The sequence below is a fragment of the Porites lutea genome, chromosome 2, assembly GCF_958299795.1.
Source record: "Porites lutea chromosome 2, jaPorLute2.1, whole genome shotgun sequence".
NCBI lineage: Eukaryota > Metazoa > Cnidaria > Anthozoa > Scleractinia > Poritidae > Porites > Porites lutea.
Genome location: NC_133202.1, coordinates 4,078,738 through 4,219,560, shown reverse-complemented (window position 1 = coordinate 4,219,560; position 140,823 = coordinate 4,078,738). Strand labels below are relative to the sequence as shown.

Here is a 140,823-nt window from a genome sequence, read left to right as displayed (position 1 = left end):
GTAGTGTGGTACTATCACAGATCATGGGTTACCTGTGGTTGTTTTGGTGCTCTCACCACTGTGACCTTACCCCCTGTGACTTCAAAGTCCATCACAAAAGACTTATAAAGTAGAGCATAGGTCCTTATCTTAATCTTTGAACAAATTGACTCTTTAACCTTTCACTCTTTTTCAAAACTTGCGTCAATGAATCAATTCGAAGCGCGTGCCATGATTAAGGCGCCGATCTTTGAAGTCGTATAAGATGAGACTATCGTTTTTGGTTTCCTCTTGTCCGCATTTGTGTTTTGTTTCCTTTTGTCTCAATCACTTCCTTTTCATTTAATTTTGTTCTCGCCCCAAATTTGGCGCTTTGCTCGCATGTAAACACCTAAGTAGGCTTGAAGAAACGAGGTCCGCATTTTTCAGTAGGGACCAATCAAACGAGGTGTTCAACCAGTCACAGCGCATGTAATATGAGTTATAATAAAATCCAAGTGAAATTCCTGAAACTGATCTGGAACAATTAATAGGAATCCATGGCAACTGGTTTCTTTTAATATTCTCCATAATTTTATTTAAAAGAATACTATTTTCAATTCTATATGTACAAAAATACCCAATATGTACATGAAGTTGGTATGAGAATTTAGCACAAAAAATTTACATGTATGAAATCCCATGAATTCTGCATTTGTTTTGCAACAATGAATGCACTACTAGTGCATTACAAGGAATAACTCTGAATTAAGAAATGCACTGTTATTTACCCTGTACAAAGTTAAAAGACTACTTTGTACTGAAAGCAAAGCTGACAATGACCGCTCAGGAATGAGAACTTATTTTAGTGAGTGACTCTTTGGAGACAAGCAAGAGTTTGAGTTTGCAACTCCGCCAGGGGGATTTACTCCGGATTTCAAGTGACGGATAATCAACTTGTCACGCACCAAATTTCAATGTTTCAAGTTGGGGCTCATTTAGAAAATCCTGCCTTGTAATTGGTCAACAGTGTGTTAATATGTGTCGCCAAACAAAATGGCGGACGCGCTGGCCTTTCTAAGAAAGCGAGGGATAGCTGCCCTTGGCTTTGGATTACCACGCAATAAGACTGAAAGGTTTACATGAGAGAATGAAATGCTTAGCGGGAAGAGAAGGGGCTTTACCATTAGCTTGTAAAGAAACTTGAGTAGGGGAGCACTGCTACTTAAATTTTTTGACAAAACTCATCCAAAGCTCTGTTTTTATAATCTGCTCCACAAGTTTCCCACAGGCATCGGTGCTTTTCAAGTTCTTTGCATAAATCTTTTTTTTAGCCTCTGACATTTTTTCACTTTTTATTTCAATATCTTGGGTTCCAACATGTTCAACCTCCACAACAACCGGCATGTTTGCTTCCTGCCTAAATTTGCCCGAGGTCAAGCGTGCGCTTTCTTTCCCGCGCTTTTAGTGCAGGAAAACCGACCAATCACAAGCGTTGTAATCCATAGCAACTTGCCACGCAAGTGTTAAAATCGAAAGCTTGTTGCAAAACGTAGAACTCAGGTCTACTTTGTGCAACATGCTGCTGCAACTTACGACATTGAAATTTGTTGGGTGACAAGTTGAGCGAAAATGTTCGTGCCCCTATTCCCTGGAACGCTTGAAAACTGGGTTGGTAAAGTGAGGGTGGTGGGGAGTTAGAGGCAGGGTGAAGTCTCCAGTCAAGCTGAAAGTATTATCACGACTCATGACTTTTGTTTTTCTACAGTTTTCTTTCCTGCAGACAAGGCTTTAGTTGCAGATTCAATAATTTTTTGTTTCCACTCCTCATACTCTTTGTCTCTGTCTTCTCGGCTTGTTGCCTCTTCATCTGTCTTCGAAAATTTTGATGAATGAGACTGGTCTGTTAAACATAAAGAGTATAAACATTTGTAGTGGTTTTCAGTTGAACATCTAGTCTTGAGCCAAGTAAAATTCTCATTGTATGGGAAGGAAATTGGAACACACCTTCAACAATTTCATTCACTTTGTCCAGAAATCCATAACTTCTTTTGGAGGTCCTTTTATTGTTTACAGCTGCAAAAAGAAGGAATGGTGTCATATCTTGTATTATCATAGCCTGAATTTCAGATGATTACTTTGTCGTTTTTACTCCCTCAGCAACATCATTGCTGAGGGAAGAAAACGACTCGAAGTAATTGTCTGAAATTCAGGCTAGTATTATCATTCAAATTATGCAAAGTTTTCTTCCTTTTCATTGGCCGAAAGTCCACCAAGTGACCTGCAAATAACTGCCTACAAATAACAGTCTGCCTACGCACAATGCCATCCAATTCTGTTTGGCTTTAAATAATATTCTGTTCATGTGCAAATGCAATCACGCTTTTCTCCTTCTTGCGATCACTCTTGTGTGAAAATAGCAGATTGCTTTGCAAATAATAAACAAACTCAGTGATCGAATGATAAATTAATTATTGAATTCAGTTGACGCAAAACATTGTGATTTGTCAGTGTCTTGCAGATCAATTATTTGCCTCAGCCTAATTGATCTGCTCACCACTGACAAATCACGATATTTTGGTCAACCTCATCCGATAATTGTTAATTGCCTGTAAGTACGCTCTCTTGACTCAGGTTCTCAAATGAGCAGGGGAGGGGGGTAGGAGGTTATGTAGCTTGGACAAAAATGGAACAGTATTAAGCAGCAATGGCAGTTGTGTTGCCTATCAAGTAGTACTGGTACGGTAGTTATGTGTTTGTTGTATAGAGGGAGTCATGGACACACAAACCCTAACTCTTAACCACACTACATTACTGTACTTTGCCATGCTATGCCAACCAGAATAGAGAACAAAAAACCCTGCCCCCGAATACCTACCCTAACATTCTCCGATAATTTACATTCCTCATCACAAGTCCACATTAGACATGTTAGAGGCCTTCCAGGGGAGGGGTGGGGGAGGGGTATGCCCTCGCTTTGTTGGTCATTTCTGAGATTGCCTGTTGCTTGGATTGTTGTTGTCACATCTCTTTCCTCCCTTTTTGCCAATTGCCAGTGCTTACTGAGAGGATTGCCGCAAGTTTTCAGGGCCACGTCACCTATACGCCCTCGCTTTGTTGGTCATTTCTGAGATTGCCTGTTGCTTGGATTGTTGTTGTCACATCTCTTTCCTCCCTTTCTGCCAATTGCCAGTGCTTACTGAGAGGATTGCCGCCAGTTTTCAGGGCCACGTCACCTATTGCTTCTACCCTTTAGAAGGCCTCGTTATGGGGGAGCTTACCAAAAGTCAGAACTGGCTGGTGGCACCAGTCTTTCTAGCAAGAACCATGAGTCTTTTGAAAAATTTTGCTACAACACAAAATACTACTGTACGTATCATTTAGAAAAAAAAACTGATCTAGCTGGCCAATTTTGACAAACCTTCACAAACTAGGTCCTGTATATTTGTACTCTAATTATTATTCCAATAATAAATTTCTGACTGCTTACCAGATTCTAGTGTGGGAATTACTTTCTCCATTTTCTTATGCAGGCTGTCAAATGTTGACCTCTTGGTAGCCAACAGATTCAATAATTTGGTCTTGTCAACTTTAATCTTTTGATGCCTTTAAAAAATGTTTGTTAATAGAAATATTGTAAGCTTCTGTCAGAAACTTCCACCACAATTTTTATTTTCTTATTAGCACATTGTCTTGATCAAGTTAAACTGTATCTACCACGATCAATGATGTTGTAACATGTTGTAATGAAGCCTAGTTTACATCTTTTCATCCCAATTAATCAGCACTCTCAGAGTGGCTTACTTTTGACCCTAGTCAAAAAAATTTGATACTACTTGCACAATACTAAAATATAAGTGATCCTACTTTTCATACATACTAATAATACAACTGTACTTGCACAAGACTTAAATAATAGAGATCCTTGATTTCATAGGTCAGAACTGATAAAAATTCCAAGTAATTTTCCTAACAAACATAGGTCACTTGTGCAAAGTGCAATGCAAAGTTACAGTTGAAAAGGCTTCATTTCAATGGTCACAGCACAGGATTTCTTTCACAAAAATAATTCTTAAAAATGCATTTATGATATCTTTATATTATACTTAACCCTAAGAGTAAAGGTTTTAATGTCATTCTGAGAATGCTTTGTTTTTACCATCAAAACAAAAGAAACAATCACTTACTTGCAAGCTGTGAATAGTGCAGTTGCTACAAATATTGGGTGGCTGATATCTTCTACATCCTTGACAAAGGCCTCTTTATACCTGGTTAAGAAAACGTTGAAAGCAAAGCTCAATGTGTGAGCAAAGCAGGCATGAACTGAGCCCCACAGCTAAGAAAATTTGGTTATCTAACCATCCAAGAAATTTTGGTTGTCATGTTACCATACATCCGCCCGTCTGTGCGGCACCGTGTGAAATGTCTCACTATCTAGCAAGTGTGGGAGACTGTAACCTGATATTGTACATCTGTTGAAACAGGGTATTTGCTGTTGCTATTTACAGTTGCCACGTGGTCAGTATATTGATTGGCACACCCATCACTCGGCAGACACCTTGACTGTTACATTACAATAAAGTGTAAGCCAGAAATTAGTCAACTTTGGGCATACACTGTAATGTGTACTGTTATAACCACTGTTTTTGCTGAAAACCAGGTTTTGCAATATTCCTATGCCAAAAGGCTGAGTCAGAGGCCTGGTCAGCCAGGCTTATATGAGGACTGTATCAATAATTTATTTAAATACACAACAGAAACATTTAAAGTTGTAGTATCTATGAAATTAGTCTGGGCCACAGCTGCAACTTAACCTCTGGTTATATCCATCTGCAAAACAGTGCCGAAATCATTGATCTGGGCCCCACCTGTGTACCAGGATTTGAGCACACGCCATGATTGCCTCATCTAAAAAGCCATTGTTATATTTGCCCATCAGGTTAATGGGAAATTTGAAACTCATTTCAGGCAATTTGTTGAGTCTGTAGGGGGCCCACAAAAAGGATTTCTGTGCTGCTTTGCTGATGTTACTAACAGCAGGGTTAGATTGCATCTGCAATGCAGGGTATATGAAATAAGATAAGACAGGATTTACTCAGAGAGAAGAAAACTTTAAATACACAGGAATCTTTTGTCAAGTTAAGTACATTAAAAAATTCTTTACACAATTTCTACCTTTGATAAATTTGATGGGCCAGGTTTGAAGCTTCCATGCAACCAAATTGCACTGCCAGATCTTTAATGGTTAACTCCTTTTGTTTTCCCAACACACACTCTATTGTCTTGAAAGCATGAACGTACACTTTCTTCGTCATTCCAGAAAGACGAATTGCCAGATTCTAAAGACAGAAAAAAAGGGTTTAAGGGAGCCACAAGGTACCTACTTTATCTCTCTCCACCCACACCCCCTTCCTGGGGGTTGGGTCCAATAAGAAAGAGAGGTGAATTGAACCCCTAAAGGAAACCAATATGGGTGTGGCTAAGATCATATTTAGCCCCTAAAAGAGACCACACTCCAACACAGTATAACATAATGGCATTTGTTTTATTTTTTATGTAGTAGAATTTTCTATGTGGAAAACTGTAAGGGATATTGTCATGGATGAAATAGGGGTTTAATTCATGAACACTATAAGCAGGCCTGCCAGCTCTTCCAGATTTTGGACCGTTTAATCTCCCAGTCTCCAGATTAGAGTCTGAAATCTCAAGGCTAATCACCGAAGTTTGCTATTTCTTATAGACTCGACTTTCCAACAATAAAATTTCAAATATTTTGCGCTGTTTGAGCTATTTTACAGTTAACATCAAACGTTTTCTCATAAACTCCTGTATGCCATTGTAATATAAGCAATAATGTGATTAGTGGGAAGTAAGCGTTATAATGCCAACAACATCTTTATCGCGCGTTTTGTGACATCGCATTCGTGATGATTGGAGTCAACAAGTATTTTTTGCACGAATGTCCTACGTTGTGACGTCATCTATCATCTCTTCCCTGTCAATTCTCGATATTCAGACTTGGCGGGGTTGACAGACCTGTATAAGTGAGGCTAAAATTTTCAATTTCTTCCCCTATCCTACACTATCCTATCGATTTTTATCGATTATCGATTAACTACGTCTGGTTTTTGTATGAATGAACATTGAAGAACAGTGTGAAAGCGTAATGAATGGGGGTTAATTAAAAGGAAATTTCGTCACTAACACTTCGAATACAGCCCAAACCTGCAAAAATGCAAGCCTATTATCAGAGATTTAAACTCATGCGAATTTCTGTCTATATTACACGTACGTAAGCTTACCTTGTCCACGGGAATATTTAAACCAAAAGCAGCGATCTCCAGACAAATAACCGGTTTAGCCACACTAGTTAAAGCCATAGCGCAGCCACGAACATCCATTAAGCGCTGAAGTTCAGCAGCTTTCTTCAACACCTCTCCCGATGTTATGCCAAGTCTTTTGGACATTGATCGTAGACTTTCTTCCTCCATCTTGGAATACTTTCGCGGCAAAACGCTTTGCTAGAACCCAGTGTACACCCGGTCAAAAAAAAACTAGAACTCAGTCTACTTCGAACTTCGGCCCAACAGGGAGCGACGGTAGGGGCGGCTATAGCCTCCAACGGAGACGTTGTTAGGGGTTCGTCACGCGTTCCTGCCCAACGAACGTCTTCGTGGGAGGCTATGGCGGCTAAATCAAACACGGGCAGGAGAAGGTAAGTTTCGGCCAGAGAAGTTTTCAAAAATTGCAAAGCATACGGTAGGAGCGTAGTGTCTATATGCGTACATACCCCCAAGACGTACAGCTAAAATTTGGAAAAAAAAAAGTTATTTTTTTAATTTCGTGACAGCATTTTTTCATCAAATCGGGATGACTGATAAATCTGATGCGCATTATATTGGTGTCTTTTTAATAATAGCTAGGCGTGACGAAGCACTAAGAACGTCTTCGTGGGAGGTCAGATCAAAGCTACCAGACCGAATCAGTCTCTGTGATTGTGGCTTTTCAACAACTATTTTTGGTTTCACAAGACATCAACATGACATCTTGGGCGACCTTTCCGAGACACCTGCGTGAAATAGCGTGGGACGCTAGTTTTATTTTCATCCCATAAACATACATGTCCGAAAGGCCTTCACGAAAAAGATTCTGGCGTCAATTTGAACAAATTACGGCCGCAAAGTCCACCTGCAAATTCTCCAGACTGGTCTTAATACATTTCGTTAAGAAATTAGATGAGAATTTGACAGAAGATCAAAGTATTTCCCTTTGGTGATCATTTTATAATTCTCATAGCCTTTACCCTTGAGTATGTATTGATATTGCTTGGAGAACATTGATGTTGATCACTCTCTTAATCAAGTTAATCAGCTAACTGCAACTATGTCACTGATGGGTCCGAAGGAGGACAAAGCAGGTGTCTCGGAGAGCTACCCTTCTGTTGGTTTGATCACCGGCATGCAAAACTATTTTTTATCTACGTATCAACAGACTTGCTGCCCTGTTAAAAGATCGAATAAGTGCAGAAAATCCCATACTAATGATCTAAAAGAACATGGACTTGACTTAACTGAGAAGCAGCTATTCTCGTATATTGGTGCCACTGTAGTCAAACCTAAACGATTTGGAACGGTAGTCCTCTGAATATCCAAAGTGGAAGGGCTGGGACGCTTATAGTTTGTTTGTTTAGAATTTGGCGGTGCGAAGTATTTCGAGAGCAATCCACACTTCATTAAGCATCACTCAAAACAATCTTTCAATAAATACAAAAGGTCCTAAGTGGTTAAGCTGGGGAGACTGCTGCGGGGGTGGCTTGAGAGAGACTATAACCAATAAAACGGTTGATGGAAAATGCGTAAACATTTTATCAAAATTTCGCAAATTTTTCATTACATTCTGAAACCTGATTAGAGCTTAGATTCAGAGGTGTTCAAGAACTTTTTGTCCGTGTTTTACCAAGGCAAGTCAATCAGCTGGATCAGAGGGTTTTCTCGAAGTCTTTTGAATTTTATTTTTCTAGGTGGCACGGGGACCTCTAGCTCTTATCTCTCGTAGACCTAATCAAAGTTCTCGTTGCTCACTTTTAAGACTATTTATATTCTCGATCGAGATTCCAGAAGTTGGCTTAGACTGCTATATATTCCCGATTGGGAGGGACTTTTGAAAGGTCGCCTTGGAGCAAGTCCACTTATAAGCTGGTTGCTCCTCGCATTTTAACCTTTAGTAAAACAATCCTGTTCTTGCCACCGTTTCACCCTCAAACAAGTGAACAATGGAGTCTTGTCTGTCTTGTGAGCAATTTATTCTAAAGCTAACACGGTGTGACCATTCAAATGAAACCTCTAAAGTAGTACTTACACAAGGTACTATTTGTATTTTAGAATTTTACGAAATGAAATTTAAACTTTTCGTGTCATCATGACTTTCGCCGGTACACCTAGTCTAATAACATTCACAGTGCGCAATCACAGACATCTAACGAACTGTCATCTTCTTCGCTCTGTGGATCTGCAGTCTGAAATCAGCCAATCATGGCATCTTCAAAATTAAAATTCAAATAAATTCACTGTTTTTTGAACGGATAAAACTGTAACAAGTCAGTTACTCTTTTCTGTCTGTCCCTAACAGCCTGCTATCGGAACACTCTGTGATGCCGACTGCCTGTGCAGTTGGTGGACAGTTATGATAATCAGCTTAAGTTGGCAGTGCAGGGAAAGGTGACTTAACTTGCACTAGTAAGCGGTAATGAGCTCTGATTTCTGTTTTTTGCAAAGGTTATTGTATATTTTCAATTGAATTAAATAGTCTTGAAATTACTTATGGTTCTACATTCTCAGTCTTGATACACATAACATTAATCACATAACATTAAAAACTGTGTGTGTGGGTGTGCAGATTCGAGAGAATCCAGAACCTCTAGAACACAGAGGAAAATCTATGAAATTAAAAACAGAAAAAATTCTGTGAAAGCAAGAAAATGATTTGGTAACCTTGGATCCTAGTTAAGAGTGAAATCAGTTTAAAACACAATAAAATACGAAAGCTCATAACCGAGGACTAGAGTACGTACTTAAAAGAGTTTTATTTAAATGGCGGTTTGCCCACAGAGACCTCGGCCATGGAGCTTCATCAGTTAGCAGTGTCTTCATGACTGAAAAGCAGAATGGTTCGCCACGCTAAAAAGGAAGAAAAGATTCAGCACTCAATAGTTTTAGCGAAAATGAGGTCTTGTACTCTAGCTTAATAGGATAGGCCGAGCTATAGCCACCGGTTGCTTTCCACTCGATTAATAATACAAGGGACTGAGTGTTATCTGATCGAGCAAAACAGTGCTTACCCACTAGGAAATTTATAGCAATGAATGATGACTAACGAAAGAGGATCCCTAAAAAAAATTTAGACTATTTTGTTCAAACTATTTTTATGATATATGAAAAAATAATAATATACATTTCGAGCAACCGAAGTTATCTGTGTAATATTGTCCGTTCTGTTCATGATCTACTTGAGCTACCGACTATTAGCTGCAAGCGAGCTGAAAGTGATGATACTAAGCTGCAAAATTACTCTCCAGTTTTGAGTTTGTAAGCGCCTTCTCTTTAATTTGTAAAGAACAGTACATACTATTTTTTCCGAAACTCATCTGTTTGGGTACAAAGAAGGTAGTTTTGATAGACATCGATAAATACATCAAAGCCACTAGGATTTTGTTTCTATTGTCACTTAAAATACGGTACGATTTCTTTTAAGCTTGTCTTTGGGCCTCTAGTTTACTAACTGAAATGATAGACATAACTACATTTTGTTTCATTTTTTGTAATAATTTTAACAAGAGCTGTGCATTTGTTGGCTTTAACTCAGCGGCTAGAATAGACCTATTCGGCTAACTCAATGTTGTACCCAATTCAAACCTTTTGAGAATAAAACGTTTTGTTTCAGAAATTTCCATATCATTTAAATGTGAACGCCACATTATAATGCAAATACAATACACAAAGAATCTTATCCCCGGGAGATTTGAATTGGGTACAACATTGAGTTAGGGACTGTTCGTTATTTATGCCTAAGGGGGGGTCGGTGATTTTCAAGCAATTCAGCCATATGAAAAATTTACCCCTCCCCGGAAGTGGGTATTTTAAAAAACTACCCCCCCGTTTATGTAACAGGCCCAAAATGTAACCCCCCTACCCCCACCCCTCAGGACGCCACGTGCCTCCAATTGTGAAATTGCGTACAACACGTGTTCTGGCCGGTTGCCGATAAACCAAAATCTATTGCAAGGTCATTTGTGATCGTACAGTATGGAAGCTCTAAATAAGGACATTTTACTTCATCCAGAAACAGGATTAAATGTTGTGATTGTGACGCATCCTGTTACACTCGAGCGGTTTGTTGTTCTAAACAACCCTTCATGTGATGTTTCAATGTTCCTGAATCACTTTACACAAGAATTTTTTATATCTGGTGATGAGAATGCGGATCAGTTGAGGTTAGATCAAGAAACAGTCTCGGCACTTTTGAAGAGCATGGACACAGAGTATGACAGAAGTATATTAAGAGCGATTATCGCATTACTCCACACGCGGTCTGAAACAGTTAATCTTGGCATTGACCCAACCCTGGCAAGGAGAAAAATAAAAGAGGTAATTGAAGTTGCTGAGGAATGCAGAATGTCTATTGTTGCTGGCGAGGATATAGTCAACTTAAGACTTAAGGATCGGCTGAAAAGAATTGACGCTGAAATTGAGGAAAAGAAAACCGTTCTAAAAGCTTACCCCCTCCCCTTATTTGTATTTTAAAAAAACACCCCCTTTTTTCATTGATTTTGAAAATTTTACCCCCCCTCTCTAAACACCGGCCCCCCCTTAGGCATAAATAACGAACAGTCCCTTAGCCGAATAGGTCTATTGCTGTATATTTGTTTAAAACTTCGGAAACATGACTGATTTATATACCGTGATACTTTGGGCATCGGTGACTCAGTCAGGACAATTAAATGTTCTGTTCATTCTGTCATCTGCCCTTTGTCAACCAATATATCACAGTTCTTCATTTAGAATACATTTATTTTAATTTCTATACCGAGAATTTGAATGCTGAGGCGTTGTTTGTGTAGACGTTATACAGTGGTTAAATGGAGAAGCAATATCAAAGTAAATATGCATGTTTGGTTTAGGTCTCAAATTGGTCTAACAGAAAAGTTACATTTAAACCCATTTATCCTTGAAATCAGAACGTATCCCCATGCATAAAACGGTCTCGGAGTCACTTTACTATGCTGGAGGGTGCTCCACTGTTCTAGTAATCACGAAAATCGTTCTTGATGTCTTTTCTTCAATTGCATATATGAGGTACATATTCGCTAGAAGCTGTAACCACAAGATTTTCGCATACCCTTATACATGTAAGATATATAAATCAGGTGTACCGCTTTGTTTATGTTTAACCGTCGGGAGCTTAGGTATAAATTTCCTGAGAAAAGCCAAAGAAAAGGAGAACACCTTCACCTCATGTCATAGTAGTACTGAGTAGTAGTAGTAGTTGTCAGTGTGAACTAATTTATTTATGTGTCAAGACTGAATCTCTATCATGAATTCTCAAGTTATGATAAACTGGGTTACAAAAATCAGACCCATAACAAAGGGAAGAGTTTTACATACACAAAAACATGGTCAACGGGTGGACTAAATTCTTCCAAGTTCCGATTCAAGTAAAACTCACGTCAGTATATTATCTTAAGCTTTTGGTCTTCACTGCAAACACCTTACACAGGAAAGTAAAAAATATACATACTCGGTTCTAGTCGGTTCGTTGTAGTTGAGTTAACTTTCATTCATATGGCAACATGATTTAATCCATACCCAATAAGGAGACGTTGGCTATAACTAACTTGTAGTAAAGTGTAGTACTTTAAAAAAGATTTCATTTGAAACTAACTGGCATGGCTCTTTAAGTCTAGTTGGTATTAAGTTAACACCTTCTCATACATGAGAATGAAGCAGCGTGCAACTCCTAACTTTCACTGTTAAGTAATGCCATTACTTATTACATCTTCAACTGTACATTAGAATCATTCTTGGTAATTTTGAAATAAAAGCTAACATGGTTTAAATCCGGTAAATTCTCCAAGACGAGAGATGATTATAAAAGGATTCGCGACCTACGTATTCCTCACCAAAACAACAGAAACTTGTGAGCCGAAACAACGAAGCATTTCATATCTTTTCAGTATCTCCCTGAGTACCTCTTCAGATAATTCAGATAATTTACTGGTCGAGAATTCTTTACTTATGAATTGTGTACTTCAGTGTGCCAAGGAATTTTGAGTTAAATAAACTCGGTGAATTTTGAAGAGGTTCCAAACGAATGAACAAAATAAATAGCAAAGACCTCAAAAAATAACAATGATTTTTAAACACTCGCATTATACTAATTACCTTCGGATTTCCTTGAATTAAGCATAGACCCGTAAATCCTATATATATTCAGTCTTTCGGTCCCCACGTCTTTTACACGGTGTTATAAAAATATTTTTAGTTCGGCATCAGCGGTCAAACTCAGCTGAAACCTGAGTTTTTTTACGGCACTAAGCGTATCAAATTAATCACGATAAGCCTGAGTCAAAAATAACCCACCTTGGTAACTCTCCGGCTAATTCTAGAGATTAAAATTGCGTGTATATTTCCTAAAGTCGATGACAAAAAGTTATACCGATACAACATAACGTTTTTATAGTTCAGGATAGACAAGGGTATTAATGATAATAAAATAAAGCGCCAGGAAATATTCCACTTATCTCACGTTTAACATCGCGTGCTCCCATTGATCGCCATCTTGTATCATCCAGTTACATCCTTTGTTTCGGCGTGCACATGCACAGCACATGCAGCAAGTGTATTTGAGTGTATATACTTCAGTATTTAATAGCGAGACAAAGAAAAAAAAAAGCAACTACGTTGTCTTTTCTAGTGTGAAAAGTTCAAGATTTTTCTAAAGCATAGCAATAATTACACAAGAAAAATAGCTAGGTGTTTCTGCCAAAATATATACGTGTCCAAAGAGAGCACATAGGGCGGCGGCCGGGGAATGTTCTGGTATACTGAATGGGAACAAAACAGTTTTCAATTTTTCAGCCAGTCATGATCACGTTTGATACAATATTACGTAATAGTACAGATATGTCGAAGCATTTCATGAAGTATCAAGTTAAAAAAAACGAACGATGAGTCAATTTATTTTCTTATGTTTAATTTACTTTACAGGTACAAACACATCATCCCTGTTTATTATCCGAATAAAAAGCTGGAATATTATAAAAGTGTTTCCCTCTATCTTCAAGAACACTTCACAGGGCCGGCTTGATATATTAGTCAGGTTATATTGCAGGTTGTTTTGGTAATTTACATTTTTCAAACCTCTCGACAAAAAGGGCTTTCTGCTGACTTACAGAATATCGTTTATTGTTACTGACTACATATAAAAAGGGACGAAAACAAAACTGAGGAAGTAGTTAGGAATTTGTTTAAAAAAAAGGCGTGTAACTTCTAACTCAATCTACCATCAAAACACGATCGCGTGAGCTTCCGGGAGGAAGAAACTGACTCCGCTTGAATATTTTTTACCAGGTTAAAAATAAAGGTTAAAAATCAATGCTGAATTCTCTATCTCACAGTGATCATCGCAGCTTGCATGTTATTTCACAGTGATTAAATTAGTTTTATGAAGGGTTTAAAAAAAGAAAAGAGAGCTATTGTCTCGGCAGTTCAAATTCACCATGCACGCGAGTTTGTCATGCGCAACAAGTCTTAAAGTTATTTGTAATTATTCTTACGAATTACTCTCTTTTTTATCCAACATCTTTCCATTTTGACAGCGGGAAATTTCACGCCAATTAAGTGGTTTGAAAACGACCAGGAATGTGTATACGTCAGAAGAACTTCGAGAAAGTTCTGAGACAACAGGCGTAAATGGCGAATGATCTAGAACATCGGGCTTGCGTGACTACGATGTAGGCAAGAATAATGTTTTATCGTACTTCCGGTGGGAGCATCAATAATATTAACATGGAAACAATTTCTATTATGTTTCGATTTTATTGTAAGAGAAAATGTTTCATTTTCGAACTTGGGCTAAGTAAAACTATCGAAATTATTTAAAAATGAAAATGAATAAGGGCAAGTAAATGTCTGTAAAAAAAAAAAAAGATCAGTTTTTGAATAAATAAAGAAATGAATTTTAGTCCAACACTTTGTAGGGAAATCTACGTTAGTTCTGCGAAAGAAAGTGATTATTTTTTTGAGGATTTTAGGTAGAATTTCTCCGATTAAAATTAAGCATTACTCTTATTTTGTTAACATATTTTTGGACTCATTGTTTTGTTTTTAAAATCTTTCTATATTTTTAAATCGATGCAGATAAGCTTCCGATTCTCTGGAACCATCAGTGGGCCCAGGCGACGTGCGTCGAGGTCCCTTGAGAAGCTTCTGGAACCGGCTTCCGGGTGTTTTGTCCTTATTGCACCATGACAACTATCCCAATGACGTCAATAAGGCACCCGTGTTGGGTCACCACCTGACACCCAGAGTGCTCTAGCTCCTGTCTTTGGGGCCATAAAAATTCCAATGACTAAATATAGAACGCCGACAATAAAAATTCACGTCTACCGCAGTATCATCTATGATGAAATTGTTTACCCTGGCGAAGGTCATCAACGCCCTTAACAGACTATCCCCAGTCTCCGTAAAAGGGATATAAAAGCCTGCGCGGGGGAGGCAAACAACATGGCCGGTATATGATTCGCTGGGGTAACTTATGCACCTTGGTTTTCAGCACGCACACTTGCGAAAAAGCTTTACAATTAAGGGAGATTTCACAAAAGTATGCCGATGAAGACAGGAGACGCAGATTCGAGCGGTATTCCTTCCAATGTGCCTGCCTTTCTAGTGAAACTGTGGAAGCTCGTAGAAGACCCTCAGTATGAGGAACACATTTCGTGGAACAAGGCAAGCTTAAGCTGAATTATTTATCATACTCACAACCTTCTCTGTATTTTTTTGGTTTTCGAATAACACCGCTCTATCTTCTCGAAACCTTGATCATCTGTATTTTGGTAATTTTACAATTACTCTGTGACATGAACACAGCTATAACAACCATTCGATCTTTTTCTTGCAGAATGGAACTGGTTTCCTCGTTCACGATCAGGCCACTTTTGCACGCGAAATCCTTCCGAAGTATTTCAAACACAATAATTTTGCGAGCTTTGTTCGTCAGCTGAATATGTGTAAGTAATGTTTTGAAAATAACCGACAGGTACAAGCTTTGTTCTAGTTTTCAGCTGAAATGCGCTTTCGTACACATTTAAGGACATTATTTTCTGTAGTAAAGGTTGATTTTGCGTTTTAAATTTTGGTCTCTTGAGAAATTTAAACTAGAGGTTCAACGTTTTTTCGTTTTCTTTCACAAAGAACTTCGATGGATCAGTTGTTCAAAAGAATGCTAGCAATGCCTAATGTCACTCGTGACTTTACTCTTTGTCTCTGGGAATGCATGTGGGCGATGAAACTCATGTTATTCTTTCCGCTTGTCTCAGATACCTACGATCTAGAACAAACTTCTTTCAGTTGCTTAAGATCGTTAACAGTACGTTAATTTCATCTGACAGTTCCTTTCTCCGATGTAAATAATTTTACGTGTAAAATATTTATTTTCAATGATAACATGTTGTACTCAAATTCAAGTTGGCGCTGAAATTGATAAAAATGTTTTTAGAATACTCAAAACTATAACTGACATCAATAGTGGGTGGGAAGGGGAGGTTCTTCTCTTTAGAATGTTCTTCGGCATTTTCAATCAAAGTGTTCGCTTAATGTTTTTCAAGAGCAATATACAAAGTTAATATAAAGTAATATATGATACCGTTCATGTGACTTTGCCAGTCTCAACTTCTAGTTTATATGATAGATTTGATTTCTCAAACCACACAGTGTTTAAATGAAGACATGATCTTTTGCATTTGAGGCTGAAAGGGTGTAAGTTTTCAGGTTTAATCTGCAAGAATCATTTCTTCGCTGATTTCTCTTCTGCAGCCAGTGCTTGCCAGCAAATGATGCCTAATTGTTTATGTTGTATTCTTTATGTCGTGATTTCGTTCTTACAAAGTACATGGAGATGAAACAGATAAAACCCAGCGTGCAACGAAAGTAGTGTCCAATAGCCCGGGGCTAGTGGATTTTGCTATCGGGCTAGTGAATTCTGTTTTTAACTTCCCCAATTGGCAAGTGATGTTTTTTGAGGAATTCAAATATCAGAAGAACTGTGAAATCAATTCTGCTCGTCAAAAAGCTTTTGGGGTTAGTTGAAATGATGTCTGGGCTAGTAAATGCTAGCTTCAGTTTGCCCGAATGGCAAGCTGTAAAAATGAATTTCTTTTCACCCTGAAACCCTTCGAGTGCAGTACTTTTCAGTGGTGCTGTTTGTTAATTTGCAGAGGGTAGTTTTAATATTAACATGTAAAGACATAATAACTCACTATATATTCAGTTCTAAAATTATGTAATCATTCAGGTAAAGTTATTGCATTTGATGGCTACTTTCTTAGGACTTCCGACGTTCACATGGGAACATGTAATTTAGGTATCCCAAGGAATCCGACCGCCTAAGAGTTGAAAACTTTTTCAGTGGCATGTTTAGTAGGATAAATTGTTAATTTTGCTCTTAAATTCAGCATTTGGCCGCTACCTAGAAGTGAAAACATTAAGATTGTTTGTAGTTTTGTTTATTCTCAGTGGAGGTGGCATTGAGGGTGTTGCAGTGGTGATATTTGCCTCTTACCAAATTAATGAATCAATCATTCTTACTTTATGTAGTTTTTCTTTGGATTATCCAGTTTTCTCTCTGACAAATCCCAAAACTCCCAAATTTGATCTGGAAAGCACAAAAATACATAAAACAAGTTCTAAAGAGCAGCTTGTTTAAAACAAGTGCTTTTAACAAACATTTAATTCATTTATTATTTCATTCTTTTTAAACACCGTAAATCTCCTCATCCCCGGAATCAATGTTGTGTGAATTAAAAAAAAAAAAAGACTTGACAGGGGAAGGGGATAAGTATATCCACTATGCAGGGCTTCTCATATTTCGCGGAAAAAAAAAGCAAAATTTCGCGGGATTTTCAGGGGCAAATTCGCGGAAAAATTGGCCGATTTCACGGGAAAAAAATCAAAATTCGCGGATAATTCGTTTGATTTCGCGGGATTTTAGCGGAAAAAAGTCAAATTTTGAAGGATTTTCAGGGGCCGATTTCACGGGAAATTTCGGGGGGAAACTTTGCCAAGAACCAATCAGTAAAAAACAGCCGATTTTGCTGGATTTTTTTTTTGGCAAATTTCGCTAAAATCGATCAATTCTGCGTCGATCTAAGCAGCGTTGTTTAACCTTGTTTTTTTAACAGGGATAATCATTTGCTCTTTCAACAACAGTTTGCTCGAGAAATGAGCGAATGCTAAAGTTATTAACATTATAGTTAGTGCCCAGTTTTTCGCAACATTAATCTAAGAATGCCTGGTAGTTTTGGGACGTTGTTTACTTGTTGCAGTGACGAAGTTTCAAGATAAATTTGGACGTTTGGGGTGAATAAAACAGGTCTAATGGCCAAGATAAGTATTAAATATGTTTTGCCGACAAGTATTTGGAAATATTTCTGGCGGATTTCACGGTATTTCGCGTTTTTGGGGGAATTTCGCGGGATTTCGCGGAAATACCTGAATTTCGCGGGTCCGCGACTGCGCGAAATATCAGAAGCCCTGTCTAATAACCAAGATAAGTATTAAATATGTTTTGCTGACATGTATTTGGAAATATTTCTGGCGGATTTCGCGGTATTTCGTGTTTTTTTTTTTAATTTCGCGGGATTTCGCGGAAATACCTGAATTTCGCGGGTCTGCGACCGCTCGAAATATCAGAAGCCCTGACTATGCAAAAAGGGGCTATTTTACGGAAGTGTGTCAACACTTTTGTCTATCACTGTAGGTTTTTGTACATTTAGGTAAACAAATTGTTTTTTTTTGCATTTTATGCAACCCAATTTTATGTGTATATTATCTTTGTGTTAACCCTGCAAATCCAACTTGTCTTATTAGATGGCTTTCGTAAAGTAATTGGTGCAGAACAAGGTGGCCTGCGGTCAGAGAAAGATGAGTGGGAGTTTTTCAATGGAAACTTTAACAGGTACCATCCTGAATTACTTGAGAATGTCAAGAGAAAAGCTACTCCAGAAGAAAAGAAAGTAAGGAATGAGGATGTCTCTAAAGTGCTGAATGATGTTCAGGACATGAAGGGAAAACAAGATGAAATGACAATGAAACTTGATCAGATTAAGAGGTAAGTATTCTAAACAAGAATTTTTCTTGTTGTGGAGATGATTTCACTGGTCTTATTCCAGGTAGATAGTTGTAAAACTAGACGTTGAGGTGAGGTCAGGAGTGCATTGTCTGGTAAAAGGAAAGTATATTTGCACCTCCAACTTTCCGGCATGTTTTTGGTCTTATTAAATTCTCACTACCCTTCATGCCCTATAATATAATCAAGAGAAGAGTAAAGGAGAGAAAATAGGGCAAATATCTGGAGATCATATGGTGCTCAGCTTCTAAACCTGAGTGTACTGAGCAATCAAAACAATTATCTTTAGTTCATTGTTGGCAATTAGTCAAATGAAATATGGTATTTTTGATGGAGAATGAAAGGAGAGGAGACATGTATGTAGAGACCTGACATTGGTGGTGATGGGTTGACTGATGTAGTTACCCCTTGGAATTAAATATGTATTGACGAACCTTTATTTTTCAGAGAGAATGTCACACTGTGGAATGAACTGGTAGAACTAAGGCAGAAACATCAGAGACAACAGCAGATTGTGAACAAGGTGAATTTGTTGAAGGACACACCTTCTCCTCCTAACCTTTTAAGCCATGTAATGAAGGGATATAGTTAAAAGCAGGTATCAAATTGAAAGATCTGCTGTATTTAAAATCTAGGCACAGCCAAAAATCCCAACCCAATGACGTCTATCATACAGAGAATTGACAAAATTACAAGCACCTCACTGAGTCATGCAGGTTACCTGGCCTTTGTCCCTCTGATGCCACATTAGGAACGTTTGTCCATAGTTTTTAATAAAGGATTAGAAACTACAGATATGGCTCCAGTTGTTCAAAAAGTGGATAATACTATCCACCTGATGAATCTCCATAGTGCAATAGTGCAATCAGTGGTTTCGCTAAGACTTTTCCAGTGGAGAGTCATTTATCCAGTGGATAGCGCTATCAAGCACTACCAGGGCCTGATCTACATGTACATGTATGTGTTCCTTTATATCTTACTTTTTGACTTTGTTTGCTTCACAGCTTTTCCAGTATCTTATGCGACTCATGTATCAAAATGAAAAGCTCATGACAAATAGAAAGAGGTGAGCAGCTACAAGTACATACAATTGTGTATGTAACTGTAACATGACTGTAACGTCATGCTGGCTTTTGGCCAGACGTTGAAAACTGGCCATTCAGAACGCATGTTTTCCCATAAAATTATACAAGATTAAGTGAAGTTTAAATGGGTGTCCATGGATAGGATGGCTGGACACCCTTCTGGCTAAAACCGTGACGTCATGTAAACTTTTGTAACGCTATTAGGGTATAATAATTAAATCAGTGTTCTCAATCTTGTAGGTTAATGCTCCAGGATAGCACAGAGGAACAGTCATCGAAAAGAGGGCGCTATGATTACAGAGAAGGCTGTGGACCTAGTAGTGGACAACCTCCACCAAGTTACTCTGCTCAACGAGTAAGTTTACCCTCAGTAAAGCTGTTTTAACACACAGTAACTGTCAGCCAGTGGTGATATACCTTCCACATTTTTTTCAAGTTTGGTAAAGATTAGTTACCAAATACCAAGGCTGTGCTCTAGCAGAGCCTGGTGGCCCCTGGCGCCTAACTTTTGCTCTTGGGCAACTAGAAAATCTTACTTTTTCCATACACATCATATGCTGGGCACCCTAGATTTTACAGATTAAGAGCACTGGGCTCCCTTCAGTTTTCCTTAAAGCACAGCCTTGCCAAATACCCATTGACAAGGCTGGAAAGAGGGCCTTAAAATTAGGAAACGTACCAAGTTTTCAAGGTGATCTGTGAAAAGGTAGCAAAGATTTGCTCCACAAAGTTTATGGATGGTTTTTTTTTGCAGAGTTATATATTTGTTAGTTTTCAATACTTGCCATCTTCACTGACTTGAACGCGTTCATTTTAACTGCATTGATGGATTTTCACTCACTGGTCCCAGTCAAAAGTTAAAAAAAAAACATGGAAGGGCTCATCCCACTGATGAATGGTCAGAGGTCCAAAACAGTTGGAAAGGCTCTTTTGTTCATACTTACTGTACTTCACGAACCCCGTCTTACTGTCTGACAGTGTGTAGGGATTTGCCAGCAAAAATTATCCTTTTTTAACTGAATGGTTGTGATTGACATTGCTGTTTCAGCTAATTGTGTAGCGCGCAAATGACGTCAAAGTGACTGATTTGCAATTTTTGTCTGAGTTTTGTCATTTTTCTCATTTTAATGACAAAAGATATACAAACATGACATTTTAATGACAGAAGTCAGACAAAAGTGAGAAATTTGCTAATGTCAAGTTCATTTTGTTTGTCTGAGTCTTGGGTCTTTAAATAGTAACTGCAGGAAGCGCTATTGAGTTATGGAGATAATGACTTCTCACTCTTCCACATTAGTGCAATATGGTTGTAGCGTTAAACAGCAAAGTTTGAACAGTGAGTGTTTTAGTTCAGAATGCTAATTATTAGAAGATATGTCATTGATCAAATATTATAAACTCATGGTTCTATTTTGTTCCTTGTAGCCCAGTACTCAGACTCTTACAATATCAGATATTTCAAATGTTCCTTCATCAAGCATTCCTTGTGAGTGAGATCTTATGTTTTTTACATAATTAAAATTTATAGGAAACTCTTAAATGTAAGCATTGTTGTGCTTTCTTCTTTAGAAAAAACTAATTTTTGAAAATTATTTTATTTGGAGTAGAGGCTTGTTGCTGATTAATTTAAGGTTGAAAAAGTGTAGCAAATTCTGCTTGTTTTACATATAAAAAATCACAACACATGTGAATCAAACCTTGTAATTACAAACAGCTGTTTTATTTTGTTCCAGCCAAAAGCTCATACATAATATTAGAGAGATTTAGAGCTATGTTTACGGCAAACAGCAAACGTAAATTTGTGTGATGTGACCAAGTTTTTCCTTCAGTTGTCTTTTACTGTTAAAAAATTGGTAGTTTTACGTTAGTTTTACCCTTAAGAATTGTTTTGGACTGTTTTTATCTGCTCATTTTCTATTTTAAGAAATTCTCAACTTGAGTCTGCCGTTCAACATTTCCCATAAACATGACCCTAAATCTCTCTATTATCTCCTAACATTTCAACCTTACCTATATCTCCAGCAACAAGTGGGCCACTTATTACTGCTTTGCCAGATGATGACACCATATCACATGCCAGACCAGTCATAAGATTTCCAGAGGAATCAGGTCCTTCAACATCACAGCCCTTAGTATCTAGTCCTGTGTCAACTTCAACAGGTAAGGAGTTGCCACTTTCTTAGTTTTTAGTAGTTACTTTATTTAAGATGAGGGGAACTTGTGAGATGTCACGAATGAATTTTCATTTGCTACAGCTCCCTCAAAACTTAATGACAGCCCTGTTACAAGCATCTCTTTGAATTTAATTTATGAGGTAGTGTTTTTTATTTAACTTGCTGTATAAGAAGGTAATAAAAAAGAAAAAAAGATACGAAAAATAATGCGCTAAAAATTTTTTTTCAAAGTAAGAATTTTGGCAAAAATTCTTTGGAACTGCAACTTGTTACCTAGTGTGTTCTAACCTTTACATTCTGCACTTGCAGGATATTGATCATCAATGTGTCGATAAGCATAAATGTTGTATAAGGGTGGATTTCCACTGTTGCATAATTCTACATGTGTATGTGCATGAAATTTACATGCGTAGATTTTATAGAGGTGATATATGGAAGGCCACGTGTAAACTTGAAAGTTGAACCCCACTCAACCTTCCTTTCAACTCTACTTTCCATACATTGCCTCTATTTTAGTTACATACGTGAACTTTATATACACACATGAAAGTTATGTGACAGTGGAAATCAACCTTTCTTCCTTTATCTAACCTTTGCTTATTCAAATTTTTTTTTAGCACCCACATACCCACAAGCCTCAGTTGTACAGCCATGTGTATCCACCGGCGTGGTCACTTTCCCTGAAGAGCAGACACAAACCCCTGTGGTCCATCCAACTCACATTTTGGAGCCTCAATCGTACGATGAGCATCATACTATAAGAAATGCCCCTATGAGGCGGGGACTCTCTCAGGAAGATATTCTAGAGAGGTAGTGTTCTTTGATCTGTTGAAACGCTATTTATCACTACAGTTGGGTCATTACTGCAATGATAAATAATGCAGATCAACGTCTGTAGGCAGTGCATTGAGTTTTGCAGTCAGATGTCCCGTATTTGCAATCCTTGTAGCTAGTAAGAAAGCTCAGAAAGTAGAAAAGAATCTAAGATGTCAAGTTATGCTGTAATCTCTCTTATAATGACCCCCCCCCCCCGGCTTTTGAACAGTTAAAAGTTACAGTATAAAACTCACTCACTCAAATTTGCAGCCCTCCTTGCCAACTTCCATGATTTGTTTTGTTAAACTAAACTATCACTCAAGGTAAACAAAATTCTATAACTTAATTTAACTGATTATGTGTAGATTGCTCTAACTAAAAGGTTCCATGTAAAATACTAGCTGCCCTGCAAGAGATTTTAATAGACTCTGAGTTTTACAGAATACCATATATGAAATAGAATGGATTACCTAGGGTTGCAATTTCAGTTTTTAAATACCTCACCTCCTATCTCTAATAAGTCCCACTCTGCATTAATCCTCTCAAAAATGTGTTAAAGAAATAAGAAGCTTATTTGGGAGATTACGGTATGTCTGTTGACTTTGTAACTATTAACTACATTAACAGTCAAAACTAATCATTTGCAACTCGTAACTAGTTAAGAAAGTGTGTAGTCAAAATCGTACATAGGTACTTAAGATTTCCACTGTCCCACACGGATCTTTCACCAGCATACTTTCTGAAATATTCACCCACATGAAATTCCCCAGCATTACTCTGTCACATAGCATTTTATTTTCTTTCATGCCAACTCAAATATCTTTGTCAAAAAATATGCCACCCAGAGTGCTGTAACTATTTATCAGAAAAATGACAAGTTCACTCTGATAAATGATTCAATTTATGGCATTGTTTGAGCAGAACATTTCTTTCTGAAACCAAAAATCAGTGTAGTGCTTTTATGGTGATTCTTTTGTCAGGGATATTTTAATGTGGACGCTTTTTCAGGAAGGTATTCAGTTTAGTGAGAAACATATACAATCATGACCTTAGAATTGCTTGCATAATGGGGAATATCTAACATAAACTTAACCAGTAATTATAATTCTAATACAGTCAACCCTCTCTTAACAGACAGCTCTATGAGATGGACACCTCTGTAAAATGGACACCTAGAGTTAGTCCCTGCCTTTCTTTACTCCCTTTATTAAAGTCTCTATAAGACAGACATTTCTCGAAGATGGGCATTTAGTGGTGGTCCTATAGGTGTATGGTTCCAAAGGTGTTTGTCTTAGATAGAGTTGACTGTGACACCAATTATTCTTAGTGGTGCTAGGATCTTGAGCATGATGAACCAACTTTCTTGTACAACATTAGCACCTAAAGATTGGACTTTGCTGTAGCTTGATTCTCTCTTTAATTTCAGGAATTTTATTGGTGATCAAGTAGATTACATTTCACAGAATCTTGAGAATATTCAGTATCAGTTGGCAAATCACCCTATGGTATTGGATAATAGCATATTTTTTGATGTATTTGGCCATGAGGGAGGCCATCCAGTCCAGGTGAGATTATTTTAAAGAGTGAACAGCTCACATTTTCTTCTCAGTCATTTGGTTTAGCAAAAGAAAATGAATGAAAATACAGCTTTAGTGAATTCTGCACTCAACTTGTCTGACGGGCAGGTAAAGATTTTTTGGGGAATTCAAATTACAGAAGTACTGTATGGCTTGTCCGAATGGCAAGCTGTAAAGCTGAAATGTTTTTAAGATAATGATCACTGGAGAAAAAAGTCTTGGTTGTTTGACAAATAAATATTATATAATATAATTATTATATAATATCGGTACACTACCACAGGAAATCCACAAAGAACAGTGTCATCACGTGTTAGGTTGTTTCCAGTGCACGAGAAAAGTCACGTCGGGTAGTTAAGGGCAAGTAAATTTCCTTACTGGGGAAATAACTTTGAAATCTCTCCAATGGGCAAGGGTCCTGGCATGTCATCCTCTAACTAGAACTGTAGTTAACCCTTTAAGCCCTAAGATCCACATACAAATTCTCCAGACTTATCTCCATACATTTCTTTTAAGAATAGTTGAGAGAATTTGGTTTAAGATCAAAGCATTCTCCCTTTGGTAATCAATTTAGTAATTCTCATGACCTTTACTCTTGATGATCTGCTGATGTTGTTGAGAGAAAATTGATATTGGTCACTCTTGGGACCTAAAGGGTTAAGATGAGTAAGAAATGACCTAGGGCAAGAAAAATGTGAGAGCTGCTTGCCCAAATGACAAGCTGGAATTCAAGTTTTTCAAGCCCTGGTTTCTTTGAAATTATTTCAAATGGTTGAATAGTAAAAATAAGGTCCCGGTAGCAAACATATGCCAGTAAAGTTTCATTAGGAACTAATTAGTAAAATATAATCAACCTTGAAGTGTCCACACATCGTTTCCTGCCCCTCCCCTCCCCTCCCCTTTTTCTCTACCTTGTGTCGGTCTTTAGCTTTTCTTCATTTTAGTGGTGCAGCCTTGGGTTGGAAGTCAGTTAATACAACTTTCAACTTAAGATTCTCTTGGAAATTTGTTCTTGCATGATTGTTTGCCACTTTCAAAGATCAACAAGGTATTAATGGCGCTTTTTTCTTTGTCTTCTTAGGATCCGCTAGATCTTTTAGCCGATCGGGCTGCAGCATCTCCTTTGCCTGGTAGTGTGGGGCAGAACTCCTCGGCAGGTAAAATGTTTCCTTCCTTTTTTTCGTTGCTCACGTAAAAGGTAAAAAGAAAATGGGCAAGGTCAGGGTCATAGGCTGCTGGCAAGGTTTCTTTTTAGGAACGGCTGCTTCCATAGGAAAAATGTCTAACACGTTAACATTGCTTGGCGCTGTCTGTATTTTTATAGCCTCTGTAGCAGGCTGCAAAGTTAATCTGAACTTCGGCGCTACCTCTTTCCTCGTATTTATCCTCCTCTCTCGCGCTGCCTCTGTATCCCGCGCGCGTAAGACAAAGGCTATTGCAGTGGCGGATTCAGGGGAGGGTCCCAGGGGGCCCCGCCCTCTGTTATTTTTAGACCAAACTGAGGTCTGGAGGGCCGAAAATTTTTTTTTGGAGGGTCAGGATGACCGCCCTGCCCACCCCCTACCCCCTGGATCCGCCACTGTATTGTGTCGATGGAAAGGTAAAGGAAAAATTGTTTTCAACAGTGTCATTAAATACGATTACAGATGATGTGAAAACACGTCAAGAAAGCTATAGCCAAAACTCAGTTTTTAAAACTAGCGTCTTTTCTTTTTCAGGCCATGAACTTGTGCAGTATGGCATGCAGGGGTCTGGCACCAGTACTTCCCCTTCTCGTGCACAACAGAGACGAAGGGACTGGGCCCAAGGGCAGGAACAACAGCAGCGGCAACCTTCTGACTATGACGTTTCACACTTTTTTAACGGTTAATCGATTATAACTAGTTTTTAACTCGTATAGGTGAAGGATTCTAGTATTTTATAACGTTATTTTACTATTGCATTATTTTAATGGTCAGTAAACTTTGTCAGTGACAGGAATGTCCTCGCGGTTACACTTTTTTCTTGTTTCCCTGCAAAGTTCAGGACTGTTTTATTTCTTCAATGGTGCAATGTAAAGAAACAACTAAAACCGCAGAAGTGTGCTCCTCGTTAGCTTTCAGTTGGGTGACTTGACGCCTTAGGATTTCACCTCCATACGTAATACTCTATCAGGCCCACAAAGTGGACACGTGAAATGTCTGCTCATTCTTGGGTAAACTGTAAATTGCTGAGCGATCATTGTTATGTAATTCATACATTGGTTGGCGCATTAAGCAGTTTTCCAGCGGTCTCAGGTCAGCAATACCAGACAGCAATACCAGAACATGACAGATGTAATCGTTTCAAAGGAAGGCCAGTGCACTGAAAGAATTGTGGGATAAGTAAACGCAGAAACGGGAGTAGGTTGATCGGCCGGCTCTTCTCGACGGATAAAAACGTGTCATAGCTTTAATCAGTTAAAAGCGTGCTGCACAGTTTGCAATTGCCAGTTCCAAAAGAAAGTAATCAAACACCAGAGGAAAGAAAATAATTGCTTTTCGAAAACTGGAAAGCGGTCCATAGTTTTTCAACACTAAATTCTTAGAAGTATGTTTTTATTCTATGTAAACGAGTAGCTGTATTTCATTTCAAGAAAATCCTATACAAAGGAAACTTCGTGCGCAAGAGTTAATAATATGTATCTAGCTTATACATGTATATTGCCTGTATAAGAACAAACTATATTTGCTGCATATCCTAATTATAATTTTCTTTTATTCAATAATAACCTAGAAATACTTTTAGTGGTTTCTGGAATTTTACTTACCACTTAGTACAATAACATGGTATGTAATTGAAGACAGTAATTAAAAACATAACAAAAGGAAACTTATGTGTTGCTTCCTGTGATTATCCCGGAATTGTTTTCTCATGGGAAGTTATTAAAGTGAGGAACGGGGAACAGGAAAATGGAAAATGGGAACAAAACCCAACTGGAACTCTTGCCCTATTAGCAACGTCATTTTCAATTTTCTACTTTGTTCCCATTTTCCAAATTCCCTGTTCCCCGTTCTCAAGGGTCTCTCAACATCCCTCTCTCATAGCGAGCGATTATCTCCCTGTAGGCGCCTTCAGGTCGACTGTTGGCCCTTTTGGACTCCCCCATGAGGGCCTCAGCCGTGCATAGAGAGAGAGTACCTTTCCCACAAATGAAGAACGGGCGCAGGAGACAACAGGAAAAGTTCAAATACAGTGAAACCTTGTGTTAAACGAACGCCCTTTATTAATCGGACGGATGGCTTAGTTTGTTTCAAACGTTTCTTCCTATATTTTTTTGTTAAACGAACCTGTATTTACACCAGTGAGGGTGTCAAAGTAGCCTGCGTAGTGAGTGTCGAAATGGGAGGAAGGGAAAAAGGGAGGGGGATTGGGGAGAGAGGGTAAGGGAAGCCGCTCCCTTTAATTCCCTTTTCCCTTTTGCGCTTTTTCTTCCTCCACCGACCCCCCCTCCCCGTTTTGCGCCTGCCACCTTTAATCCCCACTAGTGATTATTACCAAATTTCTCCTCGTAACATCAATAGTTATTCAGGGAGGTCTTGCGAAGTAAGGATACGATCACCTGGGATTAATTCTCACGATATTCTATGTGACAAAAATGAAGGGGAAATTGAATGGAGATAATTATGCAAATCGAAGTAGTAAACGGCGACAAATTATCATGCATGGATTTTCGGACAGAAGGAGCTAATGAAGGATTTTTTTTCGATGAATGCACAAGGTTTCATTTAAAAGTTGAACAACACAGGGATAGCAAAACAAAAAGAAAAAGAAAAGAAGGAAAACTATACATACGACTGATTTTGATAGGCACCTAAATCAACCAGTTATTAAAACTATTTTTACTTCTCTGGTGCTGCGATTGGCTTGGCGATTTGTTTAATGAAAAACAACCGGTTGACTCTAATATATTATTCATAACTGAGTCTAAACACAGCTTAAAAGTTCCTTTTGTGGGCTCAGGAGGTTCATCTTAATAGATAGCAACAAGCTCAATCGCGCGGTGTAATTAAGGAAATATTTTTGCGAGAAATGGCTACAAAATATTACACGCTCTGGGCCAAACCCTGTACTCTGGGCAGGAAAACTTTGGACGCGAATGTAAAGGAGGGACATACACTTAATTTACCGGGTACAGCTCTGGTTCTTGGACCAAAACGCAGGCTGACATCCGTGAAGCAAGAAGGGCTGTATAATCCATGTCTTCCAACTTTGAGACGGATGGATATGGATGAAGTTCTTAGAAAGCTGGTAGATGACCATTCGCGTCATTCAACACCATGCAGTAGAGGTGATATAAGATAAATAGTTAAATGTATCTAGTCTATCTACTGTATCAGTTCCAAACTAGCTAGAGTTGTACTGTATATGTTTCCATGGTAACAAGGTCATTGCTCTTACAATTCGCTTGCACGACTCGGGAACCAGCTGATGTTGGTTTTTATGATGTTGTAAAAAAGGAAAAAAAAACAAAACAAAACAAAAAAAACAAGTAAGTTTGCAAGAAGCGCGATTTCCTTATTTGACCAAATCATGTCTATCACTTGGCTATATATAGTGCTTGTGTTTGGGGCAGGAGCAGATTGGAAGAGCGCGCGAGTTAATGTATCTTACTGCACGCTCACCGGGGTTTCCAGGCGCAACAGACATCTCCAGAGAAAGAAAATAGTAACCTACATTCAAATTCACTTTTGGCAGCAAGAACCAACGTAATAGAAGGACCGAATCCTAATAAAGGCTCTAATCAGCTATAAATTAAAGTATCGAACAAAAGAAGCATGGCTGATTTTACAGTTGGGAATATATTTTTTGTTACAAAAGACACGTCCTTCCTTCTCAGTTCAGGGTCTTACCATGGGCTCCTGGTCTTAAATATTTTCCCCACTGAAAAATTAGCCTTGCCTCTTTTGTTCGATAACCTACAATCAGGCGTTGTTTTTTCGCGAAAGTCCCCTCGGCTCCCAGACAAAAATCCCTTAAGAAGGACTGCCTGATCGCAGAAAAATTGGAGAGGAACGGTGTGGCCTTCTGGTACCAGTCTTCCACTTTTCGCTCCCGGTCGGCTGGATTCACGCGCGTCGACACACGAGGAATATGATCCATTGAGTAAAACGGATACTGCATAGTTACCTTGTTCAATCGTTGAATAACTCTACGAAGGACAACAGATCGTGAAGTTAAAATGTCGCGTCATCTGCAGCTTGCGTTGAGCAGCCGGTATTATGATCGTCAAGGGATCAGGTTTAGCCAACACGACGCCGTGAGACCTCACGGAACAGACTATGGCTACTCACCTCCGCGGAGAATGCTGGCAGCAGTTAAGGAGGGCATGATTCACCCTAAACCTCCCACCTATCGACAAATGGATCGTGATAAAACTCTGTGTAAATTGCCGATAGAGCACTGCAGGAATTCCACGTCGAGATCTGCCGGTGAATATACTTTCAAATCTTTTCAACTATTCTCTGAAGGTAGCATTTAATTCAATCGGCTTGCCGTAACCTTCATTAGCATGTACTGTTGATTTACAGTAACTGTCGATAAGCTTTTAATTATAATAGACGTGGTTTTATATATGGAATTTAGTGGGCTCAATGGGCTCTCTAAGACATGGAAATTCTCTCTTTTCAATACACAGGTTTAATCTCGACCAAATTTTCACTCCGAGTTAGCTAGCCTGCGGATCTTGTTATGATCCTTAAACAATCACAGGACCACTTTTGTCTTTAAACAATTTGCAAAACTGATAAATGACATATGTTTGGCCATGGGTAAATTTATTTACCTGAAACCTTTATCACTGTTACCTAAATCGAACTAATCTGTTACTCATATTTCTGAGCTTAAATACATAAAATACGATTTGTTTGAAAAAGAAAATAGTTGCTCTAGAACACCACAAAGTCAAATCGTCAATAACTAATCTTTGAAACTTTCTTATTTTCCAGTGAAATTCAAAAAACCTATTAAACTCACGCAATTTTCGAGATAATTTAGAGCTAGATTCATATTTTTTGAAACTCAATACTGGGAGCACAGACAAAAGGAATTCAATGAACCACATGAAAACACAGCATTCCATAGCAACCGCGCGCGCGTTAAACATGATCTACGATCATAGCGCGCGCGCGCACGCACTGAAGTTGAAGAAGTTTCTTTGGCAAACAGCGTCAACAGGTGAAGCGCCGAAGGCGAAAAAATTGATTTTATTAGCTCCCTCTTCAAGTAAGTAAATTCATAAATGAAGTTAAAGATTCTCATTTTTCTTGTATAAATTTATTTCGTGATCCATTGTTGGAGACTTTCGTGTAACATGTCTTTGTTACCGAAGGCGAAGAACTCGTGACCCTTCATGACTCGAGTTTTTCTTTCAGTAAAACAAAACTTTCAAGGCCAAGGCCAAGTTAGTTGTAAAAGAAGAGAAAGTCAACTTGGTGCTCACAAATATTTTCCATTTTTGGACACAAAGTAAAGTACGCCAATAAACTTTTTTACCGAATCTCTTCGCTTGCAAAGCAATATACGAGTTTCACCTTAATTTCAGTAAACAAAGCATATCCAAGTGACACTTAAGACAACTGAAAATGAGCTTTTGATAGTTAAATAAAATGTTTCAAATGAAGTTAATAGGTTATCCTTCGTTTTATCGTCTGATATCTTGTCAAAGCCACCTTTCAGGTCGTTCGGCAAACCGCAAAAATTTTAATTGCTGAAGCTATAAAGACAGTTTCCACAATTGCAAAACTTGAGCGACGCAAAATATTTCAAATAATAGTACCGACTGACGGAAATACGTCTGGGTTGGCAAGCTGGTCAACACATGGCCTGCGTAGCAAGCGTTTGCACTCGAAATCGTCGAGAAAGTACTTTCGCTTGCTAAGCAGGCTAGTCAATACAAATTTACAGTCATTAGCATCCAGCAGATGGTGTTTACATAACGGTTGTATTGACTTACTTTGTGTATAGATACTTCAGGTAGTGATTCCCTAGAGGCTGGTAATTATGTTTGACCTAGTATTAGAAGTTTCAGGCTAACAAAACCGCAGGCACTACGTGATCACTTCACTTGCGTAATGCTTGGTATTTAAAAAGCTTTGAAGTGAATGAGCTTCAGAAAAAGAAAAAAAAAACCTGCCGACGAATTGAGAAGTCTGATTTAGACTTAATTTCAGTCGGATTATACGTCACAGAGTAAGATTACCTCACAATAGTAGTGCGCCCCATTGATTGGTCGAGAGCCTTACGTCTTTAAAAAAAAAAGTTATAAATGCAACAAAGCGGTGACAAGGTTGGCTGAGAGACTTTGGAAATATAACTCCAGGATTGTCAATCGCGAGTAACTCGGTTGCGTTCCTTTGCATCTTGCTCGCGCTTCGCGTTTCGGAGGACCTGCGATGTCGATCACAACTCAACGATGGCATCCGTCTTTGGCGCATAGAAAGCACATGTTAGCGTCAGTAAAAGAAGGCCTTTATCATCCCATGCTACCAACATTCCGGCGTATGGACATGGATACGGCTGTGCATAAATTACCAGAAGAACATTCACGGACTACAACACCCTTGACCAGGAGTACGGTTAATGCATTCGGAAAAGTAAAGATATTTGGCTAAGGATAAGACAACCCCTTTGAATCCAACTTTCATTTTGTATTGCAGATGATTTCAAAAGCAGCACTATCACACTGTTCAGACCAGCTGAGAAGCCGTTGTCAGGCACGGTAAGGTGATATCTAGTTACCGTGCACTTATTACCTAGTGTGGCATTAAGTACCGGATTACAACTCGGCGGATTTTTGGTGGAATCTTAAAGCCTTAAATTATTTTTCTTAAAATTTCATGTTGACTGTTTGTTTATTTTTCAGAGAATAACCGAGACGGGACGCCAGCTTCAGTCTACATCCTACCAGCCAATTGAATCAGGGTAGGTTTAATATCACGAGCCAAGAGCGTACCAACCGGTTGTTTTGCATGTCGGAAACCACCGGGAACACGTCAACAGAAAATTCCCCCAAAATACCGTCTACATAACTTTTTCTGTGCAGTGTAGTAAACATTCAAAGTAAAATAATTAATTATAATATCCCTGCAAAACCTTTGTCTCTTTTACGGTCGGCTATTCAGCTCACGTGAGCGGCGTTCTTTCTATTTTTTCTTTTATGTCAAGAACACAAGGAAACTGTTTTTGAGCAAGTTACCGTAGTTGTGTGTTTTCACTGCGCTGTATTTTCTTTTATCCTCGGTGCATTTTTTATTTGTTTACTCTAGCAAACGTTTCTGTTGGTAAGAAGAGTTTGTGCAGAGCTTTAGATCTCTGGAACAAAACCACAGGCTTAACAGATTAAAGCGAGACAGCGAGAGAGATTTAAAAGGCAAATGAAATGGGTCGGCTTTCAAAATGAACTATGACAATTGAACAATGCCGGTTTTAACCTTCATTACTAATTAGTAGCTGATCTACTTCGAGGTACAACGAAAACGCTGCAAAACAAATAATCATCTATTCCGCAAGCGTTCATTTCAGCGCTCACGCTTCAGTATTACCTCGCTCTAGTAAACCCTATATTTTTCTCTCAGTGGAAAAAACTAACGTGGGATATCAAGTTAGTTGCGTTATAAACAGCCACTTTACACATAGTTTTAATAATTACTTCCTGTTCCCATTAAATTATTAGAGATTAGAGTTTTTCCTCTTCTGTAAAGAGCCCATCCGCATATTTTTCTTCCCCACGCTCTTCAAAGCCAAACCGAAAAATACTGGAAGTCGTAGGTGATGAATTCTACCAGCAGTCTCTCTTTTTTTCTTGGTTCGTCGAACCACGCGCGCGAGACACGATGAGCGCGCGCCTACACTTCCCCTACTAGATCTGAAAAAGAGAGACTGCTCGCAGTCTATTAGTCTGCTACACCATTTGTACACAGCCGTTTTTAGTGTCGTCACGCAACGCTCGACTCTAAAAACGGCTGTGTAGCAGACTAGCAGTCTATGGGCCCTTGAAAAACTCAAGAGCACTGTGTTTAAAAAAAAAAAGGTACAGAGAATTCGCCAAAGATATCAGAAAAGTAGTCTTCCCCGACATGTGAAACCATTTTTTTTATTTTCTAAAACATCGGTGGGATTGGTGGCTTAAAGGTTTCCTCAGTTGCACAAAAAGGATTTGCTTTTGTTACCAGTAATTTAAGTATGTGAGGTTTTTTCACAGGGGAATGGCGGAATTTTTGGAGCGATCGATGACAGCAAAAACACGAGAAAGACAACCTTCTCCCCTCGCTCCAAACGGTAAGCAGGATATTGAATGATTTCGTTGCACTTGTCAGTTAACAGGTCCGCAATGTGTCCTTATGCAAACTGCTTGGAGAATTCATGTATTTATCGAATATTGAAAAGCCAATAGTGCTTGTTTAGGGGATGATCAACCGTACCAAGGGATTTGAAATTTATCTTTGAGGTGGTAGACTTGTACATATCCACAATATAAATCTATAAAATGATACATGTACTAGGCAAGTTTTGCCAATTTTTATGGCAACAATTCCCATGATTTCCAAGAATTTTTCCATATAATTGAGTCAAAATGATTTGTGACACCCATGAATACATCCAGTAAGTAATCGCTATTAACTGTTTCTTCCCCAGAACCATCTGAACCTTATACATTTATGCCTGAGCCATATCTTAAATACTCTGCTGATCAAATGAGGTTCAATGGTTATGCAACACGATATCTGTCACCAAGGGAGACGGGCTCATGGAGGGTAAGGAACAGTTCTATGAATGTTCAAGTTGAGGAATTTTGGTTTAGAAGTTAAAATGTGTCAAACAAACTATTCCACATTAAAGAAAAAAACAAAACAAAACAAAAAAAATAGTGTTTAATACATCTGCAGCTTTGCAACATTACAAAATAGTCATTCTTCCCATTACTGAGAGCAGCTAACTGCATTATTTTCCCATGGATTTTTTTTATTTCTATCAGTGTTTTATTGCACACAAATCTTATCAAATCTGCATCGTGGCCCTGTTAGGGTAAAATTCCAACAAGTCATCAATGTTGAAACAGTGACAAAAGACAAGATAACATGGTGACAATCAACGTGTAGCCCACAGAAGAGGAGGGAAGAAATACGAACTCCCTTAACCCTTTAAGCACTAAGAGTGATCAGCATCAAATTTCTCCTTGTAATTTATCACTGCTTTATAAAACAAAGTGGTCATGAGAATTAAGGACATGATCACACAAGATAAATCTAACGGATACTTCAACAAATTCTCCCCACTACTTCTATTGAAAACGTATAGGGATAACAAATGAGAATTTGAATTTTGATGTTAGGGTTTAAAGGGTTAACAAGGTCTGCGGGGGAGGCTAATTGACATGAAGATGGGTTAAATGCCAATAGGGACACAAGTGGCCTACTCCTCAAAACGCTGAAAGATCATATTTGAAATTCAGATTAGGGACATATGTACCTACCCCCCTCCCCCTAAGAGAGCCTCTGCATCAGCCTAGCATGCGAGCGAGCTCTCTGGGGCACTCTGGCGGTGAGGCAAACAAGGAAGGAGAGAGCCAGAGTGCCCTAGAGAGCTTGCTTGCAGGCTGGGATCAGCCTTGTCTCCAAGCCTTTTCCTACCTCTCCCACTTCTAAGGGAAAAGCCCTGACATGAGGTTGGCATGGCATATGCCAAAATAAATTTTCTTTTTCATCAGGACGAAATTTGAGCCAAACGTTCTGTAGTCTTTCACTTTGGAATGATTCTTACAAGTTAAACTCAAACTGCAGAAATGTGAACTATTTGCAATATCATGCAAATAGGTTAAATATGGCTCATGTCATCTTTTTTTTACAGTACTCTCTCAGACAGGAGCCGTATATAGACATAAGGGGTCAGCGTCCTATTCCTGCAACAATCTAGTAAGTTTTATGAAATTGTAATAATAGCTTTAAAACCTGATTGTTAGTACAAGCTAACTGTTATTGTGCAATTTATACACGTCAAATACATTGTCCATAAATACCCAAAATGAATTTTAATATATTTTTGTTTTACTTTCCCTCCCATCCATCATCCCCTCTATTTTAAGCCCCCCCCCCCCCCCAATCCCCTTCTCAAGACCTGACATTGAAATATAAGCTTCCTAGGAGTTAAAAAAAAAACGAAAAAAGGAAAAACAAAAAATACATGGAAGGTAGGAGTTTTGGGTATTGTTAATGCAGTTTTGTTGTATTCATTTTGCAGTAGTCGTTACCGTCATGCACACCCAAGGGCTACGTAAGTTTGTTCATTACTTTCTTAGCTCCCAATAATAATATAGCCAGATGATAATAAGTATATGGCCCTTTACACGTTTCCTCATATCTTCAAGCTGATGTTATGCAATCATTATTTTCTTCGGAATTTATGGTCACTATTACTTAAACTGCATATTCCTTTTGATATTAAAATACAGTTTGATGAAAATGTTTTACCCCCATTTGAGAGAATTCTAACTTCACCCTTCTCTATGCAGATAAAAATTTCATTCGCCCCCCTGAGAAATAAAAAAACTCTGTTACAGCACTGCATTAATTATTTTTTTAGCTTGTAACTTTAGCACATGTACTTTACACATTTAACTGACACAGCACACTTTTTTTTTTCAGTGTTGCAGCGATGCATTGGCGATAAAAATGAATACTACTCATGGAACTCAACTGCAGCCTTGAAAGCTTGAATGCAGTATACAGTCTGTTACATCGCAAAAAGATCAGCTTTGTCCGACTTCTTTATGTTAACAATTTCCACTGAATTTTCTGTTATTTAACAAAAAAAAACTATGCAAGCACCTGAGTGAAGTTTTAGCCAAATGAAAAAAAAAAAAGAAATATGTTTTCAGCCATAATGGACTTAAAATGTTTGGGATACAACTAAAATATTTGCAAGTCGAGAGGAATATGCAGATTGTAAATGGAGACAAATGTGTACCCATGGTTATTGAGATATCACCTTTTAAAATGGGAGTGTTTGTAAATAACAAAGAATTAGTATTAAAACAGTGTTGTCTTTGTATAGAGCTGAGAGTAAAGATAATATTGCCCTAATATTCATCTGACAAAGATGAAGTGATGAATATCTGAATTTCATATAATAAGGAACCATGGAATGAAGAAATAAATGCAAAGAGGCTCATCTCACTTTAAGATGCAACTAATATGCAGTTGCCAAAAAAAGAGCCTGAAAAAGATCCGGTTTGCCAGGATTTGTATGTGGAAGCCTGAGTGGAAAAAAAATTCTCCTCATTCCACCCTAATGTCACCTCCTTTTTAATTTGCAAAATCTTACTTTATGCTTGCCAAGTGTGGCTCTGAGAAAAGAAGGATGACCGCTCATGGTCTAAGGTACTGGCAGAGGTAGTAGTGACTATACATACAAAAAAAAAAATTCACATTGTTATTTATTTTCTATAAAAGTGGCAAGGTGCTGTGTACAACATTAATTTGCTATTACATGACTTGTATAGGAAAGAGCATTAACCAGCTGGATAAAAAGTTACACAGTTGTGACAAAAGTTATGAAAATACACATCTGAATATGATGTCGGTGGAAAAGATTTCACTGCGTAAAAACCTCCACTTTCTGAGCTGAAAAAAATCAGTGGTAAGAAAAACACAACTTACAGGAGGAAACTTAAATTTTCTTCTTTTTCTTTAAGTTAATCAATTCCTGATTTTCATGCAGTGTTAATCCCCAGTAAATTATCAAAGTATAGAGTGTTTTCACGCACGTGGCCAGCATCTATGCAAATTTATTGGAACAAAAAAAAGCGTTTGCATAAGAAAAAAGTTCAACTCCCAGAGGATTGGTTTCATTGGTTTAGGACACCAATATGGCCGCCGTGACATCATGTGAAAACACTCTATAATGCCATTCAAGGACAAATAAAAACAAAACAAAAAAATAGAGTCAAGCCAATCTGAAATATGTTTTCAGTTACACAAGCAAAATATTCTAGCACAAGTGGAGTCATTCACGCTTTATTCAATGCGAGGAGGGGTCACAGTGGCTACCAATAACACACAACCATTGCACTTCATTTTCACTCCGCTGAAGTTAAGTTACTTTAAGACCAACATCAATTTTCTCCTGAGAATATCTACACATCTTCAAGAGGAAAGGTTAGGGGAGTTAAGAAAATGATCACCAAAGGGGAATGCTTTGATCTTTTATCAAATTCTCTTAACAAATTCTTTAAGGAAATGTACAAGGAGATCACTCTAGAAATATTGGGATTTAATGGGTTAATGCTTTACAATATTTATTGGGCCTAGATTCAAAGCACCAGAAGTATAATAATTAAGAGAAAACAAACTGAAGAAGTTCTTACTTTTCCAAACAACCTTAGTTTATGCCAGGACAATATCACTATATTCTTGAAGCTTCACATAATGGACTTTCAATTAGTGTGCCAGTAACAGAGCACAGTGTCAGAAATGCAAAATAATAAAACAGTTTACTTTCAAGATCGTCACCCACAAAACAGCATTCTCTAGGATCTGCATGCCAAGAAATTGCAATTAAGTAAAATGAAAACGGTAATAAATGTTTTGCTGTTTTGTTGTTGTTTTTGGTTGAATGAAGTGCAAATAGCTGTGTGGGATTAGTAACTACTGTAAACACTTTAAAACATGTCTGTCACACACCAAATTATTGTTTTAAACATCACCACTGGGTTTACAGCTCTTCTTTGGCAGCTTCAGCCTTGAACTGTTCTAAAATGTTACGGCGCATGCTGAACTCATCCTTCTTAGCAGTACTGATATCACCACCTGTATTGAGGAGACGAGATTGATATAATTATTTTCAATATATATATTTACTCAAGGCTGAAAGTGAAGCTCCCGTTAATAAATTTGTAATTTACTTCAAATGATAAACTTGTAAACATTGCAAAGAAATCCACTTGGAGTTGAGCCCGTGATCAGTTAAAAACTAGTAACTTGTTCGTGGATAACTCCAAAAAAAACATGTAACCTCAAATGGTTGACTCCTGAGCCCGCAATATGGTTATGTGATACTGGTCAGCAGATACCCTATTTTGACAGTTGTCAACTGACCACAACATGGATATACAAAACAATAGGCCCATTTATACGAGGAAAAATAAGACGCATCTTACATAAGACGAGTCTTAAATAAGACGCGAACTGTACCATTTATACGAGCATGTCTTATCTAATAAGACGCGTCTTAGCTAAGCCGCGTCTTATTTTAGACGAAATGTGCCGTTTATACGGAAAGTTCGCGTCTTATTTAAGACGTGTCTTATTTTTCCTCGTATAAAAATGGCCCTAATGTATCTGGTTGCAGGCTCCCACACTAGCTAGAAAGTGCGAGATTTTGCATTGGTTACCCTTGTGGACTTACGTACAGGAAACAATTTTACATATCTGACAAGGGTATGAAATTATAAATATTGACGAAAATAAGGTGTGCGTAAAAATATCTGGCATGTTCCTTAACTTAAACACCTTAACCTTAAGAATGAGAGAACTCTTTTATGACTTTGAAAACAGGATTATTTTAGCCCTTTTTACATGATTAATCATTTTATTTCCCAACGTGAATCCAGAAACATGAATCAGCCTTTTTTTCTGTTTTTCCCCACTCTATTTTCTAAACATGGAACACAGAACTTTTTATCGCAATCACAGTAAAAACAAAATCTTACCAATAAGACGTTCCAAGCGCTCAATCTCAGTAATGACAAAAGCATCTCCCTTACTCTGCACACGCTCCATGACCTTAGTGTAGTATGTTGCCATTCTGAATCAGAACACAAAAGAACCTCTATTAACCATGAAACTGATCAAGGTACAGGTTCTAGCACAAGCTCTAGCTCCAGCTTCCTTTGAATTCCACTGTTGTGTCATTGTAACAACAAAGTCTGGACCAAAATAATTACACTGTTGAGATTTCTCATTATCAATTACAACAGTATTTTAGAAACCAGAGACAACACAAAAGTCAAGTTTACAGAAAGCACTACCAAAGAGGCAATTTAAAGAATAATTAACTTCTTATGGTAGATGTATGTTTGGCCTTGGCCTATTATTATGAAGACAAGAATTTCTTTCATTTAGGGATAAGGTGTATTGGTTCTACATTTCTGTCAAAGAACTCACTTTGTATTTTCTTGTGCATCAATGAGGGATTTGGCTTCTTCCAGGATTGCATCACGTTTATCCTAACAACAAACAAACAAACACAAGACAATCACAATGAGATGAATGAGGGGGTTAGTTTCTAAAGAAGCTGTAGTGTTGCATTGGACCTGCACTTGAAACGTCAACTTCTCGATACAGTGGCCAATCTACAGTACCTTACCAACTCAGTTGATAAAAGTACATTTTTGCGTCACACTTAAAGATGTTAAGGTTGAGAGATTTAGCTAAGGGATCTTAAGTGAGACAACGACGACGGTGATAAGAATAACAAAAACCCATAGGTTTAGATTAGCAAAATAACAACATTGCTCACAGACAAGCGTCAATGCAAGAAAAGGATGTGAAACTGCCAAATTCCATGTTTTATGGAGGAAGTGAACCAATGATTTTCTATTTTTTTAAACTTACATACAGTCCTTTAGAATTCTATTCCAGAAAAATTCACCAACATTTTGACAAATTAAACAACATGGAATAAGAGCGATGAATTGAAACCGCATAAGTTCACTTTTTAATGGATATAATCACCGCCATTGTCGTTATCGTTGCTTAAGCTCCCTAATATTATTAAAGAAATGTGATTATTATTTTTTTAAAATCTTACCTGATTAGCCATGAAATCCTTGGCATATTCATCAAATTTCTCAATCCTTCCAGCCTGATAAAGAAGTAAAAAAAAAAAGCATTTGGTATGCTGTTTCCACATACACTCTTACTATTTTACTCTGATTTCATATTTCCCACATCAAAGATTTAAAAGGACACTTATTGTTAATTTTTACCTCATCACTCAATCCCCCACCAGAAACTCGGTTCGTCTTGCACTTCTCATTCAGAAAGTCTATGAAGTCTTGTTTCTCACGACCTCCACTGTACTGCAGTTATTAAAAGATGAACATTAGGATCAGAAAAATTGTCTATGGTAATATTTTTTAGAAGTGTCTACATATTTCAAGCTGTGACTGTTTTGATCATCAGGGTGAGTAAAAATAAAAAATTGTGACCAAAATAGCAGTGAAGGTCACCAATTTGGTGATCGACCCATACCCAGTGACCACCTGAAAGTTTTTTTTTAAAAGTTAGTTTTTATTGCCTTTTTAAAGGCGATAAGATTGAGATATTAACATTTGCATGAAATACTAGCTGTTTTCCTTGTAATATGCCTCTTTCACCCAATCTAATTAACTTTTAAGGGGAATATAAACAATAATCTTGATTTATGCATGACCATTGAATTATATAACAATAATAATAACAATAATAATAATAATAATGATGATGATGATAATAATAATAATAATAATAAATTAATATTAATGATACCTCCTCCCCATCTTTGTTATCTTTGGGAAAAAATTTGATAGTAGGGAAACCACTGATACCATACCTGAAAAAGATGATGAAATAAACTCAAATCATCATATATGAAGCAGAGACAGAAATCAAAATACAATAATAAAATATTATAGTTGGAAATTTTGTATGACACTATTTTAAACTAAGGCTAAGATTTGTTTATTTATTATTTATTAATTTACCTTTAATTTCTTCATTTAAAATGTACTTAAAATAATTTTTTGGTTGAGACTTATGATCAAAATGAGAAGCATATGGACACTCAACCAAGGGGAAAAAATGCAAAAGGTGATGGGTGTTATTTGAAGCCCTGTGTTTCGTTAAATAGCTCTCTGGTCAGTTGTTGATTCTGATTAATATTGTGATGTAGTTTTGGGATAAATGTCCTACTTTGATCCTAAATCCTTTTCTGCATCTGCATCTACTTTGGCCACAACACACTGAAAATAAACAAAATGGAAAAAAAGTTTTACTAACAGTAAAATCATTGTCAAGTACATAAAATCTATGACCACAGGCAAGTCAAGCTTACAATGAAGGGAGTACATACACCAGACTGGAACCATAATGCATAATAATGACACTGGTGTAACTGTAGAATTTACAAATTCCTTTAACTTCTTGATTGCTACAAAATGTTAAGAACCAATCTTTTCTGTAGTGTGAATGATGTCTCTCATCAACTTAAACAAACTATATATAAACCATGGCTGTCAGTACAAAAAAGATCTCAAGTTGCTAGTTATATGCAATATTACTAACAGTACACTGTAAGTGGGTAATTGAATAAAATTAATAAATAATTAATGAAGGGCTTGGATTCACCTAATGTTAAGTGACAGTTTGGGTGTTTTTGTCCTTCCAAATCAGCTGAATTTTTGCATGTGGCCTCTGATTCTTTGGGAAACATTGCCCTGCAGTTTTTTTCCCAGTTTCTGCTTATTTTGCAAGAAAAAACGTATGCAAAAAAACCGTCATTTGTTGCATTTTTTTGTTAGAATCGCAAACAACAGAAATCGATTAAGTTCTTTGTTAAGCAAAATCGTCAGAGCGGGAATTTCAAATTAGATATGAATAACGATGGAGTTATAATCCTTTCTTCGCAAAATTGAAACTAACATTTGCCACCGTAGCACGGTCGGTTAGTTGCACTGAATGCAGTTCCTGAACAACATCTAGCTGCTTCTTCTTCTCTTTTTTTCTGTTTTTTTTTTTTCCGATTCAAGGCTGATTGAATTGGTTCTATTTTCCTTTTGTTTCTAATGAAAGTAGCATGGGTCGTGCTTGTAGTAGAAGGGGACAATCCATGGCTCCGGGCCCTTAGTGACAGCCCTACATAAGCACATAAAAATTTATGACAGGCATATGGCAGAAGCCCAGTGAATTTATTTTGTACACGTCCATCTCCAGTAGGTTCTTGACACAACAAACCATCATAATTATTTATTCAAAAAATTTCTCCATTTCTGATAATGGCTAAAGTCCCACACATAATTCATCATAACCAGGTACTGTCGACCAAATTTGGAAGAATTTTGCAAGATGTGAAAAATGAGGTCTTTTGTGCAGCAAAATTGCGAGATTATTGAACATTAATTTAACTGAGAAGACCTGGGGACGAGGTTGAGTTGTTTGGATAGTGAGAACAAAATGGTGGAACATTTCACTTGTTTCATGAGGAAGAAAAAGGTGAACTGTTGGCTAAAAACATAGCAAGAACAGTAAGAAGACAACTCGACGGACGAAATCCGCTATTTGGAGAATATTTTTAGTACTGAACAACCCTTAATCTCCTAAACTTGCTGATAAACAGACAATTGAAGATGAACTTAACATCAATGGAGGTAAGCACATTTTAGCTTCTTTTTAAAAGTAGGAATTATTTAGCCTAAATTTCAGACAATTACTTTGAGTCATTTTTACTCCCTCAGCAATGTCTGAATCGACCGGCCGTTTATGCCGTCCAGTGACATCACTAACCGAAAACCAGGTAGTGATTTTGATTGTCCAAACATTCGCATAATTATGTATAATTATGAGAAATTTTAGTGGGAATTGTTGTTTGATATTCAGTGGATTGTATGCCTGGCATGCCTGCGTGGAGTTATAAGTTTTTGACAATCTTTATCATAAACAGCAAAATAAATAACAATTATTCACCGAAGTCGAGGTGGCTAGTATTGGATATTTACCGAGGCCGCGAAGCGGCGAGGTAAATATCCAATACTAGCCACCGACACTGAGGTGAATAATTGTTTTAGTATATACTAAAACAGTGAGATAATTGAGCACAAAATGATGATTTTTAACTCATTTACTGTTGCCAACGATTACAATTTTGGCGCGCGATGACCGAACGGCCGCGGTCGTCGCTTTTTCTTAGCGATAAATAAAACTTTTAGAGGCGTTTGTTTAGCTCTTGCGGGGAAGTTTCTTCAAAAGGAGTTGTGAATTCTGTTTGTATTTAAAATAATTCTGTAAAAAAGATTATTAAATTTAGTTTTAAGCTTATTTATGAACAAATCAACTAAATAAAGTAACGCAAGACTTAAGCTTAATTTGCATTTGTAAACAAACAACTTTTTCACCGGTTTTATCGATAACTATAGAAATAAAAAAGACAAAGCTTTACCTGTTAAAACTTCCAAATCGAACTTCGTCACCTTCTTCATGTATTTCGGAAATAGCTTGCTTGATTAGTTGTGAAATTTCTTAGTTTGTTACGGCAGCAAACCGGGAAAGCATTTTGCTCGCAACCTACGCGAGTTTGGCGTCGCTCGCTCGGAGGAACTGGAGGTGAATCAGTGAATAGTGCAGGATATTCACTGATTGAGTAGCCAATCAGAGCGCGCAAAAAACACTATCCACTGTTTTAGTATATACTAAATATTATTATCCTTGTCTTCAAAACTATGAATTGCTAAATTGAACTACAAATGAAGAATCATGGTGAAGAGTCGGTAAGTTTTTCATTTAGAGTGGCTTTGTGGTTTTCGCATTGATTTTGTTTAAGTGAGGTTTTCTGAGATTTAAGTAATAATTTGACCTTCTTTTCATTTCCACTTCAAGTTTAAAGATTCCGTAAGCTTTTTTTTCTTGTTTTCTTTCTCCTTCAGTAAGGACCAAATAGCTTTTTTCAATTACAGCAAATTGTTGTGTTTTTGAAGTGTTCCGTGTGTGTTCTTATTTCATTGCATGACTGTGATCGACTCTGATTATTGAATTACAACAGAATCGTTCAGAGTACTGCATGCAGTTAACAGTTTGAACATTAAACATGAATAATTACAATCAAAAGCAGTAACACAATTCTGTATCATGTAGACATTTCCAGATGATATTTCTTTGTTTGCCAGTTGTGTTTTATTTTTGCATGAATTGAAGCAAAGGAGTAGTGACATCACTGGACGGCATTAACAGCCAGTCGATTCAAACGTTACCTAGGGAGTAAAACTGACCAAAAGTAATCGTCTGAAATTCAGGCTAGGAATTATTATTCTTGAATGAGGAATAAAACAATTATTGAATTCGGCTTTCTTATCGTTTGAAGAATGATGGAGATCTCTGAAGGGGGTTATCTGCCAAGGCCGATTAACACCCTCCTTGATCTCCAGATGATACTCAGCCTAATCCAATTTTTTAATTATTTGTATTAGGACATTCTCCAGGCCCTTGGCTTTTGGTTATGTACTCAGGAATTATGTTAAACTTACATTTGGTTCATTCTTAAATGCTTTCCCAACCTCATCATACACAGGGGCAAGCCTCTTGCAGTGACCACACCCTAAAAGCAGAACCGACATGTTGGCCCTGTCCAGCATGTATCCGGATTTTTTCTCCATTTTCAAAAAATATGCATCCACATGTAGCGTACTCTAATAGTTTTTTCCCCATCAATACTAAAATGCTGAAATAATGGAATTACAATAGCATCCCTTATTGAGCATGCATCATGCTATGATGTATTTTTAATGATGTCTTTTAATGATGCATTTTTGATGTATGACATCATCATATTTGAAAACCTCTGTTTTTCGTCTGTCTACACATAAATGAAATGCCGGCGTTTTCTGAGACTGTTTTCACCGGTAGGCCAAACTGGAGAAAAAAGTATCCATTTTCAAACAAAAATGGATACATCTGGACAGGGCCTTAGAACAAATTTCTGTATCTGACCACACAATGTTAGGTCAAGCATCTCTACAACTCAGCTTTCTCCACCACTTTGTACAAAAAGCACATGCACTAACACAATGTACATTTAAATGCAGCTTTACTGTTCCATCCAATATCCAAACAGTAGAACTGGGTTTGAAAATGAAGCACAACCACAATTTTCCCCCTGATTTTGAGATGCATAATTTTCTGATTTAACACTGTGTCGACTGGTTGATATAGCATGTCAACTAAAACTAATTCTTTGGAGAAATTCTCAGCTACAGTGCTGAACATTTTATGGTGATTAATATCTGATATCCAAACCTCCTTAACTCTTTCACATCTTGACCATGTTATGGCAAGATTATTAATAATAAATTATTGGTCAATCCTGTGGTGCTAGTATTCAAATGGAATCACCTGCCACCAGGCACAAAGAGGATAGGTGATGTGAGATGAGGTCTGGCTAGAAAGAGCTAAAACTTACCAAAGACCCATTTACAGGTTGTACACTTCGCGACTTGTGATCCAGTTAAAGTATTAGCTTGTGTAGTTTGGGCATGTGCCGAGAGAAAAATTTCAAGGTAGTTTTTCGGCTTAAAACTGACACAGCAGTCTTACTTTTTTCTTTTGCTTTTCTTGCCTCATTTTTTTTTCTTTTGCTGGGCATTAAGTAGGCTTCATTTTGGTGGGAAAAGTTTCTGGGAAAGCTTTAAGGACCTTAGGATGAGATGGAAGGAAAGTTAGGTGGGCAGTGGAATAAGATTTTCATGGGAATTTTCAGGTCAACATCACTTGGTTTTTTACATTTTTTGCCTCCTTGCCTTAATCGTACTCATTCTGGTATGGTTTGAAAGATCTTTTCACCCTGCACAAGACTGATGACGTCATAGGCATTAGAAGGGAAGTGGACCTGTACGGGCAGTTACGGCCAGTTATGGGCAGTTCAGAAGTGAAAGATGGGTTTAATGATTTTTTTTCCACTAATATTGAAGTGAAAGAGTTAACTGTAGTGGTGAATAGAATGTACTTACATGGGGCATAGAACTCAACCAAGACATCTTTAGTCTTATCCAAGGCAACTGAGTCAAAGTTTGTGGAATCCAGGTCTTCTACAGCAGTCTTAAATACCGCCTTATTAGCTCGTGCTCCTAAATAAAGGAAGACATAAACAGAAACAGGCTCTGAGGTTAATTTTTGCTTACAAAGTGCACTACTTAGATTCCCTGTCACATTAAGGCCTTGTTACATTAGAGCAAAGAAGGACAAATTAAAGCTGTGTAAAAAAATGTTTACAGTGTGACGACTTCAACCAGGGCCACCAAAGAACTTTCAGCCAATCAGAAACCGCTCCTTTAACAAAGAATTGGGCATGCAGATCTCATAGAGAACTGTCCTATTTTTCGATTGGTTAGTTGCGATCCTAAATTCTTTGCCGTTTAGAATGGCTTACTTCTAGCGTGAGCCAATCAGAGACTAAAGAATCTTGTTTTCTTTTTTTCTCATCATCAAGTTTAAATTTTTTACCTGTTAATGTGCATTCTCTGCTTGAAAGGAAAAGTCCAAATCATTTCTGTGCAGCTAAGAACCGGAGGCAAGTTTAAAGAAATACAGAACGCCAATGAAATGTCACGAAACACTGCACTGACCATGCTTTCACATCCTGTGAACAAGCACCTCGCTCATTTTTTTGTTTCTCTTGTTGCTAGAACATTTCTCCAGGGATGCACAAGAAAAAAGTGCTTTTTTACAGCAAGCGAGAAGTCTAGGAGTAATTATAAGAGCTATCTTTCAATTACGTGATAGGCCTATAAGGTCTGAATTCTCATTCGGCCAAAAAGGAAATTGAGATTACTCTGTGTCTTCTTGATAAAAATAGTTTCCAGCCATTGTTTTTTTTTTCCTTGATGATCGCAAGGTTAGAGTTTCTTTTAAAGGAAGCTTTTCTGGTCCCAGATCTAGAATGATCACTTCTAGTTGCAGGGATAAGAGAATTCAGCAGTAAAGGAAACAGTGCGATATTTTCAAACAATGGCTTGTAGCTAGACTGCCTCAAATTTTCCCCATAGATACAAGACTGATACAAGACTGCTGTACCTATTATCTCCGCCCGCCTCGACTAGCACCTGCTATTTGCGGGTGGAAATGGTCTTTATGTAAATGTGGATTGTTAATAATAATAAAGTGTGTATTTTTACACCTGTTACCAAGCAATATGTATAGCCAGCCCTTCAATATATAAGTGTAAAATGCAGCCTCACAAGACAGATGAGTAAGTGTACGACACACCATTCTATATATAGTGAAAGCATTTAGGATCGAAACTAACCAATAGAAATAAAGGACAGTTTCTGATGATGTCTTATTATCACCTATATAAAGTATACTTTAAATGTACTGAATTTCTACAAGGGTTCTTGCTCAATTCTTTGTTAAAGGAGCGGTTTCTGATTGGCTGAAAGTTCTTAGGTGGCCCCGGTTGAAGTCGTCACACTGTAACAAAATTGTTTTAATCCGCTTGATGTTTTGCACCCTCTTGTTCCATTCATTGAAGGACCCTCTAAGGACCTCAGGAACTCTAGATCATACTGTATAAAGCCATGCAAGACCAACAGGTGCTGTGATACCTTTATTGCCAAATGCGCAAGTATTTTTTAAAAATTCATATTTAGTCTAAGATTTTATATGTTTGTACAGGACTTGATATGGCTAGTTTGTAAGGATTTTGTAATTATGTTTCATAAACCTTTTTTAGATACGGTAAACCTTAGCAATTCAGTCGATACTACGAGTGAGGTATTTCAATAAAGCATTCTATTCTATTCTAAATCATGCAAAGTAAATTAAAATACAATTAGCATACAAATTTTAGCACACAAAAAAGAGATTTCTTTCATAATGTACAATGTAAAGCTGTATCTATAACAGAGCTCTTACCAGATTTGCTTTCAATAAATGACACTAGATCTTTGATGTCCCGTCCACCACTATATCTGTAACCAATGCAAAGAGACAGTGACTATCAACTACAAAAAAAACTTAGCTAAGTTTATTTTTTTTCTAGCCCTCATGGTAAGTATCTTAATTTCTCCTCTGAGAAAATATATATATTTAGTATTTACCAAATCAGTGAATAGCAATAAAATATTTTTGCTTGTTTTGATTGGCTACCGTAACTCAGAATATCCTTCACTATTCACTGTTTTGCGACTGAAGCCAAGATGGCGTCTTGTTTTGAGAAATTTTCAGAAGATGAAATTTGAACGATAAATGAAGCAGTAATACAAACAATTACCAAGAAAGCAATGCACTTCAGCTTGTCGGTGTTTACAAGGCTGTGCTCTAAGGAAAATTGAAGGGAGCCCAGTGCTCTGAAACTGTAAAATCTAGGGTGCCCAGCATATAATTTGTATGAAAAATCTGAGATTTTCTAGTCGCCCAAGGGCAAAAGTTAGGCGCCAGGGGCCACCGGGCTCTGCTAGAGCACAGCCCTGGTTTACTAGTAGGTAGAAAATTATTTTCTTACTGAATAAATTGCAACAAAATTGTAAAGATGCACTTGACAAAATCCCCGAAAATATGTTCATAAATTGTAAACAAACTTCCTACTAAGTGACGTTTTTTATTTACAGAAAAGTTACATTTTTTCATTTTTATCCAACTGATTTGGTAAATACTAAAACAACTATCTCCCTTGGGGTCGGTGAACAGTGCCAGATACATACCTCAATGCTTCGCATCTCAGTATATATCCACCAGTATTCACCTCCCCTTCGGAGGATAGTTGTATAATATACCCATATTTATGCTGTGGTTCAGTTTTATCCTTGGTTTAAATTTTATTTCCCTCTGTTTTATATTCATTATCATACATTACCATACCCAAAAACAAAGGGAAATAAAATTTTCACCAAGGATAAAATTGAACCACAACTTATGGATACTACTGAGGTCACAACCCCCTTCCCTCCTCTCCAAGGTGTGAATTTTGCTAGTGGTGTGTTGTGAGGTTAAGGTAGTTAACATTTAGTTTAACATTTCAATCAATGTGTACAATTTTAAACCCATATTCAAAAGTATTAACAGAATGAGCAACTTACTCTTCTGCAGATGTACTTCCTTTTGGAAAGTACTTAAGCGTGGGAAAACCAGAGACCCCAAATCTAGAACCAAGTGTCTTATCACCATCAGCATCAACTTTGGCAATAATTACATCATCAGCTTTGGCAAATGCTTCTCCCAGTTGTTCATAAGTGGGTGCAAGAGCCTTGCAATGACCACACCCTGCAAAAAAAAGAAAATAATAATAACAATAATAATAATAATAATAATAACAATAATAATAATAATAATAATAATAATAATAATAAATTAATAGGACATCACCCTGAAGTAAAGGGATTGGATTCATCGCAACATATGCATATCATTATAGCTGTCGCATTTGCCTCTTGGAATGTTTTATTGTTTTTAAGCCTTTCAAACAATGGGTTTGGGGGTACGGAAGGAGAGAAAGGGGGATCGATATTGTGACTGTGTAAATTTTCTTTGAACCAACTATCTTCCAAAAGGTATGTTAGGCACCAGTGTCCTTCAATTTCATATGCATGCTCAGGAATAGGTCATCTGTTAAAAAAAGACTTTGAGATTGTGAGACGGAAAATTGTGAGGATCATGGCGAGAATAAAGAACACTGGTTATTGGACCACTGCAAAGTCTTGAGGAAATATGTGTTGTGGTTCAAGTTTAATCTTTGGTTTGAACTTTTTTAAACCAGTTTAAATTTTTCAAACTGGTTTGAAATTTTCAACCTGGTTAGAAATTTTTAAACACATAACTTGTTCTCATTTATTTGTACCTCTCCCTGTAAAATACTGTGTAAAATAAACTTGTGACATCAAGGTCTCACATTTTAGTAAACATTCATTTTAGCGATTAGGGTTAAGCGTTTATTTCAAATGGTTAGCTCTCATGTAAGGTTATGGCAACAGCACAGTTTCAGTGATTAAGGCTGAGCGCTTATTTTAGTGATTAGGGTTGATCATTTATTTCAAATGGTTAGTTTTCATGTAAGGTTAGGAACAGTGCATGTCTATTCTTCCCCATGTCAACAATGTTTGTAAATCTGCCTTTTATCATCTTCACACCATTTCCTGCATAAGGGAATAATTATCAATGCAAACTACTGAGATTCTTATTCACGCCTTTGTAACTTGCAAACTCGATCACTGCAATTCTCTACTATATAATCATCATCATCGTCATATCATGCCTCTAAAAATGTCATCAAAAAGCTTCAATCGGTGCAGAATGCAGCTGCCACACTGCTTACACGCTCTAGGAAGTGTGATCACTCCCATCCTCTTCGATCTTCACTGACTACCTGTTTCTGAAGGAATTCAATTCAAGATTCTACTACTTACCTTCAAGGCTCTGCATCAGCAATCTCCAACCTACATTCAAGACCTAATAACCTGCTACTTACCGTCTACACTCAGTCTGAATCCTGTTAGCTTTAACCTTAAGACCTATGGATCTAGAGCATTTGCTGTTTCAGCTCCCAAGCTTTGGAACAAACTACCTGACATCAAATATACGCTCATGCGAGAAGTCTATTTAAGCAAAAGTTAAAACCTACCTTTTTAAGAACTACTATTTTAGTCATTAGGAAGATTTATTTGATTTTATATGTGTTTTATTTTAATCAATATTTATTTTAATTCTAGTTTTTTCACTTTCTTAAGTGCCTAAATCATTACTGGATAGGCGCTATAAAAATGTTCTTCTTCTTCTTATTATTATAATATGGCGGGAGGAGGGTTAGGTAAGAAATAGTGAAGAGGGGTTAGGAAGACCTAGGTATAGGAGGGAAATGACAGAACAAGGAGGAAGGGGTGGTTGGAGAGATGCAAAAGAACTGTTAAAATGAAATTTTCTGATAAGTACTAATATTCTTTTTAAGAACCCCCCAAAAACCTAGCCCCTATTTTTCAACCACACCCTAAAAAAGAAAAGGCCCTTTTTCAGACATTTGATAAAAGAACTGGTTTAAAAATTCAAACCAGTTTGAAAAATTTTAACTGGTTTGAAAAATTCAAACCAAAGATACAATTTGAACCACAACGTATGTTTTTTTAAAGGGACAAAAAGATAAGCTTATCAATTTTTGGTGTAGTGATTTCTAAGTATGAACCTGAAGGTCATTTTTACAAATTTTTTAAATATCATCCTGGTACTTACAAGGTGCATAGAATTCAACAAAAGCAAATTTATCACCATTTACTACCTGGAGAGAGAAACAAGAGGTGATTGACAAGATTAAAACTTTGGACACTCTAAAATAAAATGGCATTTTTAGTGATCGTGAAGCTTGCATAGGAACGAAATTACTTGTAGCAGGAAAATTAGAGAGAAAAAATTTTATCTAAACTTAATCGCTTATGCTGAAAAAAAGAAGAAAAAGAGCGTGTAATACTTTGTCCAATCACCGTTTGACAGCGCTTGAATGGATAATGAGAACCGCGCGGCACACGAGTGCAGAACTTTTATCGTGAATCGATACTTACCGAGTCAAAATTATCATTCGTTAGATCGACTACATTTGCTTGACATAAGTTAAGCCCAGCTACGAGGAGCAGAAAGATCAGAACGCCTTGCATTTTTCACTTAAAGCACGAAAAATTCACCAATAAGTCTCGTGTCCACCGTGACTCGTGCCGCAACTGGACTGTGAACAAGTTAGTTGCCAGCGGACTCGAAATTGTCAAGAAAGACGTCATATATTAAGTCATATAGTGTACAATATTACTTTCTCGGTTGAAGGAGTGGTAACGAGAAATTGGAGAAACTGCACATGGCGGCCGGACTGTTATGGTGGAATATTCACTTAACTGCAAGAGGAATTGCTGATTTCGCTTTTTGAGAAAAATCTAGTCCACAGAATGCCTAAACGTAGCTCTGATAAGGTTGTTCAAGAAGAGAAGTCTCCCTTAGAGGCAGGTTTTAGTTCATAACATTTATGAAGTAGAAAGGTTATAGGTCGTCTTCACTATAAGCTTAACTCTTTTGACGTCCTCTTTGATCGTTTTTGGTCTATATGGACCCGTGCACATTATTCTTCCTGGACCCATTAAGCTTTCCATTTAAGCTATTAAGATGGTAATTAGCAAAATCAGCGAGAATAGATCTTTTTGATTGGTAGCGCATTTAGCAAATTTTAACCAATCCTGACAGAGTTTACAGACAAAAAAAAAAACAAGCAACATCTGGGGGAAAAATCCAGTGGCGGATCCAGGGGACCTCCCCAGGGGGCCCTTATTTTTAGACCAAATTAACTGAGGTCCAAAGGGTCCAAAAAAGTTTTTTTGAGACTGCCCCCCCACCCCCATCTGAAGGTCAGGTCTGGATCTGCCACTGCCCCACCACTAAAAATTCTATTTATCTACTACTCTTTGCAGATTAAATCTGTAAGTGGGTAACAAAACTGGCTATAAAAAGATAGGCAAAGAGAAAAAGAAGAGAGCAAGAAAACCAATTGAAATAGTAAAAACAAAAACAAAAAAAAACAAGTCCAAATTTTGGCTTATACGCATGCATGAAATACAAAAAAGGTGCTTAATTACATCCAATTAGCAGGAATTTTTGTCCTTCTTAGTGATAGAAATCTCTTTTTCAGCCATTCCTGTGCTAACTAGCCAATACACGGTTCAAAAAAGAGGATTTGGTCCAAAGTGCAGTTTTTTTTCCCTAAAAATTGCCTGATGCCAAAGGGTTAAGCTTATAGTGTCAGCTGTATTGCTGTATATAGGTATAAACATGCAGTGACCTCAGATTTGCAACTATGTTTCCATTGCAGGTTGATGAGAATCTATTTTACTTTGACAAAAATCATCACGACAGCAAAGAAGATGCAGATTCATCTGACAGTGAGGAGAGTGAATTTTCTGGACTGGAGAGTGAGCCAGAAACTTCTGAAGATGATGAGCTGGATGAGCAAGAATCAGTATGTTTGTCAGTCTTTGACCTGACTTTCTAATTTTAAAATTACTCTACCAGAATGAACATTACTGAATTGCCAGGAATTACCAGTCATAAGTATCATGTAATACAAGACTCATGAGTCGAGCAAGATAACAAACAAAATGACAGCAGTAAACTGACAGAAAATTTGATTAATGATCAACTGGCCTGTATTATAATGACAGAGACAGATTACAATCAACAGTTTGAACTACACAGTGTAGTCTGAACAGCAAGCAACATCTTAGCCCATGTGTAACTGTACCATCCCCCCCTTCCCTATAGGGCGAAAGTGGAGGGTATGGAACATGTAGGCTAACAGCATCATAGCTCAACTCAGTAAGTGAGAGGTGGGGAAAAACAGAAAAATTATAGCATGTTCCTTTTAGTTTATTTTTTTGTAAGCTGAATATTTCTCTGTTCAGGACGAAGAGGAAGAAAGTGGCAGTGAGTCCCCAAGTGAAAGTGGAGAGGAACGAGGAGATCAGAATGAAGAGACTGGTGAAGACAACATGGAAAAGAATAACAATCAAGGAGAGAAATTTGCTAAGAAATCAGCCATGAACTTGGAAGAAGACAATACATCTGATGAAGAGGTATAACATGTAGTTGTAGATATTATTATTATTACCTTATTCAGGAAATAGGAATGAAATAAGAAGTAATTATCTTTGTTTATAGATGGCTATTTAAATTTCTCATGCCAACTACTTTTATAACAGGATGCTCGGAACACAATAGGAAACATCCCTGTGGAATGGTATAACGAGTACCCACATATAGGATATGACTTAGATGGAAAAAGAATTCTAAAACCAGCTACTGCAGATGAGGTGGGTAGCATTATCAGTGTCTTGTATAGTAGTCATTTAATTAAAAGGACTTCCATCATACAGTTGCTTGTAGAAGGTAGTAAGGGACTCTAAGGGCAAGAAAATTAATGTTGGCATGGAAAAAGGATAAATTCCACAAACTTATTTAGTGACGCCTTAAAGACCACATAAATCAAAGAATGCCTCGTTCATTTTGCAACCTGCAACTTCTTCTTTGTGGAGTTGACTTTTTCAAAAGGTAATGACAGTGTTGTTTGCAACAAAATTCTCCTGTTAAAAATGCTGAATAATCAACTAATTTAACAGGTGTCTCTTACTAGCATTTTAGTGCAGACTTAGTTAATGCATTTTGCTACAGTGTGCCGTTGAGAACTCTCTGACAGTATAATTTATTGAGAGGTTAGAAATAATTTTTTTTTTCAGCTGGATGAATTTTTATCCAAAATGGATGATCCCAATTACTGGTAAGATCATAATGAAAAATTAGTGTTTTCAGTGTGTTAACAAATTGCACAGCTGATTGCCCAAGAAGCATTATTTTGTTTGTGAACTGCATTTTGCAAGACAAAGCTGAGAAATATTATGTACATTCATGTGAAGAATGCATCTTTTGCAATTTATACATGTATTAATTTTTATGAGAGATATATGACGGTAGAAGTTTTTTAAAAGATGTTTGGTAATTAATTTGCTTTAACAGGAGGACAGTGCGAGACAAGGCAACCATGAAAGAAGTTGTTCTGTCCAATGAGGAGCTGGATATAATCAACAGACTTCAAGGTTCCCAGTTCCCCAATGCAGGATATGATCCATATGAGGTAAAGCTTTACCAAAAAAGTTATTTAGCGAGGTAACTAAAGTTACGAGATTCTTCATTCTTGGGGCCTTTACTGTCATTCCATCTTCAATGATGAGAGGACCAGTTTTACTAAATTTTAAACAAAATAATGAACTTGGAAAACATTTCAGAATGTTCCAAAAGAATGCTTCTCCTGGTGATCAACATTTGGTTAACTAATTTCACATACCACCCACAGCTGAAAGTCTCAATGCGAAAATTTATGATACAAAGTTGACTTCATAAATAGACTCTGCAGACTTTCATTACATCTCAGACAACAAGGCTTTGAAACCAATCTTCTTCAGAAATCATGTAATAAATTCTTCAATCACCATGGTCTTATCGTCGAGAAGTATGGTGCAGCCCTGCGGGAGATGTGATTAGCAATCTAGGCTTGAATTGCACCATGGTATCCTTACATCCCTTATTTAATTGTTACTTATAGATTTGTATTTCAGTTGTATCTTGGTACTTATGCGTGCACAGTTTTATTTTGTGAGTGTGCATTATTTATTTATTTAATTGACAGCTGCATTTAGTTTGTTAAATAATGTCGTAATTTTACTTTGCGTTATTTTCCTCACTTATATGTGTTGTCCGTGACTGTGCTCACATTGTGGGTGGCCCCTCCTAAAATGTTCTGCAATTGGAAAAGGATTTAATGGAGCCAAAACCAATTGTGGAATTGCATGCATTCTAGGCATCCTACTGAGGAACAGTTAGGACACTATAGATATACTTTTTAGCAGCTATTATAATTTGCAGTCTGTCCACTTTGAATACATGTATGTGTGTGTGTGTGAACTGTTATTGATTTATGAAATGCACTCCCTGTTTATTTTACAAGGATTAACACATAGACTGTCATGTCTATCAAGTTTTACTCATGTTTAAATAGATTAGGTTAAATTAATGGCATTCTGCATGTTATTATACATGGTAGGTAAACTGACAGATCCCCGTACTTTATTTTCTTTCACAATCAGCCCTATGTGGATTTCTTTACTGGTGAAAAGATGTTACATCCCTTGAGTGATGCACCTGAGCCAAAGTCTCGGCACATTCCATCTAAATGGGAGCACAAGAGGGTAAGCAAATCATTTATTTTATACATCACTCTTGACAGTAATGAAACAAGGACGTGAGGTTCACAACGTTACCATTGGTAATGTGTTTAGGTCACTGGTCAAATTTGGTTATTGGTGAAAATGTTTTGATCTAGGTTGTTTCTAAATTTCCTTAATTTGTCTTTTGGAGTGTAGAGACAGGAAGCTGAGAAATTAGGTTGAATGAAAATTAGTCTGATATCAACTATTTGACTAGTTATTTTTACAAAAGGAGAGTGTATCCTAATCTCATTATTCTGTGAATTTGATGTTGCTGAAGAAATAAAGATATTTTGAGGGAGTGCTATCTGCTCCACTTTTCTTGTTGTTTTTTTCCAGCTATTTTTTTTGGTGGGAAAACTGAGAGAAACTGGTAACTACCCTGGCCTCTTGTTTTTTTTTTTATTAAATGCACCCCCTAAACTTCTGTAATTTCTAATAAATATTATTTTTGCAATAATAATGACTGAAGACCTTGGTGGCTGCATGATTGTGGTTTAGTAAAGATTTACAGTATGTTAAATTTTGACATAATTCTTCTTTAACTTATATTAAAGCTTTAAAAAGAATAAAGTTCAATGGTTATGTTCTTATCACATAGGTCATGAAGATTGTCAGAGCCATCAGAAATGGCTGGATAAAACCAAAGAAAGATGACAAGGCTGACAAGCCAAGATATTACCTGATCTGGGATAAAGAAGATGACCAGGTTTGTGGCTTCCAGTAAAGCCAGGAATCAAAACGAAATCGTCTCTGATTGTCCAGGATGAGTAGATTATCTTGCTTGCAACCTGGGCTTGTATTCCTTTTCAAGCTCACTTGCTCAGTGAGTAGGGAGCCATGCAAGTCATCTTTTAATTAAGTTATTAGCTAAGGCCCTGGGTAAGGAAATGTGAGAACTACCTTTTTAACCCTTTAAACTCATCAAATTTGTTGTTCTGGAAAAATTTTGTACCCCATCCCCCTTCTCTCTCCACAGAGGGTTTATCGGTGTGAATATCCATCCACCCCTCTGCAAAATCTAATGTAGGTCCTCTTTTTCTCTAAATGATTTTGGTCATTTACAGCACCCCTCCTTATTGAAATTTCTACGGACCCTCTGGGGGTGGGTTTGGATATTTTCTGGAACTGCAGAATTGTCAGGAATGTTGTTTCAGTGTAATGTGCCAGTTACATGTACTTCAAACTTTGCCATGCTGTTTGAAAAAAAATATGATAGGATTAAGTTAACATATAGTTTAGACATAACAAGCATTCAAACACTAATAGTGAAAGCCCTGCTATTTCTTATCTTGCAGACCAAACCACGACATAATATGCACATACCAGCACCGAAGATGAAACTGCCAGGTATAACTGAAATGCTTATCAAGAACAGAACTTGATCATTTGATTGTAAAAACAGTGATCAATACAGCAGTCTGAGTTCCATTTATTTTACTTTCAATTATTGGTCCTTATAACATTAAACCTTCTTAACCTGTATTATTCAGAAGAATGATAAAATAATTTAATTTTTAGGTTATAAACCATTTCAATTCATTTGAACTTTTTTTTTAAAGGTCATGAGGAATCTTACAACCCTCCCCCAGAATATTTGCCAACAGAAGAAGAGGTAAAAATAATTGAAGTGCCACCCTGATTTTAGACATGATAATCATTAACAGGATGGTCAAAGAATTGTTAAATTTTGAGATAAAATTCAAAAAATTTCTCAAGGTTGTAAACAGAACAATAGACTAAAAAAGTATTTTATTTTATTATTTTTATTGTCTTTGCTCTGCACCAATATTATATATTATTATTACAATGTAGGAAACAGTATCACAACCTTTTGTCCTATGCCATATTTTTTATTGAGTGAGACGTAATGGACATTTAATTAAAGAGCATTAAAACTAGTGATTTTTAGAGACCATCTGAACCTACTCCTAAGTTTGTAGCATCTTTATAACTACATGACTTGTTATCTTTTAACTCAGATTGCAGCCTGGGAGGCCATGGATCCTGATGACAGGTCACAGAATTTCTTACCAAAAAAGTAAGCTTCCTTTATCTCTACTTTTTAATCAGATATTCTCTTCTCAGTATGCTGTACTTCTCTTTGCAGAGCAATTTTCACCAACATTCTTTCTGATGAAGTTTTTTTAATTGAATTATAGGTACTCCAGCCTTCGTCTTGTTCCAGCTTATAACAAGTTTATACAAGAAAGATTTGAACGATGCTTGGACCTTTACCTCTGTCCAAGGCAACGAAAAATGAGGGTGAGTTTGATTAAAAAGCACAAAGGAATTCACCTGCTCCTAGGCTTATTTTGTAACCAATTCTCCTCATTAGATTACAACACAGTCAGGGACTCAAAAAACCGCAGAGTAATAAAACTTCAATGTTAAGTGCCACAATCACATTTGCCTTTTTAAAGTGATGACTTACTGTAGTCTTAAATGAACATTATGATCAAGCCACCAGAATACAATAAATATTGTTTTTCTCACCAATGTACAATACTGTTCTCTTTTCCTTAGGTCCAAGTAAACCCTGAAGATCTCCTACCTAAACTACCAAGACCAAAGGACTTACAACCATTCCCCTCAACGGAGTCCATTGTAAGAGCGTTAACTTATTAAAGAAAGCTTTTGAAACAGGCATAAAATGAAGCATAGCTATTGGAAGTAATATGAATTTGCCTTGTATATAGGTATACAAAGGTCACACAGATGTGGTAAGGTGTGTTGTTGTTGACCCATCAGGACAGTGGATAGCATCAGGTATGTAGTGATTCGCAGCTAGGTTTGGGTAAAAAAGTCCTGGGGGGGAGGAACTCCGCATATGAAAGGGGTGGGGATGCTTGTCGTCTCGCTTAGGATGTAAATTTCGGATTTTGGTCTCACTTAGGGTGTTCTGGGCAAAACGCCGTCATATTTAGCCGTGAAGGTCTCGTTTTGGGTTGCACGCGAAAAACTATAAAAATACATATTTGACATGTATATTTTTAATTCGTTTTTCTTACTCCATTCATATAATCCAACGTTAACGTATTTACCATTACACAGCTCGGGCAAGCAACCTTAAATAAGTTCACTGTCACTTAAAACATTGTTTCCAATTCCTCTACCGCAGGAGGTGACGACAAGTTAGTGAAGTTCTGGGAAGTGTGCACTGGTCGATGTCTCAAGACTTTGCAATGTGATGGAGCTGTACTAAGCATGGCGTGGAATCCAAACCCATCGCTAACTCTTTTGGCTGTTGTTGTGTAAGTACTTTCTTTCAGTTCTTGACGGGAACACGGTATGATAGGCGGAAAACTTGTGTCAAGAGAGCAACTTGTCTCGTTAAACTTAACGAAGGATCAGCTTTTTGTTTAGGATTTCCGGCCTAGGACTATCACTTTTAAAATGAAAACGACCAGAAAATCAGATTTAAACATATGGAAATAAAGGCGCATCATATTTTCTTCACCTGCAGGTCCTGGTTGCTCAAAAGGTGGATAACGCTATCCGCCGGATAAACCTCTATCCCCTGGATAACGCAGTTGCTGTCCCTAATACTTATCTGCTGGATTGTGATTTATCCCGTGGATAGCTCTATCCAGCTTTTAAGCAACTGGGGCCTGTTTTCAAGTGACCGACATTACAGTCCTTAACCCTCCACCTAGGGTGTTGCTTGTTAAAGGAGGAGCTTCCCTGTTAACCAGAATGAGATACTGCAAACAAGACAGGGGCTGTTGGATTATTTTTTCAGGGCTCTTTGAATATGTGGTTATCATTTCCCGATAACCTTTTAGGTCGGTGCAATTGTAATGTATGAAATTTACCATGTTGCGCTCATTAAAAGAAAATGGGCTCTGAATTCTGCGTTTATGTTTTGCAGGGAACAGAGAGCTGTAATAGTGAATCATTTTCTTGGTGACAAACTCTTATGTGCTACCACAGATGAGCTCATTGAATCATACGCTTCTCAAGGGGAAGGTATGGTACAACAACAAAAAATGCTTGACATGATCACCAGCTATCTGTAGTGTATTTGTGAAATGGGTATTTAGCGAGAACGCTCAGAAAAATAGTAGCACTTTGCCAACTTTCTCTGCAGTGGAGTAGCTTACAAACTAGGTCAAACGCGGTTGGAAGCAAAATACCGCAAGATTATTCTTTGAGAAGCCAGTCTAATTCCTGACCGTACTGGCTTTCTGACTAAAAAAAATCTAAAACTTACCTTTAAAATAAAATTATGTGATTTTCACTTCAAAGCTGGGTCGAAGGAATCCGGTGTGGAATGGTCAGTTGCAAGTGAAGAGAAGTACACGAACGGATATCGCCTGGTTATAAAACACAACAAGGCAAGTATCATCGGGGTGGTTTTCAGTTGTGTCTTGTGATTGCACGCGAGGGGGGATTGCACGCTTTGCTTTCTGCCTGGCTGATGAATTTTGCGCCTCTTTCCCGACCAATAACAATTTGTTTGCACATATTTCTTCCGCTTCCGTCATAGGCCACGTGCATTTGTTCCAAATTCTGAGTGGCTGAGGAAATTACTTGAGTCAAAAATTCCCTATTTGCACATTGCCAATAATAAACCTCGTTTACCCCCTAAAATTTTGCTTAGCCATTGTTTTCGCTTTCTCTTGGGACGACTGTAATGCCCACAAGAAATTGAAAACAATGGTTATGCAAAATTTTGAGGGTTAAACAAGTTGCATTATGGGTAATGTGAAAATAGTGAATGACAAAGACGGAGAAAGATGTTTCACGAGTCAGTTTCGAAAACAATTACCCGTTACCTGGCTTTATGTTTCTTGGGAGGGATCCGCGCCTCTTTGTTATCTAACCAGAAGTGAAAACCAAACCGAATAGCAAGTTGTTTGCACATATCGTGTCGGCTTGTATCGCTACTGCGGTTCACTTTTCTCCGATTTTGATTTCTTACTATTAAAAACTCCCCTTTTTGACAGGTGATTTCACAGATAACATGGCATGGAAAAGGAGATTATTTTGCCTCTGTTACACCCCAAGGTAAAACATCTTTATTCTATAACCTTGTCCAGTGTCCATCAATGAAAACGGTATCAAATTTGAGCTCAATAACAAGCAAAGTTCTGTTTCTGAGATGATGGAAAAACGTTCTTTGCTAACTAGTTTTTGGCCAGCCATGTCAAGTAATAGCTTAGCTTCGTTCATGTATATTTTTTTCGAATGCCTGTTTTTTATGGATAATAACAAATTAAAGCTTCATTCACGTATGTTTTTTCTCATAGGCGGCAACAAATCCGTGTTTATCCATCAAATGACAAAGCGTCGAAGCCAGGTATTCTTAATCCAGCCTTTCTTTTCTCATGGCGTTTGCATTTTCTCAACTTTGATTTCTTTTTTTTTCACTTACTAGTGTCCTTTCAAGAAAGCCAAAAGTCTCATTCAACGTGTGTTGTTTCACCCAACCAGACCATTCCTTTTCGTAGCTGTAAGTAAAGTTCTTCTTACATATTCAGCTTAAAGGGGATATAAATCACGTAATGTTTGTTTTGGCGTAAGATAAAGGGCGCAGCGAGCGTGAATACAACCAAAGATCATTTTCACGACAACTTTATTTTACTAAAACTGCCAGAATTCATTTCGTTTTTGCTTTCTCATTTGATGTTAGTAAACCCCAGCGTACCCTAATTCAATCAACAAATCAAAATGCGGAGGGGTTCTGGGTATTGAATGTTCCGTCACCATGAAGATGGCTTATTTCAAAAGATAATACTCCCTTGAGTATCGTCACGTGATCAACAATGGGTCAACAAAACCAGTAAGCCTCGGCCATTTCTGATTTGCCCCAAGCCTCTGTTTCAAAACGAGGCTAATTTCAAATGATTTTCTTTTCTCTCGCAAATAACACAAGAAAGATTTTTGCACTTCGCCTTGGGTCGAAAGTGAAGGTTTTTGGAACTCCGAAATGGCCTTTTTCAAAAATACCATAATACTTTTTGTTTTCGCTCCAAAATTTAGCATATTAAGCATTGTTTCCAATTTCTCAAGTTCTAGGGGAAAAAAGTACTCCACTGTCTATCCCAAATGGCACCGAAGTTTGTCTCTTTTATTCACTCGTCTGATTTGCTTTTGTTTTTTAGACCCAACGTTTTATCCGAGTTTACAATCTCACTAAACAAGAACTAACAAAGAAACTCGTTTCAAACGTGAAGTGGATCTCCAGCATGGCTGTTCATCCCAAAGGTAACAAGGGGTCGTAAAAGATAAATAAAAAAGTCGCGCTTCTGCCGTACGTGCCGAACTCAACTGTAATTTGGTTCAACGGAAGGACGACTTCAATTCAGACGTCGTGCTAGAGTCGAACTGAATATGCAATTTTCACAATGACGCCACATTTGACTACAATGGTGGCTAATGATGTAGCGTTTTAGGATCTCAGCTTATTACTAACGATAAATCTCTGCTGTCAACTTTTTCCATAGGTGACAATTTGATCGTAGGAAGTTACGATCGCCGATTATGCTGGTTTGATATGGATTTGTCGACCAAACCCTACAAAACACTGAGGTTAGTACACCATTATTCACTGTCAGAACAACCACTTACTGCCTTCGTGAAACTAAGTTATGGGAAGCGAGATTTTGCAAAGGCAGAGGGTCATAAGACAGAGAACGGAGAGGGGGATACGCGTCGCCGAAGGGGAGGTGGGAGAGTCGAAAATTATAACCCGGCTAAGAGCGGCGTTACGTGGCAAAAGAAGACAAGAGGATTCCCCCGAGAATTGTAGACGATTGTCTGTAATGCCCCGGGGTGCCACGAGGATAGCAGCATTACGCTTAGGCAAAATCTGTGGTTATTCTAACAGTGAAAATAGTGAAGGGGAAATGGACAGGAAAAAAAAAACCTAGTTAGATCTGGTACAAAAGAAAGAGAAGAGTCTCTTATTTTCTTTTAGTTGGACCGGGGAGCGCGTGTTATCTGTTCGCAATGAGCGGGAGTCGAGCAAGCGCGCAATCTACGAACCGAGTGGAGCGAGACAGATTTTATTCGTTCTTTATGTATTTTTTTGCCCGTAAACGTAAATACGAGGTACCTTAGTCTTGTAATTAAGCTGTACTTGCATTTTTCTATTTCAGGAGCCATAAGAAAGCGTTACGTCAGGTGACTTTTCATCGTCACTACCCTCTGTTTGCATCCGCTAGTGATGACGGGACGGTTATCGTTTGTCATGGGAGAATCTTTAAGTAAGTTGCATTACTCACGCCAGAAACTATGAGGGGAATGGCTACATCCTTTCGGTGCAATATGATTGGTTAATGGTTGCCTTGACTACGATCGACCAATCACAAATATGGCATGTCCACCCAAACGATCCCAGAAATCACTGCACCAAAAGCTTGTACCCATTCTTCCTAGAGTTTCTGAAGTGTTCTGCCAAGGGAGTGTAGGCAAACCCTTCCCACTCCTCCCTAAATCGAGAGGCTCCCACCCCTAAGGGAAACTGAACTTCTGTACGTTGTGTTATTCTTTGTAGTGATTTGATGCAGAATCCACTGATAGTTCCTGTCAAAGTTCTTAAAGGTCACAAGGTCCAGGGAGAATTAGGTATGTTGAATATTTATCAAACTTTGGGGCGATTTCTTTGTATTCATTACGGCTTATTACGGCGGGTGGCAAACATTGTTAAGTAAATTGGTTTTGTATTCTTACGGCTTCCAGACAAAAGAGTGTCCCCTACTGTTTTTTTTGCTCCGGGCTGCCTAATCTAACTTGAGTAAGAGTGCTTCAACCAATAGGATATAAAAACACCGAGAAGTTCGTTGATAAAATGCAGTGCAGTGAGGATTTTTCAACCGTCGTTAATTTATTTGGATTCCCCCAGAAACACTCTTTCAAATGTTATCAGACCTTACCAACTACTGATATTTCCTCACGATATCTAGTAGTGAAGTCGTTCGCTGTCTGTTCATGAATTATTTTCGAACTTTAGAATTGTCTCGCCCCAAGTAAGGTAATCTGGATTCCGGAATACGAAATCCTGGGTTTTAGACTCCGGAATTCACCTCTAGGAATCCAGAATCCTGCAAACGATTGTAATCCGGAATCCAAGTTCCACTGACTAGGAGTCCGGAATCCAGTACATGGAATCCGGAGTCCACGTTTCGGCGACTTAAGTTACGTCATTCTTATTACAGGCGTACTAGATTGCCAGTTCCATCCAACTCAGCCCTGGATCTTCACTGCTGGTGCAGACCATCTTATCCGACTTTACACGTGAGATACCCTGCCCTTCCTGTGGCCGTCTCGACAACATCACAGGCTGGTCCTGTGCAAGTTGTTGTCCCCAGGTCCTGGGGATGAGCTAGTGTTCCACGTAGAATGGTCACCATTTTTCAACGAAGCGGATTTTTAAGCTTTTGGCTGTCACGCGTAGGAAGAGTTAACTGCTTTGGTGAAATCTTGTCAGATCAGAGAGGACAACCCGAAGCATTACTCGTGGAGGGTCGCGTCTTCAAGACGTTATGTGTACGAATTTCTAAGAAAGATCTTGCGGGTAAAGTGATGTTTACCTTAAGAGCCAACAAACTGGACTGGAGAAGGTTCAGCCATCTTAACGTGGGTTTATATTAGCTCCACCCCATAAACTAATCAGAGGAGTTATGATATAAGATCTAGACTATTGGTACGGGCACGTGATCCACTCTATTGACGACGGAGACATTGTTACCGTTCCAATAAATATGTACATTTATTTACAATGATCACCGTCCAGGTATTCTCTATATAGGTACCTCTAAAAGTGTTCATGAAATTCTTTTGACCTTGTTGAAACTCAATGTTATTTTAAAAAAGTTGAAATGCGTACACTACGGTCACACTTCAAGTTCCCCTCACCTAAAAAACCTTTAAAGACTGCCGATTTTAACGTTTTATGGAACAATGAACTACAGTCAGACCCCGTTACAGTCAACTCACGCCTTACGGACAACCCGCTATAACGGACACCCTGATAAAACGGACAGCAGCTAAATCCCCGGCGAAAACAAATTACAGACGTTTGACTGAAATAAACTCCCGCTATTACGGACTCTCGTTAATGAGGACACTGACTCGAGGTCCCTACAGTGTCCGCAATAAAGGGAGTTGACTATTGTATCGTGCATTTTGACCACTTTCTAGTCTCTATTCCAAATATATTTTCCTTTTCAATTATGTGGGAAAACGGCAGATGATCATACGAGAAAACACCGTAACACTCTGTACATAATTATTTACACACCGAATAAATATGAGAACTGATATGTACAGTGTCATCTTTGCTCGGAGAACATTTTTTGTAAAGTATTTACACTATCATAGCAAATTTTGCTGTATTTCTCTTCTATGCTCGCTTGTTCACCTCCTGAAACAACAATAAAAACAATGTCAAATCACTTATCACTACACAGTGTAGAGTGAATATAGCCTTAAAGTAAAGTCCCTATTATAATTATGTTAATATATGCCATGCATAACTATACTACGGACTCGAATTAAGATGTTACCGTGTGACAAACCTGTGCGCGACTTTATTTCTTCAAGTTTCTTTACTATTCCTGTCTTCTTCAATGAAACTTTGGCCTGGAAGCAACAAAACAAAAAAGACAAAACAATCCACTAAGAAAAAGTGAAAGATCTTGAATAATATCGGCATTACAACATGAGCACAGACGAGAACTTCGTCTGAAATTATAATGTGTACAAAACTTTGCTACTAAAGCGAATGAATCGAGGAATTTTCGAGGTATACCACGAGAAAGCATTGCGATAAAGTTACCTTTTGGCAGTTGTGCACCAGAGAGCACAAAGCAGACAAACATAAGGCTCTGAGATAAATGGAGCTGTCAGTGGTAAAATCCACGAGAAGAGAAAGAAGTTTCTCTAAAAACAAACATGAAAAAGAAAGGTTAGTTTAACGACAAATTTTGAAAATACCTTGTGTTCAACAGCTAAACAAAAATCGAAGCAAGGAATTCTTGTTATGGGGGTCCACTGGTTAACCAACACTTTCCACCCTTCCAAGTCGTTACAAATTAGTTTATACTTCGTAGACTCTTGCTGTCATGATATGTGCAGCACGTGTGACATTCACCTCATAAAGGATACTGTTTTGAAACAGTCGTCTCTTGTATCAAGTGTAAAAACACAAGTTTGTTCACCAGTTTACCAAACTCCCAACAGGCCATTGTAGAAAGGCAATGTGCAGCACAAGTTTCATTTTTAAGTCACGAGATTAAAGTTGTTACTACTTCCGCTTGAGGGCAGAGTTTGTTAAGTAACTTTAAAAAGAATCCTCCGGGCTAGCGGTAGTACTTTAATACTCCCGCTATTCCGGAGGACTTAAAATTAGTGACCACACCCCTCCATCCCATCATCGTCCCGGGCGCATTTTAGTCAAATGCGGGAGGGAAAGTGCCCTGATAACGAGGCACAAAAGCCAGGCTGTACATAATTTTTTTCCCGTAGTTTGCAACTTGTCTTCTGTCTTCACTTACCGTTCACCAAAAGAACAGGTTTGCTGGCCCCATGAAAGCACAAATTCCTCAGCACAAGTATGGCCTTCTCTTGTAACTGCTTGTTCTGAGCTCCACTCAGTTCTAAAAGCACCTCCACTACCCCAGAAGTCTTGACCACACCCTGTTGCCCATCTGTGAAGAATGTCACGTTCACCAGTAAGCTGAGCCAACAGAGGGTCACGCTTCGGGACACTGATCTCTGCTTGGGGTGGATGCCACTTGTGAGAGGCTTCAGAGAGGAGAAGGGCTGGAGAAAGTTTGTCTGCAGAGTGTTTGAACAAGATAATTTCTTCAATCAGTAAACGAAGCAATCATTCTTGCCATTAGTCAATGAACTAGCCTGAAAATAAAAACAGCCGACATTTTTGCGGCGCCAGTACTGTTTTCCCCCTAAAATGACGTCTGAGGAACTGCAGAAATTCTACACTGACGACGCGTCACTGCCCATATCTGGGTAGTGCTGCTGATTGGTTGAAGCAAATTTTCAGCCAATAAAATTGCTATTGGGGTGTCCGTTACAGCGAGGTGTCCGCAAAGCGAGAGTTGACTGTATTACTATTTCTATTATTAAAGCAAAAGATTAATGTACGCAGCACGCAAAGGAAAAATACCTGCAAGCACTTAGGTCCATAGAAAGAGAGGCACGCATGTGCGTCCTTAATTGGAACTGAGAATATCCATGCGTCGTGTCATGCGGTGTAAGTAAATATATTTACGTGATATGCCCAACATCCTACCTTCCACATGACTCCTCTGCATTCAGCACTTAAGGCCAAGTTACTCAACAGATTAAACATGGCCCTGAACACAGCAAGATGACTGTCCAGTTCTGGGCTCGAGAAATTTTGAAGCTTGCTGTTTGTTTTATTGGTCAGCTTGATAAGACTGTGCAAAAATGTGCTCCCGCTTTGTACGGTGCGGCTGACGCTTCCTGGAACGCCTGAGCTGCCAGCGATATATGCTGATGCTGCGAAAGAAATAGTAGAGAGTTTTAAGATGCCACGACGGCCACGTCAACTAGAACGTCGAATAATCGCGAGAGCGATTGAAAGAACGCGAATTCACTTGAAAAGGGAAGTCAGCATCAAGAAAACGACAAAAAGCTCACACGATAATTAAAGTATCCGAGAATGATAGTAGTGAAGTACATTAATTTTTCTCTCGCGTTTTTCATGAACGTGGAAGCCCTCACCTTCACACTGTAGACGGCCAGGGTAAAAAAGGCGGGGAAAAATAGTCACGTGGTCAACTCTGCCGTTTGCTGTTTCTGAACTCTCCAGAATAGGCCATTTGCACGATGGCGTCATTTTATTACTACGACCAGAATCCTTTTCGTTTTTCTTTTCATATTTAAATTTGGTAATCCCATTGAGGTATAAATAACAAAAGCCGCAATTTGCACAGGAAAGCAAAACCCTGAAGGATTCTGGTCGTAGTAGTAAATGATGTCATCGTGCAAATGGCCCATTGTAACAATTGTAGTGCGAAGTAAACTGCCACTAGAGACATTAGTTTTACTGAATACGCACCTTTGGGGAATTGTGCTGTCAATGTGGATAAGATACGTAACACCTCGATAAGTAGACGCGGCTCCACCGTGCACCAGGACCATAACTTGTGCAGCACATCAATAATACCACTCTCCAAACAAGCACTCTAGACAGAAAAAAAGGATCATTACATGTTTCTGAGAAACTGCCCACCTACCCCTCCCCTAAGCCAACACTAACACTCTTGCTTACTTAGAGTACTTAGGGCAAAATGTTAGCTTAGGGGAGGGGTAGGTGGGCAGTTTCCCAGAAACGTATACCCAAAAAATCACATAGTAGATGGATGAAATGTTTCCTTAATTTTGTATCCGATCGGGCATTTCCTGTTATACTTTCCATCCTCTTTAACGAAAGAAAGACCCTGAAGGGGCTAATCACGTTAAGTTCCACAATGTCGCGACAAAACTGAGCTGAAATTAAAGCTATAAAGTATCCACAGTCAACTTTTTGTTTCATACTAGGAACCCTAGAGAGAAATTTAACGATTCTTTCAGAAGGAAAACATTCTGGTAATTTTTCCACAGCACAATAGCTGAACTTGAAAAAGCTCAAAGACGCTCACTTGTAGTTTACGTAGATTAACCTTAAAGATAAGAAAGGGAAATTAGATTACCTTAACTGCTGGACTACAATGGATGAAGTTTCTGAGAAGTTGTATGGCGTCCATTAGTTCTGTTACCAAGGGATCTTCCTGCAGAGAATTATCATTACCAAGGAAAACGTTTTAGAAGTTTTAAACCCGAGAAGAAAACTTCCATAACTTTACTTGTCAATTCAACGGTTTGGGATAAAATACGAAAAGATTGATTCCGCGTCGCAGGAATAAATACACAATCCTAGTCTTTTTAGCAGGTTAGCAGAAAAAAAAGTGTACAGGAAAAAGTGAGTCAACGCGCGTGCTCTCCTACCTTCCTTTTCCATGAATGCCCTTTTTCAAGCTGCAGTGAGTTCATGTTTAGCTGGACATGAACGTGTTTTATGTGCTCCAACAAGGTTTCAACAAAACCAGCTGAAGAAAAATTAACACTGAAATTCATCAGTGTTCAAAATACAGCGGAAACAGAGGCATAAAAGGGAGCGGTCAAAATACGGTTAAATTATTCTCCCAGGTAAAAAATATCGCATCCAGCAGATTTCTTTAATGCTAGCGATTTTAGTATACACAAGCTTCTCTGTGTAGACTCTTTGGTTGGAAAGTCGCAAACTAATAAATAATAGATAACGAAAGAAATCACTATGACCACGAGGAAAAGGTCGGGTTTTTGAGGAGCGCCACCATGCTCCCTGGCTCAGAACGAGTAGTTTAATTAGCTAACAAAACAATAGATTAATGACCCAAACAATGTCCATATCCCTAAAAACAGTCACAGGTATTTTTTCATAAAGTAAACTCACATTTCTGTAGTTTTCAGTCACCACAGTTTGTGATTTGTCAGCCAATTAGAACTGAGCAATTCTGAAGCCAGTTGCGACATGTACGCACGCGTTTCTTACCCTTGACGCGGCAAGTATTTTACTTTCTGATTCTGATTGCTTATTGGACGAGCCTACGTCTCTTATGATTGGTTTACGTTTTATGGTACTTTCTCTTTCAACACTGAATTTTGTCTCCGCTGACTCCCTACTATCCCTTCTCAGCGACCAAACCTTCAACCCTCAGTTCAAGCTGAGGTGGTAAAGTCTTGAACTACTGGAGCACGCGCTCAGTTATATGCTCGACAAAAAAAAATTCGCGCCCCTTTTTGATCTCAACTCATACCCACCTTGTAAAGCTGTATCTTTGGCTGAGTTGCTAAGAGCCAATAAAGAGCTGAGAACTGCAGGCACCAGGCCTCTCTCTTCATCCGGGACCTCTACGCTCCGCGATTGCGCACGTTCATAAACATCAAGCAAAACTCTACACATTTCACTTCCGGTAGACTCAGCACATGCATTGCTTTCACCATCAAAGACGTTTTGCTTTTCGCTGTCTTTAACTGAGTCCAGTTGATGTACTCGAGCACTTTCTATCTTGTTATCCAGTAGGTGAGTCAAACGATTCATTTTTGCTGGTTTATCGCCTCTTTCTTCACTCAAGCCTCTCCCGTTAGTGCAGCGTTTGCCCTCCACAGTTAGAAGAAGACCAAGGAGCTTCAGCAGTAAATTTCTTAGGGAGGAGGGGGAGGGGGATTTGCTTTCTTTAAGGGAGCTTTTGAATACACCTGAAGAGTAGATCAAAGCGAGAAATCTCGGGTTATTGTCATCAAAAAAGTTGTTCCCACATTCATGTGTAAGAGTTTGGTTTTGCGCAAGAAAGAGGGAAGTGACCCTTTTCTCAACACCGCCCTCGGGAAGTGAGGTCGTGTACACAGACACAAGAAGACTATAAAATGTTAATTCATGCAGACCATTCGGCTTAAGTCAGCGTGACCCCTCATCACAACTATCACTCCGACTTGGAAAGTTTATTGCAGTTGCAAAGGCTATTTGTTACTAATTTAAAGATCATTATCACAATCTACCTGTGAATAAACTCCAGTTGCTAAATACTGTCTCTTCAACCACGCTAGGAACAGACAGCTGGCCTTGCTTCTGCAGCAGTGTAACCAGGAGCCTGCATACGCTCTCCCATGCAGCGTAAACGAGGTTTTGAAGAGGGTCATCTGTGAATGATCAGTAACACTGATAAGTCTCTTCAAACTTTTAAAAAGGCATTATTAGAAATCGACTCAGGGCGCAGGGATTGTAGTCCATATCACTACACCATGGCGGATGTTCTGGCCAGAACGTTTCTGATTTACAGATTTATAGTGACAACCCCAACAACCATCTCAAGTCAGTGCCTAATCTCTTTAGTCAATGCCCTAATCAATATTTTCAGTGCTTTTGTGTTTTCTCGCGGCTTCGCCGCTCGTTTCTTCGGCCTTCGGCCGAAGACGTGTCGGCCTGTGGCCGACGAAGCTCCTCGTCGCACCCTAATCACTGCGGTCCACTGCGGTCACTCCTTGATAAGGAATAAGGAATTACTTTATGTAGGCACCACAACTGTAAAGTACCCATCGTCACTCTGGTGGATAGAATCGGGGGTTATGTGGCAAGTTTCTAAGAATCTTAAAATGTTCCCAATTAAGCATTAGATACCTAGCTTCTTATTGTGACACTTAAAGAAGTGACGTACATTAGGAGGGGCTAACCTGCGCAAGGGCAAGATATTGAAAATAACTGCACAATCCTGTCAAGAGCTTCCTGGTCTTGCAACAAATTGAAACAGAAGATAGTATTCAGTTGCACAACAGAGTGAAGGAACGCCAAAATATCGCTGTACATAGAGAGTATTTCCTTGATAACCACTCTGGCTGCAGTGGACAGAGGCAAGGAGTCTTTATCACTGAGGAAGCTTTGCACTCTTGAGCATTCAATATGGCTGTGGACAAAAAAAGAAACGTTTAATGGTAAAAGACTACAAAACAGGACCATATTAATCCATACCTGGGGAGAGGTAGTCGTCGGCATCCTGTCTCTTGCCACGTGGAGATAGCCGCCTCAAAAAGTTTTAAGTTAGTGCTGTTTGTGTGCATGAATGTATTTTTTCAATCTAATACTGAAAGACTATTCCAGGAGAAAGATGGTTATTGACAAGGTATGGTGATGAGTATGTTGATAATGACGATGATGTTAGTGTTGATGATGATGATGATAATGAGGCCGATGACGTCATTGATAATGAAGTTGACAACATTTTAGATAATAATTCAGTTGATGCAGGAGCTCCTGTTTGTTGCTGTTGCTTCTGCTGCTGCTGACGATGATGGTGACAATGTTGTTGATGACTCCTATTAATCTTATCATTGCACTTGCTGATAAGTTCTCGAACCTCTTGATAAACTGACTGAAAACATTCCTTCCCCGGTCTAACAAGGTACATGTATCTTTACCCCAAATTTTCTCGCCCTTCGATAAAATCGCGAGTCCGGTGTATTTCTCCTTCAAATACTTACTCAATTAGCAAGTTCAGAATCTCAGCCTTGTTAAGAGCTGTAATAATATGCCCAGGAGACAGGAAAACTAAGTTGTGCAACAGGCGCGCCATTGTACCAATAAGTCCTGGGGTGACTGAGGATCCTGTATACACTGATGTATTTTCTGATGTTGCCGTGGAACGTGCTGAACTACTCACATTGCTGCTGCTTGCACTGGACATACTGAAACCAACAGAACAGATCTGATCAGGTATAACTACAATCATGGACAAAAGTCTTGGTACACATTTGCATTTGTGAGGCTTTTTTCCAAATTACACATGCCCAACTCCCCCACCCCAAAAACAACGTTGGAAGCGTGTGTCCACATTCTTAAAGTTGTCTTCTGTTGGAATTAACCATCCTCAGGGCTTTGGCTTGTGAAACAAAAAAAAAATATCATAGAGCACACCTGTGTCTTTAGAGGCGTGCATTTCTTTACTCTTAACAACTTTTTGGGTCGTGATTTGATTCAAATAAACTAATCATCTCATGTTCAAAAGTAAAGGGAGAAAGGAAGGCTGACTTGTTTTTGCTGAAACGACTCGATGAAAATCTGTGCTTACAGTTGATTTAGATCTATAAAGAGAACAGTGCTAAGAGGCAGACGTTAAGCAAATCTAAAAATACTTTACGTCTCCGTTCTAAAAAAAAAGACCTTTAACATTCTTAGAAAGGGGCCCAACGAGCCAATTCGTGGAATAAATCCTGTTTAAGCCAGCCTGGGAGTCGCAAAGTACGCAAGAACATACCCACTTGGAAGACCTCTTTCATTAATTAGTGGCACTAGTGAAGTGGGTGTCCTTGAGAGCTGTGTTTCCGGTGCGGATGACGACACCCCTGACAGCAGGGTACTAGAGGTGTGAGAAGCAACAGAGACGACTCCTGGGCTAACTTTGCCATTAGCTGATTCAGTGGTAGTTGTTTGGGCCTCCGAGCTCACACTGCCAGGCTGTGATTGGGATCGGGACGTTGAACTAAGGGGCTTGTAAGGAATGTCTGTATCGGTGCTTGATGAGACGGATGCTGTAGCAGAGCTCTGGCAGGCCCTGTTTGTTCCATGTGAGTCCGTCAATGGAAAAGTACCGATAGAGAGCATGTTGAAGAGCTTCTGGAAAAACTTGAATTGATCAAGTAAGGAGAGAACAACTTGAGTTCCCTTGGAGCCATTCTAAAAACAAAACAAAGAACACGCCTTACTATCAAGGGGGTTCATACAAACGTGGGGAAAATACTAACCAGGGTTCGTACTCTTTTGAGCGACTTTCCGCGACTTTTTCCATGACCTTAGTTTCTAGCTGTCACTTTTGAAAATTTTCAAAACTATTCTTGTTTTTGGTGATATTTTTTACCATCAGATGTAATTCAGTTCAACAGACACAGGCTCTGGTGTCCACCATGATGGCTTCATTCGCGACATTTAATTGCGTGTCTCTATCTTTCTTTGTCTTTGCTTTGACATCTGCAAAAAATAATCTACCAAACAATTTTCCATGACTTTCCAGGCCTGGAAAGTCATGAAATTTAAGAATTTCATTTTCCATGACATGTACGAACCCTGTTAAGCTATTTGTAGCGCGATAACTTGGTCAATTAAGGATTTATCAAAGAGCCAACAAAACGAATTCATCAAGAGGAAATCCGTCTCTACAACGACTGGCAATTACAGTCAAGGCAGGTCATGCGTACCCCCCAGGATTCTATTCATGAACTGATTATTTGAAAAATGAATCCGTTAGTCGTTTCCAAAACTAGTGTCAACTTCAAATCGGCATTCCTGCATGCGTAGTGAGCAGTGAATATTTTACGAGAACTTCTCTGTATTTGATCAGATTGAAAATCTTTGAATGGATTAAATTTCTTAGAAGACATTTGCATCAGATTCAGGAAAACTGACAGCTGAACTGAGCAGGTAGAAATTTCGTAACTGACTCGCGTGTGAATTCACGGCTCATTACACATGCAAGAATACCGAGATGAATCTGAAATCTACAACTGCCAACGGATTCAACTTTCGAATAATAAATTCATTACAGAAATCTTGGAGGGTACGCTTGACCTGGCTTGACTGTAAAATAGGTCTTTACCTTGGGTTGGTCTAGTTGTTTAGACTCAGTGACAGCATTTGCAGGCGACAGACCACTGACCAAACTGCAAAACAGTAGGCCTGCCTAAATAGCAAAGAAAACAATTCATGCACACTTGAACAACAACTAAAAGCCTGTAAGTAAATAAATATTAAAAAGACAGAAAAGTTGACCATAAATCTAGGGTAATGTAATTTATTCACCCAAACGGCTTAAAATCGGACTCTAGACAAATATTTAATTTTGGAGCGAAGGTGATAACTCAAGAACAAAGTAGTCTACTTCTAAGAAAGCTTCGCAGACGTTACTAACCCAGGTTAAATTACTTCTACGACGCAGAAGGCTAGGTCATAGCTGGTGAAAGAAAGAATTGGAATACTTCAACAAATCAAACCAACCTGTTGTCTAACAAGACCACATTCCATTTCATCCAACAGAATGGTAAGAACAAAGTTCCATAAGCCCCCTACAAATTTCTGCCCAGCAACTTTAAGTACTTCTCTCCCTTGCTCACTGACTGCAAGGCTTGTACAAATAGAAAGGCCAGTCCAACGAATATCTGGCCATCGGTCTGTTAACAAAGGTACAAGCCAAGAAAGTGGCTGTTCTTGAGGGTCTTGAGTTCTTAACCAATGTGAAACCCACCTCTATGAAAAAAAAAACAGTAAGTAATTTGTTATACCTACCGCCATTTTAATCTACTTCTTCAAATAGTTACTCAAACCTACAGTCTCAGACAAAATTATGTTTTTAACTTCTGGCCCGTGTCCTCGTCCTGCCAATGTTGGTTATCGCAGTTAACTCACCACATCTTACACACCAACATTGGTTGGGGGAGGGGGGGATGGGGGGCAAGAAGACAGCAAAGTGTCTCATTAATTTTGACTGAGACTGTAGTAACTCAAACAATGACTTACTTGTGTGGGATCAATGACAGCCATCTCATGAGTGAGGTGAGCCAAACATAGACTGGAATAATATGTAACACCTTTACCCATAAAAGATGAACTGGCACCAAGTCTGCCAGCATGGAAAGCTAAAACGACCTGGGGAAGATAACAGAAGAGTCAAACCAAATCGTATTGGTTGATTGGCCTTAAAGATCACAGAAGAAAAGGATTTCAACTGTTAATTGAATTGAATACCTCAAAGCAGGGCTACTAGGATTGTTTGTTTTGTTTGCAGTTGAATTATGATGGTCTTGATGGTGATGATGATGATCAGTTCAGTTCAGTTTATTGTTTTGCCATAAAGATATACAAAACAAGAAGTTCTAAATATTTAAAAGCTAATGGCAAGGAAGCCCATGGAAAACCAATGGGCTTATAAGGAAAGAGCTCCCTCAATTAAATATTACAACAACTACTACAATCATGATGATGATGATGATGATGATCAAAATCACGATCTCTATCTGTGGTTATTTAACAAATGCTTATTTACGATTGACTTGAACATTGCTTTACTTGAAACACTTGCCTGTATCAATGAGGACATAAGTTGCAGACAAAGGCTCATCCCTTGAGAGTATTTAGAATAGGAACTCCAGTGAGGCTGGGCAGTGACATGTACTAAGCAGACTAGCGAGGTCTCAAGCACCGGAAGATCATAAAACTGTGGGTTATCTGCTAGATCAAGATTCAGGGCCAGTGCATAAGCTAAGTCTCCTATGAAAATTCGTTCTTTATCCAACCTCCAGCCTTTGGTGTGCTGAGACAGACACTTAACCAAAGTCACCAGGAAAGAGAGCAGATGTTTACGCAGTGCTCTGCAAATAAAATTTGGTGCACATGAGTATAACACTTTAAGCGTTCAAGGCAATGCCAAATCAGTTTTACTGGCCAGTGTGGAACTAGTCTCTGATTTTTGGAACCCAGGTTGTTTTTCTCATGTCATAGGCAAAAGCCAAGCTTTGACACAGTGGTACGTTCCTTGAGGTGGACGTCACTACTTTTATGACACTCAGAGCATTACACCTGATCATTCCTAGCTAATGCCATCCCTATAAAAATGTATTTGTTAATTTGTAAAACACTTCATAAGGAGGCTCCACGCGCGCGCGAAGCTCCTTGGCTGGGAAAATTTGGTTATCTATCCACCTGAAAAATTTTGGTGTTCACGTGACACACGTCCGTCTGTCTGCACCACGGGACAATCAATGTGAAATCTCACACTTTCTAGCTAGTGTGGGAGCCTGCAACCTGACATTGCACATCCATGTTGTGGTCAACCGACAGCTGTCAAAACAGGGTATCCGCTGACCGGTATCACATGACCATATTGCGGGTTCAGGTGTCGACCCATTGAGGTTGCGTGTTTTTTTTGAAGTTATCCGCTGAAGAGATGCTAGTTTTCAACTGATCGCAGGCTCAACTCCAAGTGGATTTCTTTGCAATGGTTACAAGTTTATTGTTTGAAGTTAATTAGAAATTCATTAACGGGAGCTTCGCCTTTGGCCTTGGCTAAACCTGTATATAGAGGTTCTACTCGACTAACTAGCAACCATGACAACAAATGGAGTACTGTACTTTTTTGACTCGGAGACAGTGTGTGAGTTTGCACCACTTGCTTGAACATTTCGCAGTAGAGTCATCTGTGGTCCATCTTTATGTAATACAGTTCTTGCTACCCAGGCCACCACAGGCTCTGGAGGCTGATGAGGACTGGAAAGGATAATATCTAACACATGGAGCAGTTCTATCAGCAGACTGTCATCATCTCCGCTGTTTGGCACTACCTGAAGGTATCTGTATAGTCAAAAGGACAACTATTCCTTTGAGACATTATACACTACAGGTCCCGGTTGTTCAAACGTTAGATAGCACTATCCACCAGGCCCCGGTTGTTCAAACGTTGGATAGCGCTATCCACCGGATAAATCACTATCCAGCCGATAAGTATTACGGAAATCAATTACGCTATCCGCTGGATAGCGCTATCCAACGTTTGAACAACCGGGGCCAGGCCCCAGTTGTTCAAAAGGTGGATAGCGCTTTCCATCGGATAAATGTCTATCCACTGGATAGCGCAATTGGTTTCCCTAATACTTATCCGCTGGATAGTGCAATTGGTTTCAATACAATACAATACAATAACTTTATTTAAAGAGGGAAGCGCAATAACCTATTACACTTTTCTAACCTAAGGCCCTCATAATAATCCCTAATACTTATCCAGTAGATTGTGATTTATCCAATGGATAGCGCTACCCGACTTTTGAACAACCGGGGCCAGATAAATCACTATCCATTGGATAAGTATTAGGGAAAACAATTGCACTATCCACTGGATAGAGATTTATCCGGTGGATAGCGTTATCCACCTTTTGAACAACTAGGTCCAGAAGAGCAAATTTGGTGAGACAAAAATTGCAAAATGAATCATTGTAGGATCTCAATATTATTATACTGTGCACAGGGATGTGCTCTAGCAGCACCTGGGGGCCCCTGGTACCTAGCTTTTGCTCTTGAGCAAGACAGGTCAATTTAGGTTTCTCAGAAACTACCCACCTACCCCTACCCTAAGCTAACATTAACACTTACTTCTCACTTAGGGCAAAATGATGGCTTAGGGGACGAGTAGGTGCACAGTTTCCCAGAAACCTAAAATGATCCAACAAGACTAGGAAATCTCAGCTTTGTGAAGAATAGGTTCCCCAGAATTTTTCTTGGGCACAGCGTTGGTGCAGCTCAGAATATGTGGTAAAAGGTAAGTCTTATCACTTTTTGCAGAATACAATGCTTAATCCAGATGCTAAGAGTTGACGCTTCAAATAAATAGCACAACGTTTTCCAGACACAAAGTCAAAAGTAAACATAAAACCATTTCTACGTAGACGATACTTCCCTAATGTAAAGGTGGACCCCACTAAAGAAATGATGGTCGGCACTTTTGTGCAAAAAATACGGTTAATGGCAGATGTTAACAGCTCAAATGTGTGCAAACAAGATCGCCTACAGTTTAAATAACTACTTTACATCATTTACGAACAGGTACAGTTTAAAGAGAAGATGTTGCTGTAAACAGAACAGGGCAAACATGCGTAATAAAGACATAAACTTGAGTTCCGGCCCTTGACATCAAAACAATTTTCTTTCACTTTTGATGCAACAAACGTTTTGTTTCAAGTTACACCATTCACTTCTCCATGACTCGGTCACCTTACCTGAGGGTTAACAAATATGTTTCTCTATAGGATATACCTTTCAAATGCTGCTTCCCACTTCAACGTGTAGAAGGCCTCCACCGAAAGCCTTTGGTATACACCAGGCTTTGCTCCTTTATCAGCTAGTAGGTGTGCCATAATTTTACTGAGAGCTACTTTTGCATCATAATGAGAGCTCGCATTCTCCATACATTGCAGCTGATTACTCAGTGCAATGGCAACATGGCTACAATTGAGCAAATCTGCATCAAGATTCCTCCACTCCAATACTGGCCAGTACCTACAAGGTTCATGTGGATGTTGTAGTGTAATTTTGTAGTTAGTCTAAAATTTATTTTCCTTTGTTTTGGCATATGAGTTTAAACAAAGGAAAAAAAAAGTGAAGAATACGGATATCTATCATGCAAATTGTACTTGCAGCTCCATGTCATCCTCTATTGAAGGTTCATATCAGTTTGCAAAATGTCGGTGTTTGGTGAATTTGAATCCTTGTTTTCCAAAGGAGGCTAAGAAATGAAGATTACGTCTTCCATAAAACACCTTTCCTTTAAGAGAAAAAGGTATGTACATTAATTGCACTACATTATCAAGATGTCTGATGCTGTTTAAATGTTACTAAAACTTATTGATTCAAAAGCTGCAGATATTCTGTATCCTCACCCCACATTTCTGTCTGACTGCCTTTTGTCCGCCACACCTTTTACTCTAGACAGGTTCTCAATATTTTCATGCCAACCTAGGTTCCAGGCCACCCTTAGCCTGGAAACAGCTGGTTCTGAAGTGAGCGAGTCTTTAAGCTGGAAGTCTGGTACTTGATGAACACTGACAGGGGTGTGGACAGGTGGAGCAAACGGGAACTGATATCTGTGGAGCAGATGCAAAGTAGTTAGCTCTAAAAAACACCCACATTGCCCAAAAAAAAGGTACAAAATGAACAGTTTGCTTGCAAATAACAAATTTAGTAAGCTAAACATTTGACTCCCAGAATTATAGAGAGGTGGTATGTAGGTCTGTAGACTAAATTCTACGCAGGAGCAGTTGTAAAGGTAAAATAATTCACTGACCAAATAAAGCTTTTCAGGGAACAATTTTGTTTTAGAACAATGGTTACACACTTGTAAATGTTTTATCAAATTGACTCCTGAATACTGTAGTAGACATTACTTCCCAAGTGTTGTACCTTGTATAATAAAAGCACTCGCATGGCCACCACGTTTGCTCAACTCCTATTCTGATGGTGTGTTCAATCTTACAACCAAACATGGAAAACAGCTCTTCCACCAGGATGGTCAAGCCGCCAAAATTGTCTACACTTTATTTTTTGGTGAAGGATCTATAGATAATGCTTTCAAAAGTATAGCCATGGCACTCTATTAAACGGCATCAGATAACCCAAAGCAAATTCATGCTACATTCAGACAAAACTTTGTCATTTGTGGTGCACACCTCCCACAAACTTAACATCAGGCCTCAGTTGTCCAAAATGTGCATAAAGTTATCCGCTGGATAAACCACACTCCACTGTACATTAAATGCAGTTGGTTAACCGTTTCCTTAATACTTATCTGGTGGATAGCGCTGTCTAGCATTTGAGCAAGCGAAGCCTGAGACCTACCTTCTCACTAAAGACTTTGGCAAACTGAAAGGAATGCTGTTAACTTTGTCAGGCAATGCCATAGCAACTTCATCAAAGAGCAGGAGAACCATCAGGCAAGCAGCCTCATACCTAACTTGACCACTGGACTGGCATAAGAGAGCACACCTAAAACAAGAAGATGATATGAGCCTTTTGTCCGTACAAATCAGTATTTATCATAGATTTAACTACAAAAAACATATTACTGTAACCTAGTTGATCATTGATTCATTTTTAAAGTAAATGTATGTACCCTTATGTTATCATCATTATTACCACCAAATTACTCCTTAATTTTGGCGTGAAGTTTCAGCGTTAATTTGTAATTTCACATGTGAAATTACAAAATTGCCATGGCAACCTTCCGTACGTCTCAGGGTCAAGATGGCAACGAAGTTTTAAAATGTCATGAATGAAGACGTCAGGGCAAAAAAGACGCTTTAGAAAACCTGAACACACGAAGGGGCAAATCAAGAAGGATTCTAACAGGTATTTTGTCGAAAAACTCTGAACTTAAGCCAAATTTAAGCTCTAAACGTTTGAGAGAGTGCAGGAGTTCTCGATCGATATGATCCAGGAAAACATGTCAAAAATCCAAGATTGCTAACGTAATTCGTCACCCATGATATTAATAGGTAACCAAATGGTATACTCGTGAAATTAGGGAATAATTTGTAATTTGTAATTGTAATTTCCTTCGCCTAAAGGGTTGGGAAATTATAAGGATTTGGACAAAACGCGCGAGAAATTACTCCCTAATTTCACTCGTCACCATTTGATTACACGTACTAATTCACATTTCCTTTGAATCTATGGTTTCAGTGGGATAGGGTACACCTGTATGTGGGTAGGAGAGGCAATTCCTGAATTAAGGTTTATGATCTCAGTCACCCAGCCTCCACTTGTGATGAAGGCATATTGACATTAAAGGTTTCAGCAACAATTAACAGCAGACATCAACAAACAGTATAATGCAGGACTAACAAAAACACTTGCTATAAATAGCATTTTCAGCCCAAGTAACTTATCTATATAATCATATATTCCATCTCTAGTGGTATTGTAAGTATATATGTTAGTAACTTGGGTGTTCCACTAGTTCTGAAAAGATAATAAAATTAATTTCAGTGGCAGGTTAACCTTGTAACAAGAGTATGAAGTATCTTATGTGCCAAAAGGAAACACTGTACAGTTGTCTCAGATCAAGAGCTTAGAAAAGAAGATACAAGGTAGGGTGCAGTTGAGGAGTGAAGTCATAAGCCCAAGCTCTTTGGAAAACTAGCTAAGGATGCACTGAGTTTAAAGGCTAAGTGGTTTAATTTTAGATTGGCTTTCATGACCTGAAAATGTAAAAAAGTCTTCTTTATTGCCACTGTAAGTACACTTTTCCCAATGCTTTGATAGTTGCTTAAAAAATCACCAAGCAACCAACTGCTTACATGTACCTTGTAACTAAAGTATATGTGGAGTACTTTGTGGCCAGCCTGTGCCTACAGGAAGCATTGTACTCTGCCAGCAGTCGTAGGATGGTCAAACAAGGAGGTACAAGCTCCACCCTGGGGTAGGGTGTGGTTGAAGAGTGTAGTGGGCCATCTTGTTCCATTATTTCTGAAAGGATGGCTATGCACACTTCATCTGTGTGTTCCTTCAGCAGAGGTTCGTGCCACTGTGGGTCTAAAAAAATGCAAGTCACAAAAAAGACTGAAGCAGAGTACTACTGAACATTGCAGGGAAGGAGAGAATATGATATAATACTACAAATACAATACTACAATGCTAAAAATTCTCAGACTTTTTGAGACTACAAATTATTTTTTCAAATTTCAATTACAACGTTAAAAATGAGCTTTCATACAGTTAAGGAGAGAATATGATTTTTTTCCTGCATGGAGCACACATCCTCAGGCACAAATTTTTGAAAGGAAATGATGCAGTTTATCAGACAGGCACGCTGGTTCTTGTGATATGGTAGTTTTATGCATTTAATAAAAAATATGTATAGATCTACATTCATTATTTGCAAGTCATCAAATAAGGCATTTATTTTTTTGACTCCTTAATCTCCTAATTTAAGTCATCAAATTTCATTTCCTGACAGGCAATAAGAGGGGTGCTAGTTTTGCTTAAAATTGACAGCACTAGCTGAATCATGCTTACAGTCACCCTTCATAATGATTGCAGTACAAACCTTTAAGAGATAACAGATGATTTTAGTAACCATTTATCACTCACTATGGTGATGCTGTGAATATTGCAACATTGCTGCTCTTCATTTTCATTAAATCTTTGATACCTTGTAAAATAATGGCTAGCTGCTGAGCCGAAGACTTCCTTAATGCCACATCTAGGGGTGAAGAAGCCAATATGGACTGTAGGTTAAGAACTTCACTTGTCTCCACACTTGTATGTGATACAGGAACATGTGCATTTACAGCAGAGGTAATCTGATCTACCATAAATAAGTCTGCAGCTTTCTCTGCATGGATTCCATGAACCAAGCTCTTTCTTTTTTCACGACTTGCTTCATTTGTGAGACTCCATACAACTGATTCAAAGCCTTTGGTCCGTAGCTTAGAGTCAGTGACAAACATGAGTCGCAGTGCTCCTCTCAGCCTGTCTAGTGCTGGTAAAGTTACTATGTCTCCTTCAGCAGATACATGTCCTCCAGTAACACCAAGTGTAGCTACAAGCTCCAGTATACATTGGTCCAGCCCAGGATCTATAAGAACACAACCTTGAAGCTGAGGTAGAGATGCAACCAACCCATCTAGTAACTTCTTCCAAAGTTCTCCACTCATGCTTAGACGGCCAAGTAGCAGAGTAGTGATGAGCTCTAAAGCTGAATCACTGATCTGTGAAAAGCAGAATTTAAAGTAAGTGTAACGCTTCAGCAAAATTTACATAATGATCGGAAACTTTATTCAAACCTGATGAGATGATCACGATAGCAATCGTGATGATCACAACTACCATGTGCTGGTAATAGCCTTGATGTAAATACAATTGTACAGCTGAAGCAATACCATGATCATGATTAATTTAGCTCAGAGCGATCAAGATTCTCACAACAGCAACAATGTTTATTTGTACTGAAGGCCCATGGTTAACAAGACGACTCTGATCTCAGTGCACTGATAGTGATCACTTTCAAAAAAACAGAACAGCTTGAAGAGATAAGCTACATTGTAGGTGCAAAACACATGCATGTAGCATGGCAACTGAAATTAACAAGCTGGTCATTGGAGACAGTGACCGTGATCATGATGTGAAGGGAGTGCAATAAGGCTGGTAAGGGTTGAAATTGCCACATTTGTGATAGATGGTGATCCGGGTAGAAAAATTTATGGCAGTCATACCAACATGATCATGGACAATGTTTGAAATGCCTAATCAAGTTCACAATCAAAGGTCAAAATCACAATGTGCTGATAGGCTGGTGTTCAGTGGTGTTTCAGTAGCAAATGATCAGTGACAAGTAGGTGGTAACAACAGTGACAATTTTGTAAGCCAGGGGGTCTATAACTGTTTGAGCTACCTTGATTCATGAAAAAGACCTGGCCAGAGAATAAGCCATATGTACTGTACACATCAGGTAGTTTCGAAAACGAAGCACTCGAAAACGAAGACCGAAGCACGAAGCACCCAAAACTCGAAAACGAAGCACCCAAATCTCGAAAACGAAGCACCCTAGATCGAAAACGAAGCACCCTAGATCGAAAACGAAGCACCCTAAATCTCGAAAACGATGCACCCAAAACTCGAAAACGAAGCACCCAAAAACTCGACACCGGTCTGTCCTTTATAAGCACGAGACCAATGTAAATACAGCAGAAATCAAGCGCGATAACGAGTATTCGATAACGAATCGAATGCAGTTCAAATCTACTCAAGTTGTAAATGCATTTCCGCCGCTGAGTGGGAGGCCCGGTGGAAGGCTATGTTTTGGACGTGATCAGAAAACTGAGAACGCCCAAACTATTTCTAGAATATTACTGTATTGCCGTATTACTGTACTGCAAGTATCCCCGTACAAAATGATGAGCGTTTTCTATTCCATTCCTCGTTAAAGGCCATTTGCAAATTAGTGTAGTTAAGGATGGATCGGTGGGATAAAAAGCATATCTTCAGGCTTCGCCCCACCGACCTCCTTCTCAGTAGCTTAACTCTCCTTTTTTTATTCGCTCCTTTTATTTCAAATTCTCCTGTTCCCCACCATAGAGCCTGATCCCAGGCTATTACCCTAGAACAAATTCTGCCTGGATCTGATCTGATCTGATCACGCAGTGGCATAAATATCCGATATGGTAGACTGCAAAACAGTCGGTTTTTTTCTCAAAAACCAGTAAAGAAGTCGGTAAAGCGTGGCGTAAGAGTAATACGCGCGAGCCTCACACTCCGTTTTCAGCCTCGTTTCAGACCTTTTGTGTTACTGCTCACGCGTACTTGAATACGCCAAAATCTGCTGACGGACAGTTTTTTCAAGTCTACGTAAACATGCATGTGTACCGAAAAAACGCATATTAAGGTAAGACGTATCAAGTATAGCGAGACCAATAATAAAATTAATACACTATATCCCATCTAGAAACGTTCAGTTAAACAGTTGGCAGGCTCTTATAAAACCTTGGGATGGATTTTGTGGACCTTTGGAGGTGCGGACGCATCCGCTGCGCTGCCTCCACCTGATTCGGATTGCGTCATGCAAGACGTACAGCCTACAGTGGTTTCAAGTTTTGGGTACTTCGTTTTCGAGATTTGAGTGCTTCGTTTTCGAGATTTTGTGGTCTTCGTTTTCGATCTAGGGTGCTTCGTTTTCGAGTTTTGGGTGCTTCGCTTTCGAAGGTTTAGGGTGCTTCGTTTTCAAGTTTTGGGTGCTTCGTTTTCGAGATTTGGGTGCTTCGTGCTTCGGTCTTCGTTTTCGAGTGCTTCGTTTTCGAAACTACCGTACACATCATACCTTCCCTTCTTCATCATAAACTCCAAAGCAGCAGATTTGATGCAGCACAGCCCTGTTCAACAGAAACAAAGCTTTCTGACAAATAATGGACAATGGTTCAGTAACATGACTAACACTGCAGGCTTCCTTCACTAGATTCAGAGACTCTTTGTAAGCTTGTAATCGGACATCAGGATCAGGATGTGCAAGCAACTGCAACACTATCTTGTGGCAAACAGGAATGGCTCTTTCATCTGCCCCAGTTACTGGATTGCAGACATCACTGCAGATCTTCACAGCCTCACAGATAAACCCTGAGTGTTTGTGATAGGTCACGCTAGACACAGACATTTCTACCAAGTCACACAGTTCTTTTAGAGAGCTCCTTAATTCCTATGAAAGAAAAAGAAGTGTGAAAACCAAAACACTGTACTACAGTGTAGTAATGTATTCATCTTTTATTTTAGCTTCATTTGTTTATTTTAATTTTCTGTTGTTGCCAATGGCATAACGTGATCAAATCTACTACAGTTGTTCTTTCAATTCCCTAGAGTCACAAGCATGACCAAAATAAGTTTTCTACTGACAATAGCAATACATAATCATGTAGAAAGGTTGCGAGAATCAATAAAAATTACCAAAGGGGAAAATGCTTTGATCTTTTAACAAATTCTATCAACTAATTTTTCAAAGAAATGTATGGACAGAATTTGCATGTCATTGTGGATACTGGGACTTGAAGGGTTATACAACCTTGATTAACCCTTTCACCCCGAAAACAAGTTATCAGCCGGATGATTTGTCACTCCGACATGTAAGTAATCTGTGGATGAAATCCTGTGGTGTTACTATTTAAAACCTCTTTGACAGAGCTTTTGCATGGTTCTTCAAGGCTGTGCTCTAAGAAAAAATGAAGTGAGTCCAGGGCTCTGAACCTGTGAAATCCAGGGTGCCCAGCTTATGATTTCTACGAAAAAAAAAATAGAGGATTTCCCAGTTGCCCAAGACCAAAAAAAAGGCACCAGCCACCAAAAGACACTGCTAGAGCACAGTGCTAGTTCTTAAAACATTTACATTCTTTTAAACAAAAAGAAATTTGGAATTTTTGGGCACCTGTTACATTGGCCACTATTAGGTTTAAAAGTATTAACAAACTGCAGATTGTATAAATTAGGCTGAAACATCCGCTTGCTTTGATATTAAAAAGCTGTCATCCTCAAAGACCCAGAGGCAGCTCATGGGAATAGTTCCCCAGTAAATATGCATCCTAACTCGCTACTTTAAAATTGAGCAGAAAAATGGGCTAAGTTAACTTTCTCAAAGAATTCTGGGGCCCGTTTCTTAAAAGTCCCGATAATTAACAGGCCCGGTAAGCTGTCTCCGTTTACATAAAAGATCGAGGTTTCAATAGTTTTGCATCTAACATGATAAAACTATCAGTTAGTGAAACAAAATGGAGTAGTTTGCTAGCCTGAACTCACACTCTTATTCTTTAAATTTCGACTTGAATGTTTGATTTCGGGCCCGAAAAGTTACTGGGACTTGCGAGAAACAGGCCCCTGGGAGTGTTACTGGGGACAGGTAAAACAAATTGGCCAATAGCTGACCGGCGCATCCCCAGTAACAGTCCCGGAAGTTTTTGCGGAAGCTAACAAGGCCCACTTTTCCTCTTGTTTCTAACTGGCCTTTTCTCAGTCTTCAAAAATGGGATCTGTGTATGGACACACAACAATCAGTACAAAGCACCTTGACTCTACAGGTCTTCAAAAACTTGCATGTGCTCGCCATTGACTTGCATATGTCTTGGGTGAAAAGACAGAGTTTGTGAGAATAAGGATCCAGAGTAGCCAGGAATTTCATTGCCACAGGCTGTAGGTGACAGTGAGTGATAGCCAAGAGTTCATCCATGGAAAGGAACCACAGGACTGTTGTAACTTCAGAAGGAATCACTTTAAAAGACTATAACAAAAAGTTCAATTAGCTGTCTTCGTATTAAACAGTCGCTAATTATCCAATAAAGAGCAAAAACGTCTCTAACACAAAAACTGACATAGATATGTTGTGAGTAAAATCCTTTCTCAGGTTAAACAAGGATTTCCTGTATCTAATCTGAATAATTGCGGCCAGGAAGCAAAGGAAATTAATTCAAACTAGGTTAAACACTGGTTTAACCTGGCAATTTCTTTAACCTACAAAAGATGCAGTTTGCTAGTAGGAAGTATCCCTAATTAATTATTCCATCTCTTTAAACTAAGTTAACACATATCATTAATTTTTGAGTGCTCCACTTAGGTTGGATTTAGTGGTGTTAACATTCAAATGAGTTCCACTAAAAGGCCTGGTGCTGTTTATTATTTATAATATGCAGTGTTCAAGCTAGAAATTATAGTCAAAGTGGGTCATAGTCCCACATGGCATTTTCAATTGGGTCATTTCAAAAATAGTCTGGGTCAGACTTTTATAATATTGAAACCTTGAACAACAGACATCATTAAACAGATTTCTGAGTTCTCCAGCTTCACTGCCATCCTCATCCAGCCTATCTTCAAGCTTTAATTTTCAGGTTCAACTGCTATTTTCTTTAGCGTAAAAAATGACGTTAGCTTTTGTTGTTGTTCAATATTGAAGTGAAAACAAAATAAAAAAGTCAACAAATGAAGCGTGAATTGATTGGCAAAGCATCGTATACAGAAAGTTGAAATGTATGCTCCAGTCTCTCCTGAATTGGGTGGAATGCCTGACAAAGTACTGTAAGCAAGTAGTCTGAAATGACAGTCATTTCGCATGCTAATTTGGGGCTAGTAAGCACACCAATTTTTTATATTATTTTACTGTTATCATTGCCTGCTGCTTTGGAAGTACGTATATATGAGGTAGCTTTTTTTTGTATCAGTATGACTCCACGATAATTTCATTTTGAGTGAGAAAAAATATTCCACGTCAAAGACGCAAAAACAAGGCCTAGATTGAACACTGAATGATCACTGCTTAACCATGACTGAAAGACTGATCAGATGTCAGACTGCCTGCATAGAGAACACGGTATTCATTCACATGTATAGCAGGCTTATTATCATCTTGTTACATGTACTATTGCAGCACTATCACAACTTTCTAGCTTACCATTTCCAGGGGAATCAAGCTCTCAAGAAACTGCATAAGGAATGTTGCCAGATTTACCACTGTCAATCTGTGTATTGGTAGACTTTGCTTGGATGGTGTGGTATCTGTTTCTCTATGATCATCTTGGAAAAGCTGGATGTAAAATTTCATGTGGTGTATTATACCTTCACTCAACCCCTTCATAATATTTATAAGTGATGTTGCCTGGAATATGAAAGAAACAAGATAAATAGATAGAAGAAAACAATAGCAAGAGAGAGTAAAATTGATTTCACATACATGTGGCCCTCAACAGTCATAGCACTACACGTAGTCTCAGTTATTCAGGAGGTAATTTCAGGGCAATACTCTAGCAGAGCCTTGTGGCCACTGGAAACTCAACACCTTGCCTGCGGGCAACCAGGAAATCATAGCTTTAGCAAAAAAGTATCTACTATGTACCCAGGATTTTATATGTTGCTAGGAATGCAACCCAGGAAGTGCTTGAAATAAATGTTGCTACCATATAGCCCACAGCAGTCTGACAAACTTCCAAAAAAACCCTCCTTATCAACACTTGGCTTGATTTCCAGCCATTTGAGGGAGCCCAGTCATACCCCTCCAAACAACATGATGCAAACAAAGGAACAAAGACGCACAAAATGACCGGTTATTGAGCCCTTATCAGTGTCTGATGAAGAAAAAAATGTTGGAAGTTTTGAACAGTGTTTTTACTAACCATTAGTGAGTTTAACTGTGTTCCACTCCTCCAAAGATCAGGAGGAAAAACTCTCTTTGATATACTCAAAACCCCATGGAGCAAGTTAACAGCAGATTCAATGATGCCTGTTTCTGCACACAGTGGACCTCTGAACATGGGTACTACCCTGGCAAGCAGAATCACGCAATACTCCTCCAAGGACAGTTGGTTAAACTGAAGCGCCTCTGTCACCATTTCATCCTCATCATCATCATCATCACTTGCTTGAGAAGCTTTGTTGTCAGACAGATTGGAACTTGACTGGTCCTCACTAGAATTCAAGCAAACAGTTGTATCACAGTTACACAGTCAGCACTACTTGACAATGTTGGAAGTAACTTTGAGCACCCAGGGCTGAAAAGGTCCATGTTGGATTTTACACCATTTTTTTCAGTTACCTTTGGTTATTCAAAGGACGTTGCCCAGGGCTCCCTTTCTAGGGTGCGTACTTTGTGTTGGAGGACTCAAGGTACTAAAAAGGGAGTGTCTGAGTTAGGTATAACCCTATCATAGTGCAGGGTAACTCTGAACAAAAATTTGAGCTGTATCTGGCCAAAGTATAATTTTAAAAAGTGGAAAAATACAGTGGTCCCTCTTAAAGATGGTCATTGTTGGGAATGCCACTAATATAAGTGTCTGTCTTGGCGATGTTTCAGCTGAGGAACGGCAGGGTTGACCAATGTACTATTACACTGTTTATCTTACAAAGTTATCTGCTATGGCATAAATTGACTGCAAAATTAAGTTCTTAACATTTAAATGGTTTAAACACCTGTCGACTCCTCCATCCCCAGTTTCCCTGACGTGTTCAGCCATTTCCTGATCAGTACCTTGACTGTTTGTCTCAACTGACACTGAAATGTGTCTGTACTTCCAACAATCTGTCGAAATTATCAGCAGTAAAATAATGTTAGTAATGTTTTACATAGAATAATAATATATTGCACATATTTCTTCAACCAAGCACCTTAAGCTTGTCACAGAAAATGGACAAAGAGATTGTGCAGAACCCCTTTTAAAATGTTATGCTAACAAAATCAAGCTAAAAACATGTGAGCTTTCAGAATCAATAATACCCTTCTTATTCTGGCACAGAATAAAATATGGTTGTTTTTATCAACAGTAAAAGTTTGTTTGTTAGTCTCCACTTCACCACCTTTCATGTTGGCAGCATTTGTTAACATTAGTTTCTAAATTCAACATAAAAGATAGCACATTGTGCATCTCTACATGGAAGTTTTGCTCTCCGTTTTGATCAAAGTTTCAAGTTAGAAATTATCCATTACAAACCTTGATCTGGACAGAAGAGCACTGGATCAGACACTGCAGTGAGTCTTACATAAAGATGGTGAGTTAAGTCACAGAGACATTGTAAGGCACTATGGACAATACTAGTGTCATCATCTATAGGAATCTTGCTTTGTAAAAGCTCCAAGAGAGACTAAAGTGAACAAAACAATCAAACAAGCAGGTTATTCTTTTGCCTTTATGAAATGCTTGATCACCATGTTGGAAATAATCATCACAGTCCATCTCTAATATACATGTAAGTGCCCAATTTGAAGTCGGATGAAGAAAGATTTAATTGGAGAAAACCCCTTTTTCCAACTGGCCATGTAAACTTCTCTATACTACTTTCTTGCACCCTACAATTAAGGCTCTATATACCTCAGCTGGTTGGTCACATGTACATTTTGTTTCTTGATGTATTACTTCCATGAGTGATAATGTTGTGGGTAACATTCATTCTCAGGCAGTGGTGGATCCAGGGGAGGGGTCTGGGGACCCCGTTCCCCCCGCTTATTTTTACACCAAACTGAGGCCCAAAAGGCTGAAAAAAAGTTTTTTTGAAAACTGGGTACCCCTTATCTCAGGTTGTGGATGGCAACCCACCCCCCCCCCCCCCCCACCCCTCATCTGAAGGTCTGGATACGCCACTGTCAGGTTAAACCACAAGTCAGCTTATAGTATAGGCTACCATGAAGGTTATTGACTCTCTCAAGAAGCTACGTGTACCCCTAACAGGTTGAATGTTGTTTAAACCTGAGACAACATTTTTACAATGTAATACCAATGGTAGTTACACTGCAAAGTCCTAACTGTCATGTAGAGGCTATGTAGTTGCATTAGAAAAGATGTAATAAAGCATGTCATATAAAAAAATAAATTTAACCAATTGTCTCACTTAAGTAGAAGGTGGATGCCTGGGATACCCAGGGGCTTCCACTGTGATCAGAATACTGCCCCCATGGGTGGCAAATCCCCACAACCCAGCCATGAGTCCCCATTCCAGGCACCTGTCACACTGATGAAACAGTGGAAGGAAGAAAAATAAGGGATGGGAGGAGGGGAAGACGCTAAAGCAACCGCTCCATAGACCGCTGGACAAACACTCAACAAAGAACTCAAAAATCCTAGTAGTGACAAAGCTACCACGTACCATGTGAGCCTGCACTTATGGGATTGACTGCTGGATGCCCACCAAGCTTGTGAACCACTTGACTGCTAAGCTCATGAACCAATTGACCACGAATTTTGTGGTGGTTAACTTATTAAAATTTAATAACATTTAACCAAATAAATAATATTATTGTATTTTACCTGAAGCACATTTGGTCTGTGCAGGAATATTTCAGCAGGAAAATCTTTGAACAGCACATTTCTAAGAAACTCACAGGACTTAGACACCAGAGAAAAACTGCGACTCTGTAGGCGGCTCGCTGTCACTGACAGAATATGTCTGTCACTAGCTGACAAAGAGAGCCAAGGAACAAATGTCAGGCTTGACTTGCTGTCACTAAAGCTCATTCCTGCAAATAAAATGACAGCTTGTGTGTACAGATTTTTAAGTAGTAAGGTGGGAACTTACCTTTTGTAAAACTTAGACCATTGAAGGCATTACAGACAAAGAAGCAGTACTGTGAAAGAAGATGGCAAAGGAGGTTGCTGTTTAGGCAGCAGGACTAACTCAGTCAGTAGAGCCTTTGACTACAGAGCGGGATGTTACAGATTTGATCCCAAGGAATGGAACAATACCCACAGTCTTAAAACAACTAAGAGACAAAGGTTCTACCTTCACCCTGCAAACAGCTAGGCCTTCTCATGGCTCAGATGACCACATAAAATGGTAGTCCTGTCTTTAGTGGGAAAGGCAAAAATAGTGTCCTTAAGTGTGAACAATTAGACTGATACTTGGCTAATATATCGACATTTACGGTGACCGACACTTGACCAATTTCTCGGTCGACACCCTCTATAATTATAACACAAGATCCCACATAAGAGCTAAATTCTAAATAAATAACTGTGTACTGCTTACTTGAAGACGTTTCAGTACTATGGCTCATTTTCACAGAAGAAACCAGACTACTTTGAGTTGTATCATGACCTTCTCTTTCCTCAAAGAATCCTCTAACAGGACTTGTCCCACGAGCAGGGTGGAAACCATCTCCAAAAGGTGCCAGCTGTGCACTTGAGGATGTTGACTTTGTCTGCAATATCTTCTCTCTTTGCCCAGTGTTTGAAAAGCCTGAAAATAAAAGTTAGTTTTTAAGGCCTCATACTGTATCAGCATGAAACCATTGGTCCAACTTTGATTTTAAACTTGACAAATAGTGAAAACTGAAACAGGTGTGCCTTCCCATAAAACTACTTTGTTGATGCAAAGTATGATGGGCAAAAAGGGAAACCATTTTAGTCACAATGCAAATTGATTCAAATGTATTATTATTTATGTTACAAAAGGTGCAAGGGACACGGTTCCAACTGGGTAAACATGGGTAGTTTAGGTCTAAATGATGTTAATCAAAAATGCTAAAAATAATCTTTTCTCATTATTTTAACCCATTTTAGTTTTAATGATCTGTGGGTAGATTTTGTCATTTATGCGCAAGAGTAGCCTGCTTTGCAGATGTAATCTAACCCGAGCTATAAAGTCTGTGAAGCAGTGCCATGATCCTTGTTGTAGGCCCCCAATGGATTCAACAAATTATCGAAAGTACGTTTCAAATTTCCCCTCAGTCTGATTGGCAAATCAACAACAGCTTTTTAAACAGACCAACCATGTAGCATACTCTCATGCTGGTGCAAAGCTGGAGATGCGGGACAAGGGTTTTGCTGCTGGCATGAAGTCAGACTTACCAAGAGGTTTGGTTTTGTCTCTGGCACAGGCTAGCTCAAGAGTAGATTCCTTTAGAAAACTGTGTTCTTTTTTTTAGTAGAATAATATAATTTTTTGAAAAATTAAAAATAATACAGAAAAAGGAACTCAACACTCCCTGTACCGGAAGACTGCTGATGATCATTCTTGACAGAGTTTTCATGATCCTTGTATAAACACAACTGATCTTGATCTGCTGCATCCTTTTGCGGCAAGCTGAGCAGCTGATGGATCACATTATCAACATTCTTGTACAATTCAGGATCAATATCTTGTCTCAAGTGTGACAGAAACTCTATTGCACCAATACTCAGCAAACCTTCTGCACCAGAGACAGGCTGAAATAACAGTATGTAAGTCTTAGAACGGTGTATAATAGAACAAATAATACCAGGTTACTACGGCTGTACATAAAAGTGCTTCATATAATGAGCAAATTATAATAATATTGAACTCTCCAATTTATAGCCTGCAGGGAGGGGGTCAATTTTGTAATAATAATAATCTAAATTACAACAGAAATGAAGGCAGTAATGGGAGCATTAGGAATGGCTTTCCAAGGAACTTCCATTTACCTTTGAACATCATTGGTAAGCCACTTTTCTCATATGTAAGAAATGTCTTCACTATCTTAGCCAACTTCCTACAATGATGATGATGATGATGATGATGATGATGATGATATGACATGGCAGTAATGAAAACAATCATTGTCCCATTCCTAATAAATTAATTTCTGATGTAGTCAGTTCCTACATATATTCCACTTACCTTGGACAAAGTCTCTAGAATGCTTAAAACCTCCTTCTTTAGTGGAGGGTTAGGGAAGTTAAACCATTGCAATAGATTTATCAACAGCTGCCTTTCATGAACCAGATCTGCTGCACACACCAGCTTGTGGTCTAACTTAAACAAAATGTTCTTCAGTGCTCTCACACGAATTTCTTGCACATTATGACCTGCAGGTGTAGTTGTACAGATATTATGGAACTTTAGATTTGACTATGAGTACACGATTAAGTATGAGTATGAGTTTTCGAACCCGCTCCTGTGCTTAAGATAAGTAATTATCTTATCACAGCAATCTTACCCCTTGCGAGTTTTTATGGTCTAGTGACATGAGCGACGCTGAAGAAAGGGCACAGAATTCTAGAGACATAACCAGCTCAAAGTGCTGGTCAAATTTAACCTTAAAATGCTATGCAAACACATTTGTGAAAGTTGAAGCACAGATAGATCTGAAAGGGTATTCTTACTCAAAGCTTTATTGCAAGAAACTATGTAACCAGAATCGTATGGCAAATACAGTTAGCATTACAAGAAGAACAGCTTTATGCTGAATGCAGGCTCAGATTAAAAAACCTCTATTTATCAGGACTACTTTGTATTTGACCATTTATTTTTGTAAAACTTAGGTTTAAAACATATGCTGATATCTCAAACATTTTTAAACCTACAAGAAAATAAATAACATTTTCTTAAAGTTCAACCATTCTTTATTAAGGATGCCAAAAATCATAGAAATCAGTTAAATACTTCCTGCTGAAAAACGCAATTCAAAAACATAACCAACAGGAATATAAATAGGTTCAGGCCACCTTAAGGTCATTACTCTATTAAAGGTGACGGCTAAGTGCGGTAACATTACATGACATAGATCATAAAGGTGTGCCTGGAGTACATGTATAAAACATGTACGTCATTCGTCATTTGTGCATGTTCAGCTGTCTACGCCTGTGGTCAGCTGTAGTTCACACATTCACCATTTGCACATAGACCATAATGTGCCTTGTTTACCCCCACAAATTTTGCAAAACTATTGTCTTGGATTTCTCTTGAGACAACTGTAATACCCAGGAGAAATTGGAAACAATGGTTATGCAAAATTTTGGGGGGTAAACAAGGTGCATTATGGTCTATGTGAAAGTCCACCACCTATTCACTAACAATAGCCACCCATCCCCTCGTCACTTTGTCAGACACCCCCTAACTAATGTTGTTGTTGTTATCATCGTCATTTTTTAGGCCGTCGATGTTTATACCTTAGTGCAACACGCTCGAGGACGTGTGTTTGCTACCAAAGATAAATTACCACAGTAGTGACAAGTATCAAAGAAAAATACAAATTGAAACACGCTTTTACTCACCGAGTTTGGCGATAAACGGCTGAAGCGCCACACAGTTCGGTGGTAAGATTGCTTGCCCTTTCTCAATTCCATTGTCCATGATTGCCAGTTTCTCTGAGAACTATCATCGGTATTTCCTTCAATATCATTTTTCTTTGCTACAGCGAGTAACTAAGAAATCTTTGAACAAAATTTTACAGCTTATTCTAGGAAAACTTTGCGCAAAACTTCGAAAATGGCGCTCGATGTGCGCCACTAGTCAGCGGTTTAGATGACCTTGCATTGCATCATGGGTGATAGTGACGCAAAATTCGCCGGCCATATTGGAAAAGTTTTCAAAGTCTGCGTACAAATATAATTCTGGCGTGATTTTTCTCTTCCAGGATGTTTTCCTCTAAATGTATATCGCCTGGTTTTTCAAGGTTTCTATCCGCCAGTACTGCTCACATTGCCCATTCTTTGAAGGGTACTCCCGCCGTAATAATTCCGGCTGTTGAGACGGTCCAGAGTCCGCCGGCTACGCTCACCAACCACTCGGTATCAAAACTTTTACCCACTGGCAATATGATCGCCACCACGAAACATTTTGGTAAGTCGAAAAAGAGATTTTCTTCTGCTTTGAATATCGAAGAAGGTCCCTTGTTAGTTTTGTGTCGGATTGCCTTCATCGAAGGATTTTGGCGATGTAAACTTTAAACTTACGTAATTTGTTTAATATTAAGACTTTGGCCGTTTTTATGAGCTTGAGCAAGTGCTTAAGTTTTAGGATATGACATCTCTCAGCAATATGTGGGGGAAGGAAGAGATAGGGACAGATAGTATGCACATTTGTGCAGGGTAACTTCATTCACACGATCTAAGGTCTTGAATTTGAATCCAGCCTGCATACTGTACAAGTTATACTGAAGACCTTCGTGTGCATGGATCTCACTGCCTTTGGCTTAAAGCAAAATGCTTTGTTACATTACTTTCTGTATAGCCCACAGTAACTTATACTGAAACACAGGCAAACTGGTTGTAGTGCAGAATACCCTACACTTCCTCCTTCATACCCTAAACATTCTATGGTAGCCAGGAAGGGGTAATTATTAACCTTACTGACACAACAGATACAACCAAGCTTTTTTCTTTCACTCCTCCCTTAACACCATTGTAAAGTTTTTGTTCAATGAAATATGAAACCACATTTTTTTCTTTCATTTTAGGAAAGACTCAAGTCAGATTCAGCCACACAGATGTTTCCATGCCTGACTTTAATGCTTATAGAAGAGAATCCTCTATGGACCCTACCAAGCCGAACACTACAGAAATTAGCAGGCGCGCATTCACTTATCTCATGGTAGCTGGAATGGGTGTCACTGGTGTACATATTGGAAAGAATGTGGTCATTGACTTTCTTTCCACAATGAGTGCCTCAGCTGATGTCTTGGCTATGGCCAAAATTGAAGTCGATCTTACAACCATTCCTGAAGGTAAGGGTGGTAGAGAAAAAGAGAGCGGAGCTGTTGCATAACCTTAGGTGTTAGCTTGGGTCACCCAGTTAAGGATATCAAGTACATCTTAGAGCCAAAATTAAATTAATGTTTCACAAGAATTATTATACATTGTACTCACTATCTGTCTTCTCATTGGCTAAGAGCCTACAGTTAATTTTGGAAATCAGCACAACCTATGGATTAGTCAGTTACCTGCTAGCAGATAACTGACTAATCTGTAGGTTGCACGGGCAATGAATGATTTCCAGCTTCCAGCGCAAAGTGAGTTCCGTGCGAAGCTGTGTTTGTCGTTATTTTCTTGAAGACAATGTATAATAAAACAATATTTTATATTTGGTATTTTGTGATATCCTATGTAATCTAGGTCTCGGTGAGTGTTATCAGCCTTTTCCTTCGGCTCGGCTGATAACACTTACCTTGACATTGATTATTCCGGATATCACAAAAATCTCATCCAGTTATAAATTGTTTATAATTTTGACAGTGTGTAGTCAAATATAGTAAAGGAGATAGCTATACATTCAACTCTGCTTTAACAGACTCCCTTATAAGGTGGGCATCTCCCTAAAAACAACACCTTTAAAGTTGGTCCCTGCCTTTATTTCATCATGTAATTTGACCTGGCCGACAGCTGTCTATGATGGACACTTAACACTGGTTCACAATGGAGTCTCTCTATGATATAGTTGGCTACATGTATATGAGCCCGACACCTCCCCAAAAGGCAAACCAAAGTTCCTTGGTCATTTTTTCTTACTCTCTATAACAGGGACTCCAGTCTAAGATAGACACCTAATGCCAGTTTCAGTGGTGTATGCTGTAAGAGAGTTGACAGTCTGTATATCTGATGAAGCATTTCGCTTGTTTAGTTAATCGATAGCCAGGACATAGATGACCTAGACTGATAACATTTCACCCTTAATTTAACCAATATACCTGTCTTAAAGTTAACTGTCTACCTCTCTTCCTACCCATGACATAACTATGCAAACGAGAATGGTGAAATTCAGTTCTCTGAGACTCTTGTGCTTGAGGTTCAATAGTTTGACTTAAAGAACATGCTTTTAGCAACAAATATTTACTGGAAATATTCCCTCTTATTCATTCAGGCAAAAACATGGTGTTCAAATGGCGTGGAAAGCCCTTGTTTGTGCGCCGGCGGACTGCTGATGAAATTGAGGATGTTCGCAGTGTTGATACTGCCAGTTTACGCGATCCAGAAGATGACGCAGTTCGAGTGATAAAAGATGAGTGGCTTGTTCTGATAGGGGTTTGCACCCATCTTGGTTGTGTTCCTATTGCCAATGCTGGTGAGTACGGAGGTTACTATTGTCCCTGTCATGGATCTCACTATGATGCCTCTGGAAGGATCAGGAAGGGACCTGCACCATGGAATCTGGAGGTAAGAAAGATCTCTGAAATATAGTTGAACCTTTCCACAACGGCCGCCTTGGAGACAAAAGAAAGTGGCCATTGTAGAGAGGTGGCCAATGTAGAGAGTCAATGTATAGGCTCTATGCCATAAAAAGTGGCTGCTGTAGAGAGGTGGTGGTTGCAAAGGTGGCCTTTAGTGGAGGTTCGACTGTAATGATAAGGCCTACTAAGTCATTAAAATGTAATAATTATAATGAAATGCAAAGAAGGTCATCCCAGTCAAAGGCACAAGATTATTTCTTTTTTAATCTTTCCTGGCTATATTTCGGACCAATTCAATGACCAGCTCCCAGTTGGGTTGCAAGCTCTTTGGTTAGACACTGCACCAGTATTGCATAGGTCAGGGTTTGAATCCCAGCAAGCTTTTTTTTTTTTTCAGGCTTTCTAGTCGTGACTGCATAAATTGCATCTTTACTGTGGTGATCTTCTGTGCATTTATTTTTTTATTCTGTGGTTCCACATTTCCATCATTCCAAGTTTCTGTAAGTTGTGTGCGTTGCAAAGCCTTTTAGTCACTTCCTTTCATTGATGTTTTCCGAACATTTGGCTACCATTTCATTTCCTTGTGTGTTTTATCAATACGTTGTCATAAGCATTTGCAAGAATACATGTAAAAATGCTTTACCCTTTCCAGGTAAAATTTAGGGCCTATTATTTAAATGGAGTTTAGCCCCTGTTTAACAAAACTGCATTCTAAGCCATTTTCAGTTTGCCCCACGCTTTTATCCAAGCACCATTTTTTATAAACAATTTGAATAAAGATTATAGCGTAGTCTGAAAAACCACTTATTTTCTTAAATTAACCCCTTAACAAGAGGATCTGAAGGTCCAATGATTTCTTAAACCGCGGCCTAAGTTAGACTTCGTTTAAGTAACTGACTCTTAGAGTTCACGATCGTGATTTTAAAGGGGATCAAGTCAATTCAAAGTTATAAAATATCCAAAAGTTTTACTTTGGCAAAACGGAAAAACATCAAAAAGGTACCTGTTAACATTATAAAGTATTAAGGATGGCTTAGGATGGGTTGAAATGGTTTACAAACAGGAAACTATTTCCATAGAAACTTAGCAATATGACATCATTCCTTTAACAGTGTTTTTTTTTTTTTTTTTCTCATTCAATTCTTTTGGTTTCTCCTTTCAGGTTCCTGAGCATAGTTTCCTTGATGAGAATACATTGATTGTTGGATAACATTCAACTGCAGCAAAACAGCCAAACTAAAATTTACTAACAAGTTTCAACAAGAAGAAAGCAATCATTATTGTACAGTGGAAGTGATCATTTTTGGTACCGAGAACTTGACGAACATGATAGACAAATCTTGCTTTTGGAAATTATTAAAACGTTTGCATATCCCTTCTCTGTATCAGGTGTGGAGGCATAGTAGAGATTGGTTGGTATATTCTTGCCAGCTTTCACTGGATTTGTCTTGAGCTATGACATGCATTATTTTAAATAAAATAGACTAAGTGTATAAACTTTGTCATTCCTTTGCTTTAAGGTCAGGTTACACCTTGACATGTTAATTTGAAAATCTTGACTAGTTTTCCCTTGACAGGGTAAAAAAACTTGTAATATAGCCTCTAAGTGTTACTTCTCTCATGCAGCTCCCTCGTTTCATAACTCAGTCACTACAGAATTATCGACCTATCACTTTACAGTTTACTGAACTTGGACTACAAAATAGGTCCCGCAGTTACCAAAGAGACATTGTTAAGGATGTATTAATAAGGAAATTTTGGAACAAAATGGGCAAAACAATATTACCGGCGTAGAATCAACTGACAATCGAAGGCTTTCTACATGACGCTAGGATTATATGGTCCTGTACTCGAAGTACTTTACAACTTTGCAGTTTCGGTGAGCCAATTAACCAATGGGTTAGAGTTGTTTCTTTTTTCACTCACTTGGAAGTGCTGCTTTGAATACTGAACAGTTTCTCGATGCGGGCAGAAAAACTTTCAAGCTGGCAGGCACCCATCAATCGGCTGGCGGATTCCCAATATTGGGCTCTGGATTCTCAATAAGCTCTGATTTAAAAGATGTGGAGAAATTGGCCTCAGATACAGTTAACCCTCGGCTAACAACTTCCAACATTGTTGGGAGTTGTTGCGTCCGTTTGCACCTAGCTAAGAGTTTGACCGGTTTTAAACTTTGCGCAACAACACGCAACAACGTGCAGGAGGATGCGCAAACGGACGCAACAACGACGGTGACGGATACGCAAAACGTCACTCTAAAAGTCAAGTCGCGCTGCTTCAAACTTTATCACGCTTATTCCATCTCGTTCAATTCGTCGTTTTCCCGAGTAGAATTCTAAAAGACTGTATCGAACTTGAGGAAAAGAAAAAGAAAGTCATGGTCTTCCGTTCACGTCCTCAACAAAACGTGAAAATAGGCATTTTCTCGTCGTAGTCGTTGACTTCCGGAAAGCATTTGATTTGATTGACCTTCATGCTGTGGCGCGCAAGCTCTCCTCCTATGATATTCCCAGGTCGATTTCGTGTTGGATCATAGACTTTTTAATGGTCCGTAAGCAAAGGATAAAGCTGAGCCGCGATTGCTTCTCGGAGTGGGAAGCTGTTCCTGCAGGGGTCCCACAGGGGACGAAACTGGGCCCCTGGCTGTTCCTTATCATGATAAATGATCTTTCTGTAGCAGACACAACTCTTTGGAAATACGTCGATGACACCACTCTTGTCGAATCAGTATCGAAGAACGAGACTAGCTACATGCAGTTAAGCGTAGATGAACTTGTACGACAGTCGGAAGCTGACGGTTTCCAACTCAACGAGTCTAAATGTAAAAAACTGAGAATATTATTCTCTAGATCAGGAAGTTCTGTAGATCATATCACTATCAATGATAAGCAAATCGAAGTTGTCTCGTCCGCAAAGCTGTTAGGAGTGGTAGTTTCGGACAACCTCAAGTGGAACGCGCATGTAGAATCTATATGCAAAAAGGCTGCGACGCGCCTGTACTTCCTAAAACAGCTAAAGCGCGCTAAAGTTCCACCCAAGTATATGCTACTTTTCTATACAACATGTATACGCCCTGTATTAGAATATGCGTGCCCAGTTTTTCATCATTCTTTGCCGCAATATCTGTCTAATGAAATGGAAAGGTTGCAAAAGCGCGCGTTGCGGATAATACAACCCGACTTATCCTATGCTGAGGCTCTAGTAGCTCTAGACATCACGTCACTGTACGAGAGGAGAAAGACCTTGAGTAATGCTCTATTTGACCAAATTGTAAGGGACCAAAGCCAACAAGCTCCATGATCTGCTGCCGCCACGCAACGAGTCCACTTATTGCACCCGTAGCCAGAGATACTTCAAACTACCGCTTTGTAAGACAAATAGGTTTAAAAACACTTTTATTATGGCGATCAGTTATAACAGTTTTAGTAGTAATCTTATTTATTAGTATTTTGGTGTTGATACTTCTCATTTTGTAGCGGAGCTCTCGCGCGCGCGAAGCGCGCGCAGCGGAGCACCATGGGTAACAAAATTTGGTAAACTATCCATCCGAGAAAATTTGGTTATGAGGTAGCGTACGCCCTCCAGCTCACCCGTATACACACTTCATGTAAGCCGATGTGAAAGGTTACAATAGATCTTGCACAACTTGACTAGCCTGACAGTTATGTAAGCCATCCGTATGAGTACGATTAGATTGACAGCTGTCAAAATCAGACATCCGCTGACAATCATCACATGACCATCTCGCGGGCTCAGATGAAAGACCAGTCTGAGCGAATTTCTCGCCTCGAATTCATCTTGAAAAAGAGCAAACACCGGGAAGCCGGCTTAAAACATAAATAAGATTATGCTAACCTGACTCATGATTTTCAGAGACAGTTTACTCTCAATACTTGTCTTCGTGAATGAAAATTATTGTCTCTGTACATGTTTCACCGAATTATATTTATTTTCTTGATTGTTAGTAGTCCCTCTCGCAATTTTTATCGTTTGCTGTGAAGTATTTTGAAAGTTATTTTTAAGACAGATCCATCTTATCCTTTAAGTTTAGTTTTTGTTTCATTAAGTCTTGTTTTTGTCCACGTACTGTTTTCCTGTTTTGATCTTTTGTTTTTACTTGTATTTGAAGTTATGCTTAGCTCGCGAATTGACTTATTGCCATATTAGGAATGTTACAGGTGATCGTGTTTGTGGTGTTAGAGCTGACCTTCGTTATTTGGTACTTATCAGTTGCGGCTGTGCGTGGGCTAGTCTATTCCCTGATAATAGTAAACCTGTTGCAATGTTAGCGATAAGATTATACAATGGAAACTCTTCCGGTCAGCTAACCCAAACATGTCCAGCTTTGGCTATTAAAACCGCTACTATACTTGAACTAGTTAGTAGAGTAGAAGTAAAGAAGTTGGTTGAACCGAGAAACTTGCTGTGTAAGGAGAAGTTGTAAGAAGATTACGAAGAATAAAGGCAAGATGTAAATCAGATTCCTGGTACCTCGTCGTGTAGCGAGCGAGTTGCTCAAACTCACCCCCAAACTTTGCACCGGCTGTTTCCAGTCGAACATAAACATCGCATGCAGGAATACTCAAAACGCCGCGCGTAAATATCACTCGCTTTTAAAGATTACACATAACAAAACCATAAAAAGTTTTATAAATAAAGGGAAATAAAACCTAAACATAACAAAATCTCTATCATGTTGAAGCGTAAATGGTAACTCTATTAATCGCACTGCAAATTTGGTGCCTGTCAAAAGTCAGAACCTGTCCGGCTGGCCGAAAAAGTGATTTTGGGAATTTTTTTATCATTTTCACTAAAAGCCGATAATTATTACCCTGCATATCACATAGGACCAGATTTTTCTAACTGAAAAGTCCCGGCATTATGAAATTCTCTTCATGAAAACGTTTTCTAATGTGGTCAATGCCATAATTTGTTGCGCACAGGAAGCGCGTTCTTTGATCGTCCTGGATATTGAATGAGTGCAATTTGTCTTGCAACATTGTGAAAAACTGCAGAATTATAGGTTTAAATGAGGCAAAAAAGAACAAATTCTGTCCGAGGTCTGTATGATAAAAAAGGGGCCTCATAGTACTGTTTACCTGAAACGTGATGAGAAAAAGTATGTTTAAAAGGCTGGTTCACACGACACCAGATTCGTCGCCAAGATTTACTTGTAAAGTAAACTTGTCGAACACAAAAAATCCGGCCTGATTTTTTATTTTGGCCTCCCTTTTAGACAGAGGAATGCAACGTGTAAATTGGCTGCCACCAAGGACTATCGTGGCGCGTGTGTTTCTTAAAATTATATTTCGGGGTTGTCCAATTATCCATAGTCTCTCAAACGGAGCAATGTTGGAGAGACTGGTGAATGCCACATTATGATGCGACCGCAAATGCAAATACAATATGTTTTCCAGGCCTAATCTAATGTGATCGAACATGACTTTTTTTTTTGGTTGTAAAAATAAGACTATTAACTCGATGTAAAATTTGTTTCACTTTTGCATGCCGCTGTCAAATTATTTTTTCTCTAAAATCACTTTGCCTTTGCCTCAAAAGTCACATGAATGTGCCCTGATCTGTGGATTACAAGTTTATTGTTTGATTTAAATTATGAATTTATTAACGGGAGCTTTGCTTTTAATTAGCCCTGGCTAAATCTATATATTATAGTAGTTATCATATATTTCTAGATAATGTTTAGTTCCATTATGTAAAGTAAGTCACGTTCAGCCGGCCCGGGGCCTGCAATGATTTTACTTCTTAATAAAGCTATCTATCTATCTACAGAGTCAGTCTGATACACTTCCTTCCACTTTGCTTGCTTTATGTTTTTAAAATAATGAGGAAACAGGCAAATACAAACACCAAAAACCGATTCCAAGATTTCCTCATTTTAGATCTTCAGTACAAAACGTGCTTTTATTTATGTCCCTGTTTGAAACGACTTTCGCAACAATTTGCTATCCAGTTTTTTTGGTCCTTAAATTTACGAATGCCGTTTTAACTTTGCGGGGAAAGGAACACTTGATTCACACTTTTCTGAGTTCCGAAAAAACAGAAGACGAGACTATTCAAATAAGACTGATGGAGCTGCAGCACTTTGTAGTGATTAACAGCGGATGTTTGTCTTTAGTTTTTACATTCTAGCAACAGTGCAATTACGTTTTGTGTTGTCCAAGGCTAAATGTAATAAATATCTAACAGGGACATCACATCACTCATATCCTAATAAAGTTAAGATTGAGTTGGCGTTTTAATTACCAAAACTAAACACCTTTGTGTCAGTTTGCGCAGCCAGGAAATTCATGATTATGATTTGAACTGACAACAGTCTGTCCATTTTAAAATAAGTAATAAAAAATAAAATGCATATTTATTTATGTAAACGAAATTGATTGTTATTTTACTAAAAGAAACTTTTGTTTTAGGAACATCGTTGTTTGCTTAGAATCTCAAATAGAACGAATGGAAAATTATAGGCAATAAATCATCAACATTGCCGCTTTTAGGATAAAACGAATAACCAAAATTAAAGAAAAATTCAAAAAACTGCCGCCGCAAACATATAACTCGTGCGCTCTGTTTTTATATATAATGAAAAGTGGCCTGTAAAGTTGTCAGTCATCATAATTGCCTTGAACGCCATTTATCTTCCGATAGGAAAAGCTTTTATTTTTTCAGCTGTTGCTATTATTATAAGCAGAAGTATATAAGTATAATTTTCAAGTCAGTTCTCGCGTATAAGTAACCTTCATTCAAACTCAGCTCTGTACTGTTCTTCATGCAGCCAGATAACAGCATTAACAACAACAACAAATATTATAAAATAAATAAACAATTTTACTAACATGGTTGATAAGGAGAAGTTGTTGTGTTCCACTTAATTTTTTCACGTCATCGTTGCCACTATACTGAATTTTAATTCTGAAGTTAATGAAAATTTCCTTGTTTTGTTTTATCGCTGGCGGCTACTTACCTGGCTGATGTTTGCTGTCTAAGTAGTTGAAGGACAAGCTGACCGTTAAGCCGTTAAACGGTAGCGATAGGAGACAAAAACATCATAATTTTATCATCCTAAGAATCTTCATTTTTAAAGCGACAGCTAAAACTGAAAATGAACACTTAAATAATTTAAACAATTTTAGAACGATGACAATATGCAATGAAATATTCATTGTTTATGTTATGTCTACGACTCTTTCATTTTTCTTTGTCTTATATATCCTTATTTTGCTATTGTAAGACGTACAGTCACGTTCTGTCCCCGAAGCGCTCTTCGATGTTTGCCCAGCTCACTCTTTGCGACAGAACAAATCACAAACGATAAATTTGTGGAAATATCCCCTCTGGCTGGATTTAAACAAGACAATTACTTGCCTGTGGTGTTGGTAGAAGCCGTCAGTGTTCCTATCACATAGTGGAACGACAACTATTGAAGACCGAAGACTTTTTGTCCCGCTACGATATTTGCACTACTTCCGAGTTGTGAAAAGTATTCATTCGACCAGGTCAGAGCTTAATTTTTCGCCCATTCAGCAAAATATTATAGTCTATCATTTTTAGTTCTTGGGCCTCGTATCGGTCCATCGAGTACAAAACAAATTGTGTGCCGTTTATTTTAAACTCTATATTTCCCTTTCTTTGAGGTTTTCATTACGATTTATTGCTTATTTGAGGAATTTAGCAGAAATACAAGAACGATCTCGTGCTTACCTAACATTTATATTCAAACTTACCTTTAATTTTATTATTTTCCGTTTCTTATCTTAATAATGCTGGTGGTCACATGGAAAAAAAGGATTATGTCTCACGCACGGAATCTTTTATGCAGCTAACTTTACACATTGTCGACTACATCGTGTGCCATTTTAATTGCTTACTTTACAATGGTACAGGTTCTTAAAAGACAAAAGTAATACTTGCCTCCGCGTTCTTATGTTTCCGGATCCCTCAAGAACCTGTAGTCGTTTGATAATTTGATGTCGTTGTTTTCCAGAGTATGGATGGGCAAATGTACCCTAATACTTGAAACCCCCGCGAAGACCAGAGATTCACTTTTTTCGCTCATATAACCAATCGCTTGGTAGACTGCTTGCAGTCCGCCTTTTCTCTTAAAATCGGTCTAGTTCTTGATCTCATTCAGCGCGATTGCATACCACGATGTGATTATATAGGGATCGAGACGAGACGAGAAAAGACGGGTCTCTTATTTTTTCTTTTCGGGCTTACGCCCTCGTTTCTCACGGCAAGCGACTTCGCCGCTCGCGTGCTTAGGTTTTGCGTGTAGTAACTTTGCAAAGAAAAATAAGACACTGCTCGCAGTCTAATCCCTTGCCGTCAATTTCGTGGTTCATTGAGCGAGCTGTTTTCATATACCGCCAAGTGAAAGCAATTTATCAACTCTCAAGGAATTTTATTAAATGTGGGCGAATTGTTTTGTAAAAATTTGGCGCATTCGACACACATCTTACTCGTCAAAGTTCAGACATGTTTCCCGCAAGTGTTAACTCGGTGTTACCAAGAGAGAATGATCTCTCTTGGTGTTACCACGAAAAAGGCTAGAGTTGCACTCGGCTGCGCCTCGTGCAACTCTTACGCCTCTTGAGTGCTCTCCAAACTTCCCGCGTGCTCAATATCTCGACATACGCACGCTGACGCATGAACTAATTGTTAATTGTTAAGCTCCTTGCAAACGGATGCAACATTGAAAACTGCATGGTATGGTTAAATTTTTCGAACGCATGAGGGTAATGAAGCATTTCCGAAATTTCTCTATGAAGCCTGATAAACATTAACTTAACCCTCAAGCAAAGGAGTCATAGATTAATTATTAAATCTGAGGGAGGTACTTAGCTTTTTACTGTAGAGCAAAGTTTGCATTTTTATTTCATCCACTGGTTTAACTATTTTAAGACGATGAAAGAGAACCATGTCCTCGAGGCTCCGTTTTACAAAACGTTTAGTTCGTCGAAAATCAGGTTATTTAAAACGCTGGCCCACTTTAACGTTTTTGGGCGTTTTTGAAGAAACTTGTGGCCCTCATGACATTTTAAGGTTGTGACACAAAGCGCATTTTAATGTCCGCTGCTAACAAAATTAGTTCGTCAAGAATACTCCGCTGGTTCATCTGGTGATGAAACACGGTCTCATACTTGATAAATTACATAACATTAAGAACACGCACCTCAGAATTGTTTCGGTGGAATCTCTCCTTTACTGAAAACTCATAAAACTCCTTTTCCTTTTTTGATCTCGAGAAAGGATTTGCTTAAACTAAATACTGTTACATCTGACATGATGACATCTGATGTGCTGTCAGAAAAAGACAAAAAAGCGTGCTACCATAAAGCTACCATAGTCAAGCGACCCTCGTTACTTTCGGAATTAACAGCCTTTAGGGCTCGTTACTTTCGGGGTGTCGTTATTTTCGGGGACCAAAAACCATGAAACAAAGTTGGCGCTACCTCTTTCCCGATATGAAAAATAAACAACATAATATTAAAAAAACAAACATTCATTTGTGTTATATGGTATTTGTAACAGAGTTACCTACGTACTAAATACAGCAATACTCTGATAAAAAGCGAGAGCAACGTCTTCTCTGAATGACTTAGGGGAGTAAAGCTAAACTCAGTGCTTTTAGTCCATGACAAACAAATGCGTTTTTTAGTGCAATATACAGAAGTTTCTGATCAGTTTTAACTGGAAGACACGTTCATGTTGTTGATATGAACTTTATATCAGTTTAGTTTTTTTACGTTGTGCAATCTGTGAACTGATACATCATAGCCTGTGTATACACACCTCCCCCTCACGTCAACGACTAGTGATAGTTTCAGGCATACCATGTTTGATCATGTTTCCCTTGTTGTAAAGTGCGTTATCGCGATAAATTTGCAAATGCACGAAGACATAGGTATTGTACATTAAAAATTTGACCATGGATTGCACCTGGAAAACAATAAAGACATTCGGTATGTTTATAACGTAAAGTAAGTATAAAACTTAGTCTCGATATTTTTTGGGGACTCGCTATTTTCGGGATTTATTAGAAGACAGAAACTTTTGACGTTATATCGGGGGATCGTAACTTCAATGGGGGGTCGCTACTATGAGAACTTTACAGTAATTCTTTTACAGAGGACTTTTTGGTGCTAAGAAAATTGTCGCAAACAGTTGGTGGTAAAACCACGAATTTAAATGCAATAGTCAAAACGAATATATAATCAGTCGACATAAAAGTTTCTCTTCGAGAAGCTTCCACAATTCACTCATTGAACTAAAAATATGTAAAAAAAAAGTTTATTGGCAAACTGGAGATTCGAGGTAAACATCTAAAACCAGACACACTCGCGAGCACTGTTCATGAATTTTGGAAACCTAATATTTTCTCTTTCCAAAATATACCAGTATGGCCTAAGGCTAATTTAAACACGCAATTTTGACGCCGTTAGTCATAATCGCAAAAGTAGATAAAAGTAAACAAACTAAAAACCCCCGAAAAAATAGAGATGTCTTTGTCTCTTGGCAGGAAGGTGCCAATTTGGTCTTATTCGCTAAATTAAGTTTTGAACCGATGAACTTGCAACAGCTATTCTGTCGCGGCCAGCCGCCTGCGCGTCTTATATTTATAGGGTTGTTTATATTACAACTCTTGACAATTCATTTGTCCTGTTTGCAGTTAACCCAGGATTAATTAAAGCTAACCACTCAGAGGTCGGCCCAGGAGAAACCTAACCCCTTCCTCAGGCGCTCACATTTTCATATTCTTATTTGTATCGAACTTTTAGTTTTTGATTTTCATTTTTGTTTTAGCCCTTGAGGAAGGTTTTTTTACAAACCGAAATATTGGGCAGTTTGTTTAAATACATATTGTTTTGTTTTATTCTTTTGTCTACTTCTTCATCGCCTTGCCGTAAGGATCAGTTTGCCGTTTCATATTTTTCTAGGGGAATTACCTCATGTTGCTAAGCAACGTCTTCATCGTGACTGACGTCAAATTCATTACAGGTCAGCAGGTCCACATCAGCTTTAGCTGCCTTTTAAGTTAACCTGCTTTACCAAATAAACTATGAATGAATGAATGAGGAAAAGGAAACCTCTTCAGATAACTCTTATTAAAACTGAGCCGGCAGAGAACTATTCTCTCCTTTAAAACATGCACACAAACAAAAGAGCCTCATTGCCATGTCCGCCACCGCAGATAAACTAACTCTTATTCCGTAGACTGAAGATTAAGTCCTGTTTTTTAGAGTTATCACTCATTTCCACCCTTCAGAAATGACCTTACAAGAAACCGTTTAAGTGTTTAAGTCCTGCAGTAGAACCTAAATTTCAAATTGTAATGGGTAATGAGGCCATTTTACAGTTGCCTGCTGAGTGTACACGAGGCTGGGGATTACCTTGTTTCCATCGAAACTTCACCGCTTTTCTAGCCTGCGATTTCTTAAGATATTAATAGGTGAAAAGTGTCACGTGACCTATTTTGCTTAATTACTAATTAAATAAAAACGTGAGTTAACCATTCTGGCCAGATTCAAGCGAGAAATGATGATACGATAACAAAAATACTGTACTGTATTTAATATACTGTATACTGTTTGGCGTCTCGCCACCCCATTTTTAGTTTTCTTTTCTTTCCTGGACTCGACCATAAGTGGTCACGTGACATAGATATCTGATTTCTTACGTTACAGGAAAACTAAGGTTACCAATTTTTCCGAGGTTGCCAAATCTTGGAAGGTTCTGATAAATTTTCACAAAGTTATGATCATTATAAGATTTTATGCAAATTAGCCTTAGGCCATGCTTTAACATGCTTGAGAATGGAAAAAATGTCGAGAAAACATCTCTAAGTACCATACAAGTCTGACTTGAGCTATACCAAGGGGGTTCATTTGTAATACAGCCAATTTTATTGAGGATCATGGTCAGGTTGCGCATAAACAATAAGTTAGGAAAGCATTTTTTAGTACAGAGTCACTACGACCACCGCAGGAAGAGTGGTATATGCTTCTTACTTTTAAGTCTAAATCCCTTAATATCTGTTAATATTCAACGCAAATATTAACTCAAGAGCAGAATTTCTGTTGATACAATGATATACGTAATTTACCGTCAAGGAAGAACTCGCTTTTTGTGCCAAAGTCTGGGTTAAATTATCGTTTACCCGACCGACCTTTTTTAAAGTCAGCTGGCTTGGCCAAAAGCGCGGGAGTTTCAACTGCGGTTTAAGCAAACACCCATTAGAATAAAAAAGGTGTTATTGGCTTTCAAAATATGTTGTTGATGTAAAACCTTGAAATGAATCCGTAACAAGGTGAAGGCTGTCGTATTTTTATCACACAGCTTTTAATTATGACTTATAAAACGATTTTGATTGAAATTATATAACGCCTCATCATGAAACTTCATGAAAAGTGAGTTTTTACAAAGGAATACGCGAACTTTATTGATGTCAGAAGAAAACAAAAAATATATATTTTTTATTTATTTACCGTTTTTAGTAGAGAAAAATGACCACATATCGTCTTAAGCACAACTATACATTTTTATGGACAATTAGTAACATCGTGATTACTAAGGAGTCAAGGAGTTTTTAAAAATGAATTGGTCATTCAGTAAGAAATAATGTGTTGATAGTTTTGAAATTTCTTTGGCAAAAAAGGTTTGCACACTTTAAAGATAAGAAAAATGAAAGAAAAGTTTGTGTCTTCAGGAAAAAACAATCGTTTGTTCGTTTTTCGGCGTTAAGAAGATAATGAGGCACTAAGTATAATACGTTTTGAAGAAGTTCATTTGAAGTATTGTTTCTGTGAACTAATTTGAAAAATTGAAAAAAGGAAATGTCGTTGGTGTTATTCAAAACAAGCAGATGGTTTATTTCAATGGCTTCATTAGGAAACTGTAGTAAGGTGTGAAATGAGCTAAAAGACCACTATGCAGTAATGAAGTAAAGTAGAAACAGAGGGCTTAAATATCAGGACTACATCATCAATTAAATCAAAGCACTGAGCGTGTATTATGGATTAGCTAGAAATTTTTTATCGACCAATCACAATCACGCTCTTGTATGACATCAGCTGTGATAAAGGCATCATGCTTGCTACATCTTTTTGAAAAGTCAACTGAAGATGGCTCACTGGTGAAATTTGCATCTGTAGTTTTTAATATCGAACTTGATCGTCTGTACCTTCAAAGGACCATCTCTCACCAGAGGCTATGGCTGATTTTACAAGGTAATACTTCTACGCGGGAAAAAGTAAAAAATCTCTTTGCCGCGGGGCAAACGACGCCCGTCAAGAATTTTTTTATTGCACGTTCGTTATTTTCGTTGTCTCAGGAAACACAACCGGGTGCGGGGAAATGAAATAAAGCACCTAGCGAGTGAACTTACGATCAGAACAACAGTACCCAAACATTTCAATACAAAATACCCGCGGGGGATTTTCTTGATAGTATAAGGCAGGTCGTCTTTTAATTTTTATTTTATTATTTAAGAGAGATCCTTTTCAAGTGCATCTGTATGGGAGAAATTGTCAATGTAACTATCAAACGCGCGCGGCCGGTTAAAGCACTCACTATTTTGCGAGTCTATTGAGACTTTAAAGGTATCATTATCGATCTGTTCAGGTTCGCGCACTCGATAAAAAAGGTAAGCAAGGGTTGATACTTTACAACATCTGCATGTGAATAGTTCTCTTTATCTCTTGATGACCTGCATGTGATGTAAATGTGACTAAATAGAAAAATTGCGGCTATTGAGAACTCGTAAGATGAAGATGAGAATGATATATATAAAAAAAGAACTGTCCAACGCGAAATTGATCTCAAGTACCTAAAACTGCAAGCAAAAATTTCATAACTGCTGCGTGCAATATTTTCTTCGTTGGTACAAATACATCACTCAGCCGACGGCTAAGGATCTATGTTTATTTTACTATCTTAAATTGCTGTTTTCGATTCCTGAGGGCCCAACTTTAAGTTGAGAGAGATATACTGAGCAATGTAAGGCCGCATTTGTCATACTTATACCTGATAGGTATGATAAAGTTATCTGTTAACTTCTGACGTTTGTTTGAGGATCGTCAAATATAACCCAGCAACCTTTTAAGATAGCAACGACCTGCGTTTCTCAGTGCTAAAAATGGCTTTAGATAGACAGTCCGCTATTGACTTTATTTGCGCACCTGTAGAGGTGAGATTTGTTGAGTAAGAGGCCATCATTGGGCCGCCGCGAAATAGGCGCGTAAGCTTGTGAACCTGACAGAATATTATTTTCATTCTGGCGTCGAAAGAGAATTTTAAACAGGGTCTGTTTGTTTGTTATTTGCAGAGCAAATGAGTCCTTTTCAACTCCTGCAGTTTTCAGCAATTAGCGTCTTGGAGAAGATTCGTTCACTCGAGACACAAAACAGTAAAACAGCCTGTACAACATGGAGGAAAAATCAAGGTTCTCTGCCCTAGTTCGCTACTTCAGGTCGTTGAAAAAAATGGCGTGTAGTGGCAGCAGAGCTTCTGCACATATCACACAAACTACACAAACTGTCGTGCTTAACCGTGAAATTGTGAACAAAATAACACGACCTATCCATTTATTGACGGCTTTTATAGGCCATCGGAGTAAACATCATCCGATATTGGGAACATTTGGCCTGGTGTTGTGGATTTTGAATCTGGTGTGCCACTTTTCTCTGGATTTCTACGAAGCGGCGCATATATTTGGTTGGGCTTGGGCGACGGCGATAGGCTTATTTTTCGTGTCGTTCAGCTCAGGGACGTACATGCTGATTTCTGATACACTTCCATGGTTAGAGGACGGCTTAGAGATTTTAAACGTGGACGGAAATTTCTCCGAAACACTGGCAAAAGCCCATGCCATTGCTTCGGTAAGTGATATATTCTTATCAAATAAACGGGAAATGAGAGTCAAAGGGCCGGCAGTTTTGATTCTCTCTGACTCTCATTTGACTACCTTCTTCGAGTTCAACTAAATAATTGCAAACAAATGAAAAAAAACAAAACGCTTCGTCTCAACACTAACATCATTTATTTAAAAGCACTGTATTTTTTACCATCGTATCGGCGTTTATTCGCCAGTTTTTTAGCATTTTCAAGACGCCCAAATTAACGAGGCCAAGCAAGTTTCTGACACTGACTGAAGAACCGCGCCGCAATATCTTATATATTTGCTTTCATCATATGAATTTTTCTTCTCTCATTTATTTCGATTAATGCAAACACATTCATTTATTCTATTTTGTGTTTAATTTAAAATTATTGGTTGTTATTTAAAATCCCGCTGTAGATTAGCCGTTGTCTGAATTGATTCATATTTAAGCCAAGAAAGAACACCCTTTTTGTCCTATTTAATGGCTGAAATTGTACGGATATGAGGAGAAGGACGAGTAAAAATTCTTATGTCAACAGACAATCGATTCTTTCTTAACTATTCGCGCACGAAGTTTGTATCGTTCAACATCCTTGAAAGTCACCTGTCAAAAACGATTCATGTCATCGTTGGTCGTCAAAAAATTAAAACTCTTTTTCAAACACCTCACATTTCAATGACAATAAAATGTCGGTGAAAACTGCGCTACTTCCGTCAAATTATAATGTAATTCTCGATATTTTTCGACGAGGCCCAACTTAGCTGAAAGTAATAGGTAAGTATTTAACAGTATATTGCAGTCCTTTGTTTCTCATTTGGTTACTTTCACGGTTCAACCAGTAAAATATCATATCAAATTAACGCTTTAATAAAAAGTGAACTACTCCCGGCCAAATTTGCTTCGGGCCCGTAAGAATATTGCTGGACAAAAGAATTCAGAAGTTTAGTTAATCCAAGGTGAATTATTTTCATTGATTTGGGTCTACTTAATTCTTAAAATAAGTCGTTCAGCGTTTACATGTGATATTATTATTTGTTATAAGGGATATTTACTTCTGCAATCAGTATTTACTTATGCGAATTTTGCCAGTAAATAACTACAGTCATTTACATTTTATTCATTTATCTTCTGACAATAGCAGTTGAGGCAATGGCAAGAAATAAATAGTCGCTGTTTCCGACGCTGCAAAATCGGTGTTTTGGCGTTCCGGCCAAAGCCGGCTTGACAATTCTGAAACTTGACTGAATTACAAAACTGAGGTCAAATTTAGGTTTCAGCGACACGTGTCGTATATTAACTTGGTCAAGGCTTTCATTGATATTCAAAACTTCAACGATCATTTTACATCGATCAAAACAAATGAAAGCTGCCTATTTATGTGGTTTACTAACTTCGTGCAGTGTTCATGAGCCACATGAAGATTGCGTACAATTTCAAGATGAGCGTTGCTTCTCATTTTCAGTATAAAATACGGAAATATCTATCAAATTAATTATTCAACATTACTGGATTCGTAATTAATTCGTTTTGAAAGACAAAAAAAATGATCAGCAATTATTTTCCTTTCTTGAACCCAGTGGTTTGCCAATAACAACAAATGTTTTTATTTTCGAAAAGTATAGCTCTAAACTAAACTAATCTGATGTCATTTATAACACTCGGTGAAAATATAAAAGTAAGCTATTAGCTATTCTAACAAACTCGGCTGACTTTGCAACCTTTTGATCATTTGCTGGAACTGATGAAATACTGCCGAACGTTTAATTTGCCTTCTAACAGGGGGTCTATGCATGGTACAGCTGTGACATTTAAAGTCACAGTGGTGTTCGAAAATTCTAGAACATGTAGATATTTTAGACATTTACGCTCTACGTTCTTTAAAAATTAATGGCTACAAACGATGGGCTTTTTTGCTGTCGCTGTCTTGCATAATAAATTTCTTGGTTTACAATCTCCTGGTTATTTCCTTAGGGCATCGTTAAAATCCACGTAATGGTTGCAAACAAACAAACCATAAAAACATAAACGACTTCCTAAAACAATTCTTAAAGATAAATGTTTTTATTTTTCTGCATTGAAAAAACTGCCGTATTCCACGCAAAAATATCAAGACGACAAGGAGATCAAGGGCATTGTAATTATGCATAGAGTCCACTTTTAGTAGCCAGTCCAAAGGATATTGAAAACATGCGAAAAAAATAACAACATGATAGTTTCCTTTCTAGCCAACAGAGGAAAATTTTAAATCTCCTAATATTATCTGTACCTTTGGATGGATCAGTTTTAATCAGAAACGTTAACGCTGCCGCTTAAAATGAAAATAATTATCCTTTATTTTCCACACAGTTCTAAACTGGGATCCCTACTATTACGTAAGGCGCGTGTTTAGCTATCAAATATTTGCAGTTAATCGTCTTCCTCCAAATAAGAGTCAACATTTTTCACTGAATCACACTTTTTGAAGTATAGTTGAGTCCAAACATTGTAGTCATTGAAGGGACATGAAATTAAACTTTAATTTTATCTCCCTACAATGAGTAGAATGTTTGGAGTCAGCTATACTTCAAAAAGTGTGATTGAGTTCGCAGATATTTTTATCCTACGGACACCATGTTGAGAGTAAAGAACAATAACAACGGCACTTGACACGAGATCTATTGTGGATAATTTCTGACGCCCGAATTAGAAATCTTGAAGCCTTGGAGATGAAATTCAAAGTATGTATTTTTAACTTTGCTGTTCAGTGTTTACTGACAATTGTTTAGAACGGCGGTACCGCCTTTTAAACCATTGAGTACATTTAACGTCACTCATTATCATCTTGGTATTTTTAAAACAAAAAAAAATCCAAATTGAGAGAAGGATAAAAAAAATCATTTTCCAAGAAAATAAAGAGGAAAAAGTTCCAAGCAAAAGCACTGTTGAAGAGATTTCGTTTGAATGGCCACAGCACAGGATTTCACCTACGAAGCTAAAAATTATACTTACACCATGCAATTATCCGTAAGCCAGTATTTATAGAATAAAGAGCTGTTAATATCCTACACATGCGACAATTTATAAAAAGGAGCGCAATTAAAAGTTTGAAAGCTCCCGACATTGGTGTAAATTACAACATGTTCGTTAATTTCATTAGTTTCAGCTAGAGAGTAGTGGATATTATGTCCTCTAGTCCTCTCAGTGGCTCACTAATGAAGCAATTTTGATATGTAAAACCCCAGTTGGCGATCAGTAACTTCAAATTACATATACTGCAAAACATAGTAGAGGGGACTGGTTATGAAAGCCGGCAACATCAAAGTTGAAGTAGTTTATGTTAGAAGCTCCCTGACCCTGCAAGAGGGACGCATAGAGTATCATTCGTTATGCACTTTAGTAGCAAAAAAGTTGTCTTTTTGTTACAAATATGGTCAGTTATCTGGCATAAAATCCACTTTCTATGTTAAACGTAACGTGTATTTCAGGTGCCTTATAGCAAGAGAGTTTTTTGGAAGAGAAAATGAGCAAGAGAATATATTCACAATCCGTTTAACGAGAAGGCCTGGGAAGACGCCTTACAGGGAATCGAGGAAATCATAGATAGTAGAGGAGACTGACGGCAAATATTAAGAATAAATACGTCGAAACGTTGTCGAAACGCCAGTCGCTGTCAACAACAACAGTCCTATTCAGGACTACGTTCACCCGGAAAGAGTGTGATGCGGGCTCAGGCAGTTTAGTTTACAGATAAAAATTATAAAATGTAACCATTTGCTTGCCGAACGCACTGCTTACGGCACAATTGTTTATCAACGCTACGCTATTAAAGATTGCCATCAGCTTTCGAAAGATCACTTTAAAAGTCAAACAACATATTCACACTCGTGGTTGTGATTTCTTTGTTTCGCAGTAGATACGCTTGGCGATTAAGGCTGGTTTTCACTAGCCACAAAGTCGCAGTCGGAGTCGGAGTCGTAATCAGAAGCGTAGAGCTTATGATCTAGGGTGAGTTCGATTGGGAAATGTGGATTTAGATTTCAAAATCCTGATTTCGGATTTGCAATAGAACGCGAAATCCGATATCTGTTTTCGGATTTCCTTTTGACCGTTCGATTGGGAAATCAGAAAAAGGATTTAGAAAAACTGTCCTTAAGAACAGCGGTCATGCACGTGCACGCATAATTAGTAAAAAGAAGACCGCTGTTCACGAGAATAGTTTTGCAAATCCTTTTCCGGATTTCCCATTGGAACGGTAAAAAGGAAATCCATGAAATCCGCATTTGGATTTCTTCATTGAAATCCACACTGGGACGGATTTCTCGGAGTTGAAATCCGTTTTCGGATTTCGCGTTCGATTGCAAAATCTGACATCCGGATTTCTAAATCTAAATCCGAATTTCCTTATCGAACGCAACCCTGGCGAAAACAGCGTTCCGATTCCTCTTACGATTCCATCGCTTACGTTTCGCTTATACCTTGTGAAAACCAGATTGTCGGAGTCGGAAGGAGAAGCGGAAGAACTAAACCAATCACAAAGCGTGGAAACGTGCCTTGTGATTGGTTTATCCTTCCGCTTCTGCTTCCGACTCCGACAATCAGGTTTTCAGTAGATCAAAAGCGGAACGTAAGCAACGGAGTCGGAAGAAATGGAAACGTTCTGACTATTCTGAATCCGAGTCCGTCGCCCTTATGACTCCGCTTACGACTCCGACTCCGTCGCTAGTGAAGACTAGCCTTCAGCAAGTATCTGTCGCGACGCGCCCTTTTTGAACGCAACCGTGACTTGTCCGCGTGAATTGAGTATTAAAGGTGATTTTGCATTGCCAGGCCGGATATTATTGGCTGAAAACTATTTCACGGACTTTTTTTTCTGCCAATCAGAGCAAACAGCCGAACCAATCATGACTCGGTTACACGCTTTTTATCGCGCTCTGCGTCGGCTGCATCTGATTGGTTCATTCGATTTAGTCTGGTGCGGTTGGCTAAAGTTAACTGTAAAAGGTGCTCACTTCGATTCTTGTTTGAGAAATTCTAGTTAATAAATGAATCATTTGCTTAAGGCATTTACTAAATTTTAATATTTCTTTAATTTAGAAACTGCCCTGGCTTCTACCCGTCTTCAGCGTGCTTGCAGCGTGCGGGCAGTACGTTTGTTATTTCATTGACGATGCAGTGCAACTTGATCTAGGCAAGCCTTGGCTGAGCGTGCTCCTTAACATCATAAGAGTTTTCAGCTTGCTTCATGTGCTATACGGCTATATATTGTTCCTTGTGATCGTTCTATTCGTAATGTATGTAACTGGCGCCTCAATGAAGGAATTCAGAGGTAAAAACTTGTTTGTTTGTCACTTTGTTTGCCTTTTAACCAACATCATTCTCTCTTGTCAACATGTATTGGAAGTGTAATAGAGTAAAGCCCAGCGCGTTAGACCTTAGATAGATGGTTCCACGAGCCCTCATATAAACTGCCATCCAATTATTTTCCTTTTGTTCATATTCAGGTTCCCATACATAGTTAACGACATAATGTTAATGGTAACCTGTAATGAAATGGCATCCCATCATGATCTAGAGAATGTAAAAATTGTTCTACGAGACCTCGCCCTAATTCCACCCAAGGCTCCTTAGAGTGTCTCAAATCTATGCAGTTTCGTTATTTTGTACTCTTAGCAATGAAAACACCACAAAATCTTACTCTTTTCCTATTAATAAGGAGCATAGCCTCTTCCAGGCTCCAAGATAGTGGAGAAAGCAGATCGAAAAAAATTGCGCGAAAACCATGTGGGGGCTGGGGAAAGACAAACAAGGGGGGCGGGGGACAGGTTATAAGGAACACGACAAGTAACCTTCTTGTCTTGCTGATTTTAGACGGTGTCGAGAGTGAGTTTCGCGAGCCTCACGTCCGGTTGACATTCCGCGAGGCTGTTCAGCTGTTTGAGCACCGATCTCAATTCATCAGAAGATCGTCAGACGCCTGTTTGGTAAGCATTTTTACCTACTATTCCTCTTTTGTTGTTTCTTTTATTAATGGGGCTGAAGAAACCTAAATTTTGTACAAATAAAACTGATCCACTGCGGAAACAAACTAGAAAAAGACTTTTCCAAATGTCTGGCGTCGCTTTTCAAAAAGTTATCACGGGCGCCCGTTTGTCGTTAACTCCGCTATCTTGAACTATAGTTTCGGCATGAATTGACCTTTCCTCAGGAGTCGCATTTTCAAACTCCGCGTGGGATGAAGTTCCGCCAAGTTTGCAATAGCCATCAGAAGAGGAGATCACCGTTCCCAAAACAGTCCCATAGTACAATTCGCCACAAAACCGACCCAGTCTTTCTCTACAAACTCAAAATGGCTAATATGTTTAAGACTCTTTATGAACGGTGTAGAGGTGACAAAAAGAAAGGGTAGAAAATAGACGGACGGTCGGGGTAAGGAAAGTGTTGGTCATTAAACGAGACTACAAATTCAAACAGAAATCGTAAAACGGGCTGGGCGCTACGTAGTCTTAACCATGCTAAAATTGTAGACCCAGTTCAGTCTTATCTCATAACTTTTTTACTAGTTCTTCCTTATGGCTAATTATTCAAAGGCCTCGTATCATTACTAGTGTAACGCATAAGTGATGATGGAACCAAGTTTATATATCTTAACCACGAAGAACTGGTTTGCAATTTTTTTTTTCGTACTCTTTCTAGTTTATACTGTGTAACCTCGTCCTGACGACAGTTCTTTCGTTTGTCATCAACGGCTATAACTTTTTATTCTTTAACCGACGAGCAATTTATCTTTGGTTTGCGATGGTTCCCATGCTATGGAGCGCAGCACCGCTGATCTTAGCAGCGTGGGCGACAGAAAACTACCAGGCTTATGTTGCGTCGGTAGTGAGATCCTGGGGTGAGCATCCGGAATCGGACGAAAGCGAGTCGGAGGGGGAGGACATGGACGAGTATCAAGAAGCGATGAAAAAGCTCAAGGTCAATCGTTCTCGAAGCGTTCTCATAGCAAGCACAAATTTATTAAAAACGCTCACGCGCAAAAGACTCATTTTACGACAAGACAGGCGTATGTCTGTCGCGGCCATGAGAAGAGAATCACAGCTTAGCGAGGCCAGAGGCTCGCTGGTAGACGATGCTTCATCAAACGGAACCAACAGAAACCTCTTGGGAATCCAAAACCCACTACGATTGGTGGATATGGAGACCGGAAGTGAAGACACGTTTGCGGACTCACCGATGCCTTCGACTTGCATTCTAAACCCGAGTTTCACACCAAACCCAATGAATCCGCCTTCTTCGGGAGACAAAAAGAAGAAAAGCAAGTTTAATTTCAAATCCTATGTGATGTACCTACAGGGACTTATCAAGGAAGTTGGGTTTTCCGTAGGGGGAATGATCCTAAGTTGGGAAAAAGTTTCCAGTGTTGGAATATTGTGGGTTTCGGTATTGGCAATCTTCATTCAAGAAATCGTGTTTGGAAACAGAAAAAGCACACTGCTGACGTGACACAAATACAAAACACTTTTCACAAATTTGTAAATAGTTTTGTACTAAATATTACCACCCGATGCACACGTGTGTCTTAGCCGTCAAAGATACATCTGTTGTAGTTATTTTTTTTGTCTCAGTTAACTTTTATTTCTCCATTGTTTTTGGGTATGGTAATAACTGCTAATGAATTTGAAACAAAGGAAGTATAAAAATTAACTGAAATAAAAAATTAACTGCAACACATCCAAGGCAATACATTTTTACGACACTGGGATGAAAACCGATTTACGGAGAAACCCCAAATCAAATTTGATCTGCGCGCAGGAGTTTTCCTGCGCGTGGTAGCCGTTTAAGCCTGACAGTCATCTTCCACCGACCTACCTGCGTCATGGCCGCCGGTACTGCCTGACATTGAGCCAAATCAGTGGTGGTGCAGAATAAAAGTTGACAGCCACAGATGCAATCCGAGTAGTCTAACCACCGGTGTGCCTCAGTGTGTACAATAGACTTTTTCAGAGTTGCCTCAAGCTTCTGTTTCAAAGCGAGGCTAAGTGTAAAGCCATTGATATGAAAATGCTTTTTATTCTCATATATAATTTATTTTCACTCAGCCTCGTTTTGAAACTGAGGGTTTTTGGAACTCGGAAATGGCCTATTTCGCTGTAGAGACCCACGGCAGTTCTTATCGTCAGCGACGTAAGCTCCCGTATGTCGGAACCATATCCCGGCAGGCAGTAGCGGCGGCTATTTCGCGCGGCGGCCTGAAAGACTCACGCTTTACTTCTGAGGGGTGGATCGGTGCTTTTACTATACCCAAGTAATGATTTATAGTCACGCTACTGTTGGCCACTGGATCAGACAGACTTTGCGATGTTCTAAATCAGGTTTTATGGTTTACGTGTAAAATTCTGACTAGGGTTCCGCGTAAAGTCAACCCAAGGAAAGAGCAAACACTGCGAGGCTGGAAAAGTAATGTAATGTCTAGACAAACATTTTCAGAAATACTTTTCATTCCATTCAAAGATATTTTACAAACATATATACAATTCCTAAGATAAATAAAATTGTAAAAAGCCTTAACTACTGCATTTCTATTTAAAAGGTGACCACTACACAAAATGATGAAAACATTCCTAAGGGGCAACCTGGTTGCCTTTTATTGGTTGGTTACCTTTCATTGAGAAAATAGAAAACAAATAACCTAATTATGGAAAACAAGAGATAGCATAGATTGTTCACAGTCCCCCATTTTCCCTTAAGACCATCGAGATCCAGGGCAGCCATCTTGGTTACTGATGGGGTGAAGAGGTTTCCCCGCCCCTGAAGTAGATTTGACGGAGGCAGCGTGGGAGCGTGACCGAGCGTTTAGAGCGCTGGGCTTGTAATACGGAAGCCCCAAGTTCAAGTCCCACTCTGACCGCTAGCTGGATTTGTTCACGGTAGTCCCGAGTTCAAATCCTCGGCCATGCTTGTAAAATAGCCAGCTGGTTTGCCTCCTACCCGTTGAGATTCTTAAACATATTATGTTTCATTTGAATTATTGTTTCATTTTCACTGAAAAGCCCCATAAGGGGAGTGGATAATTAAGTATTTATTATATTATTATATTATTATTATTATTATTATTATTATTATTATATTATTATTAACATTATTATTATTTGATACTCATCCCCAGGCTAGATTCGGTAAATTGAAATAAAGATGGCCGCCATCCCAATCCAATGATCTTACAGAAAAATAGGGGACTGTGAGCAGCCTGGAGATTGCCTATACAACGTTTATTTCACGATCCCTACCCCACACCACTTTGTCACTTTAGGGGGGTCCTATTGAGGAGCTCCATGACGTTTGCCATACCCTTCTTTTTTCAGTCCTATCTTGGCTCTGACGTCATCCTGTGTCCATTTTCTCTACTTGACTGGCAAGTTTTGGACCGCATTCTATACACATTTTATCAAATATATGTTTAATATATTCATCCCTCTCGTTCAACTGTCGTCTGAGCTCCATTATTTCCGCTGTTCTGGAGTCTAACTCTTCGTCCTTCGCCAACAACTTTGTTCTAAGTTCAATGATCTCGGACGCCTGCTCTTTGACTTTTTCATGCAGGTGAAGACCCATCTGCTGCAAAATCCCAAAAGGGGACATTCAGAAATGTGTTAGCAACAATAAAATGTAACCATGATATCTACAAACTTGCTGCTCTCTAACTACTCTTACTTGTTAGAAGCAATGACCGCTGGGGCCCGAGACAGAGTTTTGATATTCGCAAAGGCTGGTGTACTACATCCTTGTTCGTCGATGGTGAGTCGCTAGAGTATAAACTGGGAGACCACGGTCGCGAGCGACGTACAGTGCTCAGTAACCTAGCCTTTGATTACAAACGTCCCCGCCTTACTTACGCAAAGCATGTTGAACAGTACAAGCTAGCTTAAGAAGAAAATGTTTTGCATATGAAAACTGGATAAACAAAGTCTGTCAAAGTCAACTTAAGTTTCGCTTTCACTTTAACAAACCTTGGCTATGACGGGTAAGTACAAAACTGGAAGCAATTTTCATGTAAGCTAACTACTGATGGATCAAACAATCTTTCCGGTGTTGAGCCGGTAAAATTTTTGTAATGTCTTTTTGGAGTTTTTGATTCTGCTAGAGCGTCTCCTTCGACCTTCTAGTGTTTGCCCACTTACAATCTCGTCTTATTCTGCATTACAACAAAATTAACAGTTGTCTTACCGCTTGTTTTTCTTCGAACAAACTCAGCTCCAGAAGGGACTCTGCCGTCGGTCTGTTACTGGGATTTTCAGCAGTCATCTTTAAGATCAGCTTAGACTAAAACGGGAAAAAGAATAAAATGCATAGTGGTAAAATTATTGGTAAGAATGTTTTGCAAGAAGCAAAGAGAACCACAGTCTGAATACACGCGCGCTGCTTTAAACACGAAAACACATCGTATCCCAGTCATCAACAAGATCATCATTAAAAGTGGTCAACATTTCGATCATCGTCATCACCATCTTAGGGCGCTTTCCAAAAGTCAAGACGGCGTAGGAGAGAGCTATCCTCGTCAAGAAAGTTATTGATTCTTAAGTAAGCTATCTTACGTTGGCATTAGCATATTTTTTTTCCTTACCGAATAAACCTTACCTCTTCAGGCCATTTATCACAAAACTCCTGAGGTAGTTTGCCTTGTCTGAGGTCCTTGATGTTCGTTACTCGTTCCATCTCGGTGCCAAATGCACAGAGCAATTCAAACAAGATGATCCCTAAGCTAAAGATATCCGCCTAGACGTAAAAAAGGAAAATAAAACCGACGTGTTAGAATCGTAATAACCACTTCGAAGAAAAAAAGAAAACTGACTCCTCTTACAACTGGTTCAGATGCTCACTGAGGGTTCTTCTTAGAAGGCTTTGGTCCATGCTTCCAAATAATCGAATGAAATATAGACGTACTTGAAAAATTGGGAGGGAAAAATCAAAACCACCTATCGCCGCGTGGACGAGGGTGGTGCAGTAGTGAGAACACACGCCTCCCACCAATGTGGCCCGGGTTTAAGTCCCGGCGTTGACGCCATATGTGAGTCGGCGGTTGGTTCTCTCCTTACTCCAAAAGGTTTTCTCCCGCTACTCCGGTTTTCCACTCTCCTCAAAAGCTAACACTTCCAGTTTCCAAATCGATCAAGAACGCACGGGCACGTTTAAAAAAGTTCTGAAGAACTCCTCAGTGACTCGGGCAAAAACTTACATTATAATTACATACTAGGGAAAAATCTCCGGTTTCAAAACTATTCGGATACGTGTGGACAGGGCCTTCCTTAGTCAAGACTCAGAATCCGTGAAGGACTCCCTTAAAGCAATATTTCGGAAGCCACGGCCGTTAACTAAGGATTATTATAAAAATCGAAACTCAAAGGGTCGTTCTTTACCTTGTTGTCATAATTGGTGTTCCTCAGCTGCTCAGGCGAAGCGTACGTGCAGGTACCCACACCGACTGTTGGAGCGTCTTTACCCGAAAATCCTGAAAAATTATGGGGAAAAGGAGTGGATTAGTTTATTTAAATGACCGATAGATACTCGATGTTTCATTCACGACTCAAAGCCGAGGTTTCATACGAAAAAACACGCGCACTAGAGGTTAAGGAACGCGTTTACGTCATATGGCGAACGGAACTCAAGGAACGGAAGTCAAGGTTCCGCCCCTCTCCGGGGTGCTATGGCGGCGGGGCGGGAAAAGGAAGGATAGCTTGCAACAACGTCTCTGGAATTTGAACTCCACCTCCAAATCCCCTGCGGCTCCACGTCGACTGAGCTGTCAGATTTCAGCCAATCAGCGGGAAGCGGAAACGAGTGCGAATGTAAGCAAGCATTGAAAAACACGTGCCAAGGGTAATGACGTCATTACTAATGTCATCTCCGCCAATCACCATTTAGCATCGACTTTTTCGGTGCAGATATTCAAGTTCATGAGACGTAGTTGCAAGCTCTCCTTCCTTTCCCCGCCCTGCCGCCAGAGCCCCCCACAGAGCTTGCTCACAGGCTAAATTAAGGATCCCTTCTGTGATCTACCATGAAATACATGAATTTTTGCATAAATATTACCTCAACATGCAAGAGAAGAATATACTACTATTCGCCACTTTAGAGACGAGAAGGAACCTGGGCTAAGTTTAATTTCGCAAGGACTTCTAGGACTGTTACAGAGGGCAGGGGGAAAAATGAGCTCAGTGTTCGACACTAATTTTCCTGCTAACTTGCCCTCTGGGCAACTATGTCGCTAGTTTTACTTTCCGAGTGTATTTTTTGGTTGCCCCCAAAAAATCACCAGCTCGCTTTGCTCGCAGTTTCACTGAATTTTCAATACTTATGCCTTCTAACTTTAATGCCTAGCATAAATCCCAAGCGAGAGGTCATACGGTACCATTGCCTGCTAACCGTAAAAAACTTCAAGTTTATTTCATTTTAATCAACACAGTCATGCTTGAATGACGTTTACAATACATATGATAGGCTTTTTGTTGGGGGCTCCTTAAAGACGTTGATTGATAGGGCGCATAATACAGTCATAATCGAATCTTTGTTCTCTCTGATTTGTTTGTCTTCACTCTTTGAAGAAATAATAAATCACTGATCTTATGATTGAGTCAATGTTCAATCTGGGACATTGTTTTCACAGTTTAGAAGGCATAAAATAAGAGTAGTTAGGACATTCCTCATAACTTTTTTTGTCAGCAATTTCGGGAAAAGAACAGCAAATTTTGCACTTCATAATGTTCTTCTCTTCATCGTGTACAAGCCAAGGAAAGTTGCGCTCCATTTTCGATCTCCTTTGCTTTTCCCAGCGAAGACTTCTGGTTGAGATTCAGCTTTTCTCTTGTCTCCTGGTTCCTTAAGCTTTGTAGAATGTAACTGTTGTGTTGCTTGGATGTCCTCACTTTTAGTGACTGTGTCCAGTGACTTCCGCGTAAAACCAAAACGAAATAAACTCATGGTTGCTGGCAAGTACGTGAAAGGACTGCGTTCAAACTTACCCATGAATACTTGCTCGTGAAGAAAAACATGGCGGAAAACGAAATACTCAATGTATCGGCGTAAGGACCCGTCACTGTACTTGTTTTTCATTCTCCTTCTACGTTCACCTGACTAAAATTTCAAAAAAGGGATCGGGTGATTTTGCTGCAGCTGTTGGATTTTATTCTTGTCCCAGCGGCTCGAGTGTTATCCTTAACCACTTGCCCAAACGGGCGACCTGTGCAACTTACACACCTGCCCAACGCATAATTCCACTTGCCCCGGGCAAGTGGGCAAGCGTTAGTGTCGAACACTGCTGAGCTGATAGCTGACCGGCGCGTAACTGAAAACGATCCCAAAACCTACTGCGGGATGCATTTCAGCTCCAATGACCTTCTACTTTCTGAAGTGGTCAATTAGAACAGAGCCTTCCTTTTGAGACTTAAGGTCAGCTAAGTTAACTGAAAAATCTTCCTACCTGGCGGAAAGAGAGGAGTAAGCGGCTCAATTAAACTGACCAGCGGACTACTACCCCCAGGACTCACGACCACTTCTTTCCGAGCTAAACCAAAGTCCCCGATTTTAACCTGGAAAATAGTTGGTTGACCCCCTGTTTCATGCCGGTGTCCCTGGAGAAAGATGTTTCTTGGCTAGAAGAAAACAATAAAACAACAACCACAACCACAAATTTAGCAACGAAAATGAGTGAAGCATAACAAGGGTTTATTCTCTCTTGAGCATAACGTATCTGTGGACGTCTGTGAGCGGACAAAATCTTAATGGAGTGACCAATCAAGTGAGACCTTTTCAGCAGTATTTTCACAGGGTGTTATTTATTTTGTACGTAGTTCTACCTTTGAGTCTGTGGATGAAATCTTATGGTGTTACCATTCAAATGAAACCTCTTCAGCAATACTTTCACATGGTACTATTTATTTAGTATGTAGTTCTAACTTTTGAATCTATGGATGCAATCCTGTGGGATGACCATTCAAATGAAACGTCTTCTTCAAATGTCTTTGGAAAGAGATTTGCAATCTTAGCATACCTTCAGATCTCTGTGAAGCAATGCTTGCGAATGAATATACTGTACTCCTTTCACAAGCTGGCGAAATATCACCATAACGGCTGCTCTGTCGACTTCATCGCCTAAACAGGGCAGAATCAAGTTAGAACCAGAACTTGCCCGCAAACCGCCATACGTGTGGTGGGTTCGAAAAACAGCACACGTGCTCAGGGTACCAGAAGTAATGACCAAGCATAAGCATATGTTAATGAGACAAAAAATGTAAACAAGGCTTCACCGAATCAATTTTTTTAAAAAAAGTAACACGTCTAACAGCTCACTCACCATTTGATGAAATTTCCTCGTTACGTTTTACCAGCCAGTCTCTGAGAGTTGTTGTACACAGTTGCATCTGTATGAAGAGAACCATCCCCAGGCGCTAAAACAGAAAACAAAAGCAAAAAACACCGATTTTCTTCTCAAACTTAAAAGATCACGAGTCCGTATACTAGTCTCTCTTACGCAATTGTTTTTTCTGTCGTCAAGCAATACTCCTGGTCACGCAACCCTCCTGGGAGTAGCATTGAGTTACCGGAAGTGTTGCGGGACGACACAAAGAAAGGCTGCGTCGAAGAGTACCTGTGTACTTGCTGCATACAGCTTGCAGAGGTTACTAATCTCAAAACCATAATAGCTGTATATTTTGTGGTGCAACTTATATCCTTTGTCTAACTTTTGTCTTCCTTTGTGTCAAACATTAGTGGATTTCTAGATCAAAGGCAATTGGGGCTTAGAGTCCGATAACAGTGGTCTTTATTAATTCACAGTGACGAGCGTAAGCAACGAGAATGCTGACGTACCGACGTCATGATTAGCAACCGGAAGTTCGATATCTCGCTTGATGGAATTTCCACAGGGTTGTCAGAAAGTTTTGAGGTAGACGGCTGAGTTGTCAAACTAAACGGCCAGTCCAGGGATATTTTATTTAAAAAACGCCATCCGTGAAGAAATGCCAAGCAGAGTAACCGGCCGATACTAACCAAGTAGGCGGCGATTTTCGCCGGCAGCTGGCTACCTTTGACAACCCTGATGGAACGCTTCTGTCTCACACAACGTATCTGAATGCCTTTGTTTTAAGGCCCGCTGTACGAATTTGTCGAGTCAGAGCACTGAAAGAGAGAAAATATTAACTTCCGGTTGCCATTTTTGACGTCCGGGACATCCACGTTCTCGTCGCTTAACGTCCCTAGTAACCCATAACGACGACATCTTAAGAGGACAAAAAACACATCATGCATGAAAGGTACCTTGTTGACTGAAGCACTTTTTAAAATGTTCCCTGACAAGGCATTTTCACTCTGTTCGCTGTGTTCCTCATCTACGCGGTCGCCGTGATCTATACCTGCCATGGATCCCAAGCTACTGCTGGAGGCCGATCGGCGTATACCGCGCTGTGACGCATGATATGGGGCCCTGCTACTACGGCTGCTACTAGCACTGCTTCTCAGGCTCCTTCTAACACGGCTCTCGGCTGCAAAGAAAGAAAGGAAGAAAGGAATGGGTCAGTCAGTCAGTCAATGAATAAATGGAAGAAACGAATGAGTGAATGAATATGCAACCAAATGAATGACTGAACGAATGAATGAAAGAGTTCATGAGTGAACGAGCGAACGAATGAATGAATGAAGTGAATGAAAGAAAAAGTTACAAATTTTTTGAAATTCGCGTTAATTTTATGAAGCGTTAATTTGCTATAGTAAGGTAAAGGAGAAAAATGCTTCAGCATATAATTTGTCTCAGGGCTTTTCTGACACGCCTTAACTTGGAACGAACTTACTATTTTAGGAAACGATGTGAAAATCTACTGGAACGATCTGACGTAAAAAAAGTTTATTGCATTTTTACGAATTATTCTATCCTCTCATCTGCATTTTTATTTTAAAATTATTTTATGCGTGACTGAGTATTACATGGAAGTCTTCCGTGTGATAAATTTTAATTTTAATTGTAATTGTATCTTCGTTGTATGCACATTTATCCAAGTCGGTAAGATCATAAATTCCGGAGGATTTGATTGAAATCACCCCAGTCCTCTAGGGCCCAAATAAACAGTTAAAGTTACAAATTACAAAATTTCAACGGAAATGTCATACCCTGGGCACTACGTTGCTGACTCCCTGTTCCAACTGAGTCAGTGCTTGATCTACGAGCTGAAAACACGATGCCGCTATTGGAGGGATCCTGAGAGGAACCCTCGAACACAATACTGCTTTGACTGTCTGTACTCACTTCCATTATTCTGAAAAGCATAACAGAGGTACCACAAGTTATGAAAAATCTTCAGGGAACAAAATCAGCCTCTATCAAGTATCACAAAACACAAAATGTACTGCTGTTGTTAGAGGTAAAACACTTTACCTATGAATGCCGTTAAGAGAGGAAATGTCACTCAGTTCCTTAAGGCTTGTGGGAAGGGTGGTTACTCCTAATGACAAATAATTGATAACACTTATCAGCCAAATTTATGACAGTGGACAAGTAAGTCAAAAATGGCCAGGTTCGTGGGACTACAGTGGGCTACTATTCCTCAGAAGAGACGGTAACCTTTCAATGTCTTCCTTCTTCAGAAACGTAATAATTTTTCCGAGCCATGCAATCTTCTATTCTTAAAATAAGTGTAATAAATTAGACTTACTTAATCTTTTTGAGTAATTGCCTGGCGACAATGAGTTTACATGGTCATTGAATGATACCCCAGCACAGGTGTCGAAATAGTAGTCACATGTATACTATATCAGCATCCATGAACTGGACAGGCTATTTGCTTTCTTTTTGAATTCCAAAAATGATAGTCCACTTTCCTCTTTTAAGACAGTTAAATGACAGGGTGCAACTTACTGGGTAATGCAGAGTTGACGTTGTCAGTGGTAACATACTCTAACCAGGCTGCATGATATCCAACGACATTACTGTGATTCAGATGTGCTAGCACTTTAACTTCTCTTAATACCTATTGGTAGGGTAAATTGAATATTACAGCACACATTAACATCTTCCTCTTAGATATCACAAGGCAAGCAGGCAGTAAGAAGTGTCCACTCTTTCTTTACCGCGCTTTTCAAACACATGCAACCTCAAAAGTAAAAAGTTTAACCATATGTTACATCTTTCGCTTCCGTCAATCAAAATTGCCACAAAACAAAAAGACAAAATGGATGAAAATCTACCAATCACATCCGACAGACATGACCTTTTGAACCCACTGAGGAAAACCTTTGTTCCAAGAGAGGTCTGTTAGGATGATTAACAGAAAAAAAGTAGACATTGGGCTACATTTTTTACTTAAGAGTTCACATGTTGTTGAAAAGTGCATTAATAAATCCCACCCTCTCCAACACATGGTAATTGAAAGTGCTAGTCTAAAGGGGAAAAGTATCTACACAAACATTTGGGCTGAAAGGTAAACACTACTTTAAGGTAACCGTAACTCACACTGGATGTTTTTTAAAGCCATGGTTCAGGGGGTTCATGCAAGTGAGAATTAACTTGTATTTCTCTTCTTTCCCACACGTAAATAGTCAGGTTTTTGTTCTCTTGTCCAGCCTCTCACACGAGCCATACTGAACTCACTTCTACAGTGGAGGCTGAAGAAATTTAACAACACTCATCTCTAGCAGGCAAAAACAAATAAAAACAGCACCATTGTCCAGTAATTATTGTTACTTTTACCTTTAAACAAAGATCGGGGTCTGTTTCTTTGAGTGGGATTTTTTTCACAGCATACTCTCGTCCATCTAACTTGTTTTTTACCTGTAGAGGTTGTTAAAGTAGAATTAAACAGCTGTTAACTAGCTTGAATACATATGTAGCTGGGTTTACAAAATAACAAGGTGGCTTAGCATTTGTTAACTCATACAAACCTTGAAAACACTTCCAAAACCTCCTTTACCAAGTCTTGTGATCTCAACAAACTCCTCTTTGTAGCGGGAAGATCCATTTTGTAGTAGATCACTCATTTTTTGAGGTGCTGATAAGCTCCTGAAAATGCAGGAAAGCCAGTTGAGTCTTTGAACAGAGCAATTTCCTTTAAACCTTTGGTCTCTCAGCTTCCTTCCCTTCCCCCTCTCCTTGTGCATGATTACTGTCATATTTATGCAGTAACCCCGAGGTGAAAAGCCCACACAGCATTCCTACGCTACACTGGCTGTGCAATATTACAATACAATAAGTTAACTTAAAGAAGAAGGCAAAATGTCTTATTCTAATTTCCCAATTTATAGCTTTAAGGCGGACCAATACTGCTTCTAAAACATCTTTTTACAACAGCCAAGACCCTCACATACAGGTACATCTAAATAAATTACATGCCAACAGATATTCTGTAACCAGGCCACAAGCATAATTTGTGATGTTATATTCATAGCCTGTGAATGAAGTTGCTGCTGTTGTAATTACTCAGCTTACCGTAAATTGCTAAATGCACCTGGCAGTGGTCTCTTTACTCCAGAATGAAGCTTGCGAAGCTGAAATGTAAAGCTAACGATTACTAGGTAATGACAATAATAATGATTATACATTTTTACAAAGCTATCAACACTGTTGTCCATGTAATGTAACATTATGTACAATTTTAAATTGATTGCAATTCATCATACTTGTCTTACTCAGAGATGTTGTTCAGTAGCAAGGATTGAAGGCAAAGTGCCACATTGTTAAAGGCAAGAATAGAAATGAAAAAGGTATTGAGAAGCCTGAGTTAATTCTGAAATTCTCTCAGCCAGCTGCTAAATGCCAGGCTGTCAATAACAGCCGGCAGCCAGGCCAAAACCGCTAGCTAGTTAGCCACCCTTAGCTGGCTACTTTCATCTCCTTCTACCACAGGATCTGACAAAAAATAAAATTGAAAAGCATCCGTTTCCCAGTCTTGAATGACATTGAACACATATTTAAACAGGAATAAATCTGTGACACGTGAGAACCGTGCAATGTCATGGAACATCTGGGACATTTCCGAGACTCTAACAAAATGTCCCTAGATGCTGCTTCGGCCCTCAAGAACTGATGCCTTTGGTGCGAGCTCCAAAGCCACCTACTTTTATTACCAGCCTGCTACTTAAAATCTTTTTGACAGCCCTGAAATGCTATCAAAATTAAGTTACCAGCCATATTATATCTTACATCTGTTCCTGTGGTTCTGGCAGCAGCTTGCATGAGGTCACTGAATGCTGTCTTGTATTTTGCCCTGATGACACTAAATTCCTCCAGAAATGAGAAAGAGGGCATCACCTAAGGAAAGAGATGGAGAATTCATGAACTTTTATTACATTTTTATGTTTCCATACACTTTTAATCAGGTTAAAAAGAAATTGGGTAATCAGTCCTTCAAATAACCTAATCTAACAGCTGTAGGTGATTATCCTTGTACTTAAAACTTAACTGAGGAGGATTTCATACCTTCATCTTCACAAGTTGTTGACAGAGCACTGCAAAAAGAAAACAGATCTTACATTCTGTGTACAAAAAACTAAAGGAATTTCTAGTATACCTGTACAGTCAAGTATCTTCTTATATTATGTAAACTAAGACACCTTTAATAAGTTTTGTCACGGTCACAACCATGATAAACAAACACTGCATTAATTTTTATCTCCGAAATAGAAATTAAAACCTCTTCCTTAAGCAGACACTTTTTCTAGTTCCAAGAGTGTCCTGCAGACTTGCCAACCCCCAAAAGGCAAAAAATGTGAGATTCTGAACCTAGAGCTGGGAAAATAAGTGAGAAATGGGTAAAAAGTTGTGAGATGTCCCAATCTCCTTGTGCAAGGATTTTCTGTGGAGATTATGGGTATTGGAAGTCACTATCTCACTTTAAAGCTGGAGTAGTAAACATCACAATCAATTTTACGATTGAGGTTTTGTATCTTCTATGTTTTGTTGGCACCGTTTTGAAACAAGAGAAACAGGAAGTCTGCACATTCATCTGAAGAATTATGAAGATCTCGGAGGGTGTTATCCGCTGAGGCCACAACCTCCTCAATCTCTATAATTCTTCAGATGATAGGAAAGCCCAATTCAATAATTGCTACATATTATATGCCACACTCCAGTAATAATTGTGGCACTTTAACAGACTTTCATGTATTTGTTAGACAACAAAAATCATTGCTTGGGTTCCATTCAAAGTTTCAGCATGAAAACAACTATCAACTAATTTTTTCTCTTTCTGTTCTGAAGCATTCAGTGTATGTTTCTTACAATCTAGTTTTTACACTCACCATTAAAGATCTCTTTGCTTTTCTCTGCATCAGCCTCGTACAGAGAACACAGATGTTCCAGAAGAGAAACTAACAAAAGATAGTTGGGAACTCTTCCCTCTAAAGCTTGGACACTAGACCAAGGATCATTATTGGCAATGAATGTGTCTGAGAGATCTGCATCTGTTGGAAAAAGGTAGATTAAAAAAAAGATTTCACGGCTTTACATCTCTTTTTAGTGGATTTGACAATTGATTTGTTAACTTTTGATGTTTACCTATTTACTATTATCAATTTTCTCACCAGATAAAACATCAAACAGGCCACTTTCATGATGATATCATTTGACTACAATTATTACCAGAAATTGTTACTATTTTTTTACTATTTTGTGAGGTTTACCAAGGACTCTAACTTGCACAAGAAAACAAAAGTATTGAGTATTCTGGAAGTTGTAGTCTAAAGGATATCATCATGCAAAAATGGGCTACAATGTCATCTAGTGAAAAATAAAACACCAGTTGGACAACATAAATCTCAGGGCTGTGCTCTAGCAGAGCCCAGTGGCCCCTGGCGCCTAACTTTTGCCCTCAGGCGACTAGAAAATCTCAGATTTTTCATACAAATCATACGCTGGGCACCCTAGATTTTACAGTTTCAGAGCACTGGGCTCCCTTATATTTTCCTTAGAGTACAGCCTTGAATCTACATTATTATGAATTAAATTTTATCTACAATTTTGGATACTTGCAAAGCTAACTTTACTGTATTTTAAAACAAAAGACATAAATGGCAGACTAACATGCCCCTAGATATAATGGCAAAATCGCTGACCCACCACATCCTGTTTTGGCGTGACAACAATTGTCCGATATTTTTAGTACAATTATTGTTGATTGACAAAAAAATTATTGGAAAAATCATATTAGTCTTCTAAATTTGGTCAACAGTAGCTGGTTATGAAAAATTAGCCTGGAGATTACAGCCAATCAGAGATGGAGAATTTTTTTGGAACATTTGAATAAGGTTTATTGCATGACAGCATGAGAAATATTGTAATAAGGTGAACGTCCAGACAACGAGTTACTGGGGCTTCCAGAAAGTAATAATTATGTCAAATGGAGGGTTACTTAAAAAAAATTAGAAGGGGCCATGTGGAGAGAGTCACTTAGCTTTGTGAAAGGTGGTGCTAAAAATAAACTTATTGATCAAGAATTTTCCTTGAATCTTTTAATGAGGGTACAGGAGTGGGGTTATATTGATATTTAACAACTGAAGCAATAAAATTGAGTCTCCTTCACGACTTCAGTAGTGAATAAGAATTATTTATTACTATTATCAACCAAAGAAAATCAATACATAATAACTTAAAACATAGTTGACACATGAAAACCTCTCATGATCTCATGTTTCATGATCAGAACAGTTTCAACCAACTAACTATAATGAGCCCAACATCAAGTTTGTGAACTTCTTGAGCAACGTACAGTACTGTACACCATGAAGTTAAAAAGTATTAACCCCGGATTAAGCTTAAAAATTTAATGATCGTACACGTTGTGTTTGTTTTGCTGTAAGGAAATTAAAGGTCCCACAAACGATGGCATATTTAATCATAAAAAAGCCACAACTGTATTACACTCCAAAGGGGTTTTAGATTTGAAGAGGGTAGCTAAAGTTTACCTTGGAATTCTGTTAAACGCGATGGCAATCGAGGCGAATCGAGTTTGGAACGGGTCCACTTTGATCTTACGTTGGACGACATGACGGCTACAGGACACAGGAAAAGCCCTTATCCATCTCAAAAACCTGCAGTGAGGTTCTAGGAGAAGAAAACCACCGACTTTTTATACCAGCCTAAGTGAGTTCCGCGGGAATACTTATCCCATGGTTTCACACCTAACTGGTTCAACTTGATTGCACTTTCGTTCGTTTCGTTCCTGTCACCTCATGTTGACATGTCATCATCAGATCTTATCGCGTGGTTACCATCCCGTGACCAGGTTGCTTGGCAAAATGGCGGCTCGCATGCATGCGAGAGACTTTGGAAACAAATTTTGGATTTGCAGAAAAGGGTTTTATTTAAAGGACATTAAAAACCGTTTGTTTCATTCATTTGGACTTAAAGACATTTTGCTTAAGAGACTGAAAGATATGAACATCGAGAAACCAACCGCCATTCAAGAAAAGGTTTGTTTAGAATTTGCAGGCGCTGATTAACCTAATTTTAATTTTGTTTCCTCATTGTTTACCTTTGGCTTGGTACTGTAGGCCCTGGGAACTGTTATGGAAGGAGAAGACGTAGTAATCAATGCAGAAACTGGAAGCGGCAAAACACTCTGTAAGTACGTATATGAGCGTATGAAGATGAGTACCCTGCGAGCAGAGGCCCTTCGATCTTCCTAGATAAGTCGGGAAGAGCAAGGGACATAGTCCACGAGTATTCACTCTTCCCAGTGCATTTTTCATGGCTTTTTCAAATACATCCTTCGAAAGAGAAACGAGGCCCTGCCAGAGGGGGGGGGGGGGGGGGTCCCATGTCACCCATCTGAATTGTAAAACGTCTCGTGTCGGTGTTTTTAAATGCTTGTCGCTTATTGTCGGCTTTGCCGTCACTGTCGCAGTTTGGCCGAGGGAGGTTGTCTCTTGTCGCGATTTCATTTTACACACTGTTGCTACTTTTTGTGCCATGTTGCTTGTCAGAATTTACCCTGGCAGGACCTCTCAGAAACGTCTGCCATTGTTTTGAATTTTACGAGTGCATCAAGTGTACTGTGGGTGTGTATTTAGTCAGCAATTTCTAGCAAAGCACTTGCGCACTAAACAAAAACAGGAAAAACTGGTTTCAAACCGGACTGACTCATCCATTTGGAGGATGAGCGGCAAATCAAAGAAAGTCGAGGCGGCTGGCAGAGGTCCCTTCCTCTTCCCAACTTATAAAGGAAGATTGAAGGGCCTCTGCTCGCAGGGTAGAAGATGAGTGTTTCAAGCAGTAAAATACATCCATCTCCCATGGCTTCCTTTTTCTGGGGATATTCACAAGAGTTGTTCGTGTTTTAGCCTCAAAAGTTCCATAAAAGAGTGTAATTACCACATCAACCAATCACCGCTCCTAGGCAGAGTTATGCTGTCAGTGTGGAATTTTTTGGGCCACAATGGAGACGTCTCTTATGAAACGTCCCACTGATGGGGAGTGATCAAAGGTAGCAGTATTCAAGGGCTAAGTTATAGTTTTGGGATCTTTGTTAATAACTTTTACAAGTGTCACTGGTTATACTTCATTTACAGGTTACTTGCTACCCATTATAAACAAACTGCTTGTTGATAAGGAGCTGCTTTCCCGACCACCTTATGCTGTTGTTTTGCTGCCAAGTATTGAGCTGTGTCACCAGGTAAGATACTTCCTTAAAACCTCCTTGATGATTATTTCTGGGTTGGTGGGAAAAAGACTCCATAATTTTTAGGGGGCATTCTGGTAAAAAGCATGGTTTTTGAGAAATGACTCTATTAGTTTGGAGTCCATGGTTCAGTAATAATTTTTTTAAGAATTTTGGATGATTTTTCGAATGCTTTTAATATATACAAATTGGGGGGGGGGGGGTGGGGTGTTTAATTGGCAAATTGGAGAATATTGGATTTGGGGGATGTTAAAATCGTGAATATGAAGTGAATAATTAGTAGACAAATACCAGTCCACCACCATAACAATACCTTTTCTACTAATTTATTTTCTTCCCAAGTCAACATCATTTCCCCAAAAAAACAACCAGAGTGTCCCTTTAATGGTTTATCTTGGGAAGGAAAAGGTTAGCTGACTTGTACTTACAGTACAGTCAGATCTGTATTAAGCATTCACTTACCAAGGAGTTTCTTGGTATTGCAGAAACTGTTGTTGGTTCACTTTTGTGTTGTGGTATGATATTGTCTGTTGTCTTTTTAATCTTTTGGTATTATGTCATTTGGTGATTACACCCGTCAACAACACCAAAACACTACCCTTACAAAAGCCCAGGCAGTGAATTTCTCTTAATTACTATAAAACTTGCTGTCTTGTACTAAGTGCCAACTCTATTAAGTGGCTGCAGTCATCTTTTATAAGGTCTCTATGATTTTGTTTTATTGTCTTCACTCCATTATAAAAGCAACACTCCTTACTGGATACAAGACTGACAGCATTGATTTATGTTATCATTGTAGGTTGCCAGTGTTTTCCGTAGTCTAGCACATGACGCACTTCATCCATGCATTGTTCACAGAGAGTCCAAACTTATGGTTAACCCTAATTATTCAATTATAGTGGCCACAGCCAACTCACTGTGTAACTACAGCCTAAGCTCTCTGAGCAATGTTCAAGTTGTGGTTATTGATGAAGCAGATCTGTTACTGACTAGTGGAGGAAATAATCTATGGGAAATCCTTAGCTTTTTTAAGGGTGTTGACAGCTTGAAGGCCAAGAAGAAAAAAAGGCACTTGGCAAGGCAACAAAAAGCTTCCAGACAACATAATGCTGTTGATGATGAGAATGTTACAAGTGACTCACCCAGACGAACAGAAATTAAATTCACTTCTGATGCTAAAAGAGAAATTTGTCAACCTGAGATGACCTTCACACCACCTCCAAAAAGGCAATTTGTTTTTGTCGCAGCCACATTGCCCCATCATGGCCCAAAATCTGCTTTCAGTGTGCTGAAAGACTGGGTTCCAGAAGCAGAATTTGTGTCCACTGATTTAGTCCACCAAATTTTGCCCACGGTGGATATATTTTATGTGCGTGTACAAGAAGCTGAAAAGTTGCCTGCGTTATTACGTTGCCTTAACAGCCTTGCAGGACTGATTAAATACCCATTCGCTCATGCTGAAAAGAAGAGTAATGAGAAAATGGATTTCAAATTTGAGGAAAGTGTTGATTTTAGTTCTGATATTTCTTTTGGCAAAGATACATGTAAAACTGAGAAAATGTATCTATCAAACAAAAAGACTGAAATCTTGGATGCTCACAAATCAAAGTTTAAGGATCGAGCCTTGGAAGAGAGAGACTTTGCAACATCGTTTGGAAATGTAAGTTGGGAAAATCTCAGGGTATTAGTATTTGTAAACTCTGCAAGAGCAGCTGAGCAAGCCTTTGACTTTCTAAGACCTGGAGAAGTAGAGGAAAGCAACTCAATTTCTTGGAAACATGGAACTAAAAGTGATGAAAGTTCAACTACATGGCAAGCTGAGTTAGACAATGGTGATGGCAGCAAAAAAGATGCCCCAAGTTATTTTGTGACACACACCGGTAGCAAGGACATCTGGATTGGACGAGTTGGAATGATTCACAAAAGGGTTCCTCTTTCTCAGAGAATAGAAACACTAAACAAGTTTAAATCGGAGGAGCTGAAAGTTTTAATATGCACTGACCTGGCATCTAGAGGATTGGATATTCAGGATGTAAGTCATGTGATTCAGTTGGACTTTGCTCCCAATGCGGCACACATGCTTCATCGGGCAGGACGGACAGCAAGGGCAGGTACATCAGGAAGAGGTAAGAATCCATGTTAACCCTTTATGAAGCCCCAATCATTTATTCCCATACAAATTCTCCAGACTAACCTCCATTCATTTCTTTTACACTTTACAAAAGTAAGTCCCAAAAGTGACCAACATCAATTTTCTCCAAACAACACTAGTACATCTCCAATGGTTAAAGGTTATGAGAACTGGTTAAATGGTCACCAAAGGGAAAATGCTTTGAATTTTATCAAATTCTTCCAATTAGTTCTCTAAGGAAATATGTGGAGATCAGTCAGGAGAATTTGTATGTGGATACTGGAGGTTAAAGAACTTTTTGGGAGAATTTGATAGAAGATCAAAGCAGTTTCCCTTAGGTGATCATTTTATTATTTCTCATAATCTTTTGTCTTGATTATGTATTCAGATTGTTAGTAGGAAATTCATGTTGGTCACTGTTGGGACTAAAAGGGTTAATACCAATGTATCTGTTTATGAGTAAGCTCTCCATTTGGGGGTATTGCACGGGTACATGCCGCAATATCTTTAAAATTGCTTTGAGCTCACTTGTTTTGAATTCTGTTCTCGGCTCATTTTGGTTTCTGTTGCAATGGAAAGTTTGCTTGCTGGCTAGAATTAACTGTAAAGAGTAAAAATCTAACCAAGAAGGCCGGTGTATCCGCTAGAGCTTGCGAAGTCCTCACCTCTGAGTCTGTGCGTAAAATCGTACAATGTGACAATTTAAATGAAACCTCCAAATGACCAACCTCTTTGGCAAAACTATTCACCAGTATTTTAAGACACAATTTTCAAAATTTCGCCCTTGGTTAAGTTTAATTTATTTCGATTCATTGTATCCTCTGTTTTTACTGAGTATTTTGCTGTTGCAGTTATTAATTTGGTTACTAAAGACGATGAAGATTTGGCAACAGCTCTTCAAGCTTGTGAAGACCCCTCCAGTGGTAGGAGATATGAATCCCACTTCAGCCGACAACGACAATTTAGGAGACGGCTTAAGAAGAAGTTACAGGGTCAACTTAAAAGGGAAGCTGAAGAAGTCTGTGAGTTATAGTAAACCCAAAGTGAATGATGGAGCTCGACTCAACTTCAACTCAACTTAGTTGGGGCATTTTAACTTTTGAGTTTGCGGATGAAATCCTATGATGTTATCATTAAAATGAAACCTCTTCAGCAATACTTTGGCGTGGTACCATTTGTTTTTCATCATTTTAAAAAATGAAATCTGGAATTTTGTCAAATCTTGCTTTCTCGGGGAGTGAAAAGGTTAAGAAACTGCTGGAAAATGTGCCATGAAATGAAGCCTCTTGAGAACTATATGAGATGGATGCTTGGATAACAGCCTTATCTAATGAAAATCATGACAGAGGAGTTTAAATTTTAATTTGATTTTATCTTTAAACAGAGGCTTGTAATTCAGTTTGCGTGAGAGTAAATTAAAAGAGAGCGATACTTTTAGAAAGGCCAAAGGAACCAGCAAAATTAGCTGAAAATTCCACCCTTGATGCTTGAGTTGACAAAATACAGTTATGAACTACTACTGAAAGTAAACTACAGTACCTGGTTCGAACTAGCCTGAGGAAACAGTTGCCATTTCATGCCAGCAGTACTGGTTTCCCCGAGAAAAAACGCGTCCCTACCCAGATCTGGGTAGTGCTTCTGATTGGTCGTGCCACGTGGGAAATTTGCTTCAGCCAATCAGGAGCACTACCCAGATCTGGGTAGTAACACGTCATCAGTATGGAATTTCTGCGCTTGTTTCTCACACGTCATTTCGTGGGGAAACCAGTGGTGGCGTCACGAGATGTCGGCTGTTTTCTCAGGCTAGTTCGAAGGTTATCTAGCCTTCCACACAGGCGTTTTAAGGGGAGCTCATTTTTCATCCCTCCCCACAAATGCCTGCTCAGCCGAAAACAACATTCCTTTCTCATTGTTTTATTTGCGTGGTAAGTGACCAATAAGCAGTTGTGCAATAAAGTGTTGACAGCCTGGCTAAACGTGACTAAAACGTGACCCTAGAGTTACCGTTTTCCTTCTTTTCTTTCCTTCGCTAAGGTTATGAAGCGCATGGAGTATTCTAAAATTTGACTAAATCTTATTTTTGCCGTTCTGAATCTAGTAATTATTAGAGGTCAGAAAGTTTTTCCAGTGTTTCATGCAGATCGAGTAATTATCAGATTACCTTGCAATCAAGGTCAACTTTCCAGAATTTGGAAAGTACAATGTGATTGGCTAAGCATGGGAAAGGAATGTTGTCTTCGGTTGAGCAGGCGTTTGTGGGGGGGGATGAAAAACGAGCTCCCCTAAAAACGTCGGCGTGGGAGGCTAAAGGTTATCTTGAACTGATCGTTTCTCCTACGATGCCGTCTGCTTCTGTGGGTGGCAGACTGCACGTATTAAACAGTGTTCTCACCAGGATTTTGTCTTGGGGAGTCCCAGAGCCCCCTCTTCTGAGAAATAGGGGCCCTGTAAGAACATTAGGGGGACAAAGTAACTCGCGGTCCACGACAGATGTAGAAAAAATTCGTCGTGATTTATCCCCTTTCCATTTTATCAAAGCACATTCAAAAGGGAACTCTTGCAATGGTGGTCCTTCAGCTGAAATCACTCTTAGGGTGTCCAACCTCTCTGCTTGTAGCCTATTTCTCTGACAGTTTTTAAGGTTGTTTTGAAGGCTAAAACCCCGTTCACA

General features: G+C 38.8%; 10 protein-coding genes across 14 annotated transcripts; 6 read left to right on the top strand and 4 right to left on the bottom strand.

Annotated features, from left to right (window-relative positions):
• Positions 1-1,655: 1,655 nt before the first annotated feature.
• LOC140927468 (origin recognition complex subunit 6-like) lies at positions 1,656-6,727 on the bottom strand. Its single transcript, XM_073377127.1, has 6 exons — positions 6,261-6,727; positions 5,134-5,297; positions 4,146-4,226; positions 3,449-3,564; positions 1,966-2,034; positions 1,656-1,861 (listed from the first exon to the last, which is right to left on the bottom strand). Exons 1-6 carry the CDS (start codon positions 6,447-6,449, stop codon positions 1,704-1,706), a joined length of 777 nt encoding a protein of 258 aa, XP_073233228.1. The 5' UTR covers positions 6,450-6,727; the 3' UTR covers positions 1,656-1,703.
• A 7,922-nt stretch (positions 6,728-14,649) lies between these two features.
• Positions 14,650-26,863, top strand: LOC140927463 (heat shock factor protein-like). 2 transcript variants are annotated; one of them, XM_073377122.1, is made up of 12 exons: positions 14,650-14,960; positions 15,133-15,241; positions 18,099-18,339; positions 18,805-18,880; positions 19,362-19,423; positions 19,683-19,797; positions 20,868-20,928; positions 21,465-21,602; positions 22,234-22,354; positions 23,859-23,997; positions 25,091-25,166; positions 25,728-26,863. In XM_073377122.1, the coding sequence occupies exons 1-12, from the start codon at positions 14,838-14,840 to the stop codon at positions 25,877-25,879; spliced, it is 1,413 nt and encodes a 470-aa protein (XP_073233223.1). In that variant the 5' UTR covers positions 14,650-14,837; the 3' UTR covers positions 25,880-26,863. The 2 variants fall into 2 exon arrangements, with proteins under 2 accessions (XP_073233223.1, XP_073233222.1); XM_073377121.1 differs by having other exon boundaries at positions 22,234-22,426.
• A 2,233-nt stretch (positions 26,864-29,096) lies between these two features.
• LOC140927465 (sperm microtubule inner protein 8-like) lies at positions 29,097-36,079 on the top strand. Of its 2 annotated transcripts, none has more exons than XM_073377124.1 (8): positions 29,097-29,459; positions 31,686-31,747; positions 31,892-31,950; positions 33,230-33,306; positions 33,664-33,782; positions 34,876-34,940; positions 35,266-35,298; positions 35,670-36,079. In XM_073377124.1, exons 1-8 carry the CDS (start codon positions 29,210-29,212, stop codon positions 35,692-35,694), a joined length of 690 nt encoding a protein of 229 aa, XP_073233225.1. In that variant the 5' UTR covers positions 29,097-29,209; the 3' UTR covers positions 35,695-36,079. The 2 variants fall into 2 exon arrangements, with proteins under 2 accessions (XP_073233225.1, XP_073233226.1); XM_073377125.1 differs by lacking the exon at positions 29,097-29,459 and adding an exon at positions 31,228-31,599.
• Positions 36,080-36,445: 366 nt separating this feature from the next.
• On the bottom strand, positions 36,446-51,434 carry LOC140927464 (uncharacterized). The gene is made up of 13 exons (XM_073377123.1): positions 51,311-51,434; positions 50,985-51,030; positions 48,845-49,028; positions 47,682-47,737; positions 45,779-45,895; positions 44,300-44,370; positions 40,977-41,026; positions 40,554-40,617; positions 40,013-40,105; positions 39,835-39,888; positions 39,189-39,250; positions 38,735-38,829; positions 36,446-37,832 (listed from the first exon to the last, which is right to left on the bottom strand). The coding sequence occupies exons 1-13, from the start codon at positions 51,401-51,403 to the stop codon at positions 37,738-37,740; spliced, it is 1,080 nt and encodes a 359-aa protein (XP_073233224.1). The 5' UTR covers positions 51,404-51,434; the 3' UTR covers positions 36,446-37,737.
• Positions 51,435-51,588: 154 nt separating this feature from the next.
• On the top strand, positions 51,589-63,904 carry LOC140927461 (ribosome biogenesis protein bop1-B-like). The gene is made up of 25 exons (XM_073377120.1): positions 51,589-51,739; positions 52,600-52,746; positions 53,189-53,359; positions 53,486-53,596; positions 54,020-54,060; positions 54,297-54,414; positions 55,424-55,525; positions 56,145-56,252; positions 56,842-56,893; positions 57,106-57,158; positions 57,526-57,584; positions 57,706-57,808; positions 58,070-58,150; positions 58,243-58,312; positions 58,665-58,797; positions 59,415-59,512; positions 59,792-59,880; positions 60,493-60,553; positions 60,796-60,845; positions 60,924-60,998; positions 61,651-61,753; positions 61,993-62,077; positions 62,647-62,754; positions 63,045-63,115; positions 63,706-63,904. Exons 1-25 carry the CDS (start codon positions 51,686-51,688, stop codon positions 63,786-63,788), a joined length of 2,226 nt encoding a protein of 741 aa, XP_073233221.1. The 5' UTR covers positions 51,589-51,685; the 3' UTR covers positions 63,789-63,904.
• A 445-nt stretch (positions 63,905-64,349) lies between these two features.
• On the bottom strand, positions 64,350-94,822 carry LOC140925171 (rotatin-like). Its single transcript, XM_073375127.1, has 34 exons — positions 94,607-94,822; positions 93,231-93,418; positions 92,545-92,797; positions 91,620-91,829; positions 90,902-91,110; positions 89,591-89,741; positions 89,073-89,181; positions 88,280-88,571; positions 87,562-87,765; positions 86,185-86,397; positions 84,460-84,831; positions 81,796-82,354; positions 80,948-81,176; positions 79,482-79,628; positions 78,527-78,730; positions 77,904-78,146; positions 76,230-76,448; positions 75,181-75,469; positions 74,619-74,747; positions 74,100-74,348; positions 73,702-73,785; positions 72,367-72,785; positions 71,594-71,797; positions 70,790-71,019; positions 70,118-70,258; positions 69,380-69,817; positions 68,525-68,625; positions 68,230-68,307; positions 67,596-67,722; positions 66,804-67,033; positions 66,046-66,328; positions 65,328-65,431; positions 65,068-65,131; positions 64,350-64,913 (listed from the first exon to the last, which is right to left on the bottom strand). Exons 1-34 carry the CDS (start codon positions 94,683-94,685, stop codon positions 64,822-64,824), a joined length of 7,143 nt encoding a protein of 2,380 aa, XP_073231228.1. The 5' UTR covers positions 94,686-94,822; the 3' UTR covers positions 64,350-64,821.
• A 112-nt stretch (positions 94,823-94,934) lies between these two features.
• Positions 94,935-98,994, top strand: LOC140927460 (uncharacterized). The gene is made up of 4 exons (XM_073377118.1): positions 94,935-95,174; positions 95,791-96,057; positions 97,191-97,483; positions 98,660-98,994. The coding sequence occupies exons 1-4, from the start codon at positions 94,970-94,972 to the stop codon at positions 98,705-98,707; spliced, it is 813 nt and encodes a 270-aa protein (XP_073233219.1). The 5' UTR covers positions 94,935-94,969; the 3' UTR covers positions 98,708-98,994.
• Positions 98,995-104,735: 5,741 nt separating this feature from the next.
• On the top strand, positions 104,736-120,253 carry LOC140926504 (uncharacterized). The gene is made up of 5 exons (XM_073376233.1): positions 104,736-105,008; positions 111,836-112,388; positions 117,465-117,696; positions 118,239-118,351; positions 119,064-120,253. Exons 2-5 carry the CDS (start codon positions 111,936-111,938, stop codon positions 119,868-119,870), a joined length of 1,605 nt encoding a protein of 534 aa, XP_073232334.1. The 5' UTR covers positions 104,736-105,008; positions 111,836-111,935; the 3' UTR covers positions 119,871-120,253.
• A 590-nt stretch (positions 120,254-120,843) lies between these two features.
• On the bottom strand, positions 120,844-134,581 carry LOC140927459 (eukaryotic translation initiation factor 2-alpha kinase 1-like). 3 transcript variants are annotated; one of them, XM_073377115.1, is made up of 18 exons: positions 134,307-134,581; positions 132,645-132,806; positions 131,824-131,852; positions 131,548-131,655; positions 130,834-130,892; positions 130,290-130,407; positions 130,099-130,179; positions 129,268-129,379; positions 128,788-128,854; positions 128,523-128,668; positions 127,677-127,900; positions 126,715-126,808; positions 126,412-126,512; positions 125,842-126,013; positions 123,782-123,873; positions 123,003-123,140; positions 122,592-122,687; positions 120,844-121,982 (listed from the first exon to the last, which is right to left on the bottom strand). In XM_073377115.1, the coding sequence occupies exons 1-18, from the start codon at positions 134,386-134,388 to the stop codon at positions 121,749-121,751; spliced, it is 2,115 nt and encodes a 704-aa protein (XP_073233216.1). In that variant the 5' UTR covers positions 134,389-134,581; the 3' UTR covers positions 120,844-121,748. The 3 variants fall into 3 exon arrangements, with proteins under 3 accessions (XP_073233216.1, XP_073233217.1, XP_073233218.1); XM_073377116.1 differs by having other exon boundaries at positions 120,844-121,979; XM_073377117.1 differs by lacking the exons at positions 131,824-131,852; positions 134,307-134,581 and having other exon boundaries at positions 132,645-132,802.
• A 57-nt stretch (positions 134,582-134,638) lies between these two features.
• LOC140927457 (uncharacterized) lies at positions 134,639-139,661 on the top strand. The gene is made up of 5 exons (XM_073377114.1): positions 134,639-134,813; positions 134,895-134,964; positions 135,912-136,015; positions 136,821-138,147; positions 139,004-139,661. Exons 1-5 carry the CDS (start codon positions 134,640-134,642, stop codon positions 139,183-139,185), a joined length of 1,857 nt encoding a protein of 618 aa, XP_073233215.1. The 5' UTR covers position 134,639; the 3' UTR covers positions 139,186-139,661.
• The last annotated feature ends 1,162 nt before the right edge of the window (positions 139,662-140,823 follow it).

Excerpts from the sequence above, each read along its gene's own strand:
- LOC140927468 (XM_073377127.1), bottom strand. The coding sequence starts at position 6,449 with ATGGAGGAAGAAAGTCTACGATCAATGTCCAAAAGACTTGGCATAACA. Across the intron at positions 3,565-4,145 it reads GCACTATTCACAGCTTGCAA|GCATCAAAAGATTAAAGTTG; the intron begins GTAAGTGATTGT and ends CATTTTTTAAAG. Across the intron at positions 1,862-1,965 it reads AGTGAATGAAATTGTTGAAG|ACCAGTCTCATTCATCAAAA; the intron begins GTGTGTTCCAAT and ends TATGTTTAACAG.
- LOC140927463 (XM_073377121.1), top strand. The coding sequence starts at position 14,838 with ATGCCGATGAAGACAGGAGACGCAGATTCGAGCGGTATTCCTTCCAAT. Across the intron at positions 14,961-15,132 it reads AACACATTTCGTGGAACAAG|AATGGAACTGGTTTCCTCGT; the intron begins GCAAGCTTAAGC and ends TTTTTCTTGCAG. Across the intron at positions 19,424-19,682 it reads CTCATGACAAATAGAAAGAG|GTTAATGCTCCAGGATAGCA; the intron begins GTGAGCAGCTAC and ends TCAATCTTGTAG.
- LOC140927465 (XM_073377124.1), top strand. The coding sequence starts at position 29,210 with ATGTCGCGTCATCTGCAGCTTGCGTTGAGCAGCCGGTATTATGATCGT. Across the intron at positions 29,460-31,685 it reads TTCCACGTCGAGATCTGCCG|ATGATTTCAAAAGCAGCACT; the intron begins GTGAATATACTT and ends TTTGTATTGCAG. Across the intron at positions 33,783-34,875 it reads GGGAGACGGGCTCATGGAGG|TACTCTCTCAGACAGGAGCC; the intron begins GTAAGGAACAGT and ends TTTTTTTTACAG.
- LOC140927464 (XM_073377123.1), bottom strand. The coding sequence starts at position 51,403 with ATGCAAGGCGTTCTGATCTTTCTGCTCCTCGTAGCTGGGCTTAACTTA. Across the intron at positions 41,027-44,299 it reads CATTTAAGAATGAACCAAAT|TGTGTTGTGGCCAAAGTAGA; the intron begins GTAAGTTTAACA and ends GTTTATTTTCAG. Across the intron at positions 40,618-40,976 it reads GAAAAGGATTTAGGATCAAA|GTATGGTATCAGTGGTTTCC; the intron begins GTAGGACATTTA and ends CATCTTTTTCAG.
- LOC140927461 (XM_073377120.1), top strand. The coding sequence starts at position 51,686 with ATGCCTAAACGTAGCTCTGATAAGGTTGTTCAAGAAGAGAAGTCTCCC. Across the intron at positions 62,755-63,044 it reads TGTCATGGGAGAATCTTTAA|TGATTTGATGCAGAATCCAC; the intron begins GTAAGTTGCATT and ends TATTCTTTGTAG. Across the intron at positions 63,116-63,705 it reads CAAGGTCCAGGGAGAATTAG|GCGTACTAGATTGCCAGTTC; the intron begins GTATGTTGAATA and ends TTCTTATTACAG.
- LOC140925171 (XM_073375127.1), bottom strand. The coding sequence starts at position 94,685 with ATGGACAATGGAATTGAGAAAGGGCAAGCAATCTTACCACCGAACTGT. Across the intron at positions 76,449-77,903 it reads TGGGAAGCAGCATTTGAAAG|ATACCTTCAGGTAGTGCCAA; the intron begins GTATATCCTATA and ends TTGACTATACAG. Across the intron at positions 67,723-68,229 it reads ATTGTAGTCCAGCAGTTAAG|AGTGCTTGTTTGGAGAGTGG; the intron begins GTAATCTAATTT and ends TTTTCTGTCTAG.
- LOC140927460 (XM_073377118.1), top strand. The coding sequence starts at position 94,970 with ATGTTTTCCTCTAAATGTATATCGCCTGGTTTTTCAAGGTTTCTATCC. Across the intron at positions 95,175-95,790 it reads CGCCACCACGAAACATTTTG|GAAAGACTCAAGTCAGATTC; the intron begins GTAAGTCGAAAA and ends CTTTCATTTTAG. Across the intron at positions 96,058-97,190 it reads TCTTACAACCATTCCTGAAG|GCAAAAACATGGTGTTCAAA; the intron begins GTAAGGGTGGTA and ends TTATTCATTCAG.
- LOC140926504 (XM_073376233.1), top strand. The coding sequence starts at position 111,936 with ATGGAGGAAAAATCAAGGTTCTCTGCCCTAGTTCGCTACTTCAGGTCG. Across the intron at positions 112,389-117,464 it reads AAGCCCATGCCATTGCTTCG|AAACTGCCCTGGCTTCTACC; the intron begins GTAAGTGATATA and ends TCTTTAATTTAG. Across the intron at positions 117,697-118,238 it reads CTCAATGAAGGAATTCAGAG|ACGGTGTCGAGAGTGAGTTT; the intron begins GTAAAAACTTGT and ends TGCTGATTTTAG.
- LOC140927459 (XM_073377115.1), bottom strand. The coding sequence starts at position 134,388 with ATGTCGTCCAACGTAAGATCAAAGTGGACCCGTTCCAAACTCGATTCG. Across the intron at positions 129,380-130,098 it reads ACCCCGATCTTTGTTTAAAG|GTATTAAGAGAAGTTAAAGT; the intron begins GTAAAAGTAACA and ends CCCTACCAATAG. Across the intron at positions 128,669-128,787 it reads TCTCTTAACGGCATTCATAG|AATAATGGAAGTGAGTACAG; the intron begins GTAAAGTGTTTT and ends TATGCTTTTCAG.
- LOC140927457 (XM_073377114.1), top strand. The coding sequence starts at position 134,640 with ATGGCGGCTCGCATGCATGCGAGAGACTTTGGAAACAAATTTTGGATT. Across the intron at positions 134,814-134,894 it reads CAACCGCCATTCAAGAAAAG|GCCCTGGGAACTGTTATGGA; the intron begins GTTTGTTTAGAA and ends TTGGTACTGTAG. Across the intron at positions 138,148-139,003 it reads GGCAGGTACATCAGGAAGAG|TTATTAATTTGGTTACTAAA; the intron begins GTAAGAATCCAT and ends TTGCTGTTGCAG.